The sequence below is a fragment of the Xiphophorus hellerii genome, chromosome 13 (assembly GCF_003331165.1).
Source record: "Xiphophorus hellerii strain 12219 chromosome 13, Xiphophorus_hellerii-4.1, whole genome shotgun sequence".
NCBI lineage: Eukaryota > Metazoa > Chordata > Actinopteri > Cyprinodontiformes > Poeciliidae > Xiphophorus > Xiphophorus hellerii.
In genome coordinates, this window is record NC_045684.1 from 27401514 (window position 1) to 27510644 (window position 109131).

Below are 109131 nucleotides of genomic sequence, written 5' to 3' on the forward strand. Positions count from 1 at the left end.
AATTTTTGCACACAAGTTATAGTTATACATGTAAAATGATAATTTGTGGTCATTATCCAGTGTAAGAACTACCTACCTGCAGTTGCACCCCATAAAAACTTTATAGTCTTGGCATATTTTAGGATGCCACAAAAGTTACAAATAATGTTTTATTAGATTAAAATTAGTTCCATTCATTTTACTAATAATGCCCGCTTAGACCTCAGCTGTTTTTACAAATTATCTTTTTGTTTTATTCCATCCTGTTATTCCTCCCACCCACCGACCAGGCTGAATGTTTCAGAGTTAAGAAGTCAAAGACGACAGTAGTGACCATAGTGACCATAAAAAGGACAGTTTTTATTCGGGTTAATGTACAGACGTGTGTGACATGGCCTAGCGGTAGCGGTGCAGCTGCAGGGTGTTGCGCCTCTTCCAGGCGGCGCGGCGGGAGCCTCCGATGGTCAGATGGAACTTGTGGCCCTTGCCCAGGCCGCGGCTCTTCTTTCCTGCAGAGGTCAGGCCGCGCATCTCCCTGTGCTTGTGCACGGCCTTTGTGATCCACTGGGTGTCCGGGTTGCGTCTGACGGCCTTGTGGAAGGGGTCGATCAGAATCACCTCGAAGAACTTGTAGGTGGAGTCCTCGCCCACCCAGTAGGAGTTGAGAACTCGCAGCGCTCCACAGTGACGACCAGCGCGCTCCTGAGGGGACAACCACACACCCGTCCAGGAACCAGTTATCAACACAGGAAACTCAGATGCAGAAAGAGCATAGATAAAGCCCAGACCCTGACATGTTCCTGCTTTGCGGCTGATAAATGACACTAACCTGCTGCAGATTAACTTTATATTAAAAGGATGAAATGATGCTTTAGAGATTCCAGAGAACATCCTACCGAGGGCAGTTCTGAGCTGGACGGACTCAAGTCAGTAACGGTTAACCTGACAATCATTTAATACTGTCAACACAAACTGAGAAGCTTAGAAAACCCAAAGCGTTTTGGTTCCAACATGTCACAGAATCAAACTCTGTTTCTTCCAGAAGGGAGGAAATATTTACACCAGAGTGAAATTCTACAAGGATCATGACGGTTGTGCTGCTTTTTGTGTCACTGTATCAGGAATAAGTGTTTAGAGGTCATTACATGTCAACCTGCATCAGATTAAAAAAAAACAACAAAAAAACACAACCCCGCAAAAGCTGATATTTTGCTCAGTTTTAGAGATGCTGCTCATCTTAACCTAAAATGTTTCCTTCAGAGTAGAGGTTGATAAGTCACATCGTTTATCTTTTATTGTGATTAATTTATTATAAGAACTCTGATTTAATTCTGTCACGATAAATTCTAATTTAACAAGAACAAAAATGTCAGTCTTACCGTTTTCTCCAATTGTTCAGTAAAGTATCAATAAATCAAAATATTTTGAAAATGTAAATAAATACAGTTACTGTACAGTTTTAGTGACACAAATCAGACTTCTTCATGTGACTGGTGTCCTAACGAAGCACATTACAGAAGGGAATGTTTTCCAGCAGCAGTGTGTGTGTGTGTGGTTGTTGAATCTGAAGACACTGTGCCAAAGTACTATCAAGTAGTTCTTATTGTCACTTATCACAACAGTACCACAAAATACTGTGATGAAACTTGTAGTCCATATCACCCAGCCTAACCAGTTATGAAACAGACATGTGAAATCATTCAGGAAGATCTTGTATGAACAATCTGTGGGTCAATGGTTTGATTCCCAGCCTGCCAGGGCAGCTGTAGCTACTATACAGTAGCTAACAATCATTGGCATGTGAATGTGACTTTTGAGATCTCAGTTTGACATCAAGGAGCATTATAAATAAGATTATTACTGTTGCCTACCTGTGACCACACACACACACACACAAAAAATCATTCTACTAAAACTGGTTTCCATTTCAGCAACAAGGTTTTATGGTAGAATTAGAAAGTGGCCTGTATCTGGTTTTACAGTTTAAGTAATTCTATTAGTCTAAAGTCATTTAAATGTGACTTAATGTTTATCTTATTGGTTCATTGAGTTTTAACAGTCTAATGCCCTTACCACATCTTTACCTTCTAAAATGTTGTTACATTAAACAAGCTTCAAATAGATGTGAATACATGTACGATGTAGAGCAACAGAGGCAGTGCCACATGCATGGTGCATGGAATGAAACTGCGACAACGGTAAATATGCAAAGAGACACTGCCGCTCTATTCTTGGAATTTGTATATCAATAACTAACCTGTGGATTTAGATCGAATGGTTATGGTGAATCTTTTGTTGCCGTTGCAAATTTCAGCTACACAAACCAACTGGAGATCTTCCAGGCTGAAGTGAGCAGGACGTCCAGTCAGGTTTTAAAGCTAGACATCTACTTCAGTCATCTTTTATAACCTTCATTGTTATGTACTGAACTGTTTAAAAAACAGCAGATTTAATTTCTCCAGGACAGTTTAAATGATCAGTCATGTCTCTACTTCCCATCTGTTGTTCTCGTTGGATAAATTGAACAAATTCCAGTTTGTTTCAATGGTTAGGTCATGTGGTGTACATGGCCCACCATAAATACTTACTTTGAACAATAGACTGCTTTGTAATAAACCAACAGATGAGGTCTAACCCTGTAAGAACCACTGCTGCAATATTACAATATTTCCAATTCAAACTAAAGATGATTTATTTACAAAAGTTGACTTTTCTTGTTTTGTTTTTTTTTTTTATTTAGAGAACTGGACCCCCTACTGTTCAGTCTTCAATTATGTGGATGGGGAATCTGCAGATAAGTCCCACCGCCAGGTCACAGTATACCACACCCTGAAACACATGGACTGAGCAGGATGTTCACTGAACCACAAGGGAGCTAAATGTATTTCCAGTTTATCTTTGGATGATCATTACAATGTTTTTCAACATATGCACCGATTGGAGTTTTCTGGTCGATAACAAATTATTAGAAAGCCTGACCTGCCGATTCAATTTTTTTTCCAAGTCTCAAAAGTTATTAAATATATTGACAAAGTAGCTAAGTTGGACCAGTGGGATAACTAATATTAACCGTTTATGTGCAAACATGTCCCAGTGAGTCCTTAAGATATGTAGATAAGATCCATTTCACATGCAAGAATTGTCCAAAGTTAAGGAAATCAGGGCAAATTTATGTGTGTAGTTATTATTTCTGAGCAATATTTGTACAAAATACCCAAATAATTTTGTACTATATTCAATATTACCTTTACATAAAACTTTACAAAAGCAAAGTAAAAAAATATCTGAACACATTTTCACCTCTACTGTTCAACAAAACCACCTAGCTTGCTGAAATATATTTTTTGTGTGGGTCTTTCAGGGTTAAAGGTCAAATAGCTATAAAGTGTTGAGCCTGGAGTAGTTGTGATGAATAAGAGCTGCTTTTCTCTCGGGCCTCCTCTGGTTAACCCTGAGCTCTAAAACTTGTTTTATCAAATGGAAATTACAGAACTAGACATCTATTTCATGTCGATGTGTCGTTGTAACACGACGCTGAACTGATAGTTGGGACCAGGTTGGTGAAATGCAGCTTGTTCTCATACCTCAGCAGTGGACTGCAAACTGCGGGCGAATTTGAGCTGGTTCACACCATGATGCACCGGCTTGCCGTAGGTCGCTCCCTTAGGGACGGGGCGTTTGCGGCCACCACGGCGCACTCTGACGCGGTAAATGACGTAGCCTGAATGAAAACAGAGAATAGTTAAAGCTAACACCGATGATGAGCGGTCAACATTAAGTCCATGGGGAAGTACCCACCCTGCTTGGCTTTATAGCCCAGCCTGCGAGCCTTGTCAGGCCTGGTGGGTCTGGGGGCCCGATGGAGGTTGGACAGCTGACGGTACTGCCAGCAGCGAACGCGGAGCAGGAAGCGCATCACATCGGACTGCTTCTTGCGCCACAGCTCCTGCATATACCTGTAGGCTCCCATGTTGACTTACCTAAAGGAGAGAAATATTTCAGACAATGTCAACTCAGGACTTTACCGTTAGACATGGCAGCTTAAAGAGTTCCAAACGAATCAGACTGGCTGTAATCTGAAGCCTGGGACTACACATGGCTTCATACAGTCTGATGTCAGATTCCTCACAACATGGTTCATTCTTTTTACACACACCTTAACGCACAAAGTCATACAGACATGGCTTTGTGCTTGTTAGGTACTTCAAATATGATGAAGTATCTAACAAACATCAATAATCGGAATCAATGGATAACTGATCCACGTTCAACTACATGCTACAAATAAAACCGCAGTGTTAGCCGCTTAGCTTAGCGCCACCACCTTTCTCGAGGTTAACATTTAGGACACTGCGCCACAAACTATAACCCATAAAAAGACAACGAAATCAGGGTACAATTAAAATGTTCTGTATTTAAATAAATCTTGCACCTAGCGCTTCAGCAACAAGAATGCTAATGGCTACCAGTATGCACGTCCAACTAAAGACTTTAATCACAGAATTCACAATATTTATCACAAAATAGCCGAGATGTAAAGACAATAACGAACATCCGAATCTATCCCCTAAGTTGGACCAGTAGATGAATCTATATAAACAATGATTTTTGTGGATTGTGTTTGCTTCAGAAGTATAGGATTTCTAGCTTACTTGATGGCGTACCAGCCGGAAAGAGAGAGAGATTTTACCCAGCATGCTTTATGGCAGTACGTTTCCTTTCCGGTGTTCATGGGAAATGTGGTTTTTCAATTATTCACTTTATGTATATATATTTTTTTTATTATTCTTTTTATGCTTTTCTATTTATGAACTACTTTTACTGTTTCGTTTGATTAAATCAAATTACGTCTTCATGATGTACGGGCTAAAATATCTACTTCACAGTACGCGCATGCGCTGTGAGCAAACAGCCAATGTAGCTACAGAATGGATACACCGGATTTTTATTGTGCTTTTACAGACAGTTTCCGGGTTCGTTCACCTTGACAAATTTATTTTATGTGTAGATATCGTGAACAAAAAGTTTATTCGTAGCTCGACTTTTATTGGTGTGTTTATATCACGCAGCAGGAGACGCTAATGCTAAGTTGCTAGCTGGAAACAGAGTACTTGCTAGATGGGAGCTTTTCTGCTTCTTTAAAAGGAAGTTTTTCTCGTGTGAATACAAGTGGAACATGCCAACCAGCCGTGACTGTCAGTAAGGACCCGCTTTATCTTCTCTCAACCCAGGCTCGAAATGGGAAAAGGTTGTAAAGTGGTGGTGTGTGGCCAGGCAGCGGTTGGGAAAACAGCCATTCTGGAGCAGCTGCTGTATGGAAACCACTCTGTGGGTAAGCAGGGTTCTGACTCCCAGGCAACAAGCACTAATTACAGCGACTTTTCCTTTATTTACATGAAATATTGCGTTAAACTTCACTGACCTACTTGAGAATACAGTAACTGACATTTTAACTGAGCACAGCCTGTGTTTGTACAGATTAAAAATCTCATACTGAATAAAATAGACATATCCTTTACTATCCCTCAACGGGGAAATTCAGGTGCGACGCAGCTGGTAGGCAACTATGACGGCGTATTAGGACCTTTGTAGATTTTTTTTAAATAAGGGTACATTTCCGCCAAAAACACGGAAATTTAGAGAATAATCTTAGAAATTTTCTATAAAACATGAAAATTTCTATTTTGAAAAATTGAACATTTAGACTTTTCTTTAAGTCCGATGTTTTCATGTATTTTTTTGTAGAAAATTTCTGAGATTAACCTCACATTTCTGAGTTTTTGTTGGCGTAAATTTACGGGGGTATTTTTCCAATAAAATTTCAGCGATTTTATATGTATATATATATATATATATATATGTTTTTTTTAATTTACTTTTTTATCTGCAGTGGCCCTAATATGCCATAATGTGACAGCATTGCTGTGTTGTTATTGCTGCTGAAAGACTGGCTGTGTCTTCCTGTTGGTGTCCAGGCTCTGAGTCCAGTGAGACGCAGGAGGACGTGTACGTGGCCTCGGTGGAGACCGATCGAGGTGTGAAGGAGCAGCTAAGGCTTTACGACACCAAAGGACTTCAAGACACTCAAGACCTCCCGAAGCACTACTACTCTGTGGCCGACGGCTTTGTGCTGGTTTACAGTGTCGACAGCCTGGAGTCCTTCAAGAAAATTGACTTCCTGAAGAAGGAAATTGACAAGTCCAGAGACAAGAAGGAGGTGATGCTTGTTGGCTGCACTTACACCTCACCTCAAAAATACTTCTGATACGGGGTCAAACCACAGCCAACAGGTCAGAGAGAAAAGTGTGTAGGAGTTTAAAGCAGGGTTAGGTACTACAACAACATCCCAAGCTTTGAACATTTCCTAGAGTTTTGATCAATCCATCATCTGACCAGAGAGAGGATGACCTGCAGAGATAACTCTGGAGGAGCTGCAGAAAGCGATTGCTCTTTAGTTGTGTACGCCAGCAAGAGGAAAGCCATAACCCTGCACATTACCCCGAATACACCATCTGAATGGTAGTGACAGCATCATGCCTTAGGGATTCTTTTCTTCTGCAGGGAGAGGGAAGCTGCTTAGAATTAACAGAAAGATGGATGGAGCTAAAAACAGGTACAATGGAATCATTTAGATTAAAGCGTATTTATTTGTTAGAATGGCCTACTTAAAGTTCAGACTTAAACCAGGGAATCTGTGGCAAGACTGTATCTGTTGTTGCTAACAGATACTCTTCATCCAGTGGAGTGGTGAAGAGAGCTGCTTTGTGAGGCAGAAATTTGAAAACTGCCGTTCTGAGGAGGAGCTGCGCCTCAAAGGCGGGGCTAGGTCCACCCAGGCGTTTTTCACAGGGAACATATGAAAGAATCAAGGCAACACACCAGATGTGTTTTTGATGAGGGAATAAAATTCTAACATGATGTAAAGGTTAAAAAAGTTGATTTTACATAATAGTACGTCTTTAATCAAATTATATTTTGACCAGATAAAATGCATATTTGCGTTATCTCTGGTTTCACTCTGACTAAATGGTAAAATGGCCTGCCATAGAACCACAGAGGTTACTACCCTGCGCTCTTGAAGCCGTAGGAACATCACGCATGTGCTAAGACCTGATCTGAGAGTTACATGTGCTGCTTGCTAGGTTGCTGAGCTTTCTGTGAGCAGTGCTCCACGTAGGCTTACTAAACATGTGTTGTGTTGCCAGGTGACCATCATCGTCCTGGGGAACAAAAGCGACCTGACCGAGCTCCGTCAGGTGGAGCAGGAGGCGGCGCAGCAGTGGGCGCGGGGGGAGAAGGTGAAGCTGTGGGAGGTGAGCGTGACGGAGCGCGGCTCGCTCATTGAGCCCTTCATCCAGCTGACCAGCCGGCTGACGCAGCCTCAGAGCAAGTCGGCCTTCCCTCTGCCTGGACGCAAAAGCAAAGGCACAGCCTCTAATGACATCTGAGAGGCCCCGCCCACCCGGACCCCCAACTCAACCAGTTTACACTCCTCTGCAGTGTTAACCATCTTGCATACAGGCTTGATTCTTTGATTCTTAAACATGGCAGCATGTGGTTGGTCAGGTGGAGCAGCTTCCTGTCCCACTAAGGTTGCTGTAATAGAAATCATAGTGCAATATGTGAACTGATATTAGTGAGTAGATTTCTGATTAATATTCATGTCTGCAGCTAATTAATTTCCTCCTGCTGTTGATGGCGTGAGGCTGAGGTTGAGACTGATCCAGTTTGAGCTTTGAGCATCCAAATCCCTAAAAGGGACTCTGCTGCCCCCTGCTGGATGATCCAGAGTTGCTGCTATCAGTAGAGCTGGTAACTGTAGAGATGGCTGGACTGAGAGGCCTGACCCTGGTTTAGACGTGTGAGCGGTTGCTTGCAAGGCGGCGTGTTTTAAAGGTTGTGATCAGAATATTGCTGAACCAGGCGACACACAACTGGAGGCCAATCCCAGTTCAGCCTGGGCTGGTGTGATGACACTTAAATGACTTAAAAGCAAAATGTAGCTGTTTTTAAACCTGGACTGCACTGATAGTGATGTTAACTCGAGTTTCATTATTTTGATTGTAAGATAAATTAAAAGCAGCTGGTAATTGTCAGTGTTCATTCAGCAGGTTAGTATTGTTTCTATAGGCTAACATGCTGTTAGTCAGGCTGTCTGACCAGTTGTAGGTCTCAGTGTTGCCTCCACAAGAGGGACGGGTACAACAGAGTATTAGTACCAGACTAAAAAAATTGGTTATTTTTTTCAATTACAAGAGTAAAGTCATTTTGTGATGGAATATTGCCAGAAGAAAGTGGTAAAATAACTAGAAAATGTTGTTTAAATAAGAGAAAGCTATGATAAAATGATCAAGACCTCATGCGAGCGACTCGTCTAGTCTGTGAGGATTTTCTTCAAAATAGTCAGTTTGTACAAGTCCTGCTACTGATGATATTTGGATGCTGATGTGTTTAAAAGATGAAGGATGTCCCATTTGGAGAATGGAGACCAAAGTATAACTTCACAAGATGCTCAGCATTCTTGAATTCATTTTTTGTGTTTGTGTTCTCATAAAATTACAACAGTCTCCGAATATCACAACTTTATTCTCGTATTAGATTTTTTTCATATCTTTGACTTTATTCTCATGACTTTTTTGTCGTACTTTATTCTTGCATTACTTAGACTTCACTGATGTACGACTTTTTTCTTGCAATATTACAATTTTATTCTTGTAAACGTATTTATTTTTTCTTAGCCTGGCTCTAATCCTCTGTCTATGACAGGTACTGCTATTTGCAAACAAACATGTGTTTCTTTTTAGTTAGCTGCTGTTAGCTAACTAGTCAGCAACCTGCAGGCACATGTGGGCTGAGGCGGTCCTGCTCTGCCCTATTTTTCTCTTAAATAAAGGAAATAATAAAGAAGAAATGGTTCTGGGACTTCAAGGACAGTTTGAGGGCAGATTGTAGAGGTTTTATAACTTTTGATACGGGGAACCAGTCCCTTCAAGAGCCCTGTTATTCAGAGACATGTTTCATGGGAAGGCTAGGAGTTTAATAGACTCATCAGTGGAAGAAAGAATGATTTAGATTGAGTAGATGAGCTGCAGAAAGTTCATCATTGATAACAAAAGTGATATTCCTCTGGTAGGACTCAGCTCTCAGTCCGGTTCATGTCCACCAATCACAGCCTGGCAGCAATAACCTTCCTGCTACTCCCTTTACTCTATGAATGGTTGCTCTGTGTGTGTGTGTGTGTGTGTGTGTGTGTGTATGTGTTTTGACCAGGCTGCTTACTTCTGTTAGACTTCAATGTAGAAATAATCAGTGTTTAGATGAAATATTTATTTTTTAACTAATTTATATTTGTCACTTTAATGAGCCACATTCCCTGATGTGAGGATGGCGTCGGGGTGAATGAGCCGTGTTAGCGTGTTAGCATTGAACGTGCTGCTAGAGCACAGAGTGGGCTAATGATGCTCTCTGTACCGGATCACAATAAAGAGACGATCGCACCCGACTTCTTGGTTTTGTTTAATTCTTTCACAGGGAGAAACAGAACAGTCCGAACACAAATCACAACCAACATCCATCCACACCTAAACATGTCTACATGAGTGAATCAACTTCATGTTCTGGAGGAGAAGCAAACACCAAACATCTGACTGGTAGTCATGGCGACTCCAGGAAGCAGCCATCCTGGAGCTCAGGCTACAACATGGGGTTACAGTTGGGCTGCAGACAATTTAAAATACAATAAACAAGTTAAGACTTTAGCTGCAAGGTAAAAATCCCCCCACCCCAAATATACACACACACACCTTTGCTACAAATCAACCCCCCCCCGCCCGCCCAACCCCCCAGTTGTCCCAGCAGCGGCCGCTCTGCTGATCATGTGGCGTAGCGTTTGGTCCACTGTTTGGCTATCCTGTCGTGTTCTGGTCTGTTTGTGGTGTACTGTGTGGCGATGCTTCCCACCAGGGGGTCCGCTGTCAAAACACAAGCACAACATCAGTGTGGACCAGTGATGGGGGGAACCACTGAATGTCATCAGAGAAAGTGTTGAGTGCTATAGATCTCTCACCAGGGTTGCAGTCGGTGAGCAGGGAGCAGATGGACAGCAGGACCTTGGAGATGGTGAGGGCAGGACTCCAGTTGTCCTTCAGGATGTCCAGGCAGATCACACCCTGGCTGTTGATGTTGCAGTGGTAGATCCTGGTGCGGAACGTCACCTGATGACACACACAACGCCCCCGTGAGAAACCGTGAAACTCCACAGAAACAAACCACCTGTTTGGTTCTGTTCCACCTCAGAACCGGATCAGAGTCCGAACCAGTCTGATCCGACAGACTGGACTGTCATGACCAAGTCCTACAAGGTAATTGCCACAATTTCACATTTTGAAAGTTTTTTTCTAAGGATGAAGTGTGCCCTCTGGTGGAAAACCCGAACATTACACATCTAAAATAAATGCAGCTTATGGGCTCTATGAAATTCTTCTACCCACTATGGCATATTAGGGGCAATGTAAATAGAAAAATACATTTAATTCAGCCAAAAAAATTAAAAAGTTAAACATTTTCAAGAATTTTTTTTTTTGAGAATGTATCGTCCAGCAAAATATGCCAACATGACATGCCTCCATCCATGTTTCCAGTTTTAATAGTTTTCAAAATTGGTCTGATGTAATCTAATTTTAAATTTTATCTTTTCACCAGCTACGAGGGCTAATCTTCATAACTAATAGAAATCAATTTGTAATCTTTATAATGGTTCTGGTGAATTTTGTGAACTAAACAGACCTTTCAGTAATATTCTGATCTAGTGAATGTGTGTGTGTAGAATCCTTACCTTGGGGGGCTTGAAGGGGTAGTCTGGTGTGAAGGCGATGTCCAGGAAGAACACTCCTCCCTCATACACGGAGCCCGGGGGGCCCAGGATGGTGGACCGCCACTCATAGATGTTGTCTCCTTTAGGGCCGGCACTGTCGAGACACACACACACACACACGCACACACACACACACACACACACACACAACCGGTCCTGATTGGCTTCAGTTCACACAAGGTCAGAGGGCAAACCTTCCATCAGAGTCCAACAACCTGGAAATGTAACTGAAGCTATGTTTCTGTACTTTAACTGGGTTTATTAGAAGTTTCTAGAACGGATGCTGCAGCATTGATCAATATCTGAACTGATTGCCATTCCTGCTTCTATGCAGGAACCTGATATAATCTGTTGGCATTAGAATTTATTAAAGCTTCCCTAAAGGCTAAATCAAATGCTTCTAGAGCCACAAACCTTTGAAAAAAAAGAAACATCCTCTAATTTTTGACATATGTTTACTACAGTAAAGGAAATCTGTTGGAATTTTTAAACTGCATCTTCAATATTCCCATTTTAATATTTTAAGATAAAGAAAAACTAAACTCTTTTAAAAAGATGACGATTACATTTTCTGATATTTGCACAGTTTCAAAAATTAACAAATTAAACCAGCCAAATCAAGTTGACCAATATTGAGAATCTTTGACCCAATCAGAGTTTAGTATTATCATTTCCATCCGTCTGATCTGAGCTGCTCCGTTCAGCAGCACATCGCTGTGAGGAAACACTGTCACTATCGCTGCCATCAGAGGGACCGCCTCTTAGTGCACAGACTGCTGCAGGAGCAGTCACAAAAAACTGAATGCTTAAAGGAGAAGCAACTCTACCCAGGGTTTAACCTTTGAACCTGAATGAACACACAGGAGCTCATTGTTTACAGCTTAGAGCAGGTTTTGCATAACTTCATTCACTCATGTGTTCCCACACACACACGCTGACATTTGGTTCTGAAGTGCCTCACACTGAGCAGACACATCTGAACACACTGCAGCAATTAACTTCTTCATCTCTTCAGCACCAGATCAGATAGAGTCATCAGCGCCCCCTGGCTACAGGTCAGAAACAGCCTGGGGCTCTGGGTGGGCCCCTACCTGCAGCTTGTTAGGAGGAAGATGGCATGATGGAAGGATATTTGTCTCCTGAAGGAAAGGCTGACTGCAGTAGAAGGTCAGCAGAGTAACATTAGGAGCATGAAGTCTGTAATAGTTTTGGTCAGATTTGCAGCCACGTCAGCATAAACCAGGTTAATGTTGCGTTCTATTTCTGCCCGCATGTGCTCCAGCTCCTCTTCACACCTCCAACCTGCTTTTGTTACTGGGCCTGCAGGCAGGAACTGCTTGGATGTCTGCAGCGTTCACGTCTCAAAACATTGATCAGGAAAGTTTCCATCCAAATGTCTGAGAGCTGCTGGAGGGAAGAAAGGTTTCAAATCAGACTGAACACATTCCCATCCAGCCCCATTTACCCTGACACCAACAAAGAAAATCCAGTGTATGTCATCTACTTTCAGTATGACTGATTCTGTGGATGCACAACAAGGAGAGTCCGTCTGACATACAAATATTTTAAAATATCTTTTTTGAGCTTCACGTCATCTTATATGTTACTCCCTCATCAAAAACATACCTGGAGTGTTGCCTTGATTCTTTCATGCATATTTGAGGAATCTTTAAGTCTCCATGGCAACCATTCAGCTGTACAAAACGCCTGGGAGGACCTAGCCTCGCCTTCATGACACAGCTCTTCCTCTGAGCTGCAGCTTCTAAACTTCTGAGCTTCTGCCTCACAGAGCAGTGAATCCACATCCTGAACCTTAATCAGGTTAAAGGTCAGGATGGGCTAAAGTTTAGGATTGGAGGAAACCCTGTCAGAGGCAGCAGGAGTCCTAGGACTGAGGTCAAAGTTCACCTTCCAGGTGGGCAGATTTGAGACTGAACCGGTCTGCAGATTCACATTTCTCCACATCAGTTCTACACAAGCTGAAAGCGCTGAGCTCTTCCCATCTTGATGTTAGGAGATTTTAGCTGTAGATGTGTTCTTCATTACCAATGGTCAATCATTCACTAAAGAAATGCTGTTATTACATTTTAGGAAATACGTCCTTATTTGAAAAGGAATTGAATTATTTTTTATTTGCATTATCTTATGCATTTCTAATATTGTATAAGATTAGGCGGTTCAATGAAATATCTTAAGAATGCAGCAATTTATTTTATACAAATATTTGATTGTCAGAATAATCAATAGATTGATTACTAAAATAATCATTATCTGTAGCCCTAACCTAATGCTTTTTATTTGACTAACTACACATTCAACTGAAATCAGTTTGTCAGCCATGTTGGATGGGTGGAGTTTCCCATCATGCTGGCAGATTCTGGTTATATTATTATTCCAGTTGGTAATTGAACATTCTGATCTATGATCTGCTTCCATGTGTTTTTGTTGGAGAATCACCTGGAAACCTGTTTGGGGTTCTCAACATGTGGTTCAGGGGGTTTTCTGCTGCTGTAGAGCATAGAAATAAAAACACAGATAAAAAGTCAAACAGATGAACTTTGAACTGGAAGTGGGCGATATGGACTTAAAGTTTTATTATGATATTGTGTGGAACTAGTCTGTAACACTTGGAATTGTAATTTATTGTGACAAGGTTGAATCAAAATCAACTTATTGCGAAATTTATGGCAATAAGTGATACATGGTACGATAAATGCCCAGTCCTGCTGTGAACCCAACCAGCTGTACCGAACAGAACCTGGTCCTGCAGACTGGTTCTGTGCTCACAATCTGTTAGCCACACTGAAGTCACTTTTGCAGTTTTAAAAAAAAAAAGAAGTTTCCACTATTCTTTTCCTCCAAACTCCAAATAAAAAAAATACATAAGCTGTGAAAAATGTTCAGGTCTATGATTACATTTGTAAGGAAGTGTAACAACTATAAATATACTCACACATTCATGTTTTCAACAGCCACCAGTTCAACACACCTGTAACATGTTCCCTTCATGTCTGACCCAGCTGCAGCTGCTGCTTCACTGACTCAGTCTTTCCACAAGCAGCTGCCAACGTGCTGAGCCAGCCGGGCCGAGTGGCGCAGGTTCTGCTGCAGCGGGTGTCCCCAGAACCGCATTACCCCACCATGACACAGACACACAGCAGACACTAGCAGCGCTGCTGCAGCACTAGATACACCTCAACCTAGTGACAGGAACTTTCACCTTTTAAATGGTGTGGAGGCGTGCGTGTGTGTGTGTGTGTGCAGCTCAAAGCTCAGCTGCTTGTTGAGGTAACAGGGCCAGCCACTTCCTCTACAGAGAAGAAACTTTTCGGAAACCTCAGGGCTCCGACAACACAGCCTGTAGCACACCGCCCTGCTCATCAGCTACTGGCCTGCTGCACTTTGCAATGACGATGTCAAACTGTTATATATGCCAGTTCTGGCTTTATTGATTTAGGGGTTATCTCATGCTTTCCACAGTTTAAGACTGAACAGATCCCAGGATGTTTGGGGGACAGTTAGGAGAATGGTAAAAGAAAGGGAGACTGCACTGGAACAACAGGGGAAAACTAGTAGGATCAGGGCCGTGCGTTCACACCAGCCCTGTTCAGTCCACTGTAATCCAGTTAGTTTGCCTAGAAAGTCCAGTTGGTTTGGGGAGCTGTGAATGTGTAATTGAACTCTGACACGGACTAAAAAAAGTGAGTCCATCTACAAACCTCGGTCTGGGTTTGGTCGAAGTGAACTCTGGTACGGTTTGAATGCAAAGGTGAACACCAAGTGGACAGGAGACCGCTCCAAAAGCGGGAAGCGGACTGCAGCGCAGGGTATTCTGGGTAAATACAGCCAAAACAAACGTGAGTCTAGCGTTAGCGGCAGAAATGACCCTTATGTTTTTATCAAAAACAAAAGAGAAATCCTAAAATCTGACTCTATATTCGTTTACACTGCATGAAGGAAGTCAGAGTCTTCTTCAGAGGTTTTCGTGTCGTTTCCGTCAATGCTTCTTGGTGCAGGAGGTTTATAGTTGTTAAGTGTACATTCAGCCGTCTGTACGTCAGAATATGAGTCAGAGTTGTTACAGTGATACCTAAATCCACTAAGTGTCTTCTAAAAGCTCCTGAAGGCTCTCAGAGATCTAACTGCTGGTCTTTAAGCCGTTAGCTCACCTTCCAGGTCTAGACAGGACAACCTCAAGTTCACACACCGGTTATTTAGAGCCGACATTCACCGACAGACCTGTCATTACATCCGACCGGGAAATAAAAGGCATGACCAGAACATGACCCATCCCTGTGCCCTAGACCTGGAGATGCACAGATCGTAGAGAGGAGCGGATCCCTGAGTAGAACAGACTGATTACTGCTTTTATTTTCAGGTGTAAAAAGCTGTTTGGGAGGAACTGGTCTTTGCAGAATGAGACACTGCCCTCACCACCTGACATCTACTCTCCCTCTGCTGGTTGTGTGTGTTAAAGCCATGGGTCAGCCTCAAAGAGAACACACACTGAAGCATGCAGAACCTATCTAGATCCACGCTGTTCCTCTGAAGGCGGTTAGTGATCGAATGCTGGTTCTTTAATGATTCATGGTCTTCAGACCTTTGCGGAGGTAGAGAACATCAGTTTCACATGCTAGCATCGGCCCATTGCTAATCACCCAAAAATCAGGAAATCGGGATTCGTTTATCAGTGCACCCCTAATTCAGATTATTCATACAGCACCATGTCACAACACACAGATCCAGTTCTGATCCAGTCATATACTGTAGATTTGGTCAATTCAACTCACAATCTGCAAAAGTAACAAAATCAGTTGATGGTATAAAGCTAATAGGAAGGAAGAGCTTCCTGTCTCACACCCTTAATATTTAACACCTTCTTATTACACATGTAGAGGTGATTCCTGTTAATGTTTACCAACTCCAAACAGATGAGACTGAAATACTATCTCTCACCTGCAGTTCGGAGGAGGATCCAGTGTAATGTCAGCCAGTTCCTTTTGAATTCTGCAAAGGACAATGAAAAAAAAGCAAACAATAAAATATTAAATTTCACATCTTTTAATCAAACAGTCACTCTGAATTAAGACTAATGGAGCCAGAGTACAAAGTCCAATCATCTAAAGCTGGAGGAAAACCACTACCTTGTTTTGTGATGAGACAAGGCAGGACTAAAGGAGAGGGTTCACCTTTTAGCACTGGTAGACAGAAGCTTGGAGGTCTTGCTCATGCTGACTTTGCTCTCTCGCTTCTTTGAGGGGTTTACTTCCTGCTGCTGCTGCTGATGATGAATGGAAGATGAAGAGGAGGAAGAGCTTGTGCTGGCACGGGAATCTTCATCCGACATACCGAGCCTTGGGGGCCAGCAGGAACACAGAGTAAAGCTTTCATGTTTCCATGTAAAACCATCTGTCGACAAGTCAAAGGAATAAACGGACTGGAGCCTCGTTTATACACTTAGAGCTCCCTTCTGTAATAGTTCACACAACAAATATACCTCGATATGTATTAATACAGACTGTGGTAATTGTATTAGCACTACTGAAGAGGCCACGAGCCACATTCCGAAGAGTATTGGCCAATCATAGCCAAGAAAAATAAACGCTACCAGACTGGCTGCTAGCGTGTCCAATAGAATTACACAGAGGTAGCTTAGCTTCCCAAGCTTTTTTTTTCTTTAAATATTTCAGATTGCTTTATGAAAAATTAACAGATAGGCAGGTTTTCCATGAATAATTTATAGTTGCATTCCAAAAATCTGAGAACTGGAAAAACGCAGGGAGTTGGGTTCCAAATTTCACACCCACAAATTTCACAGGTTGCTTGGTTGGAGGAGGGCAGATGATTGTCGCCGCACTGCACAAGTTCTACAGGAAAGGAATGCAGGGGGAGCGGCATCGCCTCTGTGTGTTGGGCCCTTAGAACTGCAGTTTGTAACTATGATATGATATGATTTTTGCGTGTTTTTTAAAACTGTCACAAAGTTGTGACAGTTTAATATAAGACAGAAAAACTGAAAAGATTGAGCTCCTCTGCCTTCTCTTTGTGCCGACAACTGCAGAAATACAAAATCAACCAATCAGAGCCAGGAGGAGGGTCTTGGCAATGTCAATCACCCTTGTGTACATGTTGCTCACACCATCCTCCTTGCTCTCTGCTACACTACAGCTAGTTCCCCACAGCATGGTCACCAATGATGGCAGATGAACAGTTTACCTGGAACGGTAAGCTGTTTCTCCGCCATTAGCACATTTTTCCATTTAGCAGTGTGACAGGAGCTTGATTGACAGAACTCCTAGCTCTGATTGGCTGTTCTGACTGAATACTGTATTTCTGCAGATGGCAGTAGGACCACAGGGAGGAACTCAATCTTTTCTCAGATTATCTCTCATATTATATTGTCACAACATAGTGATAGTTTTAACAAATATGCAAACTCATGTTTCTTCTAAAAGTTACATACTGCAGCTTTTAAATGGTAAACACTGGTATTCCCACATTTAAATCCTTATTTTCACTCAGACTTAGAGAGCCACCGAGAAGTGATGTACACAATTCATGCAAAGCATTATGGGTTATCGGAATAAGGTGGATAGCAACAGGTTGTACAATACGGAGTGTGTGACAGTAAGTAAGTTGAAGTTAAGACTCATCATCACTGTGGCCATCAGTAGATTTAGAAGCTCGGCAGCCATATTGGACTTCAAGGTCTGGGTTGGTGAGAAACCTCACACTTCAAGTCGCGCTTCAGTTGGGTTTTGGTCATTGAATGCACCATCAGGTCTGTGGGGGCTTTAAGTTCCCAGTCAGTTCTGGTTCCGCTGCGCAGACCAGCTGCTCTGGTTTGAGTGTAGCCAGTCCTGCCTGGTTCTCCTGCACACGCGGTTTACATTATCTTTGCGGGAGGTCAGCTGGGAACCTGACTGGGCCGCTTCCACAGCCAGGAATGGACCGAACGGGAACAGCCAACTGGACCCACCGGTTCCCACGTCCTGAACGCCTTCTCGCACGTTCTCCTTCCACATGAACCCCAGCTAACGCTCGCAGCCCAGCGCTGGTATTTTCAGCCTTGACGGTTTGCGACAAAGGGGACCTTTCGGTGGAGCTGTTCGGTGTTTGGGCCTGGTGGTTCTGGTCGACACCACGGAGGGATACACGGCCGCACATCAGCCCTCCGCTGCCTGCTGAGAGGAGCAGGTCGAGGCGGAGGAAAGGAGAGCTCGATAGGGCGACGTCGCCTTTAAACTCTCACTTGTGGTGGTTCGGGAAGTCGTTCCGGTCCAATTAGACAGCCTTTAACATCTCCGACCCTCACTACGACACACAAACCAAACAAACCGTGCGGAAATAAATACGTTTGAACGGCAACAGCCGTCGACTTGCAGCTGATCTGAGTGCAGGCAGCCAGCCACAGGATGGACCGGTTCCGAACCGTCCGCCGCCGCGAACACGGACATGTTTACAGCCAGAATATGGTCAAAAGGTCCAGCATCTCACAACACCAGCAATATTAATATATGGCTTTAGATACCTTTCTTTGTGTGTGCCTCCGCCGCCTGGACGCACCACTGTCAGAATACTTTAATGAGAAGACGGGAAACTTCCGGTCAACTTCTGACAAATAAAAGCATGACGCCATGATCCAATCATCTGTGGATCTGATTCAGAATCACAATGAGGGTCCAGAACCGAATATCTGCGGCACTTCGCAGAGAACAGCAACAGAAAGGTAGAGTTTTCTAAAAAAATAAAAGATTGAAAGTTCTGCCTACTTTCCTACAGTAACAGAAGCATGGTGTGCTACAGTGTTTTCTGTACGGAAGGCCAAAAGGGCCACAATTCAAGAAATAAGTCAGAATTAAACACTTAACTCTGCTGATAATTTACATAAAACTGGAAATAAATACATCAAGTGCATTTTATCTTTACATGTTTTAAATGCTTCTACTCTATTACAGCTATTATGAAAATAATCTTCAGGATTTATTTATGTATTATTGTACACTGAATAGATCCTCAAAACTGATTTGCTCAGTTGTAGCCTTAGATAAATAGAAGATTTTTGCTGTGAAAAAGCTCTGTGTTGTGTGAAGTCTGGCTGCCCAGAGCTCCATGGGTTGCTGCCCTTGTCAAGGTCAAAGTTCAACCAAAATGCTGAGCATTGGAGCTGTGACAGATTCAGTCAAAGAGACAGGATATGTATCAAATCACTCCAGGCTGAGCAGAAACACCACACAGCTCTCTGAATCACTGGATCTTCATCATTTTCTGCTCCGTTCTTTTTCTCAGCACACAATTTATTTAAAAATTATTTATTTGGTAGTGTTTGCAGTTTAGCTCCACAGCAAACGGTGTGGAAACCCCACTAGCCCAGAGGAGGGATGCTGAGGCTCACTGCGCACACTGATCTGCACATACATTAGCTACAGTCCTCCAAACTTCATGAGACTTCAAGTAAGGCTGTCTTGTCCAACACCACTATCTGACCTCACTGTTACATTTTTGAATGGGTTGTTAGTTTTTTTAAAAAAATAAAGAACTTCCTAAACCTTGTGGAGAAACCTCTCAGAGGAGTTGAAGCTGTTAGAACTGCTAGGGGGTTGACAGGCATCAATTTAATGCCTATAGATGAAGATTAGGATGAAACTTGACATATATGTGAAGATTAATAAGCAAAAATATTTGGCATTAGTGAAGCTTTCAAACAATAAATTAGATTGATTAGAACGTGCAGAAGAGGTGAATTTGTCAGCCTATCCATTTGGCCCATAGTTGTGGTAAGACCCAGGTCAGCAGGTTCTGCAACTTTGGTCATCGCCATAGTTTACTTATGCCTCTGTCCGGCTCTGGACTGAAAGACGTAAGGTAATAAAGATACGAAATCTGAAAACGTACATATTTAGTTTCTCTACTATAGAAATATTTTTTCTCTAACAGAAAACACTTCACTTATCTGCAGAATTCACACATAATCGAATAAAAAATATTGTGACTTTGGAGGTATTGAAAATGCCTGCAAATGTTTTTTTGTTTTTTTTATCTAAAACGATTAAAATCGTTTATTTCCTGTTTGTGGTTATTAACAGAACCGAGTGCTAGTTGTCTGCTTTTATTTTGTTGAGTGGGGTACGTACTCTTTCCGGTGTTTTGGTTAACAACCCTGGAGAGAGAACTTAACGCCACCGCTGGATGGCAGCCTGCCCGCTCTCACCGGAAGTGCCGGTCCAGCAGCACTGAGTCCTAATCACAGGATGTCATTAGGACTCGGTGATGAGATTCTGTGATGAGAACGAGATCTGAGCAGAGACTCAGCCTGCAGGCGGGAGCTGCTTTCACCTTTAACCCCACACCTTCTACTGCAACGTCATCTCACTGTGAGATTCTAAATAACAGAAGAATCCAATATCAGCAAAAAATATTCTTATGTTAGGATGGCCCAGTAAAAGTTCAGACCTAATTTTAACTGAGAATGTGTGGCTAGACCTGAAAACGGATGTCGACTGATGTTCTCCATCCAATCAGATTGATTGGCTGTAGATTGATAGACTCTACAGCCATTCCTCTGCAGTGTAGAGGAATGGAGGGAAAATGTTCATCTGTAGTCAGAGCAGATCATGGACTCAGAGGAGCTGAGTGTAAGTACCAGAGGTGTGACCAAGTCACTGTGTTGCAAGTCTCAAGTAAGTCTCAAGTCTTTGTCCTCAAGTCCGAGTCAAGTCTCAAGTAAAGACAGGCAAAAGTCGAGTCAAGTCTCAAGTCAGGAACCTTTAATTTCAAGTCATTTCGAGTCGTTTTTATTTTACTTATTTTTTATAATTTGCAATTATACAAAAAATTCAAATAATAGACCATTTGTTCGTTTTAAAATATGTATTTATCTCAAATGATAGAACATGTGTAGCTGAACACAAAGTATAAAAAACATTTTTAAATTGGACCACTTTATTGCCCAGTTCTGTTAAACTTGATATTCAATAAAAAAAGACGAAAATGCTGACATTTCCACAGCACAATACAAAGAACCATAACAGCAGTTTTTTCCTCTTTTCTCTGACCTGTCAAAACAATATATTGTCAATATAATTTCCCGACGTAGATGTCTTCAAATACACCAACCATCCTTAGATGATACTAGACCCGGCTCATCATCATGATGGGACAGAGAGACTCTGTTCCCTGTGTTCAGGTCCAGAATCTGCTTTCTGTTCCGGAGCCCCGCTCACTATCCACCGGCTTCCTGAGCTAACACGGTGCACATTATTTGTGGAGGCATTTGAAGGACCGGATTTATGGTAAATCATCACCAATTTAACCCGGAGTACACATGCTAACACGAAGTTAGCTAAAGTCAACTATCTTACAGCAAAAGAAAAGTGCCACCTACCGATCTTTGTGAAGCTTCAAATGCCGGACAAAGTTGGACGTCGTGGCATCTCCATCCGATATTCTCTTCTTGCATGTTTTACAAGTTGCAGTTCGTTTTTTAGTCGAAAGTTCATAACCTACGTAGCCAAAAGAAATTACTCGCGGAAGCATATTCGAGCGGTTATTTCGTATTTCGTTCCCTGAGCTCTGTAGCTTTGCCGCGTTTTTTTAAACGTCCAAATCCTGTTAATTTGATTGGTTGTGCTGCAGCTACGTACACACACATACATAAGGAGAGAGGAAAAACATAGTGACGGTCTGCGCATATTGATACGGAATGAGTGAAATTAATTAATGACGCCACTTTATAAATAATGTGTTTTAAATTTTAAGACTTTGAGTGAAAAATATCAAGTCTTTTCAAGTAAACAGCTTCAAGTCGAGTCAAGTCCCAAGTCAATGGCATGAAAGTCAAAGTCAAGTCCGAGTCTTTGAGCATTTTTTCAAGTCAAGTCTCAAGTCGTGATTTTAACGACTCGAGTCTGACTCGAGTCCAAGTCATGTGACTCGAGTCCCCACCTCTGGTAAGTACAGCTTCATACTAACAACTCTTTAAGGGTTATCACATCAAATCTCAATAAAATAACTAAAAGACCATCAAAGCCTGACAAATGCCTTCATTAACAAGAGCAATATAAATAATAACCCAAAGTGGTGAAGAGATGAATTGCATTTTGATCAAAACTCATGACCTGTAGTTCTGACAGCAGCTTGTTAGCAGCAGGGCTGTCTAATAAAAGAATAGAAGAGCAGAAGGTCTAGTCATGGTCTGGACGTAAACAACCTGAGATGCCTGAATTGAAACAATTCTATAAAGCATATGTTACCCCGCAACCTTGGAGGGCTGAGGGTAATGCATGTGATGGTCTTCCCTCAACGTGTGGTGCTGTGGTATAGAAAAGATGAGGCACACACGTTAAGCTTTTGCCAGCATAACAGGAAGATTTTTTCTTCTTGTGTGCTCAGTGCTTTCTATACCACCAACGCGACAGCGTCCCTAGCGGCCGCGCGCGGAATTGCACGGACGAAATTAAACAAAACTATCTAACTTATTACAAAACTTAAAAATACAAAATGAAAAATAATGTTGGGGTGCCTATTTTTCTACTTCTTGGTTTTTATTCACTAATAACTTGGTTTTCCACCCCTCTACACTCTCCCTCACTTAAAAAAAATGTCTCCTGACATTAACAATTTCTTGTGTGATGTCTCACTGTATGGGAGTGTACTGCTGATACACATGTGGATGTGAATATGGAATATAGGGGAATGGCAGTAGACCAGGAGTCATTGGGAAGGGTTGGTTGAACAGCAATGGACTAACACCTGCACTCCAACAGCTATATGATGGCTGGCCAAGTGTCTCATATGTTAGTCTTTCTGTTGGTCTCCCTCTTCTCTCTGATCTCCGTATATCATTTTCCACTCTGGTCTCATCCATCTCCATCTGATCCAGGTCTCTTTCACACATTTCAGATCTTTCTCCAGTTTCAGCAGCATTTCTTTTACTGACAGTTGTTTCTCTTTCAGAGGGACAGAACTCTTCAGCCGTTGCACGCAGATTATTTTGATTTTCTGGGTTCTGTCTTGTCACATGTCCTTGTTCAAGATTTTGAGTTTGGTTTGACTGTAGTTGTTGTGGGTTTACAAATCCATAACACGGGATTCTGTTCCGGAGGTTATAATGGTAAGTAAACTCTTCTTCTTCTTCAGAGTCATGCATTTCAGGTTCATTCTCACATCTTTCAGTTTGTTGCTTACTTTTCCATTTTGTCCGTTCTCTCACAGGAAGTTCATCCTCCAGAGGTAGGTCGTTGACAGGCAGCAGCAGGTTTCTGTGAAGCACACGCATGGTTTTGTTACCTCTCTCTGGCTGCACTTTATAGACCGGTCCATCCCCCACTCTTTCAATCACGCGGTACACCGCCTGCTCCCAGTATGAGCGGAGTTTACCTGGACCTCCCCGTTCCGAGAGATTTTTAACCAGGACTCTATCACCTGTCTGGAGAGCGACACCTCTGGCACGTCTGTCATATTGCTTTTTGCCTTTAGCTGAAGACTTTTGACTGTTGTTGGCAGCTATTTGGTATGCCACACGCATCCTTTCAGCCCACTTTTTAACAAAGGTTTGATGGTTGCAGTTTTCAGTCTCTCTCCTGGTGCCAAAGAGCAAATCGACTGGTAGACGTGGTGCCCTGCCATACAATAGGAAGAAAGGCGAGTATCCTGTCGCTTCGTGCCTCGTGCAATTATATGCATGCACGATTTGTGGCAGATGATCTTTCCATTCACTCTTTTTCTCCTCTTGTAAGGTGCGCAACATCTGGAGAAGCGTGCGGTTCAGTCGTTCCACCGGATTGCACTGAGGATGATAGGGAGTGGTGCGTGAGTGAGAACTTCCTGAGAGTTGTTGTAATCTTTGGAATAAACTATTCTCAAACTCACGTCCCTGATCATGGTGTATTTTTTCTGGGTACCCAAAACGAGGAATAAAATCTTGAAATATCTTTTCAGCTGCTGTCTTTCCGGATTTGTTTCTCGTTGGGTAAGCTTGTGCAAATCGAGTGAAATGGTCAGCGACAACCAGGATATACTCGTATCCTCCTTTGCTTGGCTCCAAATGCAAATAATCAATGGAGACCAACTCAAATGGCGCACTAGTTGTGATGGATCCCATTGGAGCTCTCTGTGGGACATTGGGATGTTTTTGTTTAATACATTGACATTTCTTGGTCACATAGTCCTCAATGTCATGTTGCATGTTCGGCCAGTAAAAGCGTTCTCGGGCAAGATGAATCACCTTGTCAGGACCGACATGGCCCATATCGTCATGTAAGCTCTTTAACACTAGTGGTTTGAGTCTTTCAGGGAGAACTAGCTGTCTGTTTAGTTCTGTTTTCCGGAAAAGTAGTCCATTTTCCACGACTAACTTGTTCCACTCGTACAACAGTCTCCTTGTTTCTTTGCACATGGTTCTTTTATCCTTTTCATTTGGACTCCAATTTCTTTGTTTCAATGATACAATCTCTTTAATAGCTGTATCTTCTTGTTGTGATGCTCTGATGTCTTCAGGAACAATGGTCATGACACTGTCTGGTAGGTTAGCCTCATCATTTTCAACAGCAAGTTGTAATGCAGCAATCCAGGGAACATCACCGCTTTGTGTTGCTTTGTTGCCTTGCCACACTGCAGACACAACTTCAGGAGACACTGTCTCAGTATGATCTTTCATGTACTGTTCAATGCCTACTGGGTATCTGGACAACATATCTGCATCAGCATTCCTCTTCCCCGGTCTATACTTGATATCAAAGTGGAAGTCGGCTAATTCCCCAACCCACCTATGACCTACAGCATTTAACCTGGCAGAACTCAAAACATAGGTCAGGGGATTGTTGTCTGTATAGACCGTGAACGTTGGTGCGTAATACAGATAGTCTCGAAACTTATCACAAATGGCCCACTTGAGTGCTAGGAACTCAAGTTTACCAGAATGGAGGTGATAGTTTCGTTCAGCAGGTGTTAAGGTCCTAGATCCATAGCCAATAACGCGCAGCTTGTTGTTTTGGGACTGATACAAGACTGCTCCGAGTCCTTCATTTGACGCATCTGTATGCAAAACAAATGGACAATCAAAGTCAGGATAGGCTAAGATGGGAGGATTAATCAGCATCTCCACAAGCTTGGACAGCACAGTTTGATGTTCAGTCGTCCATGTCACAGGTGTGCGAGAGGGAAGCTGACCTGTGTTTTCTTTAATTTTACAACCTCGACCCTTAGAAGTCTGGAGCTTGTTGGTCTTACTTGTGTCGGCTGAACTTTGAAGGAGTTCAAACAGAGGTCTCGCCAGTCGTGAGAAATCTTGGATGAAAGATCGATAATAACTAAGGAAGCCTAGCAATGTCCGAACTTCTCCAACTGTGTGAGGCTTCTTCTCCTTCAGAGCTATTACAGCTTCCAAATCTTTTGGGTCAATCTGGACGCCTTCTCCTGAAACCATCCGTCCAAGATAACGAATTTGTCTCTTGAAAAGCTCGCATTTGGCTGGTCGAAGTTTGATGCCATGTTGTCGCATTCTGTAAAAAACTTGTCTCAGATGGTCCACGTGTTCCTCAAATGTTTTTGAGTAACAGAGGACATCATCTAAATAAGGTACGCAGCACTCATCCCTGATGCCTTCTAATACACCTTCCATACATCTCTGGAATGCAGCTGGAGCATTGGTCAGTCCGAATGGAATCCTTATCCATTCGTAGAGACCCCAAGGTGTGCTAAATGCTGTCAGATGTCTTGACTCCTCACTCACAAACCCTTGGTGATATGCACTTCCTTGGTCCAAAATGGAGAACCAGGAATTTCCTCCAAGACTGTCCAATAGATCTTGAATGCGTGGTAGTGGATGGCGATCAGGAATGGTTTTACGGTTGAGCTCACGAAAGTCAACACAGAGACGCAGACTGTGGTCTTTCTTTCGCACGCAGACAACAGGTGAGGAGTAGGCTGAAACTGACTTTCTGACCCACCCTCTATTCAAAAGGTTGGAAATATAATCTTTGACCTCTTTATACAATGGTCGAGGAATGGAGTTATAATTTTTTTGGACAGGGGTGTTATCTGTCGTTGTAATCTGGAGTTGTAAACCAGGAATGCATCCAATGTCGCCTTCTTCAGATGCAAACACATCTGATTCTTCAAACAACATTTGGCGTACTATCTCCTGTTCATGCTCAGAGAGATGGTTCAGGTTGACATTTGGATGCCATTTCTCTTGTGAATGAACAGGTGTATGGTTTCTCTTTTGAGTAGAGTCCCCATCATTTAATGAGTTCACATGGGTGGTGCACAAGAGTGGATCATCTTGTCCAATGATTCGTTTATGAGACGATGGGGAGATGTTTACAGGTTTGGTTCCATCAATTTCCTCAATGACTCCTAAAGCTACCCTTGGAGGTAAGAAAATGTCATGGTTGGTTGAATTCTGAACTGGAATTCTCACCATTTTTGAAGCGCCAACAGGTACATCAACCAGAGCAGGGAATAATTCCAACCCGTCCGGCACGACGCTCTGTATGTCTGGTTCAAACAACATTACTCCTCCTCCTGGAAAAGTTCTGATACGACATTTCACTTCACAGATTTGGCCACTTTGAACATTAAGACCCTTCTTTCCAACTCTCACTGTTGAACTCTTTGATTCTTTCTGAGATGGCATAGTGCAAACCACAGAGACTAGAGTTTCAACACTATTTTTATGGATTCTCAAAGCCTCTGACAGTAAGTCCACCAAGTTGATGTTGTTTGTCTGGTCAGTGTTTCCCATTATGATTTCTTGTATCACATTAAAGCCTAGCAAAGGGCTGCTTACACTCTCTTGACTTACAAGCAATGGAACATAGAGAGCAACTGAACCATATTTGAGGCTTTTGATCTCAAGCAGGACTTCTATCCACCCATCAAATGGCACCTCTGTTCCATTAGCTGCTGTGACTTTGAGAGGGTGTTCTGGTAGTAGACTCTCAAGTGGTTGGATCGTTACATTTGGTAGAGCTTTCTGCACCCATGACTTCTCCACTATGCTCACTTGTGCCCCACTGTCCAATAGCATCTGCAACTGGACCCCATTTAGTTGGCATGTCACAGTGCATCTACCACCAATCAGCTGTGCAACATGTTTCTTCTTAGTAAAGTTGTTTTGTTTGATGGGCCTGGTGAAAGATGGTGTGTCCTCTTGAAGATGCAGCTTTGGAGTGGGATGGGACTCTGCATTCTCTCTGATCACTGGTGGTCCCGCCCCAGCGACCTCGCCCAGTTTCCCGACGGATTGTTCTTCATCAGACAGCCAACCGCTCTGTGTCCCTCTTTCCCACACTTGAAACAGTGGCTACAGCTATCCTTTTCTTGGGAGACACATTGCTGACATCTTCGTTTAGCTTCTGACTTTGCTGGATGTTTTTGGTGGGGAAAAGGTGTGTGAATGTTTTCAGTCCCTGAACTAACCATAGGTGTTAAAGCTTTCTCTAAACTTTTGGTCAGTGATGAAACCTGTGCTGCTAGCTCTTGTATGGCAGTACGATTAGCTTGGACTTCTGCCTGCATCTGAACTGCATTCTGATTTCTCTTATCCATCTGCACTGTACTGACGCTGACTGCTTTTGGTTTGAGAGCCTGACCTAGTCTATTCTGTCTCTCTGTGTCTTCACCTACTGACTTTGTTATCACTTCTAGGATAAAGTCATCTGTGACTTTCTCGTCTGAAAGGTGGGGTTTAAGATCTCGTCGGACATATGAATATTTTTCATGTATGCCCTGGTAAAGTGAATGTAGGAACACTCCCTGAACTAATTTCTTGTCATACTGGAAACCTGTGCTTACTTTAGAAGCAAAAAGCACGCGCTGTTTTAACCCCATCAGTCTATACATAAACTGTTGTGGACCTTCTTTATCGTGTTGTCTTGCGTTGCTCAGTTCCTGAAATAATTCAGTACTGCTCTTATCTTTAAGATGTGCTCTGAGAAAACGCTTCAGCTCAGTTACAGTCAGACTATCTTTTGTAATCAGCATGTCTTTAAATGTACCCGGTTTAATTATTCTGAGAACTGTTCTAATGACCTCAGTCTCAGTGAAACCTTCACTCAATCCTTCATCAATTTGCTTACTCAAACAGTTAAAGCTCACATCAGAGTCAGAATCTGAGATCTGACCAGCATGAATCCGAAATTCTTTTCGTGGGAGTAATGCAGCAACATCTGTCAGCTTTACTAACCCGGTTACCTGCTCAGCAACAACTGGTGATGACACTGTCTTACTCGACACTGATGCTGCTACAATCTGCTCAGTCTCGTACACCGATGCCGCTTCCTCTTCATCCACTGAATGATGCAGGTTCTTTGCTTCTTGGGCTGACTGCAGTTCATCAATGAGGTCACGAAACACCAGCAGGCGTGACATCCCTTGGTCCTCCAGACTCCTCAATTGTTTACTTCTTAAAAAGTCAACAATGAAGTCAAAGAGTTCCACCTCGGACGACTCCTCCCCTGGCGCGTCTTCTCCCACCTCATCTTGGCATGATACTGCTAGCTGCTGAAGCAGATCTCTCCTGGCGTCATCAATCAGTTGGTGAAGCAGCTGCTGGATCTCCCACTGAAGCTCATGTAGCGTCGTCATCTCTGGATACCTGAAGTCTTGCCCTTAGGTCATCAGCTCATGGAACATGAAGTCAGGATCCCACGGTTCTTTGTTGGATAGCACCAAGCCAGCAGGAGGCGCTATCCCGGACGAGCCCCCAAATTTGTTACCCCGCAACCTTGGAGGGCTGAGGGTAATGCATGTGATGGTCTTCCCTCAACGTGTGGTGCTGTGGTATAGAAAAGATGAGGCACACACGTTAAGCTTTTGCCAGCATAACAGGAAGATTTTTTCTTCTTGTGTGCTCAGTGCTTTCTATACCACCAACGCGACAGCGTCCCTAGCGGCCGCGCGCGGAATTGCACGGACGAAATTAAACAAAACTATCTAACTTATTACAAAACTTAAAAATACAAAATGAAAAATAATGTTGGGGTGCCTATTTTTCTACTTCTTGGTTTTTATTCACTAATAACTTGGTTTTCCACCCCTCTACACATAGCTAGTATTCATTCAGGTTTTGTTTGATGACCTAAAACATTCTGTTTGATGAGCAAAACCCGAACAAATCTGGAAAAGGCGGGGGAGGGGATACATTTTTACAGCACCACCAAAAAACTTCCTTTGTGGAAATTTGAGTGAGTGAGTCGTTCATGTGGAACAGATCATGTCTCCTCATGCAGACGTGTCTCCGGTTCATTCTCAGACCAACCCTGACCTTTCCACAAGCGTCTGTCTGTGACCTCTCTGCAAATGTTACGCTATCATCCAAGCATGACTGGCTTCTCCTTTTCTGCTCCAGTCTTCCTGCTGCAGCACGGGGAGGATGAGGAGGGGGGAGGGAGGTTCACTCTGCCCCCCTCCCCCTCCTCCTCCTGATGTGTCAACCATAATTAACTCTGCCACTGTTGCTCCACTCTGCTGATTCTGCAAGGCGGTTAGAGAGTGAAACCACAGCAAAGCGGCGCCTCCTGCTCACAACAAGGTGAGTGTGGCTGCTGTGAAGAGGGTCATCAGCAAGTGTGTTTGTTTAGTGCAAAAAACACACACACAGACACACACACACACAGTCCACATTAAACCCCAGTGTGTGTCTCCTCGCTCAACAGTTGCTTTATTCAATTCAATTCTTCTCAACACATTCCTTCTTGCTGCCTTAGGGGGAAAATTTGAAATTTTGAATAAAGAAGCAGCAGATAAAATCTTCTAGATGACTTTTTTTGTTTATTATAGACAACAAATGAAAGAGTCTATAGCAGCTCTCTCTTAACTAGAGATGAGTAAATACTCGTCTACATGTCCACTTTCTCAATCTTCACTGGCGCTGTCAATCATGCTTATCTGTGCTGCTCAGCGTGCTAATGGCAGAGGAACTACATTTTTTCACAGGTTATCTGTCTCGCTCATTCTGTACAGTCAGGATATAAACAGTTTTCATAATTGTAAAAAAACCCCAACAATTTTCTTTTAGTAACAGTCACATACTGCAGCTTTAAAAGGGTTTGTTTCAATTCTGGCAATCATCTCACTGTTGCAATTGCTGTTACTTGTGCAAGTTTCTCTGCTAGACTTTTTTCTTAAACTCAACTTTCCATAGAAATGTTTAGCTAAAGAACTCTGAACAGCCAGATTCTAACCCATAATGCCATCTGTCAGGTCTCTGCTCTACCCCATGGTGCTTTAGGTGACAGCAATGTATTTCTAGATTAAGTTAGTATAAAATTGGCCATATGTAATTCTCACAGTAACTGAATTTCAGAGATTTCATCAGCTGTAAGTCATAATCCACAGCAGAAGAGAATTAAACAAAGTCACAGTGTACTAAACCTCTACATGGGTTTGATGTTTTGAATGGAATGAGAAGAATCGGTTTTTCCTGAGGCGCACCAGACGGAGCGGACAGGACGTGGGAAAACCCGTTACGTAACCGTGGGACTGAAGTCCAGGACACTTCATCTGCTGCGAGACTCGGCAGCACCAAGTCAATTCAGCAGAACATAAATATGAAGCAGTGGCAAATAATCCAAGTAAAGTGAAAGGTTTTACCACTAAATCAGTCTCTCCTCTGAGATGAGCCGGCAACAGCTCATCTCAGACAGGAAGTGGGCTCGGAGACGAGCCAATCGGAAGAAAAACAGCAGACAGAGACAGACTGTCACATTACAGCCAGTGTTTAATTCACTATGTATTCCCACAAGGCAATAAATGTACAGCAAACTAACACCAAATGTCATACATGATGATGAGCTCAGTCCATGCCACAAGTCTGCAGGAACACAACGGATACCATGACGACACTGCATGAACACACATCCAGACGCCATGCACTATTACTGACCGGAAACAGAAAACCACACTCACACACTCACTCTCACTCACTCAGTATGAACATTTTTACATTACATGACCCATGGATAGTACACACACACACACACACACACACACGTTTCAATAAAGGACATGACCAGAGTGGCAACCATGGTATAAACAATGCATTAAGAACAGCAACATCAACAAGAACAATAACAGTATTAAAGCTTTTCATGACCATATCAACATTCAGTGTATTGGAAAATACAATCCCAATAGACTCTTTGTATAAAAAGAAGCTTTTCAAGTCAGCATGGAACAAAGAACAGTTCATATGTCAGCGGGGTGAGGGTGTAGGTGGGGGTTAGGGGTGGATGATTCCGCAGAGCCGGAGGACAGGAAGTGTTGGACATGACGTTGGGGTGAGCGCGGCTCTATGTGGCGTAGCGTTTGGTCCACTGTTTGGCTATCCTGTCGTGCTCGGCTCTGTTGGTCAGGTACTGTGTGGCGATGCTTCCCACCAGGGGGTCCGCTGCAAAACAAACACCAGGGTCACCATGGGAACAGCTGCTTTCACAGTTCATCACCTGAATCTGCTTTAATCCAAACCACATGTCAAACTCGAGGCTCGGGGGTCAAGTCAGGCCCGCTGTAGCTTTCTATGTGGCCCACTAGACTCTGGAACAGCAGTGTACTTAAATATAATTTTATCAGTCACATTAAAGCAGATTATATCTATATACTGCCAACTACATCAATCAGTCCCTCCACTTTTTTGTGCTAATGCATAATTGTGACTTTATTCCAAATTTTCTGCAAAAATGGTCAAAAACATTGGGTTTAAGTGATGCTAACTCCAACCTGCAGGTGGCAGTAGCTCTCACTGCTTCCTCAACCTTACCTGATAGTTATAATCTGTGATCGAGTAACAAAAGTCACATTGATTGTCAAACATAAGCGCAACTATCTGAAAATACAGAATATTTTGTTAGAAATATGGCACCTTTTCACACTGATCGTGTTTAATATTTCATCTTAATTAGTATTAAAATGAAAGTATTAGCGGGTCATAATGTATTAGTATTGCAATTCATTACAATATTTAATGTTTAAATTATTCCTCAGCAGGTAAACAGAAAATAATTTACTAAATTGTTTTATGCTTTTAGTTTAAAAAAATCATTCAAGTTTAAAAACAGCACAGTTCTTGTTGTTTTCACAGGTTAGAGACCTTCAGTTTATTGACACTTAGGGAATGACCCAAGTGGATCTGAACTCATTAAGGAGGAGAGAAAACCCAGTTCTCATTTAGATGCCTAGTTTATCACAGAGAGGACAAAAAGAACTCAGAGTTCTTGTTCCAATCAGCCATCACTTCAGATCGCCCCCCTGCCTCAGCTCTTACCTCCCCTGCCACTCAGTGCATGACTTTAGAGCAGCAGACAGAAGGTGGATGGGCAGCTCAGGACCAGGCTAGCGGTGATGCTACCTGCTCCATAATAACGGCCAACTCTTCCAGAAGCGGGCCATAATGACACTCGTTAACTTTCTAAATGTTAGTGTGTGCCCAGTGATTGCTGCTAGCCACTTACTGGAGTGTGTTTATCCAGTAGGTCCCAGTTAAATATTGATTCAGCTGCAGGGACGGAAGGAAGACGGCTCAGACACAAAGTTAACGCTTTATAGAACGTTACTGGACCGTCGGCTTCTTCTTAGAGGAAAATAAGTACAGATGCAAAGAGAAGTTGTGCATCTGGACTTATCTGTACACAACTGAACTCATCATCTTCATTGGTTCTGACCAGTCCTGCTGAGTCGGGCTGGTAGCAGTCCTCTGGGTGGTGTTCAGGAAGCCCTGCTAGCTCTGGGTGGATCAAACTTAGTTAAGCTCAATATCAGGAGCTGTTTAAACTGAGGAAACACAGGGAAGAAAACTGTTCCCCATGACAACAAGGCTGAACAGAGCACAGACATTACAGCTGATAAGGAAGGTAAGAACCTACATTCTGCAGCGAAACACATGCTAACCCTGATATGATAAACTAATTAATTAATCACATCATAAATTAAATGAGCTTGATCATTTTCATTTGGACAATTCATTAAAGAGATGCTCCCATTTAACATAACTTGATATTTAAAATGTTTTGCAGTTCCAGTGTTAAATGTTCTTTAGAAATTAAAGTTTTTTTAACGTTGACAGGGTGTACTTGTTTTATTATTATTATATTTTTACTACTACTACTACTATATGAAAATTATCTCAAAATTACAATAATATTGTTTCTGGGACATTTTATCATCCAGCAGAATTGGCCTACTGACAGGCCTACCAGTCATGTTTGTTTGCTAATAAGTCAGTTTGAAACATGGGAAGGGAGAGTAAAATAAAGAAAGAACCCAAGAAATTAAGGAAAGACACAAGGAAGAAAAGACAGAAGGGTGGATGGACATTAGGAAATCAAGAAAAGCCACAAGGAAGGAAAGAACATAAGAACAAACTAGAAGTAAACGTAGGGAGAAAGGAATACACAAAGGAAGCACATTAGATAGAAGAGAAGAATGAAAAAATGTTCAGATACTAGGCAGGGCACTGTGGAAGTTTGTTGTCCAGATTTTTAAACTTTATTTTTGTTTAGTCCTGGAAAATCTAGAAATCAAACCCAAAGTGTTTCCAGACTGAGAACCCCTGAGCAGTTCTGGGTGATTTTGAATCAAGTCCTCTCCTCACTGCAGGCTCCTGCTGCTGCTGATGTGGACCTGAGGCCTTCATGGCTCTGTTCAGGATCTCAGGCCTGTTGGTGTCTCTTTTCACTGCCTCTCATGCAGGCTCACTAAACAACACCAGCAGTGTTGTTTCAGACAGACGCTCGTTTCCAGTTCAGCTGCTTAGAGCTCACTGGGAGGGGTCAGAGGTCACATTATCAGAGGATCAATGTGTAAATGGAGGTAAGGGAGTCAAAGAGGCCAAAAGGAGGTTTACGGTCTCCTCTGGAGTAAATATCCACTGATGCCAGGTTGCAGTTACAGTTGCAGTGCAGTGGAGCTCCGTCTGGACAGAGCCAGACTGAGGAGAAAATATCAGTCACTACAGGAAGTTGTGATCACAACTATTAATGCAAACACACCCAACATTCACAAATTTTCCACAGACTGGCTATTTTCATCAGTCTTTACAACTTTTCCACAAATCTGACCTTCATGTTTTCAGTTTCCTCCCTGTCTGACCAATCACTGCTACTCTGCTAAACTTTGACCAATCCTCTCAGCCCTCTTCTAATTTAACTTCCTGTTTCACAACGTGTTCACAACTGAACCTGCAAGATGGACTCATGTGCGACACTAAACACTAACCTTTGCCTTTTCTTTTTTTCAAAAATGTTTAGTAGGATTTGCTTCTACTGTGTTAACAGTTCATGTTAACTTGAATGACCAATAAAGAATTCTTCTTTTGCACTTTGACCTCTCAGGACATAATCTGATTTGTCTTAAGGTGATAAAGCAACTTATGAAAAATGTTATTTGCACTTTAAATATTAGCTATGTTAAAATCCTGTATGTTTTGGGAAGACTGTGTGCAGAAATTTCAATTTCTTTTGTGCAAAGAATACAGCTTTAAAAAATTTGCAACTTTGACCACAGCTTTTTGAAAAAAAGGTGCTGAAAAATCAGTACTTTTAGGCCGCAGTATCAGTAAAAACAAAATAAACACAGAAAAGAACATGCGAGTCAGGCTGGTCGGAGGGAGCTGAGGCTCTCACCAGGGTTGCAGTCGGTGAGCAGGGAGCAGATGGACAGCAGGACCTTGGAGATGGTGAGGGCAGGACTCCAGTTGTCCTTCAGGATGTCCAGGCAGATCACACCCTGGCTGTTGATGTTGCAGTGGTAGATCCTGGTGCGGAACGTCACCTGATGACACACAGAGGCCGTGATTAGAGGAAAGAGTCTTTTTAGTGCTAACCTGCAGCACTTTACTTCAGATGCAAACAGGAAGAAGACACTTGGTCACAAAAGGTCCAATCTGTCCAAATAACTCAAGACTACATGTTTCCAAGAAAAACCTGCACAGCTAAAGCCAGATGAAGTAAAGGCCCCTTATAGACAGGAAAGGCTGCTGCCTGTGAGTCAATGACACACACCTCGTACTCCGCAGTGTGAAGGTGAAGCTAATGGTCCCTTGGCATCTGTTGTAATCAGCGCTGAAGTAAACAGAGCACAGCAGATCCTGACATCAGCATGCAGAGAACCACATTGTTAAAGAGTTACCTTTGACCTCTCCACTTCCCTATGGCTGCTAATTTGGACCGGCTAGCTCCTCCTTCATTCCTTCCTTCACATCTCCTCCTCAGGAGAAACAAATCAACCTGCTGTTCAAAACACAGCCCTGTCATCAGTTTTCCTGGTAGGAAACTGATGACAGGCAGCCGGGACAGGGAACGGGACAGAGTACGGGACAGAGTACAGGACAGAGTGCAGGACAGAGTGCAGGACAGAGTGCAGGACAGAGTACAGGACAGAGTACAGGACAGAGTGCAGGACAGAGTGCAGGACAGAGTACAGGACAGAGTGCAGGACAGAGTACAGGACAGAGTACAGGACAGAGTACAGGACAGCGTGCAGGACAGAGTACAGGACAGAGTGCAGGACAGAGTACAGGACAGAGTACAGGACAGAGTACAGGACAGAGTGCAGGACAGGGTACAGGACAGTGAGAGGCAGGCAGGGTGCCTGATGAGAGCAGACTGCAGCTGGACTTTACGTCTCGTGTGTGAACAGTTTCTCTTGTGCCAACGCTGGCAGCCATGAAAGCCATCCCTGGCTCGCTGTGCGGTCTCATTAACAGCCTGTAATCCCATCATGTCTGATGCTAATAGATTATGATGCTGCCTCGGCGTAACAACAGCTTTAAATCTGATGCAGCATTCCTTCAGTATTATGGAGGAACCTAAGCCTCTGCCCTCAGCTGCTGCATGCTTTCACTCCCAACAATCCTCACTGTGGAGAGAACCAGGACCATGCTAACAGAAAACATCTGTACATGCAGTTTCCAGAAAAAACTTTTACCCTTTTATTACAAATGAATCATTACCAAAAACACCCTAATTTTTTCTTCCTGTTCACTTCAAAATAAGTGTCAAATGTAAAGAATGCAGCCTATAACAGCTTCCACTTATTACACCTGACAACGTCACATGCTCACAGCAACTGGATGCTCAGAAATTGATTCAAACATGAAGGAATTCTAATATTGAAAAAAGATCTGGTAACAGTTTTCTGTACATTTCACACAGATGCATTTCCTAATGCTATAGTAGTTTAGGATCTGTTGTCTCTGGACAGTTTGCTTCCTATGTGACATTTTTACTCCATATAAAATGTTTGATTGTCATATTATAGACAGTAATCATATCAGCTGGGAATAGTTTAAATTGAAAAAAAAACCCAATATTCATATTTGTTTAATTCTCTAAATACATAGAGAATTATGTATTTATTCTCTATGTTTTTAGAGAATAAATACATAGATTTATGTATACAACAGCAGTGAAGCAGTGCCTAATGGAATGACCAGACGTTTGATTTAAACATGAGTTTGTTCGTGTTAAACATGGCTGTGCTGTGCCATCCTGGAATCTACGACATGTTCCTGGAGGAACCACGCTCTACACTCCACATAGTAAAAGAAAGAGATCATCACAGTGAAGTCATCAATACATTTCATTTAAAGGACTTGGAACTACTGGAGCTACACCAGGAAAATACCTTAGTCACTTTAAAACTGTATACCACTGCACAGACAGTGGTATACATTTCATAATAGTGACTGGTCTATGCTCAGGGTGTTTTCACACTTCACAGTCTGCTAGACTCAGTTGCAACATTGTTTTCCATTTCCAGCCGCAGCAGTTCGCTTTTACTGCTCTGTGTCAAACAAACCAAACCAACCATACTTTCCACCAAACCAACTGGAGTTTGATTAAAGCAGACTAAACAGGGCTGCTGCAAATGAACCCTTAATTTCAACCAGTGCTTGTTTAAGTAAAGAGTGATGCTGCAATAAAGATTGCAAATCTATACACTGTGCAGCTCTAAGGAAATAAAATCACAGTAAAATGTATTAAAACTAGCTTTTTATTCCAACTATCATTTACAAATTTTTCTATCACATGTTCATCAAACAAATAAAATGAACAGCTGTGTAAAATGTGAGTTTAGATTAAGATAATTAGGTCAAAAATATATTTAGTAATCTTTTCCCGTGTCTGGTTTTAGCTCATGGATCAACCACAAATCTACGTTAGGCGCTCTCTCAGTCCTCTTCCTACCCGATACACACACTCTGCAGTCATCTGGACAAATGGAATAAAAATAAACCAAACAGAATCACAGCTGATAACTGTAACAATAAGACAGATGAAAACAGTTTAGTTTAAACGGAGGTAACAGATTGAGTCACGCTTGCTTCACTGCGCTCCATGGAGTGTTAAACAACCTCGTTTGAAAACAATATGCATGTCTCACAGTGGCAAAAGATGTGAAAACTGTGCTTTAGGTCAAAGGCATGACAAAATAAATCAATGGAGGGATGTAATGTTAGAGGAGAATAATCCCTCAGCCACTGAGGATCTGAAGGAAACCTGTGTAGGTAATGTCCTTTTTGTCCTCAGCCTGCACCTAACTGTATTGGTGTCAATCTTAACCGTTTCCTTCATCCTAATATCAGTGAGTGAGCCAGTGAAGGGAGCAGCTGCTGCTGTCTGATTGGCCCCCCGAGTAGCTGGACGGCACATCTCACAGCCTCACTGGAAAAACAAGACAGCAGGAAGCCAAAAGCTTCGATGAGCTCAGCTTCCCCTCTGCACAGACAGCCAGGAAAGTAGCTTCTGGAGCAGGAGACAGGCTCCTCTGGAACAGCTTCTGAGTGGGCTTACGACTGCAGGTCAAATCCACTGGGCTACAGACAGGAATGTAATACACATCAAATACACCTCTTAATACACCTGTGTAAGGATGCATTCACAGCAACACTGTTTAGTCTACTTTAAACCAACTCCACTTCGTTTGCCTAGATAGTCCAGTTGGTTTGGGGAGGTATGAATTAGTCGAACACTGGTGCGGCCCAAAGAAGCTAACTCAGTCTGAGTTTGGTTTAAGTGAACTCTGGTGTGGTTTGAAAGCATATATGAATGCCAAGTGTACTGGAGGATGCTCCAAAAACAGGAAGTGGACTACATTCTGGGTAAATAAAACCAAAACAAACTCATGAGTCTAGAGAAATGACTTGTGTTTTTTTTATATACCAAAAACAAGAGAAATCCTCCCACCACTAAAAGTCTGATGCCACTCCATTTTTGTTTCCATTTCATGGAGAAGGAAGTTTTGTTCAGTGTCTTCTTCAGAAGGTTTTATATCGTTTCCTTCAGTGGCTCTTGGTGCAGTGCCACCACCGGCAAGGAGAGGAACAGGCTTTTCGAAATGGACAATACGCATACTGCCAAATTAGTTACAAAGTGGCTTAAGGACAACAAAGTCAACATTTTGGAGTGACTATCACAAAGCCCTGACCTTAACCCTTTAGAGTAGGGGCCTTCAACTTCTGGCCTGGAGGGCCGGTGTCCTGCAACTTTTTAGGTGTGACCTCATTATTTTGACACCTGAGTCAAATAATGAGGTCATTAGCAGGACTCTGGAGAACTTGACTGCACTTAGAGGAGGTGATTCAGCTATTTGTTTGATGTGTGTTGGACCAGGGACACATCTAAGACTTTGAGATTTCTTTGAAATGTAAGGTGCGTTACAAATAAAATGTATTATTACACTGCCTGGCCAAAAAAAAAGTCGCCACCAAAAAATGGTCACACTCTCTAATATTTTGTTGGACCGCCTTTAGCTTTGATTACAGCCCGCATTCGCTGTGGCATTGTTTCAATAAGCTTCTGCAGTGTCACAAGATTTATTTCCATCCAGTGTTGCATTAATCTTTCACCAAGATCTTGTATTGATGATGGGAGAGTCTGACCACTGCGCAAAGCCTTCTCCAGGACATCCCAAAGATTCTCAATGGGGTTAAGGTCTGGACTCTGTGGTGGCCAATCCATGTGTGAAAAAGATGTCTCATGCTCCCTGAACCACTCTTTCACAATGTGAGCCCGATGAATCCTGGCATTGTCATCTTGGAATATGCCCGTTCCATTTGGGAAGACAAAATCCATTGATGGAATAACCTGGTCATTCAGTATATTCAGGTAGTCAGCTGACCTCATTCTTTGGGCACACAATGTTGCTGAACCTAGACCTGACCAACTGCAGCAACCCCAGATCATAGCACTGCCCCCACAGGCTTGTACAGTAGGCACTAGGCATGATGGGTGCATCACTTCACCTGCCTCTCTTCTTACCCTGATGCGCCCATCACTCTGGAACAGGGTAAATCTGGACTCATCAGACCACATGACCCTCTTCCATTCCTCCAGAGTCCAATCTTTATGCTCCCTAGCAAACTGAAGCCTTTTTTTCTGGTTAGCCTTACTGATTAGAGGTTTTCTTATGGATACACAGCTGTTCAATCCCAACCCCTTGAGTTTCCTTTGCATTGTGCGTGTGGAAATGCTTTTGCGTTCACAATTAAACATACTCCTGAGCTCTGCTGTTGTTTTTCTTCGATTTGATTTGACCAAACGTTTAAGTAATCACCGATCACGATCATTCAGGATTTTTTTCCGACCACATTTCTTCCTGGAAGACGATGGTTCCCCACCATCCTTCCAGTTTTTAATGATGCGTTGGACAGTTCTTAACCCAATTCTAGTAGTTTCTGCAATCTCCTTAGATGTTTTCTCTGCTTGATGCATGACAATGATTTGACCCTTCTTAAACAGACTAACGTCTTTTCCACGACCACAGGATGTGTCTTTTGCCATGGTTGTTTAAGAAATGAGGAGTTACTCATTGCATCAGCTGGGGTTAAATAACTTGTTGCCAGCTGAAAGATAATTGCCTATGCAGTACTTATCCAACAGGAGGCTTGTACCTATTTGCTTAGTTAAATCCAGGTGGCGACTTTTTTTTGGCCAGGCAGTGTATTATTATTATCTAAGAGCAGCAGGACACTGGCCTTAGACTGGGATTGCCCACCCCTGCTTTAGAGAATACTTGAGCCAAGATGAAAAGGTGTGTATGAGGAAGATGGCAACAAACTGCCATTCTCATACACACTGTGAGGAAGAATCTGCCAAAACTCCAGCAACTATTGTAGCTCAACTTATGAATTTGAAGAAATTAGAAAAAAAACCTCTCCCATTATTCTGACTTTAAAAAAGAGAAATAATTTTGGCAAGCCGACCTGACAAACGGATCTGATTTAACATCACAGAGTGAGAAAAATGTTATTTTAATAGAGGGATGGTGTCAACTTTACTACAGCTTTGGTTTAGTTTTACTTGGCTTGTCAACACTGATCCTAGTTTACATTGTCCAGCTGTGCTGCTGAGACACAGCAAGGCAAGGCAGTAATACATGACGGCATACATAAGGGCTCAAAAGAAAGTGAATGAGTCATCTTACTGATTGGTCAGAAAGCAACATTAACCACAAATGTGCAATTAAGGTATAGTGATTTCAAAAAGCAGACCATGATGACTGATTTGTGCTAACCACCTACATGTGGGTTTACACCATCAGCAACAGGAGGTCCGGTGTGACAGAGAGTTTACCACAGCCTCCATGCTCTGCATCAAGAAGTTAAAGCTGTCAGAAGTCCCCTCATTGCACAATATGGTACAATTAGCTCCTGGTGAATCATCAGGTTGCGCTCTCACAAGAAATAATACTTTCCCTCAAATCTGTCCCATTGTTCATCTCTTCTTAATTTCCCAGGTCCAAGGTCACTGTAAACTAGTAGTTCTCAATTATTTTTTGCTATTCTTCACCGAAGAAGCTCCTCTTACCCCCACAACGAGGGGACTCCAATGAGACCCAGATTGCACATTTGTCCAGAATCTATTCTTTTTTAAGTAAGATGGATCTCTGATCAAAAGCTTGAATGTATCTGTGATACTAATTAAAGTTAAATATGACAACGATGCAAGGATCCGTTTTAGGGGAACCAATAAATCTGTTTTCTCCATAATAGTATGTTTATAAAGTAAAATTAATTTCTTAATTTTGTTCATGTTAAACACAGGCAAGGTTGGTTTATAAAGCTGCTTTTAACTGACTTCAGGAGAAATGAAACATTTCAAAAGGATGTAAGACAAATGCACATTTGTCTGCATCTTCACATGCTGATTTATAAAAGAAAAAAAAATTAAGCATTACATGTTTCTGTCAGTTCACATGGGGTCAATATGAGAAGACCCTTATCTGAAAAGATCTACAGGAACAACATTCCTTCTTCTCAGTTTGCTCAGCATTTCAAGCATAAAAACAGAAATGAACGGCAGTTTGAAAAAGCTAAATACCGTAAACCCCCACGGACACCGCCCTGGTCTGCTGCATGGCTAGATGTCCTTTGTCCTTTATTTTAAAATGTCTCAGTTTAACCAACAGATGTAATTAAGAATGTCTGATAGCATAAAACCAAAACTTTGAACAACAAAAGAAGCAGAACTTGAAAAAAGGGGATGTGGCAACCGCTGTCAGCCAACCCAGCGTGTAAATACGAACACACAATTGCATCAGCAGAAGACAGACATGAAATCCACAGGCTGACTGGAAGGAAATCAAAGGCTGCTGAATGCTGGCAGCCAGTGGAACAGGGGGAGGCAACCCAACAAGAAATGTCTCAGTAATGTCTCTGACTGGCCCAAAAACTCCAGGTCATGTGAGGAATTGGTTTGCCAAGAAGAAAACTGTCCAGAGTCCACTCAGTGCTGTCTGTTTAGGCAACATGCAGTACTTCTGAAAATTATTCACCACCATGAATGTTTTCCCTTTTAATTGATTTTACAAATCAATTTTGATCAGCAACAATTGGTTTTATTTGACAAGTAAATTTATAACAACAAAAAAAATCTTTTCATGTCAAAGTGAAAACTGATTTCTATAAAATTATGACACTTAAATAAAAATATTTACCTGCATAGTATTCACCCCCTCTAAAATGACTGACCTAGTTCACCAGTGGTCCAGCCAACTGGTTCTGGTCGAATCACAATAGCTGCGTTTCCATTGCAAATGTGCAAAAATATTTGTCTATATTCTGCAATTGTCAAAAATAAGAAAATAAGAAATGAAATTAAAATACAAAGTCATAATCCTGCCATGACACTAGTGCTCATCTATCAGCCTATCAGAGGAGACGATGGCAGGGCGTTGCAGCAACAAGCCCGGCCTACTTGGAAGCATCTATGGGTGTGGCCTTTTGGACAGATTGTAATTAGTAATTTTTCAGGAGAGTTATGGATTCAACACGTTGGACTGACACAAAACTTTTTAGACTGTGATTCTGTGAGTTCTCTGGTGGATCCAGCTGCACATTTTCTGAACAAAGAAAAAAACTTCCTCCTTCTACTACTTCCTGTTGTCATTTCCACCAGTATTAGAATCCGGCTGCTGATCACGTGACTCATGTGATGCAAAAGAAAGTGTGTCCATTTCAGTGTTGAAATACATCTATTTCGATACGACTGAAAAACCATCTCATCCTGGTGCAAAAACGTTTTATCAAAAAAACCTGAGTTTGTTTCCATTAATCAAATTGATTTTCGCAGTTTCAGTTTGCACAATTACAGCTAATGAGGGCAATAGAGATCATCTGAGAGCAGTGAGTCTCCAGTGATTGTAGTGTAAACACAGCTGGTTCTGGTTCTGGTTCTGGAAGGTCCATTCACTGGTTCATTAGTATTCCTGGCTAAATCCTAAAACCAGCCTGTCAGGCACCAACAACTATGCTGTGTTCAAAGTCCCTTACATCCTCTTCGATTTCTATCCTGATGCTCAGTAGAAAGTTGTTTCCACCATGTCTAGATTCCTAAAAATAAAGAGCTACCATGTAATTGGCCAGTGTGTTTCTTGTGTTTACAAACAAGTGAAAGAGTGTACCTAATAAAGAGGTCGGCGGGTGTATTTTGTAGATACTTTAATCCTGAACGAAGCTAGCAGGAACTTTACTGTTACTATTTCATACTTGCTGTACAAGAATGTGAAATCACTTCCTTTCCTTCCAGGAAGTGAAGCGTAAACATTGCAGAAATGCTCTGTGGTGTTCTGGAATGGTTCGCCTGTAAAAGCCACTGCTGCCAATTCAGCAGCATTAATGCTAAATTAATCATTTTTTAGATCCCCACATAAGGCTCCCAGAAAAATGTCTTCAAATTTTTATGAAACCAGTTGCCAGCTTTCCCCCGCATGAGCAGAAGGAAAATTCTTTCCGGATGTCACTTCTCCTTGGCAGTGCCAGTGGGAACTGGCAGCAAAAGCTCCGAAAATCTGAACGAGAGCAGAAAGTGTTGTGGTACATCATGAAGCTGTGCAGTTTTAGAGGTCCAGAGAGACTGGAGGTGTAATGATGTGCTTAGGTCAAGAGACAAGACAATATATTTGATCAGAATAATCATTCCCTCCCCCCATAAGGGTTTTATAAAACAAGGCTGAGTTTTGAAGAAACAGTAATCAGTGCAGAATTATTTAGTTACATTATGGTTTCCCAAATACTCATTCAAGCAGGACAATATTTGAGCTGGTCCTGATGCCTGATACTGAAAAAGATGGCCTTTTTGTGTTTTCTGAAATAGAAGTAAATATTTCACAAATCACAGGGTGTTTTAAAGTACTTCTGTTTAGTTTGGATATGCTCAGTTCAGGTTTTATCAATCCGAATATGGAAAAGTACAGAAATAGAGGTGATCACATATCGTCTTTGATAAATGGTGAAAGAGCCCTTAAATGAGGCCAACTTTCTCAAGGTCAGTAACACATTCAAACTGACCTGGTTTGTATGTTCTACAAAATATAATAGAGACTCTGCAATTAGTTGGCAATAACTTAGTTCTTATTTGGCCAATAATTTCAATGATTTGAACAGCAAACAGGAATCTGTAAATTATATACCAACTTCATGATCATTAGTCAGCCGAGGTGTGTGCTATATTTTCCTACAGTACTTAAAAACTGCATTATTAAAATAGCAAAAAACAATCACTTCAAATATTTTACTTCATGTTTAATAAATCTCTGCAAATTGATTGTTTCACTTACTAAATTGATGGGCAAGAAATATTGCACTTTAATGCAAAATTCTAACTTTTGGAAATATACTAGTGTATATATATGTAAGCCTGTTGCATTAATCAATGAATTGCAAGTGAAAATGTTAATTTCCATTGTGATGATTAATATTTTTTGAAGGCCAATTTTGTTTACCTGGACATCATAATCCATTTTATTCATGTTTTGGCTGTAAATGGTTTCTGAGGTTGTCATGTTTAATTTTAGATATTTAACATATCTTCCAGTTCCAGTGTTAAGTGTTCTTCTCAAAATTAAACTTTATTGCTCTTTCAGAGTGCAAACAAACATTGTTTTGAAATGATCAACATATTACTTAAAACAGTCTCAAGAAAACAATATTATTATTTATTGCAATAATTTCTATGACAGTTTATAGTCCAGTAAAGTTTGACCCAGGTATGTGGCAAACAAAGGTGTCTTCGTTCAAAGCAGCAGCTTAAACACAGGGGGGGCTATGCTGAGCAGCAGGGAACCACTTACCTTGGGGGGCTTGAAGGGGTAGTCTGGTGTGAAGGCGATGTCCAGGAAGAACACTCCTCCCTCGTACACAGAGCCCGGGGGGCCCAGGATGGTGGACCTCCACTCATAGATGTTGTCTCCTTTGGGGCCGGCACTGTGGGCCCAAACAGAAAACAATGTGTTGTTAAAGACAGAGAAAGAGCATCAAGAGGAGAACGACAACTGTCTCTGAAGGTGAGACACACACACACATACACCCGCACACACACACACACCAGTACAGATGAACAGACAGGTGTTGAGCAGCAGCTGCTCTGTGTCCTCACTATTGATCAGCATTTAACTGCCGGGCAGCTAGCGGTTACCAAGTTTCACTGTTGGTCCTTCTTCCCCTCTACACACACACACACACCCCCACGCCAATGTGCCTACGCATGCACACACACTGAGATGCAGACACACATACACATGAACGAACACACAGCTGGAAGAAGAGAGGAACTTATCAAATCCCATTCTGTACTGGAATTAGGCCAGATGCCCCCGTTGGTTCCATGTATTACTTTAACTTTCATCATTTACACAATCTGAGAGAACCAGAGAGGAAGAAGAGCTTGTGGTGGTGTTGGGGGGGCGGGGGGGTGTTAGGGTGTGTGTGTGTGTTGGAGTGTCCTTGTATTTGATAAAGGAACCATTTTCCTAACACATATTACGTTGAAGGGACCAACTGTTCTTTGTGGAGACCAACGCCAAGAGCCATTGCTGTTTTTGGGTTATGGGTTAGGTTTAGGACTAAGATGTGACTTGAGTTTAGGTTAGGCTTGGGTTAGGTATGTCCTGGTAATGGTAAAGGTAAGGCTGTAGAAATGAATGGAAATCAATGAAAGTCCCTGTAAAGATACAGAAACAAGAAACATAATGTGTGTATGTGTGAGTGTGTGTGCATGAGACATATTACAGTGAGATAAGAGCCTGACAGTGGTTGCTCATGTTGAACATCAGCGGTAGTAAAGCATGGGGCCGCTGCAGAGCTGGCCCCTCTCAGTGTGTGTTTGGCCCTAGAGGAATTACTGTAGAAACAATAGCTATGTTCCTCTGACAGCCTACAAGGGTCGGGTGCTGGGGCCGGGGCCGGTGTCGGGGGTGGGGGGCTTGGTCAATGACTCACTGGTGTGATTTCAAAGTGTACCAACTACACAGAGAGCATAAATCATTGGATGAAATACATAATCTGAAAATACCAACTTCCTCTGTTATTTTTCTGCAAAACCTTCATAAAACCCGACACTAAAGAACCACTGTTTGCAGGCTCAGCTCAGAAATTACAATTATTGCCCTAAAAGCATTCATTATTCAAGCGGTATAGCAAGGTAGACTTTAAAAATAGTCTTTTAGGGGTCCCATGGCTAGCCCGACGCTCATTTTTCTCTCAACTATGTTCCCACAGTTTGCCTTGTAGCATCTGGAAATATTTAGAGCTCTGACAGACTGCCTCATTTCCTCCAGTGCAGCTTGTTCCTCCTACCTCTGACAGGAAGATCTGGGATCAAGTGCTGGCAGAGAGACATTTTTATCAGCCACCAGGTCTGTCAGGCTGATGGACGAACCAGATCTTACAACTCACCCAGGGGTGTCTGCCATTATTCCTCCAAGGAAACCTGTCTGCTACGTTCAAATGTGGGCAAATGGTCTTTAGAATTTCACTTCTGCTCCACAGCAAACCAAAACAACCACTTCAAATGGTGTCAGATTCCTCAATGAGAGATGTTGATCTCTCAGGAAAAGGTGAGAAAAATGGAGTGTTAAGTGTGCACATGCTTAGGCCAAAACTTCTTTTACCGTTTTGTTGAACTTACAGGAAGATTTCAGATATTTAGTCTTAGGTAAAAGGCTTTCAGCTAACTCCTATCTACCTGGGAAGAAAAAAAACACCTGCAGAAAAGTAACCATGCACTGGGGCCAGTGGAGCAATTGGGGACACTACCAGAAGGCGAAGCAGGGGAAGAATCCTGCCCAGGGACACGATGACAGACGAAATGAGGGTTTCGAACCGGCAACTCACCGGTTACAGGACAAACTGCTCCTCAATTGCAAAGGAAGGCCAACATTAATTAATTCTTGCCCAGCACCTTGCAAAAGTTTTTCTACTTTTTAAAGGTGTTGAACTCTTTCCCTATTAGTCACATTCTAACCACTGTTGGTGTACATTACTGGGATTTAAAGTGATGAAGCAGGGTATATGTTCAAAAGGGAGATAAATAAAAAGGGGAAATCATACAAGGTTTTCAAAGTCTTTCTTCAAATAAAAATTTGAAAAGTATTCTGATGTGAACCTCAAAACGTTTGAATCAGCTTTGCACATCTACTGACTGAAATGATGTTTATATGTAATTGACTCAGATTCTCTCTGCTTGATTGGACTGAATTGACTTCCTTAAGTTCCTTTAGACATGTGTTGCAAATTGGTGTTATATAAATAAACTTAATTGAATGGAAAACTGAATTTCATTAGAATTTAGATTTTGGCTCTCCTGGCCACATCTGAGCCTTTTACTGAGGGAAATATAAACAGACGTTAACCAAGCATGCAGACACAGTCTATGGTGGAAGGAGACTTCTTATGTTTACCAGATGTCTCTTCATTTGCTTCAGTTTTGTGCAGACAACCAGAGGGCGGGTAGGAGGAAGATCAGACATGGTGCTGGTCCAACACCCTTCAAACTTCCATCCAGCACTAAACCAGATCTTAACTGCACTTCTCTCCTTGTCTTGAGCATGTTGCCTAGCGACATTGCATCCCTCTGCAAATCTATCTACAATATTTCCCTGGAGATTACAGCGCAACAAGTCAACATCAGCAACACTCAGATATGAATCTTTATGGTTCATAATGTCTGTACTGCTCCTTTAGGAACTGATCAATAAACATAAAACAATGAACTTAGTCAACAAGATCCTGCAAAAGGACTCATGGCACACGTAACTTATAAACTGTTAATGACAATTCATAGGCAGGCATCAAGTCTAACAAGCTTCCTGGATGCTTGTTGTCATGGTGCCTACAGGTCCATAGATATCTATTAACATGGAGCCCGTGAAATGAAATGGACTGTTCAGATTTTGTGGTTGAACTCCTCTGATGGTTACAGTAAAGTCAGCAGTCAGCAGCGCTGGCTCCATATCATCACGATGTATAACACGATGGTCCGCTGACGTCTCTATCACACAGGGTTTGGCTGATACTGTGTAAAGCTTTTTTGTGTTATTTTCTGGGTGTCGTGGCCTTTATTTGACAGTGGTCAGACAGTAAAGAGAGCTCTGAGAGAGGGAGAAGACATGTGGCAAAGGTCAGTGGACCGATGACGGCTGTATCGAGGTCTGAAGCTTCCGTATATGGGTTTGCACGCTCTCCTGGACTAACTGCCGCGTCCAGGACCTGATCTGTTTAAGGAAGCTAAGTAATAATTAGCTGATTCTGCAGTAAATACTCAAGCAGGAAGATCCTTGATGTTGGACTGCTTAAAGCCAGAAGCAAACCTACCTTTTTTTTGGGTTTACAATCATGGAATCAGGTTTAGAGGAGCTGACAAAGATCGTGGTCACTTCACACTCAGCTGTAAAATGTTCTAGTATATGATAAAAAGTAACAGCTTGAAGACACCAAAAGAACCACATCATCTGCAAAGATGAGACCCTGAGGTACCAAACCCAGATCGCGTGCATGTATACCACAAACAGAGAGACAAGGGACAGCCCTGGTAAAACCCAGCCTTTTACAGGGAACATGCTTGACTTGAAAAAATAGACATCACTCTGGCTTTGGTTGGACAAAGACCAATATTCCTTAAAATCATCCCCATTGGGCTCTGCACAAAATGCCTTACAAAGTCATAAGTCTTCTCCAGATCCATAAAACACATGTAGAGCCAAGAGATCCAAGTCAGCATGATCTTGTGAATGTGACAAAGATTTGTTTAGGTATAATGTATTCTGTGTATTGCAACTTGGCTTTTCACAACATACTGAAGCTAATGTATGTAACTTTCAATGTTTTTTACATATTTGTTAAAATTATCATTATGTTGTGACAGTATGATATAAGACAATTAATCTGTGAAAAAATTTAACTCCATTGCCTTCTCCCAGTGCAAACTACAGAAATACACCATTTGGTCAGAAACAACCAATCAGAGCCAGGAGGAGGATCCCAGTGCTGTCAATCATTCTTATCCTAAAGCCCTCTCTTCTCCGCTGCAATACAACTGGTTCACCACAACATAGCTCTAAACATATACTAAGACTAGTTAGCATAGGCACCAATGTGGGTGGGTAAATGGTTTTCTTGGACCGGTAAGTTGTTTTTCCACCATTAGCACTTTTAATAGTATACACAAGGTTGACTGACAGTGCTCCTGGCTCTGATTGGCTGTTGATCGGGAGCGGTGCATTTTTGCAGATCGCAATAGTAACACTGGGAGGAAGTGGGTGAGATCAATTTTTTCACGGATTATCTGTCTCATAGCATACTGTCCTGACATGGTTACAGTTTTAATATGGAAAATACATTTTTGTAAAAGTTATATATTGCCGCTTCCACAGTTAAATTACAGGAGAAAACACAAGCATTGTGCCAGTCCAATCCAGTGTTGACAGAACTAGAAAATAGAATTCAATGTCTCTCTTCTAAGCAATGAGAGAGCCAACAACATCCTTCATATCTGAATGTTTGGATTTTGTCTCCTGGTTGTGTCAAAATTAGATGGGGCAACTGTGGCTCTCTGGGTAAAGTGGTCATCTTGAGATCGGAAGGTTGTAGGTTCTATTCCAGGTTCCTGTCATGTTGATGTGCCTCTGGCACTTTAACCCCAAGTTGCCTACCGATTGGTGTATAAATGTGTGAGCGTTTGTGAGTGTGAATGGGTGAATGTGTCTATAGTGTAAAGCGCTTTCTGTGCTCAAAAATTATTGAAAAAGCGCTATACAAGTTCAGTCTTTAAAGTCTTTTAAAGCTTCACATCGTTTTCAATGTGTAGTAGTTTTGCTTTGCAAGGCGAGACCTCCTGACTGAGATCAGACACAGATACTTTGTCCCAACTGAACAGCGCTACATGACCGTGCTATGGGACTCAGCCTCCTCATGTTACAGCTAAACAGAAATGACTGATCACATTCACTGCTAATCCAACATTATTTATTTCACATTGGCTGTTATCTTCCTAATTGAACTGAATGAACAAATCAAAGATCTGTTGTTTTTACATGTTTGACCAGGCTTGTGAAGCTATTGGTGGATTTAAGGGTACATTCACACCGGATAGTCCGGTAGACTTGGTTCGACTGGGGACTAAAATTGCAACATTCATTACATTTTAAGAACTCTAGTTCGCATTCACACTGCACTGTCAAACGACTAAAACTAACTGAAAAACCTGTTCCCTCTGTCGCCTGTGGGGGCGCTGCACCAAGAACTACTGAAAGAATCGACACAAAACCTCTGAAGAAGGCCAGCGCAACTTTCTTCTTCACAAAAAGTAAAAAAACGGAGCAATGTCAGATTTTAGCAGTTGTAGGATTTCTTCATTCATTTACATTACTGGTATGGACATCGCCTGTTAGCCGCTAACGCTAGCGACGCTCCTGCAGGTGCTGTTACTACGTGGCGAGTCTGTCCACTAAACTAGGCTGTTCCAATGCGGGATGAGCAGGAATCACAAAAATGATTGCAGAGCCTTTTTTTCTTACCCGATTTCTATAAATATGGCTTAAATTAAAGCTGAGAAAATTGCTGATGTTTGTAAGTATTCTCCCTTGATATAAATCTATAAACAGTTTGGTTTCTATCAAGATGCAAGAGAGGACTAAGCAAATTCCTCCATCCTATTTGATGATTAAATGTTCAAATAAACGAGGTAATTAGTTCAGTTTTTGTTATTTATTAAAGGTTTAAAAATTACAGCAGCTACTAAGACCAGATTCCACAAAAATCCTTAAGTTGCTCTAAAGGAAATACAGTTTTAGCAACAAAACCTGGTGATCGGAGCACACAACACATATGTGGATTAGATAGAACTAAAATAATCCTTAGATTTTTCTTTAATAACATTTATCTATTATTACATATCTCAACAACTGCATCACAAACAGGATATCATCTCTGCAGCCCAAAGCACTTCATTCACCTCCTGAGATAAATCCTGCAGATAATAGTCAGAGGTGACTCGCTGCCCTTTGCTTCTGAAGAAAGAACATTTCCAACAGTGCTGCTGCTATCAAACAGAAAGGTCTTCCTGAACTGTCAACTACTTGATAGCAAGAGGTCCAAGCAGTAAAGCCTTAGAGCAGAAAGCACAAAGGAATGAAAGAAATATGAATCAGAAGCAGAAACAATCTGATGTTTCAGTGACAGAAGACAGAGCTATGAAGTGACATTAGCTCAAACATAGACACCATAATTTTTTAAAACCAATAAAAACAGACCAAATCTCATCAGCTATTAACTACCCAATCTGTAGATATGAATGGTAAAATTTAACTGGAGTCGTAACATCCATGTTGAATACTAACTCTGCATGAAGGTGTTTAAATGAGCATGTTCAGGATTTTACATTACATTTAGGAACTAATGAGAATCAAGAACAAACCTTTGATTCTTAAACCAGAAAAAGAGTCAAGACTATTTTCCTAGAGTTAAGGTGTTGGTGTCGGGTGTTTATGCAGGATGCTACGTCGCCACAGTGCAGGTGTGGATTAAAGGCCTGCCTTTTCCACTCAATTTTAAAGGGGCAGTATTATGTATGCACCTTACTGTTTACTGGTGGTAATAAAATAACACCATCAAAAGTAATCGCTTAAAATATTTCCACATTACATTACAGAAGGCCCGGGGGTGAACAAGCAGTGAATAAGCAGTGCTGAGTAGACAGCTTAGCCGTTTATGTGACATTTAGCAGAGCTGCAGGGTAGTGAAACCTGGATGGTGCAAAGGCTGTCGTTTGGAGTGCTGGGGCCAAAAAAATACTATCAAATCAGCAGGGTCGATTCAGAGCTGTCACAACATCCTGGTGGCCAGTACCAAGAAACAAAAAAAGCTTTTTCTTTACCAAGCAATTTACAAAGGCTGGATGTAGAAATGACCCCACAGAAGATTCATCTTAAACCTTCTCACATTTCTTATAAAGACAAACCTACAGTCAGAAATATTTTTTGATCTTAAATGCAAAATGCTGATTTTTTTGTACAGTTTTGGCTTCATTACTGTTCTTGGTGTGTTGCTTTTTCAGCTAAAGGCTTACTGTAGAATCTGCATCCCATTACTAATTTAGTTGACGATTACGTCAATAATCAATTCATCATGATTAATAAAAATAGTCATTTGCCAGGATTAGCTCTTTGCATTAGGAGTGCATTTTATATCGGTACTAATATCGGTATTGGACAATATTAGTCATTTTTTAACAAATCTGTCCAATAAATCAAACTGGGGCAATATTAGTAACAATATTTATTTCCATTTTGTTGCCATTTGTTTCTAGAGTGGGAGCGGAGGAAGTTGGTCATGTGGTAGTGATAGTAACTAAAGCAGAGAAGCAATGGTAAAGTTAGCAGTGTGGTAGATTTTATCAAGCTGTCGAAAGGGTTGAGAAATATGTATAACATGTACAATTAGGCCTGTCGCGATAAACAATAACCTCATTTTAATTATCGGCTTTATCGTTTCTTCAGGCCTTTTTCCTCTTTCTGTTGATGACACTGAATAAAAAAAAGCTTAACTCCGGTGCTCTCCACTGACCCTCCCTTCCTCATTTCCTTAGTGTAAAGCCCAGCGCAGACGACACGATCTTAGAGCTGTCGGCCCATTGTGGGCCCATTTTCAAAACCTGAGAGACCACACGTTAGCCGGCAGAAATCCTAGGTGTAACGGTTCGATCATGACATGTGGTGTCCAACAATGGGCACTAAATAATGACTACAAGTCCAGTTAACAAATATTAAAACCAGGCATTAATCAATGCTTTACTACAATCTACCTGCAATGCATGTGGCTAGTGTCTTCAAACGCCCAACGTTCTAAGATTGTTGTAAGGGGAAAATCGGGCAAAAAATCGTGTAGTGTGAACTATTGCATCAGGTAGTCGATGTGCCCATCGTCTCTATTTAAATCTAATGATTACTGAAGGGTAACATAGTGTACAGACTTCATAATCTGCACTCTTAGTTGAATGCAGTATTTATTTCCACTTTGGCTTTATGTTGTTTAGTTTTTATTCAAGTACATTTTTTGTTAATGGAGACTGAGAATCCATTTTATTTTTGTTTTTGGTTATTTTGTGTATTTTGTTTATCTGTTCCAGTGTTAAGTGTTAGACTTTGAAAATAAAGTGTATCTACCTTTGGCAGGAAATCACATGCATTATTACGTCATTTCCATTAAATCCGTGTAAAAAGGTCTTCAAACAATATTATAATTTATCACAATAATTTTTGAGACAACTAATCGCTCAGCAAAATTTGTTATTGTGACAGGCCTATGTACAATACCGGTAAATATTGTTTATCAGCCATAACAGCAATATTAATATTGGATATCAATATCGGTACAAATTTTGAGATTAGTACATCCCTACTTTATACATTTCTGATATAACCTAAAGTGAACTGAAATCTTCAAAGGTTGATAGGAAATCTGTTTTATTTCCATTTGAATAACATTAGATGTGTTGTTCTAAAGAGGAATTTAGAAAGAATAAAATCCTATGCCAGCATGGTGTCTCTTCCCCAGAGAAATGCTCTCAGCTACAGCTTGTCTTTCATCTTTTGCATCACAAAAACGCAGTATCTTCAGCAAGATCTGATTTACTGTTTGATGTGCATTTAGAAGACTCGCCTACCAGAGCATGTTCTCCATGCCCAGTCAAGGAGAAAGTTGGCTTTTCTTAAACAAAAATAAGCATGTCCAATCTCAGCAACAACAAACCTCCAAATACAGCTATACGTACAGCATCATTATGAAAATGTATTTTAATGACAACCACAGTAAATATAAAGAGTTGAGCTCATTTCATTAGTCCTAACTGTTAATTCACCCTAAGAAATGTTTTATACATGCTTTCACAAATTATGATTTAAAGTTGATTCTAATTGATTGTATTTTATAATTGGCCCTGTAAAATATCTAGGATCTGAACCACAGCCAAAGAAAATATAGTAATATTATTAAATATTGCTAATATAAATATGATCACTTATCTCCATAATTCATTAAAACACACTAAAAATACACTAATAACAATTGCTAATTACATGTGTATGTCTTTCTGATACTGCAGAGTCCTAAAACAGACTCAGTGATTCCATAAAGCTTTACCAATAATCATACTGCTGGTGATTTTATGAAAAGCAGCTTCAAAACAACAGATGATTAATGAAGTCTGATTATATGATGGTTTATCATGTTTACTGACTGGTGTCTGCAAAAAGGGCTTCAGCCTTGACATTACATGGTGATCAGGATGTCCACAGAAAACAAATGCAGATCCATGCATTCCTGAAGGTCACAGAAACACGCTCATTCAGTTGGCTGGCATCCTTCAGACACACAGGCATGATGGCATAGCGCTTTCACGACCTCAGCTGTTTACAGCTCAATGATTGGAGGAAAAGCGTGAAGAGAAACATTTGGTCAGAGGCAGAGCACTAAGACCTCAGCGTTCCACTGGGTCATGCTGTATGGAGAGAAAGGGTGTTGGCAAATCAAAGGAAACACGGTATGACCTTCCAGGCGATCACATAATGATCTATTGCGGCTGTCCCCACAGTCATCACGGCACCATTGATTAGGTTGAGCATTGATTTAATGTCACTTTTCTATCCAGATGGGCTCCAATAAACCACAATCAGTCAGAGCCAGAAACATTCTGTGTGTGTGTAATTTACTCTACCTTCATGTTTGTGACCAGACTCCAAGTTGCACAGACCATTCTTCGATTTTTATTTGACTTTTATTTAACCAGGTCAAGCTTAATTTAGAGTGTCCAGGCCAAGACTACAGCATGATACTTAAATATTACTAACACAACACAAACATTCCAACTAAAATATATAAAAATCAGGTAAAACAAGGAGTGCACCGATTGCAAATTTCTGGCTGCTCACTGATTTTATAAACCCTGACCTGCTGATTCCGATTTACCATTTTTTTGTCTGAAAAGTTTCTAAATATAGCAACAAAGTCACTGAGTTGGCAACTTGGTGGGGGTCTGTCGGTCGGTCAGCCCTCTCTCCTGGCAGACGAAAAGGGGACAGTGGATGACTTTCAGACCTGTATGGAGGTAGATAAGGTCTGTTTCAATCATCTATGAATGAATGGGTCCCAGTATTGACCCCTAACTCTCCTTTATTGGCTGAGGTATTTAGAGGTATTACCTTACAATAATAATTTTCTGCCATTCATTTTTGAAGCAGCGGATAGTTTTATGGGACAGATCTGCTCTGGATAAACAATGCAAATGAAATGAAACAAACTTATTTTAGGATTAGGGTCAACACAATTCATAAAAATGTTAATGACTTTAAATACTGCGGTTAAATTCTTGTGTAATGTTTATTTCTAAAACCAGATTGTAAATCTGACATAAACTTGGTAATAATTAAAAACTCCTTTAATTGACACAGTCGGCCAGGACACACATTTGACAACAGGCGACTACTTAGAGTAGAGGAGTCGCCTCCTTTCAAGAGGTGAAACACACAGGCAGACCTCCATAGGGCTGACATCTGTTTCCAGATAAAGATAAAACATGTTTGTGGTTGGCTAATTAAGGCTCTGCAAGTTTTAAAAACAATGGCTATTTTTTTAGACAGATGAGTTATGGAGTGAACTAAGCATTCTTTCAACCTGTCACTATAAACATCCGAAAAGGTCCTAATCATATGTTTACTATTCTTTGTGAACAATTATGGATGATTAATGGATGAATGCATTCATTTTAGGTTAAATTAATGCTACTCTAATTCTTACCCTTCAGCTAACATAACATCATTTAAGACCTGAACCTTGTCAGGAATAGTTTCTGAATATGGTAGAAGAGAACTCCAAATGAGCAGTGTCTAATAAGATGACAATGTTTAGCTTGCTTTGCAAGATGGTAAATTTTCATCCTTCCATTTCTTTGAATAAAAGCACCAATCTCTGTAGGAGTTACATTCAGGTCAAAGGGTCTCTTCTGATACTTTTCCTACATTTTGAAACATTATCTGACTGAGACGCATCTCTTTATAAAACTCAAACAAACCTTTTTATAAGCTGTCCATAAAATATTTGTAAGTAGGACTGGTTCTAACTCAATAGAAATCAAATTGGCCAAGACAGCTTCTCGATCTGGACAAGTCATTATTACTGAATTACAGGCCAGTTCCAACCTTCCATTCGTCAGCCAAGTTATTGAAAAAGTTGTTTCCAACCGCTGTGATGTAGAATCAACATTCTGAATCGGCCTGGGCTTCACAGACACCTCCTGCAAGGATGGCTCTTGTAAATGTGCGGGCCTTATGAAACAAAAGGTTCATTCCACATAATTTCTTATGTTCCATGCGATTGGAGTTCTTCTAAGTAGCCGGGACATGGATGAGAGATGGCAAGTCTATGGTTTTTCCTTAACTCTTTCTCTCTGACTCATCATTTCAAGGTGTAGAGGAGGATTAACTGTTTATGAGAACCACTTTATTACAAACATCTCCAAGTTTGTAATAACTTGGAGATGTTTTGAACTGAGGTATACCCTACTAGTACTGTCAGAGGAAATTTGCTGACCAACAATGTTTAAGATTTTCCTAAAGACCTTTCAGAGTTTTTAGGTGCCTAAATATAATCATATTTTAGTAAATGCTGACTTTGACATTTATGTGTGTTGAGCTGATGAACCATTAAAATCTTATTCAGTCTTTAATGGGTTGGAAATTAAACACCTCAGCTTTTATTAATAATCCTGTCAGAGATTCTGGGAGAGCTTTTTGTCTCACCACAAATAAATTGCTTTTGCAGTTTCAGGAAACCTGTGTTGAGAAAAAGACCATAGACACTGTGGTCTGGTTGAAAACCAGCCACCCTGAGCAATCTATTCTTAGAAACCATTGCATCTCCTTCCACTGTGATTAATCTGTGTTTGACACCTAATAGGCCACCCAATAATTACATTGTCTTCATGGCCTCGAGGCTTCATGGCTCTGAGTTTCAGACAAAGGAAAACTCAGTACAGTATCTGATAACCTGGTTAATGCTGGTTGCCTGGAGCCATGCATCAAACCGCATATTTGAAATAGGAAGGGGCTATCCCCAACCTGTTCCCACAAAGACAGCAGAATAAACTTGTCCAAAATGTCTTAGAATGCTGCAGCCTGAGGAGTTCCTTTAACTGGAACTAAAGGGCTGAGCCAAACACCTGAGAAACTGCTCCACACCATAATCCTTTATGGGCATTAATATAATCCTGTAATTTCAAAGTACAAATAAAATTAAGACCACAGTGGAAACACGTCATGAAGATGTACAGTACAGACCAAAAGTTTGGACACAACTGTGTGTCCAAACTTTTGGTCTGTACTGTACATGTGTTCAACTTCAAATAAGTGAGAAAAAGAGAAGCAGATACTTGTAGAGAAAGCAATGAAGAACACTAGTACCAACAGTGAGCCATGCAAAGACAAAGACACAACAAAGACGGTAGCAGAGTCCTAGAGAGAGCAAATGGATGAGCTAAAAACACGTGGCAGAAAACACAACACTTTCAGAAGTCCAACAGTCAATGCCTCAGTAGACATGGGCCAAAACAACAAGCAGGACACCTCATTTGGTATTTCATTACTTCACTTCTTTCTCCAAGCTAAACCCTGCCTACCTTCTGTTTCAGCTGCTGCTGGGCATTCATCACCTGAGTGAAATCAAAGCCTTGCCATGAGGGTGTAATCCTCTCTGTGTGAGGCTGCTGCTGAGGGAGGAGAGGAGCAGAGGGGTGGAGGGGGCTGTGAAAATCTTCCTGCCAAAACTGAAATGGAAACTTCAAGAAACCCAACCCAAGCTTTGGACCCATTAGACCTGGTGCCAACATTTTCACTGTACGTGTGTGTTTGGGCAGTTCCTTAATCCCGTCTTCCCTCCTTCCAACTCTGCAGACACTCTATCAAAGCATCCATCTAGGGATGATTTCCGGGGATCCATTAGTTCTTTCAACAGCCTCCGTCCCTGCAGAACTTCCACGACACCACCCCCAACAGGGACCCAAGCTTGAAGGTGATGGCTGCTGAAAGCAGACCACAAAAGGAAACATTAAGAATTTAACAACCGTGGCAGCTACATCAGATGGAAAATCTACTGACGCATGCAGACAATTAAGCAGAGCTGCACAGCGGTCCAGACAATCCTGAGGGAATCTGTCACTTTCCCTTATTGGGTCTTATGAGGCACCCCGTTTAATAAATAGGAGCTCAGGGTCCTACCAGCAGACAAACCAATGTCAGGGTAGGAGCGCCAGGCGAGTGAATGGCTCCCACAAGCTCCATATGGGGAACAGGTGACCTACAACTGGCTGACCACAAAGCAGCTACTTTTAAACTGTCACTGCACCAAGCAGGTAATTCATCTGATCAAGATGAGAAAAACCGAGAAGACTAAATGGACAAAGTTACTCTGGTTGATCAGCCTTCAGACTGCTTCAAAACAAGCAGCAGTAAAACATCAGAGTCCAAGATGTAAATAGGAGGAGTGAGTGGGAACACAATCCTTGAGTGGATAAAAACAAGGCATGAGCTGCAAAGCCTGCTGGATCAAAAGTATCCTGCTCTGATTTTATGATGGGCTGCTCAGTTCCGGCATCTCACTGCACTATCGATTCGGTAGCACTGTAGTTTGGAGAGACACTGGCCGGATGAGACGTATGGAGAGATAAACAGAGGGGGCATAGTGGGGAAACACTCTGAATCAGCCCCAGAATACAGACTCTGGGGCTTATTCAGAGTGAAGCAGGTTTAGTCTGCTTCATGAACAGGAGATCCACTGAACAGTTTGCACAGTCTGATACTTTATAACTGGAGGTTCTCGATCAAACGACATCTATCCACCAGATCTGACCTACAGAATCAAGTCTCTACAGTTTCTGTATTCACATTAATTTACTCCCTGCTACCAGAGAGAAGAACTTTGACCTCTGTACCTTAAGTGTGTGTTTGATCAATTCTTAGAAAATCATCTGAATGACATCATTTAACTCATTTCTCTTTATTTGAGAAAAAGCGATTGGGCCAACTTGCGTATGTGTGAAATACTATTTACCCCATAAAATCAATGACTGGTTGTTTCACCCTTTGCAGGAACATCTGCCATCAAGTGTCTGATAACTAGTCAGTGGGATGTTAAATTGTAAAATTGAGATCTTTTGAAACATTGAAGTGACAAGAAACAAAATTCTAATTTAACTGGACAAATACCTTTTCACAGCACTGTAAGAACATCATTCCCTAATGGATAAGATTCCTTCCACACTTAAGTTCCACATGTCTGGTTTTCTGGTTCCATTTATAAAATCTAACTGATACTGGAAATAAATGAGGTCCCCTTCTCTTAGTAACAGCACCTACCCTGAAGGCTGTAGGTATTGTGTTTCGGAAAGCTTTAATTTATCCGCCGTTATCAGTTAACTAGGCTAACTAGGCCTGAGCATAGTTAGTTCCCTGGTCAGTTAGTTCCCGGAACTAACTACTACTATAGTGTAGTAGAGTTCATAAAAGTTCCCTAATGCAGCTTTAAAGCCAAATTCTAACCATAAAAAGAAACTTGGAAGAGAACAGGTCACAAAGCCACTGAAAAACAATTTGATAGAAGCAAGTCTACAAATACTGTCATGCAAAAATGATGAGGGTAGACATTTTAGAAAAAAAGAATCATATTTTAGAAAGTAGGCTGAGAACACCTTATGACTGATGGGCCGCATTCCTGACAGATGTAAGCAGAATAAACCTAAGGGTTTCTCCACATAAAAATCTGGGATGAGGAAAAGAATGAAATAAATAAATGACAGTATCTTGTTTTCCACAACCTAGAAACAAAAGAACAGCAGTGTCTTGTTGGAAGGAGCCAGTACAGCTACAGAAGGTCACTAACCACTACAAATGACCACCAGGGTTCACCCACACTAAATCATGACAAAACAAAACGTTGCCCGTTTTAAACACAGTTGCGCAGCCCAGGGTGGGACTGGGATCGATGTATCTAATAATCTAGCTGATCTTCAACATTATGGGTGAAAAGCAGCTTAATGGTAATGGCCTGGTCCACAATAAATGGCTCATATTTGGTCATTACCAACATAATGACAGCGGTTGCATGATGTTTGAAATCCGCCCCAGAGAGCTTAACGTTGCAGTTTTAAAATATTGAGGCACTATTTCAATTATATCCTCTTAACTCTGCTTCCTAGACTTAAACCTGTCGTTTGGTATGGGAAATCCAAACAATGAATAAAATCAAATAACAGCCTTAAAAACCACAGGTCAATGCAGTAGAAATGTTTCCTAATCAATTCTTGAACCTTGACCTAAAAAAAAAGAAAAGATAATCTCTATAGCTTCCTAGATGACATATCTGTGTCAGTGATTTAGCTGTACATGCCTGCTGCTGTAGCTTTTCAGCTTTATCTAAGACTCCTCTTTTCCAACCCATAATCTGAGGTACACTTGATCTACACAATCTCTGTAGATCAAGTGTTACATTTGTCTCTGCAATGTAAACCAACAACGTTATTCAGCCTCTGCTTCAGACGAGTGGACAGACCGAATCCGGATTTGGTTCTGGTTAGCCACACAGAGATATGCTTCACTTCTTTATCAATGAAAGGATTAACACTGCAGATATTCATTTGACATTTTCTTCTCAGTATCATTTTTCTATTCTGATTGAAATATTACACAGTCTAATGCCAAAGATGACGAGTTTGTCATGGTGTGTGAGGCTGAGGCTGCTGGCCCAGTGGAACTAAGGCAGCGTACATCTGACTTTCATCATGCTGGAGGACAGAAATCTTTCCTCCCGGATGCCGTGCAGGAGAAAAAGCAGCTGTTAACGGGCGTGTACAGCTGTGTACGGCTCTCCCTGCCTCAGCAGCAGACAGGCTTACCAGTCCAGATGATATTTCTCTGAGGATGTCTCTAGCCGTTTAGCAGGAGGTTGCAGGGTCACATCTTTTACACTTTTACTGTCTGTACTGCAGATGGTAACAGCACTTTATTTACTCAATATTTTTAAAAAAAAGATAAAACAAGCTTTATTGTCATGTTTCTTCGTATTTTCAAAATGGCTGTCATATTGTTTTGTGACAAAGACTATTTATACTGCACTTTATCTTTTTATGGAATTTTTTTGCATTGTGTTTAATTATTTGCTGATACTGTCAGTTGCATTTGCTCCCCACAGCTCCTGTTAATGGTAGTTTCCATCTTATATTGTATAGCTTCTGTTTTCCCATCTGTACATCCAATGTAACCTTTCAGAATATACTCAGATCATCTTGAATTGGTTCGTCACAATTTCATAGTTCAAGATAACTCCTAAAGCACAGTGTTCACCTTTCTACTACACCAAGGGCTGGTCCTAAATATTGTAGGTGTAATTGCATCTTTTAACACCTCAAAAACGGTATTTGTTTGCAAGTAATGTAATGGTAGCTGCAGTAGCTCTGTTTCCTCAAGGATATGGTGCTGTTTACATGGTAACGTTTCCAACAATGTTTCCCATTGTGTATCCAGAAAAAGCTTACACAACAGTGGAATGAAAGTGGAAATAGCAGTAGAAACTATGTAGTGTAAATGCCAGAAGGTGGAGAAACTTGGTGAACTTTCTAAATCGGTGTATTTTATAGCCCGTTGCTTGTAGATGTGCACCTACACAAACACATCATCTGATGCCTCTGATTCCTGTGCCATCCCTAATGGCATAAATGTTCCACAGTGAGCAGATTTTGCTTTAACACCCCAAATAACCAGAAGAGGTGCAGCAGCACAGACAGGACACGGAAGTCCTCCATTGTTGTGCTGTGCGCAGGTGAAAACCGGGTCTGAGAGCACTAGAGCAAAATGGCATGACTGACAATTTCTAAATCTTTTTGGTTTGCATTTACATGGATCACATTACATTTCTAAAAAGTTTCACTCTGGAGCCTGTCGTCAAAGCTTTGCTGTTTTTGTCCAACCACAACAATGTTACTGTGTAAGCAAAAAGCCAAGACTTTGTAAACAGGTAGAACAGGTCATTTTAGTGGCATTAAAAATACCAAAAACTAAACTTGGAGGTTTATAAATCTATAAACCCTGGCTCATTTTTTTGGTTTGGTTTACCACAACAGTCCCAGGGTTAAAACACCAAGAAAAGAAATTACTGTCCTGTTGGGTTTCACTAACATCATTAGGTAATATGTGTCATTGAAACGCTTCAGCATGAATAACTATCAAGTTTGGAAGTTAGACATGTGCCTTCCAGTGTGTGTTCAACCTGAATGAATCTCTGCGTATAAGTGCAGGAGGAAGTGATACTCACACTGGAAGGAAGTGAGAGTGGTTGTGTTTAAACAACATCCCTGCATGACCTCCGGCAGCTAAACCTGTTTCTACAGTCGGTGTTAACATGTCATGACCTTACCTTACCCCAATGAGTTTAACTTTAAGATAAAGTTATTTGACTCAAATGAAACTCTTTAGTTTATGGACAGAAGATATGACTGGCTGGGAGTTCTGAGCAGCAGCCTCTCTGCAGGGGAAAAGTGTGTTAAGAGTCTAATCATTCATCCTACAGAGACAGTGTGCAGAGACAATTAATGCACACTAATGACTTTATTCACACATCCAGGCTCCATGGCAGAAACACCCCAGTAAGCTGCGGCTAACTGCAGATGAGAGAGGATGGAGGAGTAAAACGTGCAGAAACTGGAATCATATGATTCTTATAATAATGCATCAGACATCTTTGCTTTGATTCTTTAAAACTAGTCTGAAGCTGAGCTTAGGGAACACAACTGCTACAGGTCACACTGAATCTTTATCTACCTGAATGTTACACATCAGCAGGGTCCATTTGGGGAAAAAAATACATACTGAACCAGCATTGCTCTGCTCTGTAACATCACTGAACCCACTCTCAGAGGGATTCTCCATTAAATGAATCAACTTTCACTGTCAGAGGGAAACAAGCTGCTCCTTACAGCGTGACAATGATCTTCCCAGATCCACAGCAGTGTGTGCTTATCTGAGCTAAGACCTGAAGGATCTCAGGAGAGATTAGCAACACCCATTGACCAGTACAACAGTTAGCTACCACAGCAACTGATCATAGCTGTTAGACAGACATAGTTGATAAAGGAGTTATGCTTTCTTTTTAAAGTCTTTCTGCCATTTAGCTATCAAACAGTGTGACAGGTGTTCTCCAGATAAGAGAAAACAATTTCACTTCATGATAGAACAAAATGACAAATAAAGACTCTACTTGTTTCTAACCTAGAAAGGAGATGTTTAATGTGTCAGGTCGGTGAGAATTTGGGCTCGTTTTTCGGCCAGGTCCCTTACATCTGTTAGTTGATATATTAAACAGAAAACCACCAAACAACTGAATGGTGTTTTAACAGCATATGAACATTCACAATTTTAAATAAGTAATGTTCCAGCGTCACCCTTCTACACTTCCGATACTGTGATATCCAGCTAAACTAAGTTGCTATAGATTGTTGGACATGCTAAAACATTGTTAGGCATAAGCTTTGTATATATCACACATGCTCCAAGCCCCATTAAAATGGAATTTACAGAAATGGAGTAATGTTGCTGCAAGGAAAACCATTATAATCTCACATGTTCTCATTGTATGTCATGCAGGATGAACGGATGAAAGCTCACTCACCTCAGCATGCCAAATGCTCAAACTGCCAGGAGCATATTTCTGAATAATTCAACTAATTTTATTTTTATTTTAGGAAACTCGCAGACTAAAAAAGACTCTAAAAGAGACTGAATATATAAATCTTATTAACCACTCAAATCACTTGTCAAAAGTAGGTGAGACCAGTCCTCATTTCCATCCATAACATGATTTAAAAAATAAGGTAAAAGCTCATTGAATAGAGTGTGAGGTCCATAGAAAAAAAGACATGTATTAACATTGTCTGCTTTTTTTCGCAGAAGTGAGCAACTATGATTTTAATTACAATCAATTAAAAATAAAACATGATTCCTGTTTTCTTTTTCAGAATTATACTTGTATTAAATTCAATTGTGATTATGATTAATAAAGAAAAAACAGTAAAAGTCAGATTGACTGTAGTGCCTTGCCTGTTCTCTCCTAGTCTAAATTGTTGCCCTCATTTTTTTCTCTATCCTCTGTCACTTTGGCAAGAAAAACTTGCAAGAAAGGTTTTAGAAAAAAAAACAACTTGCCAAAATTAAACCCCTTCAAACTGAGAAAGGTGCTGCTGGGGATGAGCTCAGACTAAATGGGTGAGGTTGTATGTGCAGACATAAAATAATGTGTTGGGAAGATTACTCGGTTTAAGAAGATAGCAGCTTAGGTTGTTTTAAAACTGAGATGATTTAATTGATAAACTTGAATCTTCTTTGACAACTAAATTGATAGGGTTAAAATATTTCTTTTTTAAAATGTCAATCTAAATGTTTCTGGTAATGTGTTGTGTTGGTCCTAAATTTTATTTACAACAGTCATACAAGATCTTAAATTTAACTTTCTGAAACCTGCAAGAACCCTTTTTAAAGAGAGAAGAGTAGAGCACTAGATGTGCTGTGTTTTAGCTCATGGTTCTGATACAAAGAAATTCCACGGTAAAAAAATCACTATAATTGTATGTGGAAACTTCCCATAATATGGCAAACCGAGAATCAGTTTTTTAATGTGCAGTACCTGCAATGAATTTCAGATAAATATTTAAAATTAAACATAAAAGTCCTAAAGTCCCATTTGTTCTGACAGATTTGCAAATGAGTGGAAGCTGATTTCAACATGTAGAAGAAGCAGAAACCGCAACACACTTCCCAGCAGCATGCCTGTATAAAGGCATGGTGAATAATTAGCTGCTCCACAGCGTTTTCTCCCTGCAGGGGGGCTGCAGAAATCTTTAACTCCCTCCACTCAGATCCCTTATGCAGCAGATGGGCACGCCTGTTTCTGCCACTCTCAGCTTAATTTCTCACTCCATTTCTGTTCTCTTCTCCCCTCAAGTACCAGGCTTCCCAGGCCAGACCCATCAAAAACAGGCTTTATGGATCACATTTACTGAAAATATGGCCGAAGGAAATGTGTGGAAAACTTTGAGAAAAAAAATACATGGATAGAAAGATAACTCAGAAAAGTTAGATGTAAAAATAAGGATTTTGTGTAAATGTTTGAACTAACTCCCTGCAATTCCAAGGGCCATGAGAGATGGAAGGCATTAGACGTAACCCAAGTGAGACATGTCTGTAAAGTGTCATCAGTCTATCCTGCTACAGTAGTCCATGATCCCCCTGCGGCTCCACCTGACTCACAGGGAACTGTTGAGATGAACGCCCTCAGCAGCTGACCCCTAACACTGATCCAGACTCAATCCACCACTTCGCTTTCTTTGACTATCCCTTATAGAGCAGAAACTGTTTCAAGAGAAAATGCATTTCTAACATGGAATGGGATATTGTGGCTGAACAGCTGGTGCACCCACTTGCCAGCTGTTTCACTGCAGAATGTTTGCAGATAAAAAATTGGCCATCCTCCCATTTATCTGACAAAAGCATGAATGTAGATACAACATGTTCAGGGAGGCCGAGAAGAAACGGTACCAAAACATCAGAGCAGAACACACCTCTTCACAACCTCAATGTGCTGATGGCAGAGAACGTACCATTAAAGAAAAATTATTTACCCGCCGTCATCTGCAGCCATGCTAACTAGCTTTAGCATTCACGACAGGCTCTGCTATCAAAAGGAAGATGAAGTGTAGAAAAGGGGCAAAACAGTGGAAGGGAACGGAGTATGAGCAGCACCAAGACCCTCCTCCTGGTTTCTAGTTGGCACTGGGAGAAGGCAAATGAGGTAAATTTTTTATAGGTCATCTGTCTAATTATCCTACTGTCAAAACATGGTGACAGTTTCAACAAATATATAAAAAATATTATTTATAAAAGTTATATACTGCAGCTTTAATGCTACCAAAATACAAAAACATAACTACTATAAACAGAGGTTTTTGACCCATATCTTTCTTCATTATAACAGACTGGAGCAACTCCTGCATTCTGTCCATAGTTCCATTCTTTCTACACCATAGCATTAATAGCTTCCGCTAATTTGCCATGTCTGGCCCTATTCCACAACTGGAATACTGCTGCAATGTAAACTGCCGTTTACTTTTATAATGATTGGAACTAAAAAATGTTTTTAGGAACCAATGAGCCGGCAAAGCCATTGCTGTCCATTTAAACTAAATCCCAATAGCTAACGAATTGCAGCGTGCTAGACTGTTTAAATCTAAACGTTCTCACTTTAGAAGCCCCTCATGTTGCCTTAAGGATTTACCAGCTCTCTATATTAGTTTACAGTAGCAGACAGCATTGTAAATCCATAAAATAAAGTTAATAAATTCCTACACTAACTTCTACTTCACCCATCTCTGAGAAACCACTGCAGATTAAGTGCTACCACATTTTACCACTGTCCTTAAATCTTGTTTGGTGGAAACATTCAAACACTGAGCAGAACTGTATGCTTTGATGATGCTGATAAAGGGCTATTCTTTGAAGTGAGGGATCTACTAAGAGCCTTGTAACTCTCACAAAGCACAGACTTATGGGAGATATATCCTGAGGGGAGCCACTGGAATACAAACACAGCCTGGTAGGCTCCATTCTGAACAGAAAGAAATGAAGCAGCAGAGCAGATACAAGGATCAAACTGTGTTATTATCTACTCATGTTTTTTTTGTTTTGTTTTGTTGCATCAAAGTAAAAAAAAAAAAAGCCAATTCTAAACCTCCATCTCCTCAGGTCCTGTATATGGAACCTTAAGTGGATTTAGTAGAAATGTACCAATAAGCTTTATACTTATTCTGAGGCCTGATCTGCTGGTTCTAATTTATTTTCTAAGGACTACAGCAAATAAAAGAAGAAAGATGTGCTGCTTTGAATCCAACAAAAAGGAAGGAATTATAAAAATGATTCCTATTTGTGTATTAAAGCAGAACAGCTGTAGATGTAAAGTAAATTTAAGTACATGGCTGCTTAAATACAGAACGTAGGGATAGAAATGGCTTATGACAGGGTCTCGCGGTACTTGGATAGGCTAGTAAAATTAACAATATTCACTGTGAACACTATTAACTACATGCCACAATCTTTCTTGGGGAGGTGAGGCATTCCCTTGGATAAAGGGAAAAAACTGAAAAAGAAAAATATAAAAATGAACTAAGTTCGCACTGCCGCGGCAGAGCAATTCCGTTAACTAAATGAAACATGGAGATGTTTTAGTGCAATGTGCCAAAGCAAGAGGAAAAATAGCGCAGAAAAACCGTTAAAGAATAACTCAAAACCCACTTTTTTCTCGCTCTCTGTGTCAGCTACACTACATGCAGACTCGTTGCCATAACAACTGACACCACCACAATGTGCATCAGGATTCAACACCAAAAAAAGCAATCAAACATTTCCCACACAAAGAACAGAACGTTTTTATACTTGATGTTTATTTTGCCATTATTAATAAGTGATCAGTGTGGTAGATTAGCAAACACTGAGATGTTTGATTAGGTCATTTAAACACTGCTCTACTGATGATCTGTCAGAGTTGGTGTGAGGGTCGCCTTTTTTGAACTGAACCGAAACACCAAATTTCAATGTTAAGGTTGTCAAAGCCAAGCTAGAATGACTACTTCCCTCTCCTTCAACGTTTTTTTTTTATTAAAACGTTTTCCTGACCTTGTCATCTAGTTGTCATAGTGTTGACATTTAGTAGCAAAGCACTGCGTTCCTTTTTCTTTTACATATCAGGCGTACATTTAAGATTTAGTGCATTATGTTGACAGCTTAACAGCTAAAACCAATGATAGTCATCAAGCAGCTTTTTGCATGACGTCACTCTACAATTGGTCCGTATAAACAAACCAATTTCCTTCTCTTCCAATAACACCCTGTCTTTCCTGCAGAGACTCACCTGAGACTTCATGGCTGAGAAGAAAACGGTGAGCTGCTGTTTGAAGTTTAAAACTCTGCTAACATTTAAACTACAGCCACTGAAGTCTCTTCAGCTGATGAGCCAAACAGCAGCATTTATTAGGAGGTTTGACCCATGAGAAAAAAACCCTGATGTATAAAAGTAGACTAGATGCTACTAGTGTTACTGCTAATGACTTAAACTCTGATGTTTGAGAACTACTAAAAAAAAAAAAGTCAGTAAAGCTCCTGACCTTCATGTTGTGAGTCGCTCACTTTTATAGTTTATTACAGCCCTGCTCCCTTCCTGTGTTTTTATTCAGATGTGACACCACAAGATCAACATAGATCAACATAATTGATATTGGTTAGAGTAGACACCCTATTATTTTTATTTTAAAACTTCAGTTAGCTGCCAAAAGTCAAAGTAATTCTTTTAGAGCTTCTAAAGTTAGAAAAAATGTCTGGCAACAATTGTTGCCAGTGGGATTAAACGGGTTAAATGTTCATTTTCCCTGCAGTGCGTCCTGGAAGGAATGACGCATCACGTGACTACTCCGTTGTACGATGGTGCTTTCAGTTTATCTCCCGTTACAATGTGAATGTATTATGTTTCGTTGCATTGATCAAATTAAATAAATGCAATAAAGAAATCAGATTTTCGATGTCTTTTTTTTTTTTTTTAACCCCTCCAGGGGGTCCTTTTGTGGGCTCTAGTGTCCCTTATATGACAGTAGGCTGACAGGAAATGGGGGAGGAGAAGGGGGAAGACATGCGGGAAATATCGTCGGGTCCGGGAGTCGAACCCGCGACGGCCGCGTCGAGGACTGAAGGCCTCCAAATATGGGTTGCGCTAACCCCTACGCCACCACGGCACGCCCTCGATGTCATTTTTATTATGAAGATTCGACAGGGGAAGATATTTTTCCTTTTGGAACCCGAAAAATCTGCTCCCAAATGCAGCTTGCATAACAACGATCGCTCTTTGTAAATAATCCCGTTAAGTGTGTGATTGAAAAAAACAACAAAACGGAACGTGCATAACGTGCCCTTATCTGGGCAACAAACGGAGTGCACTAAAACACAACCTGCAGTTTTAAAATAAAACAGCAGCCTATTGAAAAAGTAAAGTATATCAAATTTAATTATATATACTTAATAAGTTTGATTTCTGTGCAAATACACAGAAAGTTTGATTTCTGCGCAAATGCCAAGCAACGGTAAAACATAGCAGCATCCTCTACTCTTTTAACCAATGCAGCCATCCTCGGACCTGAGGATGTTAAATACAATAATATCGCCACGTGTCATATATACTGACAAAAATCACTAATCAATTTATAAAAACAACCACTTTGTTACTAAATATACAGTATATGCCTAATACAGGATTGTGTTCTTACGTGTTTAATGTGACTTCTGTTCACGGACATCACTGGACAGCTTCTCAACATCCAGCATGTAAGGTGCAACTTTAATCTTGACGTGACCGCTAATGTAGTGCCTTCCCTGGAAATGTCTTTCCACATTACCGTATTTTTCGGACTGTATGACGCTACTTTTTCCCCACGCTTTGAACCATGCAGCTTATATATGTGCGTCTCCAGTTTTTTAAATTTATTTTTACATTTGTAGGTGCGGCTTATAGTAAGGTGCGCTCTATAGTCCGGAAAGTACGGATTTTTGTTATTTGACAACTTGCTACAGAGCAAACATTCAGGTAATCTTTCCGCATTGGCAATGAATGCAAATGATTCGGTCCAAGAACTGTAGAATCTCTCCTCGGCTATTTTCCTCTTTTCCCCTTTGCTCTCCACGGCCCACCACACACCCGTCTGTTTGTTTACAGCAGCCACCAGCCTGGCACCCTGCCCAGCTGAAAGAAACGTGTCACACACAAATCTTTGTTGTCGGAAATGTTGAAATTTTATATTTATTCTACACATTTTTATAGCATTGGAAAACATTAAGAACGTTTGTGTCATGTTTGTCCTCCTACAGAAACCATATTAAAACAGAAATATATTTCCCACCCCCATCTTTTTCCATTTTCAAACATTTTTGAAAAAGCTCCAGGGAGCCACTAGGGCAGCGCTAAAGAGAGCTGCGGGCTGCCGACCCCCGAGTTAGGTAAATAGACTAAGTGATGTGGTGATAATTCCAGACTGCTCTCTCTCCTGTAGCTCTGAACTATTTTGTGTTTTATACGCCAAAGACTGCTAGCTTTCATTACAGAGCTTTGCATCAGTTGATCTGGCTCTTCTTTCAGGAATCCTACTGGCAAAACGTTAACGTTTCATGGAGGTGACCTTCTAAATAAAAAAAATTTAAATAAAAACCCCCCTGATAATTCCTTTACATATATCAATATATGAGTGTAAAAACAATCTCCAATGTTTATGTACATTGGGTTATCTCGGGTTATCTTTTGTGATATTAGCATTTATTTGATTATCAAAAGCATTTAATTTTGACACAAAGCAAAAACAACAGATCTGTGAGGGGGTATATATCTCTCTCATATCTTTCTTCCTCCTATTGCTTTCATTTCTAAAGATCTTGGCTCACATTCAAAAGATTTTCAGTTAAAAAGCGTATCGTCTTGTTGGAGTCAAAAAAGAGACGGATAGAGAAGCGTCTTCCCGCTTCCCCCGCTGGAATTCACACATTGTTTCCCCTTCACTGATGGGGGTTAGATTTTTATTTTTATTTTACACAGAATATCATGAAAGAATATGATAATTACCCTGAAAAAACACCACACACCCAAACAGAACAAGGAAGGCCAACCAAGCAGTACGCTAATACAGAGTGCCGGGTGTGGGGCTATTTACATACCCTTCCAGAGCGCCTGTCACATTCAATTAATTACTCTGTGGAGGGGTGACAAAAATGATTAAAAATATTTCCACACACTTTCTGAGGAGGCAGCAGATGATCCATGAAACAGGCGTGCTACCTCGGTGGAAGTTAAATATGGGATTTTTCTCTTGCTCCCAAAGGGGATCGGCTCCCTTCTCAGCCAGCCAAGAGATGCAATGAAGACACTAGTGGTGTTTCTATTGACAGCACTAGTGTCAATGCTGTGAGAGCTCTGGACAGTGTCCTCCAGAGCTCTGGACAGTGTCCTCCAGAGCTCTGGACAGTGTCCTCCAGAGCTCTCACAGCGTCACAGTCCATAAAAAGTTGTTGTTGAATCCATAGTTCTTCTGTAAAATCACCAACTACAATTTACCCAAGTAGATGGATCTTGTTGCTCCCACGCCTGAATACAATGCCGAAGCCTCCTCTGATTGGCTAATAGATGATGAGCGCTAGCACCATGGTTGAATTATGAATATATCTCATATAACTGTTTACATCTGTTGCTGCCATGGTTTTTAATGACTAATTGCATGAACAAGCTTATTCACGTGTGATTTTAATTTCATTTCTTATTTAAGGGAAACACAGCAATTGCGAAATTGTGTTTTTTCCAACATTAGCAGAATATAGACAAAGATTTGCACACATTTGTAATGGAAACTCAGCTCTTAAGGCGGACAGGACGTCTGTGACAAAGCTTTGTTCTACTAGAGGAAGAAGAAGTAGAAGTAATGAAACCTGCAGGGTAATGGCCTGCGCCCCATCATCTGTCCACAGCACTTTTACATGGCGTCTTTTATATGGAGAGAAGCTGATTTAACAGCGTCAGATTGATTAGTGCGTGAAGGAGGACACAATGTGGGAGGATGAACAGAAATTCATCTCAGTGGAATGGGTTAAACGTTCACATTGTGAGACTGTCCTTCTCTTGTAGCACAACGGGACGAGATAAACTGATCTGTTGGGGTGGAACCAGCCACAGAAATCAAACAATTGGGGATTCTGTGACCTTGTATGGAACTGGGAGCTGGTAAAAGCGAGTCAGACACCCCGGGGGCCTGATGAATGCTGAAATCTACGTTTAAAGAAGTGCCCCGCCTCAGCCAGATTACATCCGACTGCCACTGACATGCCCAGCTCAATCCATTCGTCACAAGTGCTGCTCTCAGCATTGACGTTCTTCAAATGGTTCCCACCTCTCCTCTCCTCTCAAAGGCTTGTCAGGTTTTGATACCAATGTTTGTCTGTGAAATTTCGTTTTCCTGCTCTGCTGATTGCTCATCTGACAGGAGACAGAATAGGAGACTTCAGTCAATATAACCTGTGAGTCAACACACACACTGTGGCAGTGACTGACAGGACAGCCAAGGTGTGTTCACTGGAAAGCATGATAACAAATAAAAACAACAAAGAAGTGGAACTGATATATGGCCAGCCAGCCAAACATTTTGAGAACCACAATAAGTTTCAAACATTTTGGCAGATTTGATTTGGTTCCAAAAACTACAAATCAGGTTCAAATTGTGTATCAAACAAAAAAATGTACTGCTTCGGAAACATAACATATTAAATGAGTGTTTTTTAAATTATTTTTACAAATTCCTTTTTTTTTTACAAAGCAAAACTATACATACTGTGAACCCCCAGTATCTGCAGGATCTAGAGACCACAGCTGTCCACTACAAGAGCCCACCACCCCCAACGCCTCTAAAAAAGTTTAAACACCAAATACCTTAACTATCATTACTATCCACAGTGAACACATCTTGCCACTACTTCAGAAACTAACATCAGCAGGCATCCATCCTCAGCCCAGGGTATACTAAATAGTAAAAGAGCTTCATGGCCTGCTCCTGACCTGCAGCAGAGATCAGTCACCACCAGTTCAAAGGTTTTCACCTGGCTTGGCTGTTGGAGGGGAAATATTCCCCCTGGTTCTGAGCTTGACCAATATTGAAAGGTGCAGAGAGACAGAAACACTTAGAAAATTAGATAGAGAGAGAAAAAAATAGAGACTGATAAACAGATTGGCAAAGAAATAAAGGGAGAGGTAGAAATACAGTGCATAGGAGATGAATAAAGAACATTTTCAAGTTTTTTTCTTGAGTTGCTCAGTGTGGAGGAGTGTAATTATGAGCTTAGGCTTGAGCAGAACCAGGAACACAAGAATCAACTGTTGAAGCGGAATGGCTGGGATTTCAACCAAACCCAAACCCAGACCTGGGTTTTTAGGCAGACCACGGTTCGCTCTTTTGGTCCACATCAGAGTTCTATTAGCATTCACACCTCCACAAACAACCAGACTCTCTAGGCAAACTGACTGGAGTTGGATTAAAGCTGACTAAGCTGGATTGGTGTGAATGCAGCCTTTAAATGATAAATAACCAAATCAAGCATGTCCACCTTTCCCCTCGCCCCAGCCCCCCAACTTCACCAGCAACATGAAGGCTGGTGTTCAGGTCTTCAGAGTGACTCAGTATGCAGATCCATCAAGCTGCAGCGGGGTTGCACTGCTGTCACTACAGCAGGGACAGACAGACAACGAGGTAAACCTCCTTATTTCTCCCATTTTTACCTCATGTCAGGTTAAACCTTCAGATCCACTCAGCTTCATCCAGAACAAACAGAAGCAAACTCCGCTCTGGATTAACCATCTCAGTCATTCAAACAACACACACACACGCGTACACCGAAACACATCTCCCAGCAAGACGAGGCTCGTCACAATAAGCAATAACTCCATTAATTTCATGATAAATTAAGACGAACTCAATAATTTCCACTGAGGTCTATGATTTATCGTTTTCCTCTCCTCTTTTTCTACCAAAAACTGGATGCTAAAAGTCTTCAGTCTGCTGCTTTGGCCTCTGCGAGCCCTCTTCTTGAAGCACAATTTTGTTTACAGAGACTTCATAATTAATTTTATTTGTTCATTTATTTATTTTGGATATTTAAAATGTCTTCTGGTTTTAGTGTTAAATGTTTATTAGAATTTAAGGTTTATTGATCTTTGAGAATATGTTCTTGCATTATTATGCCATTGCCATTCGATTATTTGAAAATGGTCTCAAAACAAAAATATTATCTTTTATTGTAATAACTTCAAGGACAATGTATCACCCAGAAAAATGAGTTACTGTGACAGGCGCAGATGAGCCTTGACAAAAAAAACTAAACAACCATCAACAGCCTCCTACCTGCAGTTTGGTGGTGGGTCCAGAGTAATCTCTGCCAACTCCTTCTGGATCCTGAAACGAGACGAGGATCTGGGTTATGATCACACTCCTACAAACAAACACACACACACACACATCCATGCCCACAGACAAAGGCTGTCTGTGAAATCAAGCTGGAAGTGAGCACAATAAACACTTCATCGATTTTCCAATGAGCTCCTGAGCACAGGAATAAGTCATGTTATGCAAGAGCAACACAGGCGTGCACAGCTGCGCGTTAGTCACCTTATAAAGCATGTGAGCGGTAACTGATCCTGGTGTCATAACTCTGAACAACGCTGATGATCACAGTCATGTCTGTACTGCATGAGCACATGAAGAAAGTTTAACGGATGCACATTTCTCCCTGATTAGGTTTTCATTACATGCCAGTGATTTGTCTGCATGCATGGAGAAGAAAGGAGCTGTTCTACAATCACTCCATCAGCTAGAACAGCTACTCCTCTCTCTTGTAAAAACAGTCAATTCCAAAAATACTAATTCAAAAGCACTACATTCATTTTATCCAAGTTCTTCTAAGAATTTTTAAGACGACAGAAATAATTTTCTGTACCCGTCTGTCTTACAGCGAAGGTTAAGAAGCTTCTGACTCAGTAGCATTCAGATTCTGTGCACCAAACTACCAGAAAACTGCAAAACTGTTGAAATGTTGAGTTCTTTTAAATCAAGGCTAACAAACCACCTATTGAGCAGCCTTTGACTTGTAATAAATGGAACACTAACACTTTGAAGTGGCTTGCTGCTGAAATGTGCTGTACAAATGAACTTGAATAGAATTACATGCTCATTTGCATTTTTTAAGAGGTTAAATATAAAAAATTTTGAATATACTTTTTAAAATCCGTTTGCCGAATTAATCATCATAATAATTACCATAATAATCATTAGCTGCAGAGCTACAAGAGATAAAATTTCACATACATCTTTTCCCTAAACTCCACCATCTGATATTTGATCTGCAGCTGATGAGGCCAACGTCTCCACATCTTGAATCAGAGTGAGGAGGAGAAACACATCATCGCACGTCAAGCACAATAAAAAAGCTGTGTACTTCATATGTATCAGTTTTCTTCTTTGTTGAAAACGGCTGCACATTATAAACAACATAGAAGCAGGTCAACATTCTCAGAAACAAGAAGAATTTGAGACCAACCAAACTAACAAAGCAGTTAATCAGAGAGAAGGGAAGAGCAGACTTTCACCTTGACCATGAGGCAGTTTGATGTTCTTTTCTTCATACTGTGAAAACTCAACAGCTACACACACACACACATTCAAAGTTCTTCACTAAAGCACTTTTAGACTGTTTGGCTTTCTTTTTTACACATTAAACCAAGGAACAACCAAAATCAGGAGAAATCTATTGATCCTCAAGGGAAATATAATTGTTGCTATGTAAATAAAACGAACACAAGAAATGTGCCATTCACATGGCAGCAACTTGAAATGTGTTGTGTTAGCCTGTATGAAGTTTTAACTGAGCATCAGAATAGGAATAAAATGACAATTTGAACACAGCATCGTTGTTGGTGCCAGACAGGACGATCTGAGCATTTCAGCACCAACTGATCTTCTGGGATTTTAACCCACAACCATCTCTCAAGTTTACAAAGAGTGGTCTGAAAAAGAGAGGACACCCTGTGAGCACTAGCTCTGTGGATAAAAATGGGATGCAAATGTCAGGAGAATGGGTTGTCCAATATCCACTGGTTCCAACCAACGGCTGCAGAACAGCGTCTGTGAACACGCAACATGATGAACCTTGAAGCAGCAGCAGAACACTTCACCAGGTACCAGTCCTGTCAGCTCAGAACCTTTCCCCTCGACCCAGCCCCCAACTTTACCAGCAACATGAAGGCTTGTAGTCTCAGGAAGCTGAGACTAGAATTAACAAAAAACTAAATAAATAAATAAAAAAGAGAAGTAATGGGAACAAAGAGGTCAGCTACAGTCTCATAAACATGTAACATAGACCAGAGAAGTCACAGCACATAGAGATGAAAACTAGACATATGTGAAAGCGGTGTGTAACACTATCTCCACAGCTGGTGTGAATACCAACGCATTTCAGCTCTATTTCCTGATCATTTGCACAACGGAAACAAAGGGATCATTAGGGAAACAGTGAGCCAAAAAGGTGAAAGCGAGATCCTCCAGCTTTAACACAGCCTCCTTTAACAAACACCATATTTTTCTGATGTTCTACATGATAATCTCGGCAAACAGCACACACGCTACAGCACTGCAACCTGCAGGTCTCTGCATGCAGACGCTTTATAAGGTGAAACACAAGCTGCTGCGAGTGGATGCTGCAGCTGATGATTTATTACTGCAAGTGGCTCCAAAATGCAACTAAATATCACTGAGCTGGTTAACCTTCCAATAAAGCAGGAACCTTCCAGGTTCTCTTTTTATTATGCAGCCATTACTGGTGATAAGGAGGATTTACTGCCTGCTGCTGGTGACGCTATGACAGCATCTGGGCTTTTACGCCAGAGGTTTTTTGTCAATGGAAACAGTTTGGCAAAGAACAGATCAGAGAAAAATGCTTTGTGTAAAGCAATCCACCAGAATATTCTGTGCATTGCTAAAGTATCCACACACCTTGAAGCACAACTTTGAGGGCTTGTATTAGGATGAGCGACAAACCAAAGCAGTTCAGAATTAGTCACTGGAATTAAAATGGTTCATTGTCTTTAATATTTTGAACAAAAGTATCTGTATTAAGTATCTGGGCTGGATTTAACACATTGAGTCACAGTTTTTAAATTTCAGTTTAAATGTGTACCTTATCAAAGAAAGAACTGGTTGGATGCAAAATGTCATATGCCAGGCCTTGAAACTCTGGTTGTTAATAATATAGGAGTCTAATAATAATAAAAATAATCAGTCTAACTGGATGGACTTTTATTGTCCTTAAGGCTGAAACAGAGCTTAATAACCACAATGCTAAAGCTCAGGGTGAATGATGGGATAACCGTGACAATGTCAACGAGTAAGAAGAGAAAGAAAGGTTAGGTTTAATCACAGTTGATGTCATTATTAGAATATTCAGCTTTAACACGACCCATCTTCCAAGCATGATACTGCCACCGCCATTCTTCAGTTCAACTTTGGTTTCGTCACATCCCTCCATGTTTGCTGTGGCTTGTGGCAAACTGCAAATGAACTTTCCACACTCCAAGGAAGGCCAGATTTGTGGTATGATCAGTTGTTGTACTACCCCCCTCTCCTCCCCGGGTGAGTTACTGTTCCTGTTGATAACAGTTGGTTCCTCACACCGTTTCTGTTGGCCTTCGCCTCTCTGAACACAAAGACAATCATTTCCATGAACATGTAATGAGACTAATGGCCCCTCTGAGACTTGCATTTCCAGCAGCACGCTCTTCTTTATCCTGACGCAGCTCCTGTGTGTTAAACAAAGCACACTGGATGGTTGCAGCTGGGTCACCTACGCAGGACATCTGACTGCCCGGCTCACCACAAGATGGAAGTGCTACTTCCAAATCTGAGAACTACGCTGTCACAAAGTGCAGCCAATCTGCGTGTTTCTAAAAAGGCTGGCAAATGGCACCAAGCTGGAAGTGCAGATATGAATTCCTTCTGAGTTAGGAATCCCAGAGGATCCTTGAAGTCAGTTGTGCTGCTCAAAGTGGCAGCATGTTGTCTGTTACATTAATTCTGAGTTGTTCTTTGTAAATATATGTATATATAATTCCTGCATTTATGACTTAAACATAGTTTTACGTGTTACAATGAGACGTTTTTTTCCCCTTTTTTACAACCCACTTCACTCTCTACTACAGTTCCAAAGTATCAATAGTTTCTCAGTTGCTCTACTAGAGAAAACAAAATGTTGAATTTCTTTTACCAAAATGTCAAGGACTCATACGTCACCAAGGCAAGTCCTGCTCTTGGCCAATCAGATCGCAATCTGTTGTTCAGAGGCACTTTGTGACAAAAAGAACTGAACAGATAGTAACGGGAAGCTGAAGAAGTCCTTCAGGGTTCTTTTGGGTGTACAGACTGGGATGCTCTGTTCCAGCCACATGGAGAGGATATCAATGCCCAGACTGAGTGAGAAACTGACTGTACAGCTTCTGTATGGAAAATACCAGCCCCTCTAAAACACTGTGAAGCTTCCTCAACAACAAAGCCTGATGTACCAGTGACCTGGAGGACCTGCTGAACAAGAAAAAGAGCCTAAAGGAATGGAGACAGAGAATTCTTGAGGAGTGTATGGAAGCCACTTCAAGGAATAACTGAAGAGCAAGTAATAGCAGAACAACATCAAAAATGTGTGATCAGGGTGAAGAAGATTATATGCTTAAAGCAGCAGAAGGATCAGATTCAAGGTCAGAACAGAGTCAGTTCAGGAACAAGCTAATCGTCCTCCTTTCAAGGCAAAGGTCTGCCTTGTTCTTGTACCAAAGGAAAACCTGCCCATCAGTGCTCAGTAAACACACTCCGATGAGTAAGTGCTTACAGCTGTGGATCTGGAGACATCAACTGTAACAAACCCTCAAACTCCACAAGAGAAAGGTGGAGGCCTCAACAATCACCTGGATCAATGATTACCCAGGTGATCAGAAGCTCAGGAGCACCACAGGGCACTGTACTCACTATTCATTTTCACTCTGTACACCACAGACAAGCACAAGTCGGATTGGCCGGCCCGACTGGAACCACAGCTCTCAGGTTTCCAGGGAGCAGGGTGGGACCGGGCTGGAGGTGCTGATGCAAAAACGCCAGAGCCGGGTCTGAAGCCACGCAGGCCGGTTCAGCCCGAGTCGGGCCGTCCAGTGCTTAAGAGGCTGATGATTCGCTCTTTATTTTGATGATGGCGTTTTTACAGCCAACACTAAAAGGCACAGCTGCTGTCTGCGAATGGAGCGCAGTGTGGAAAATGATAACACATCTTTGAGCAGCTCCCAATCAACACACAGGTACATGGGCTCTGCCTTGTGGCCTGCTTATTGCCTGGTCACATAACAGCAGCTGCCGCTCTGTGTCATCACAGAGAAATGCTTCCAATCTCCCATGAAGTCATCTAAAGAGGCAGTTCTTTGTTACATAAGGAAAACAGGGCACTTGGGCTGAGCTAACAGGGTCAACTCTTTTTTTTCCCTCTCTGGATTGTGTGGTGAAGATTTTACAGCAATCTTTCAGATCTAACTAGTTGTGTGGAATACAGAGGGGTAAGAAAAGCATTGAAGGCTTAAGGCAATGTGCAGGGATCATTTTTCTATCCATCTCACAGCGTGTTTTGGGCTGGGACTGCTCCCAAATCCAAACTGCAGCAGAACAAGCCTCCAGATAGAGGCTGAAATAGGTCAGACAAGTCTGAGGTCGGAGAAAAGTTTATGTAGCCACATTTCACGCAATAAATGTGCAGCCCACTTTCAGATTCCTATTTGTCATTAAAGTTTGTGGCTGCAAAAGCAGAAAATATGGAAAACCTTAAGGGGTGTGATTACTTTTGCAGTAAACCGTATGTCAAAATATGAGATTTCCACTCCCAGGCTGTATCTGAAATGTTCTCTGAATTGCTCTGTGAAGATTTGACAGATGACTCGGCTGATGTTTCACAATCTTTTCTTTTCAATCAGTCTCTTATCGACTCTCTCCCCGTTGGAACGGCAGCAGCTTGGAAAGCACTTCCCTTCTGTTCTGTCAGGCAGCATCCTTAAAAGGCTTCAAGCCCCAGCGGCTCTTTCAGCCGAAGTCTTCAGGCGTTTTTCAGCAGTGGCTTAGAGAAAACTGCACAACAAGTGGGTGACAGCTGACCGGCGCAGAGGCTGAACGCAACCGCCGGGGCAGAGCCGGCCCGCAGCCAGCAGAGGACACAAAGCACAGCGGAGAGCAGCGGATCTACCTCTTGGCGCTGGTGGAGAGCTTGGCAGCGGTCTTGCTGGAGATTTTGGCCTCCTTCTTCTTGGGCTGAGACTGGTCCCGCTGCTCGGGGCCGGGCTGCTCCGGAGGGGCCGCCTCCCTCTGCTCGGCGTCGGAGCTCCCCCCGCTGGTGTTGGGGCTGTCGTCCGGCCTCGGCTGCACCTCGCTGGACATGCTGACTCTGCGGAGCACAGAGACCGAATTTAACACACAGTGAGGAGGAAACAAAACAGATATGTGAACACTGAAAGACTGACGCTGAAAACAAAACACAAACAACTTTCTAGGTCCTAAAATATAGCCTACAATAATTGGGGGGGGGGGTGAGTGCACCGCTGTCAGTGCCTTGCTTTGACTCCCACTGAGGACCATTTTGTCTCTCTCTCTCCTGCCTCATTTCCTGTTATTTGTTCAGAGTCAACTATCAGGAAAAGCACCACGATGCAGCGCTCAGATTGTTCTCCAGCACCGCTCACTGATCCGTCGTCCCTCAGCGATCAGAACCGTCCTGCAGGATCCACAATGGACGGAGCGGTTTGGAATCTAGCAGAAAGTATTAGGATTCTAGGATTATTCCGATCACGGCACGTCAAGGGAAAGCTGGATGATTCCAGAATGACTGACTGATCTATAATTAGATCACAAGGACAGCACCACTATTGATTTTGCAGATATTTAATCAAACCGGTTTAAGATTTTATTGTAGCTATAGAATCCAATCAACTCATTCAATAATACTTAACATTAATTTCAGATCTCACATTGTGTTTTCTCTAAGCAGCCTTTTATTGCAATTAGGGCTGCAAAGAACATTGTTTATTATTATTATTATGACGACTAATCGTTTAAAAACAATTGGCTCATTCTGCAGATTTTTCATTTATTCATTTAAGCTTATTTTAAGCAAAATTACAAATGCATAAGAAAATCCAAATAGTAAACTTGATTCATTTTTCCCCCAATAAGAAGACAATAACAATAACAGCATTCCTTTAGAGAACACTTGATCATTTGTAGCAAAGGTTAAAACAATCCTAACATCAACATGTGAAAAACTCGGGCCTTTCTGCTGGACTGATCTGGTGATTCATGTTTTGATTCACTTATTAATAGTTGGACAGCAAAAGGTGCTAAACAGAAGATTTCCCTGAAAGAATTTGAAAGAGGTGAAGCTGAAACTGTGACTAGAGGAGTTCTGGTAGAGCAGAGTTACAGGTTGTTTCTCTCCATCTTAAAAGCAAATTGTAGATATATTTAACACAGTTTTGGCTTTATTATTGCTCTGACTGTGTTGTTCCTTCAGCAAATAGCCTTTATATGAGTGTATGCTCCAGTTAACAACAAATCGATAACAAAATTAGTTGCCGATTATTTTAGTAATTGATTTATCGTTTCAGCCCTAATTGCAATTATCCAACATAGTAGAGATAGACCCTGTAACTACTCATTCTGTCTCTCTGCTCTTATTTAAACGTTATTCCAGCTGATTCTCAACAGAACTCCAGCTGTTAATTACGCCTCCAATACAGTCATATGACAACTGAGTTTATTACTGTGTTGTTTTACTAGCTAAAGCCTTTCTGGTCCTGCTAGAGATTCTCAGCTGAATTTCAATCTGAACCCTAACAAAAGTGAAATGAGATTTAGAGAGATTTGCCTTTCCTAGTTGAAAGGAAAGACTTTCCTTTCCAGATTTTTTTTTCTTTTCAGCCTAATTCTCTACTAGCTGATGGCAGCATTTAGCCAGAAGTTGGCTTTAAAGGGACTTTTTTTCCCAAGGCTATAGGAGAGAGCAGGACTGTTTTCAGTGTGGCTTCGACCTCACCTGGCATCTTTTTAATAATCACTGACGTGCTAACCTCTGCCACTTCTTCGTTCAACAGTGCATGTTTTAAAACTCAATCGAAAGAAGTTGAGTTGGAGCCAAAACTATGAATATTTCCATTCAGGTGCGCAGAGCTAGTCAAGCTGAAACTCTAGTATGTAAAACACGTACAAGGTGACATTCACTAAATTCAATGAGCTCATATAATAGTAAGTCAAGGTGAATGCCTCTATTTACATTCCCAGATCCTGTGTGATAAATGTAGGAGGCGGTCAGGTGGAGGAGAGGAGAGGTTCTGCCAACTCTGCTGCTGCCTGAAATAATTGACCCGCATGGACAGAGCCTCCAACCTGACCTCTGCCAAGCAGCCACACCAACCTTAGCTGCAGTAGGCTGTGGGGGATTATCAGGGTTAAAATGAAAATGAATTTCTTCATCTGAAACTTTTTCTTCTTTGACACCACCTTCTCGAGGAAGGATGTTCAAGGTGTGGACGTGTCTCCAGCTGCCAGCTGAGGTTCAAGCCACACTGAAAACAGTCCTGCTCTCTCCTAACGTCTCGGGAAAAAGTCCCTTTAAAGCCAACTTCTAGCTAAATGCTGCCACCAGCTAGCAGTTGTTTAATGTAGCTCCGTGTCAGAACCAGTGAAGCTTGAACACTGCTCGGTGCGGTAAGTTCAATTGTGATTGAAATTGTTGACTCTGAAAAGAAGCTAGCCGCGTATCAACAGCGCAGTTTAAGTGCAGGATGTTTAAAATGCATCACATTGTTCTGTTGAATGGTCTGGTGTAGTTACAGCAAACAGGTCGCGTGGTGGTGGGGTATGAGCCCCACGAGCTCCTGCCGCTCCGAGTCCTCAGCTCTGCTTTTGTTAGCCGCAGATCAAGAGTTGGCCGCGAGGCAGCCGCGCAATTAAATTTCAAAGGATTAAGTTCCAGAATGCACGCGCACAATAAGCGAGCACCTCCAGAAGCGGGGCTCGCGCTGACCTCTGCCAGATAGATGCCCCAACACAAAAGACCCCCCTCCCGGCTCCCTTCCCACTACCTCATCCCACCCCACCCTCCGTGTTCTCCACAACGACAACCGCCAACACCGCCGCCGCCGCCCCCTTCCACAATAATACACCCCCAATATTCTGGAGAGAGGGCTCATGTCAGAGAGGAAACGAACTCCTCACCTTTTCAAGCAGGCTGGAAGCACAGCGGCCGTGAAAACGGTTCCCAGTGCCCACTTTATCTTCCGTAAATCCAAAACACTCGCCGTCCGCTGCTCCGCGTCACTTTGCTTTGACTGACTGCTGCTGGAGAATGTGCCAAAATGCGTCTGTCATGGCGGAGAGCCTTAGAGAGAAGGGTTCCTCTTTGACCCACTAAAATAAAAGCCCGGGTTTCCTTCCGCTTTGTTGTTTTTTCCTCTCTATTATTAGGTTCAACATCTGAAAGGAATGCGACAGACTGGCGACCTGTCCTGGGTGTACCTCGCCTCTCGCCCGGAAGATTAGCTGGAAATAGGCACCAGCACCCCTCCTGACGCCTCTAAGGGACAAGGGTGTACAAAAAATGGATGGATGGATGGATGGATGGATGGATGGATGGATGGATGGATGGATGGATGGATGGATGGATGGATGGATGGATGGATGGATGGATCTGAAAGGAATAGGTACAAGCAATAATTATGGAGCTCAATCAATCAGCTTAAGTATTAAATATAGTTTTCCTAATGTACCTGTTTGGAGCAGTTTTCATTTTTTCCAGGGACAGTCCAAGATTGCATTAAGATTAGGCCCTTGGCTGAATTTCATTTGCATGTTTGGTCATTGAAAATGGACTTTGGCTCGTTTCCATGTACCTAGAGAAGCTCCTCATCCTGCAGCCATTGTTTGTTGTGACTGAAAGAGGTGTGTTTTTCTGTTTAATAGCATTAGTGTTTGCTGGCTGAAGTGGACCTTTGTTTCTTGCAGATGCTGTGATTCTGTTGGCTTCATTAGATGGAGGGATTCACAGTTGACCGCTAGTGGACATAATGAAAATCAGTGCCTCCAAATCCAAGACCGGGGTCTTGAGCTGGAAAAGGATAGAACACCTTCTCTGGTTTGGGTAAGAGGTCCTGCCCCAAGTGAAAGAGCTTAAATATCTTAGGGCCTTGTTTACAAATTAGGGAAAATGGAGCAAGAGGGTATCAATCAATCAATCAATCAATCAATCAAATTTTATTTGTATAGCACATTTCAGCAGCAAGGCATTTCAAAGTGCTTTACATCATTACAAACACAGAAACACAATGCAATATAGAATCAATCATTAAGTCAAGTAGTAATCAGTAGTAGTAGTCAAGTAATAGACAGATTGGTGCTGCGTCTGCAGTGCTGCAGGTGTTGTACTAGTTTACTGTGGTGAAGAGAGAGCTGAGCCAAAAGGCAAAGCCCGCAATTTAAAAGTCTATCTATATTCCTACCCTCAACTATGGTCACCAGCTCTGGATAGTGACTTTAGGAACAAGATCGCAGATACAAGCGTCTATTTTGGCTGCAGGGTATCTGGGTTCTCTGATGGAGATGGGGTGAGAAGCTCAGTTATCGGGGAGGGATCTGAGTTTAGCTGGCTCTTCGCACTTCAGCTTGTACCAACTATTCCGGCATTGTTGTGTTTGTCCTATTTTTCTTATTATCAATAAAATACTAAATAAAACTTACTTATTGTATTTTAAGAGATATGTCTCATAAACAAATTTCTTGGTAGGATTAAAATAGTTTGTGTATAATATGTGTACAAATAAATTTTGGACTTAACTGTTAATGTGTTTCATTGTCTTTTAGTTTTTTTTTATTTTCAGCGGAAAACAATCAACACTTCCGGTCTATTTCTTGACAGAAAAACTTGACAAACAGAGCGATTCCCCACGAGCACGCGCGCGTTCACACCTGTGATGTAGCAGGCTGTAATGTTTTTGCAGACTACAAAGAAAGAGGAGAACCCACTGGGTTCTAAGCCCATCTTGCCTGATTAAATATTCTTGCAGTATACTGCATGTACCGGCTGTTGTTTATTAAAGTCTTCTAATTCTAGATTCACTGAAACACAGCAGCAGAACAGAACAATAACTCTTAAATGTTCAGAAAAAAAAACTGACAGAAAATTAAAAATAGAAAAATATTTCGTGTTTTGACTAATATAGCGTAATGGTGACGTTATCTTTGTTGTTGTTTTTTTTTATTATTTACGTTGACTACGTCATTACAGCGGAACTCTCCGTCGGTCGGTGTTTCTCACCCAACGATAAAAGCGACGGACGGCAGGTCCGCGACATGCGCCATTGAAAACAAACGCAGCGGCTACGGTGGCTCGCGCTTTCTGCTAATTCGGAGCTCCCTAACCCAGCCTTTAATAGACACACTGTGTGTTTGCGAACCATGGAGACGATTTTAGAACAGCAGCGTCGCTACCACGAAGAGGAAGAGCGACTGATGGACGCCAAAACTAAAGAAATGTTGCACAAAAAGTCCACGGTAAGCTCTGGCGCTACAAGCTAACGTTAGCATGGGGCTAATCCTTACTTGATAGAAACCAGAACAACACTCAGAGTAAGTCATTGTTTTCCTTCTTGTTTCAGCTTCGAGAACAAATTAACTCCGATCATCGCATAAGAGCTATGCTGGATGTAAGTATAAACTTGGTTTTGGCTGGATGGATGACCCATATGAGTGTTTCTTGATTGTCTAGTGGAACGGAAAAGTTCCGATTTTAATTTAGTGTATTCTCAGAGAAACGGAGTGCGACCTTTTAATGGGTAAATAGACTGAATCTGTGTAAGGAGTCTATATGGACAATGTTGATCTTTCATAATGTCTTGACTTCGCTCTGACATGTTGTACAACAGCTTCTGTCTCACATCTTTACTGATGGTTCAGTTCAAATTCAGAAATACTTAACTTATTGCAAAACAAAATGAAACATTGTAACTGTGATATAACGCCGGTCCTCTAGGCTTGGTTTTGAGGACTTCTGTTCTACTGTGACATGTCCTGGATGACACCACCCGTTGTTGGCAGCTCTGCTAATCCACCCCATTTGCTTTTGCTGCTCTAATCAGAAAGCCGGGCAGAGAGGCAATGGAGTACTTAATTGATGTTGGGTCTTGAAATTGTGACGCTTATCACTTTTGCCTAATGACATCCACTGTGAGGAAAAATACACAAAAATCCTCATCAAGTTGTCTCTAGGTTGTTCGCTGTAGCTGCTCTTCACTGATGGCAGTGATCATGGAGAGAGCTCTGAGTAAACCCAGTTATGATGGCGATCTAGCCGATATCCATCCATCTGATTCTGGTTGCGTTTTGAGCCAGTGGTTCTCCACTGGGAACAGATGCTGCTGGGGTGAATGACGCCCAGGGTATTCCTCCTGGATCTGTTGCAGCTCAGATAAGTGGAAGATTGATGGATCAGGAGGATTTACTCTGAGGGTTCATTCCCACCAGCTCCGTTTAATCAGCTTTAACTGAACTCCAGTTCGCCTGCCTAGAACGCCGGGTTGGTTTGGGGAGGTGTGAATGCGTAATGGGACTCTTATGTGAAACCTGACTGCTGCGTGTCTCCTGACAGAGGTACATGGACGTGAGCGCAAACCTGAGAGACTCCTACGAGGACAAAGACGGGTACGTTTACTTTAAATCTTTTTAGCAATATGTTTACAGCTGAGGTTTTTTTCTTTTGATGACATAAAAAAACCTGAAATGAATGAAAATTTATTTGAGGGATTTGTGTCACATTTAGCATTTTTATCTTGTTAAATTTACAGTAATTTGCATATTTTTACTACTTTAATTGTTTGTTTAAAGTACTGTGGCTTAGTTTATTGCTGAGAATGAAAATAAACACATTTTTGGCTCGAGTTTTGACTACATGACTTTGGAATATGCAACCAAATGTTTGGACTCCCCTGACCTGGATGATGTTCTAGAGGAGGAAAAGCAGGCCTGATTCCAGACAGCTGGTTCTGCTGGCGGACGTTTAACACTTTGAAACCGTTCTGTTTGGCAGGATGAGGAGAGACGAACTCGCTGCCATCTCTGGACCAAATGAGTTTGCTGAGTTCTACAACAGACTGAAACACATAAAGGAGTTCCACCGAAAGCATCCCAACGAGGTAGGAGAGCTGCCGCCACGCCATCGGATCACTTTGTGTCAACAGCAGCAGTAACACAGAGTCTCTGGGCTGCTTTGTGTCTTCCTTCCTCTGTAGATTTCCATTCCCATGTCGGCAGAGTTTGAAGAGCTGATGAAGGCCAGAGACAACCCCAGTGAAGAGGCTCAGAGTAAGACTCATTATTTAGGTTTTCTGAACTGAACAATCAGGGAACTCTACAAGGCTGGATGTGACGGTGTTTACTGATGATGAATTAAATAGTTAATCTAGTGATTTGAGCCTTAAAGGTCCACTATTATGCTTCCTTGAACAAGCTGTGGCCTATACAAAACACCTCCATTACATTTAATTAGCTGCTCTCTGCTCAGGGAGATGCATGAGCCGCTGGATTCCTGAGCTGTGCCTCTGCTGATTCTACTTGTTTAAATGAGCTGTCTTAAGTCATAGTGGTTGTTCAGCTCAGCAGCATTAGCTGGCAAACACTCAGCCTAACAGCTGCGCTCCTTCCAGACATGGTGGACTTCACTGATGAGGAGGGATACGGCCGCTATCTGGATCTCCACGACTGCTACCTGAAGTACATCAACTTGAAAGGAGCAGAGGTAACAGCGCTCCGTTTCTGCCGTAACCATCAGCTTCCAGACAAAAGGAGCCATGTTCTCAAACTGCTTCCTGCATCCCTACAGAAACTGGACTACATCACCTACCTGTCCTCATTCGACCAACTTTTCGACATCCCCAAAGACAGGAAGAACGCCGAATACAAAAAGTAGGTCCACGATCCTGTTTGTGTTGCATCTGACCCGGTGGGCCTGAACTGCATGATCTGGGGAAACCATGTGGCTTGTGCAGGTACCTGGAGATGCTGCTGGAGTACCTGCAGGACTACACGGACCGGGTCAAGCCTCTGCTGGACCAGAACGAGCTCTACGGGAAAGTCCTGACCGACTTTGAGAAAAAGTGGGAGAACGGGACGTTTCCGGGCTGGCCTGTGAGTGCTGCCTTTGGCCCACGGAAAACACGGTGATTCACTGAGGCGTCGTAGCTCACGTTTGTCCTCCATGTTTCTGATCTGACTGCAGAAAGAGACGAGTAGTGCTCTGACACACGCCGGAGCTCATCTGGACCTCTCTGCGTTTTCCTCCTGGGAGGTAAAATCAAACTTTAACCAGAAGGGCTGCTGTTGGCTAACTGAACTCACTGGTCTGCTTCATCCTGCAGGAACTGGCCTCTCTGGGTCTGGACAGGCTGAAGTCTGCTCTCATGGCTTTGGGGCTGAAGTGTGGAGGGTAAGAAGGAGAGGAAGCTCAGATTCATTTCACTTTTCTGTACTTTGTCCCATTACAACTTCAATATTTTTTTCCTTGTCTGATTAATCAGTTTACACGTACACCATGGTGTCTGTGCACCCTGAAATGTAAAATTAAGGCCTTAAAATGTTACATTCATATTTTACTGTAAGGTGGCTTTAATTACAGTAATCACAAATCTTACATTTTGTTGTGGCAGCACTATTTGATCTTGTACCTGTAGGTTTTTTATGATGGGAAAGTTAAGAGTCATACCTGACATCTTTCAGTTTTGACTAGAGCCGTTTAGGGCTAACAGTAACCAGCTGCTAATATACTCTTGCTAGCTATCTAGTTAGATTTTTGTGTATAACTTGGGAAAGTTCAAATTTAAGAGAAGAACCTGGCTGCAGAAAATGAGTGGCATTGGGTCAGGCATCAGACCCATACCATGTTGCACCCTGGAACTGAAGGGGGCGCCATTTTCTGTCTCTGCTCCACCGCTTTCTATTTTCTGCAGTCAGAAATAAGAAATGCAGTCACAATAAATTCAGGAGCAGCTTCTTCTGATAATGTGAAATTATCTCAGTGGTATGAAATGAAAAAAAAAAGTTTCATTTAAAAAAAAGAAACAGATTTTTATCTCCCTACAGCAAAAAAGTTTGTTGTTTTTTTAAACGTATTTTCTATCTTGTTACAACTGAAAGGTTTCTCAAGATAATTCTCCCAAATTTATTTCCTTAAAGGTTTTAAACTCGTCTGGCAGAACCTTTAGATACGCTGCACATAAATAGGTTCACTGGATTTTATTCTGAAGCACCAGAGTACAGATGCACAGCATACTTGTCAGATTTAAATCAGTACAGAATCTTGAAGGTGATCCCTCCTTTTCCTCTTACTATGACACCGTGTGTGTGTGTGTGTGTGTGTGATCAGGACTCTGGAGGAGAGAGCTCAGAGGCTGTTCAGCACCAAAGGCAAATCCCTGGAATCCCTGGACCCGTCTCTGTTCGCCAAGAACCCCAAAGCCAAAGGGCCTAAGAAGTACGTGAGCATATTAAAATGACTGTTGATCCTGTTGTGTGACGGGGCAGAATGTAACCATCTCCATGCGTCACCCCCTCAGAGACACGGAACGGAACAGGGAAACGGCCTTCCTGGAGGCTCAGGTCTACGAGTACGTGGAGATCCTGGGGGTGAGTCTTCCTCATCAGCTTCAGGGCTCGGCTTCGGACTCACCCCGGCTGTGACGGGCTGACCCGCTGGGCTCTGTGGGTTCTGTGCAGGAGCAGAGGCAGCTCACCCATGAGAATGTGCAGCGGAAGCAGGCGAGGACAGGAGAGGAGCGCGAAGAGGAAGAGGAAGAGCAGCTGAGTGAGAGCGAGAGCGAAGATGAAGACAACGAGATCATCTACAACCCCAAAAACCTGCCGCTGGGCTGGGATGGCAAGGTGAGGCCCAAACACTCTGAGTCAGACCGCTTCAGCACCCTGGAATGGTTCAGCATGGCCCGCATTTCACAAGGATAAGCTCATATATACATGGAGTGAGATACGGCGAGCTCTTATGCTTTGAAATGTTGATATTTGTGGCTTACAGATGATGAAAACCCCAACGCTCAGCATCTCTGAAAATTACAATATGACATGAGATAAAGTTTGAAAAAAAAAAACCTTTTTGATATTTAAAAGTTACATTATGGCCTACACAGTCATGGGGAAGACTGCTGACTGGACAGATGTCCAGAAGAGGTAAGGACTGTGTCCAAGTTTGTTCATGGAAAGTTGAGTGGAAGGAAAAGAACCATTCAAGAATAGATGGAGCTTCAGAAGGAGTGGAGTCAGCGAATCAGGAGCCGCTGTGTTTAGATGGAGCCCCCACATGGAGCACCAGTGTCTGGACTGGTCCCAGTTCTCCTGAGTCCTGGTTTCTGATCAAAGTAAACTCTGCATTTCAGGGTGGAATCGACCAGAATCCATGTAGCTTAGTGTTTAGTGTGAAGTCTGTACAGTCAGTGATGGTTTGGTCTCCATGTCATCTGCTGGTTCTGGTCCACTGGGTTTTCTCAGGTTCACAGTCACTGCAGCGTCTAGCAGGAAGTGGTGGAGCGCTTCCTGCTGAATGAACGTCCAGGTCTAGGTAGATCCTACTGCAGCTCTTCTGTTCGCTCCAGCTCAGTCAGGTTGGACTGAGACTATCTGTGATCAATTCTCAGTTGGATTTACATCTGAACTTTGACTAGGCCATTCTAACACATGAATATGCTTGAATATAAACCATTCCAGCTCTGGCTGGAGGTTCAGGGTGAAGGAGAACCTCCACTCTGCTTTCAGGTCCAACTGGTTTTCTTCCAGGATTGTCCTTCATCTCCACAGCATGATGCTGCCACCACTATGTTCAACAGCAGTCTTGCCTACCACACTCAAGTTTACTAGAATAACACATTTCAGCTTTAATGAAGTTCAAAGTTCTTTACATGATAAAAATCTAAACATGCATTACATTTTGTAATGAACAAAAAACATTTCTTCACAGGAGCAAAATAAAGAAGTAACAGACTATAAAGAATCAGACTAGATTTAATTAATGTTGCTATGTCTCTCTGATTTAAAGGAACTCAGTGTTTCAGCTGTTTTGCAGTTATCTATATGTGTAGTTATTGTACATCTATTTATTAATTGTTTAGGATAATTTTAGTTAGACTGTGTCTTATTGTTACTCAATGTTAGTAACGCCCTGTCTTGTAACACCGTGGGATAGTGAGAAACGTCATTTCGATTCCCTTGTATGTCTGGACATGTAAGAGGAATTGACAATAAAAGCTGATTGATTGATTGATCTGGAATTTTGTTCCAAATTTACAGTACATAGAAGCTGAATGCTGCTTCTTTATGTCTGTTGTTGGGATGGGAAGACACTTTATTTGCCACTGTCAGAATACAAACGGCATTTTCAGATTTCTAGTTGTAGAAATATTAGAAAGCCGTGTATGGTTTTCCTTCCACATCAGTTATTTGCTGCTTTTTTTCTCATGTAGCGAGTCTACATGTAAATTGGTTTAAGGGTTGTGTTTTGTTGTGTGTTTTGTGGCCCAGACTGAAGTCGGTGTGTTTTGTTTTTTTTTACTTTCCATGCAGCCGATCCCTTACTGGCTCTACAAACTGCACGGCCTGAACATCAACTACAACTGTGAGATCTGTGGAAACTACACCTACAGAGGACCCAAGGCCTTCCAGAGGCACTTTGCAGTACGCGCTTCCTTCTGTGAAAAGAACTCTTTATAAATGATCACAATAAGATCAAGGTTTTATTTTTTCAGTAATATTTTTTTGCCTGTGTAGGAGTGGCGGCATGCACATGGAATGCGCTGTCTAGGAATCCCCAACACAGCTCATTTCGCCAACGTCACACAGATAGAGGACGCCGTCTCCTGTAAGTCCGTTCCTTCAGTCAGTGTCGTGTCCGTCTGTCTGAGGTCGGCGTTAACTGGTGATGCGTTTGTGTTCAGTGTGGGCAAAGCTAAAGTCCCAGAAGGCGTCAGAGCGGTGGCAGCCGGACACAGAGGTAAGCACAAAGCCTCCTGGACAGAATGTGATGGAGTCTGACTCCTTCACTCGTCTCCTCTGTTGTGTCCCCCTCAGGAGGAGTACGAGGACTCCATTGGAAATGTGGTCAACAAGAAGACGTACGAGGATCTGAAGAGACAGGGTCTGCTGTAGACGGACAGCGTGACTCTGAGCTGCTTCCTTTTTCTTTTTTTTAAAATCTCATATTTACTCTTATTGTTTTATGTCTTAAGTAGTGCTGTTATTTCCCAGATAACTTTTCTCCAGTTTGTAACATGTCAACCTCTGATGATTTCAATAAACCGAGGACTTTGAGTCCCTGTCATTCCTAAACGTTGTTCTGTCCTGGGAGCCTGATCAACCCCAGGATTCTGATTATGTGTCTCAAAACAGGCAAAATTTGAGTGAACTGTTTTTCACTTATGTCTTTCTTACACAACCAAATATGAGCTAAGATTAGAAACATTAAAACAGCTTTTAATGTTTCATTGCCTCTAAATGAACAATGTCTCTGAAGACATTAACGCAACCAAAGGAGCAAAACGTTACTCTGCATGTGGCCTCCACAAGGTGGGGCTCTTGCATTACTGTTACTGCAGACAACAAGAGAAGATATTATGTGATGCTGTTCTACAGTTTAAGGCAGGAGTTTACATACACGGCCTGGAAAGAGGCATCTTGTGTTTCACTGTCTGAAGTCAAATCAAATCATTTATTTTAGTTTGGTTAGACTGACCAGAATTATTTCTATTTGCAAAAATCAGAGAGAAAGAAGTCAGATTTATTTATAAATGTCTTCAAGATCAGAGGTTTACATACAGAATGATTACTGTCTTTTTAAGTGACGAGGGAAAGCCCAGATGATGATGTCATGGTTTTGGAAACCTCAGATACGTTGAAGGACACATTAGAATTAATAGGAGGCACACCTGTGGAAGTATTTTGAAGGTCTCACCTGGAGCTCATTTCCTTCTGGTTTGATATGATGGGGAAGTCAGCAGATACCAGGAAGAGAAACAGGAGCTGATCCAGTCTGGTTCTTCCTTTGGAGTAACCTCCAGATACTTGACGGCATCATTGTTCATCTGTTCAATTGACATGATGGGAATGTCTAACCATCATGGCGCTCAGGAAGGAGACGGGTTCTGTTCCGAAATGGCCAAGTCAACCCCAGAACAAAAGCCGTAGACCTCATGAAGATGCTGGTGAAACTAGTTAGACAGATTCACTATCCACAGTGAACCGTGAGTGAGGAGGAAACCACTAGTTCCTCCTGTTAGCAGTGTCTATACCAGACTCTAAATGTGTCGTTCTACAATAGTGGAATGATCTAACGAGCGTTACCAGAACAGAGACTTCCCTGTTTATTTTCAAGAGCAGAGAACATCTGCTCTACCATTGGTGTTAGGTATAGTAGTAGCTTAGAATTTGGCTTGTGAGTTATTCTTCCTCCAACCTACTCTACCTCTTTGCTTGTCCTCTATTGTGTCCTCTGACAGAAACAGTAGCAGTCTTCCTCCTAAGTAGTTTATTGTTAGGATGGATAATAACGGCATGAACTGAAGTTCAATATTTTTGACAGACACTTCACTCACTTTGCATCCAAAGAAGTGGGACGGCAGATTCAGATACTTGGAGAACCATTAGCGAAACAGCTGGTGCTCACATAGAAGACTGATTGGGGAGATGTGTGCATTGCCATGATGCATAGCCTTTGAGGTGCAGCCAGAAATGCAAGGAAAGTTAAGATGAGCTTTGACTGTGTGATGGTAGCCATCCTCATCTGTGTACTAAAGGAGACAGAGCTGAGGTGTGTGTGTGTGTGTGTGTGTGTGAGTGATCTCTGACAGAGTAACACTGGTTCTGTCTGGAAGAGTGGCTCAAAACTAAAACATTCATATACTTTAAGATACGTTACAGTTCTACTGAACCTGGAGGAAATGGATCGAAACTTCTGGCTTTGAAGAAACTTTATTCTGATATTTAGCAAACAGGAAAAATGTTGATAATCCTAACTGAGGTAAAACAGAAAAGTTTGATTTGATTTAATGCCAGAGAATGACAAGTGAAAGTTAAGTCATTTTATACAGTGTATGCAAGTATCTGTTTTCAATCAGCTGTGTTGTGTGGTAGTGAGTGATGAGTAAACTAAGCAAAGTTATGTGGTTCTTTAAATGCGTCGCCGTGTTCAGAGTTGATCTCTATCAGTTGGAAGAAGGAAGGAACTGACCGGGGAAGCAGACTTTAACCTGCATACCTCTCACTCTCTCAAACTGTGGCTTCCTATTCTCCAACATTTGACTCTTTCAGGTGACAATAAATACAAGTCCTCCAACAGTAAACAGACATTTTAATTGGTCATAAAGAAAGTACAAGAAATAACAGTCTTTATTTTGGTAAAATAGGAAAGGGAAAAACAGCTTCTCTTTGTAACTGTACTTTTTTAAGTTTACGAAGAAATACTGAGCAGAAAATGTTGGCGAGATAAATCACCAGTCAACAGTCAGAAGGAGCTCATGTACTGAGACTCACAGTGATCCTCAAAGCCTCCACCAGGCAGCTGAAGCCTTGTTCACATCAGCCACTTGTCTTTCTCCTTGCTGAAGGTCTCGGCCCACTGACGAGTAAGCTGTAAATAATGGTCTGCTTGGTTTGGTAAGTAGTCCAAATATAAACGCGCCATTGTCTTCTTGGGGACAGCCCTTTCTATCTGAGTACCTTCATGCCATTGGTTGAAGGAGGTGATGGTGACGATTTCTGGTCTGACAGACAGAGCCGCCTGCAGGGACGTCTCATAGTAACGCCCGTTGACCCGGTTTCTGGTGTTGTGGTTGTTCCACGGTCGCACGGCGGTATCCACGTAGCCTGGACCGACGCTGGGGATAAACAGCAGGTTGTTTGCATCACAGAACTCCTTGATGGCTTTCCAGTTCTGGTGGGAGGAGCCGAAGGAGAAACCGTTGGAGGCAAAGTAAGTGTACATGCCGTCAAAGCCGCTGGCTAGGATGTCATGTTTGTGGCGCTCCTCCACAACCAGGGCAACGAAAACGCCATCGTAAGGCGTCCCTCTGATACTCTGTGAGCCTTTGGCTGTCAGGAGCTCCGTCCAGGATTCGGGTGGGGTAAGGTAGGAGTCATAGACATAGAACAGTGGTAGGACTTGCCCTGTGCTAGTCCTAAATCTGTAGAAGGCGCCATGGTTTCCATATCTGAGAAAAACAGAGCGAGACAAATGGATAATCCTAAGAATTTCATATCAAGGTAGCTTGAAGTTAAATGGAAAATTTTCCAGTCATTTTGACCATTCAAAGCGGATTACATTACCATTCACACTCACATTTATATACCTATACACAAGCAAGTTGGGGTTAAGTACCTTGCAGTGCCCAGGGGAACATCAGCATGAGGCAGGACGAAGCAGGAATTGAACCTACAACCTTTTGATCACAAGACAACTACTCTGGTAGTACTACCTCTCCTACTACACAGATAATGATAATGATGTTAGTACTAATAATAATGATGTAACTTTTCACCAACTCTTCTATTGTGGCATGCTCTAACACCTTCAGCAATGCCATGGTGATATCTGTTATGTGTTTTTGTACATCTAATGGATGAAAACCTGTCGGCTCTTCTTTCCGCGGTACAAATGTACTTCCCTCTTGAACCTGCGCTGACTCCTCGGTAGTTCTTAGTCGTGGTGAGAACACAAAACATCTACCATAGTCATGGCGTCCTACCAGAGCCGCACTCCCCAAAACCTCAATTATTACTCTGTCAACTCACTGATAGGAAATGAGGAACCATCTATATTCAACCAGCTGCTCCTCATCATCACCCCTCTGGCCTTCATCTTCAGTCCTTTAATGCAGAGCTGCACCTGTTGGAGGCAAACCCCACCCAGCACATACACATAGACTGGAAAGGAGCTTACTTGTCAATAATATATTTGATGTTGTCATGCATGCTCTGGTCCGTCCGTCCCTTGTACGGGTGAATGTGAAAGGCCACCTGTGCACAGAGACAGGAGGATGGATTTTCAGTAAAAACACCAAGACAAAACAAAAGAACCTGGAGAAGATGGAATGTTTCAAATTTGGAAAATGATTATCTTCTTGAAATCTTTTTTTAATTAGCAAAAAACTAGTTAAAATCTGCTATACACTATTTTCTGTACTGATATACTGTATTGTAAATAGTATTTCTAGCTCCAACATAAATGAACATTATGTACATTTTTGAAAAAGTAATCCATCTAAGTTGCACATTCCTGATCATGAGTCAAAAAATTCCTCTAATAGCTGCACAGTATTTTTATGCGATAGTCTTGCACAATATAGCATGATCATTATTCTGGCTGTTATTGTTAATCTTCTTTTGTACATATAGTTTTAAAAATTTAAGGACCTTTTGTCTGAACTAGTATATCTGATGCTGCTGTTACACCTGAATTTCTCTTTGTGGGACAAGAAAAACTATTTCTATTCTACTGCGATATGAAAAACAGTAAAAAAAAATATGCTGCCTTGATTGTTTGATTGTTTTTTAGGATCTCTGCAGAGGAAAAAATACACACCAGTGTGTAAGCAAAACTCAGAATTCCTTATTTTTTTCCAAGGAATAACAGAACATATGTACCAACTGACCCCCATCCTGGGATCAGTTTACTGTAGTCATAACATACTGTAGCAAACTGTTCTCTAATCTAAGATAATGTGGTTCTGTGTGGTAAAGGCCAACACAGGGTGCATATCATCACATCACCCCAAACATCTGTTCAGACATTATGATACACAGAGAACATCTGGAGTCTTCTCTGTGGACATCAGTTCATTCTTCTTTTGTTCAGCACGTCTCACAACAAGAGATAAAAAGGCAACAAGAATGAAACAAAACCTTTTCTAAAATTCCACCTCCTTGTTATTTTTGATTCTAAATCGATGTCGATTTAAGTGTAACTAAAGCTGGAGGCCAGATGTTCTGAACCACTGGTTGAAAGTCCGAGGCTCTCGCTCTGAACAACTGGACCTGCTGCTTTCACAGCCTACAGGACCAGCTGAAGCCAACCGAACCATCCAACTCCCACAAGATCAATAGTGAAAGAACAAACACACCAGCAGGTGGCAGCAATAGAAGATATACAGTAAAAATGAAAGGGATGCACATTAAAAATTGTATGTTTTAAGGCACAAGTGAGTGTGACTAGGATGGACGGAGACATTAAGCAGCCAACCTGCAGCTAAAAATGGTTCTACAAAGTGGAGTTGTACATTTCTTTCTTTGCACTTCACAGCTCTGGTCTACTTTGTGTTGGTTTATCACATAAAACCCTAATAAAATACAAGGAGGTTGGAAGTGTTAATAAGACCAGGTGTTAGAAAAGTGCAAGGGGTGCGAATACTTTTACAAGACTCCATATTAGATTCAGCATCAGCCACAAGCTGAACAGAACCAGAGTTTAGCTCAGGATGAACATTTCTGAGGAACAGAACAGAGAGCCTGCATCCCACAGACGTCCCATCATTCAGGTGGTACAGGGTCAGCCACACATGTGTACCAGGTTTTTATATCCTTATGGGAACCAATTTCTGTCTACAATGTGGGGTTATGGATACCATTGCTCTTTGTGGGGACATTTTCTTGGTCCCCATGAGGGAAATATGGTTAGGTTTAGGGTAAATGTTAAGATAAGGGTTAGATATGTGATGGTTAGGGTTAGGATTATGGTAGGGGTTAGGCTGTAGAAATAAATGGAAGTCAATGTGAAGTCCCCACAAGTGATAAAAACACGACGGTATATGTGTGTGTTTGTGTGCGCACACATACACACACACACACGTTTGTCTCGCTGTCTTTGCGTAGAATTTCCATTGACTTCCTTTCATTTCTACTGTCGAATCCCAACCAAAACTCAATTCACACCTTGGTCCTAAATCTTACTACTAACCCTAAAACAGCATTTTTTTCCTTTGAGAGCAGTGAGTCCCCACAATGTAATATGTGGCAGGAAAGTGGTCCCATGCTATATGACATCACTGATGACTGTGATCCATCTCCCTTTAATCCAAACATCCACAGAGCAACTCATTTGTTCTGAATGTCAGACTGCGTTGAGACACAAGAACAAAACTGCATTTCATATCCCAACACTCTTGGACTGTCCAGCAACACAAGTACGGATAAGTACAATTAATTTTATTCAGGCACTTCAAAGGTACTGTTAATTGAATTTAAAACATGGCTGAAGACAGCAGTGAACACCATGTGCCTGATGAGCTTGCCAGCATTGTGGAATGATGACAGGATACGCGACAGACTGGAGAAAGAAAATCTAGAGCTCTGCCAGATTATTGAAAGTCTCCATAGAAAGCTTGAGCGCTCCAAGTCTTGCGGAAGTGCTTGCAGGCGACCAGACTTCTAAGCACAATGTGATATGCTGGCAAGTGAGAACAATGCACAGAAGGCACAGCTCGATTCTCTTCGTGCAGCGTAGGAGGAGACAGAGCTGAGTCTCTGAGAAGAAGAAGACTCCGGGAGCTTCTCATGGACTTGAAAAAGGCACAGCTGACAATGGATGAGCAATCTGGAGAGCTGGACAGTCTTTGCGATGAACTGGACAATCTGCATAGCAAGTATGAGGCAGATTGTCTAGAGATCCAGGACATAAGCAGGAAGAACTTGGTTTTGAGGACTGAAAATTATCTGCTTAGGCAAAGGCTGGGGGAACCAGAAGAGGAGGACCAGGGATAAAGATCAGTGCTGAGAAGATTCAGCAAGAGGGTAGGTACAGTTTTCAACACAATGTGCCACAAGGGAACACACAGATACTAAGAGCCACCATGGATTTTTTAAAATTCCTCTGGTTGGTCTGGTAAAACTTGATCTAACTGGTTCTTCTGGTATTACTGGTTGTACTGGAATTACTGGTTGTTCTTGAATTACTGGTTGTGTATACACACACAGGCACACACACACACACAGTGTATACACACAGTTGCAACAAGGCACTTTGTATTGCCTTGTTGCTGAAAATGTGCTATATAAATATAATGACCTTTACCTTTTACCTTTACATATATAAAATATGAGTAATAATAATGATTGTGTTACCTCAGCCTGTTGGCTTCAGGTGCCAGGAGCCACTAAGTTCTGCTGCAGCTGCAAACAGAGAGCATTCAACGCCCACCACTTCCTCCAACGGAGGTTGCAAGGTCCTCATAAACAGTTTCCATGGTAACGCAGCAGTGTTTAGAACTGGTGCCCAATCCTGGCAGCTGCTTTACCTGGTCTGAGATCATGAGATCATGATCCTGCTCCTGTTTGGTTGGACGAACAGGTCCAGCTCTCAGGGACATCCATCTGGATCCTGTAGCCGTCCAGTCACTTTATACATCACTGGTCAATGTTAGAGCCCTAGAAACACTGCAGTTTGGCCTGGTTGAGCTCTACTCTGTGCCTTCAGAGGTTTTCATGCACTATTTTACACACTCTTAGGTGTGGAAGTTGTTACTGGAGGAAAAATCTTTTTGTCTTTATATTAAATGAGTTAAACACTGGATCGCAGTGACAGCTGTTTCACACACATACACACCCACACCAACGCACGCACACCCCCCCCCACACACACACACACATTATGAGCAGGAGGGGAATTCCAACAGTTGTGTTGCTATGCAGTCCCACACAGAACTCACTGTGATACACTTTGTGTTCTGACATGTTTCTTCCTAACTGAATTGCATTCAGCAATGCATGATATTATTGAACATATCATACTGCTACAAGTACACCAGAGCTAGCAAAATGCTAATTTCCATCCCTAGGCCCATAAAACATACAGCACACTAAAACAAAATTAATGCATTATCATAAGAAAACCAATTTTAGATGCCTATGTCAAATTGCTGCTGTGTTTTAAATGACAAAAACTGTTTGTCATAAAAATAGTAACTGTAACAGGAAGTTTTTAAAAGGGTAGCTAAGGTTCAATGATCAATTAATTTCAATTCAGTTTATTTATATAGCGCCAATTCAAAAACAAATGTTGTCTCTAGGCCTGTCACGATAACAAATTTTGCTGGGTGATAAATTGTTCCAGAAGTTATTGCGATAAGTGATAATATTGTTGTTTTGAGACCATTCTTAAGCAATATAATGATAATGGCAAAATAATAATGCAAGAGCACATTCTAAAAGATCAGTAAACTTTAAATTCTAATGAACATTTAACACTGGACGACATTTTAAATATCCAAAATAAATAAACAAAACAACAAATAAAATTAATTTAGAAGTCTTTGTAAACAAAATTTTCCTTCAAATAAGGTCTAGTTGAGACCAAAGCACCAAATTGAAGACTTTTATCATCCAGTTTTTGGTAGAAAGAGAGAAAAAAGAGATAAACGATAAATCATGCCAATGGAAATTATTGAGTTTGTTTTAATTTATTATGCAATTAATTTGATTTATTGATTATTGTTATAGGCCTAGTTGTCTCAAGGTACTTTACAAAAAATAAATTTCACAGTGCTGATTATTGACCTACCATGCTTTAAGCTGCCCCTTAAAAGGGCGATAGGTGGCGCTCTCTCTACTGGTAACAATCAACATATTTCATCTCCTATGACCAATAAAAGGTTTTCTCCAAAAAGGAAGATTTTCTAAATTGAACATCACGGTTCCAAATCTGGTGCATCAAAACTACTGACATTTGGATGAACAAATGATGGGTCTCATTTATTTGAGTGAAATTGAGGCCAAATGATTACAGGGAAGAAAACCATGGTGTGATCACAGAGCTTCATTCATTCAGTAAGTAGTCATAAGGTAAAAAAAAAACATACCAGTTGTCTCACCAGTTACCTTGATGCTGTGTCTTTGGGCAGCATCCATGACAGCAGGAACCAGATCCTCAGTGGGCTCCCCATGGTCATCTGCCACCCCAGGTGGGTACCATGACAACACCAGCACTCCTACAAACCCAGGGCGTGGAGACAAGAGGAGGACAGTCAGAACCGCATCAGAGTGGAATAAGTATGAGAAACATCAGCACAAACCTCAGTAATGTGCAATAAAATCAGCTGGAAAGTTTTCTCTCCCTTGTGATGTCATATGAGCATCACAAGGCCTTCGTCCTCACCGGCCACCCAGTTTATATAGCACGCCTTATTCCTCCTGGGGGCGCTGTAACGCACTACACTCACTTGCTTCCTGCTGTTGGTCGGCGCGGTCTCCGGTCCGCTTGGCGTTCACATATGTATTTGAATCGCATCAGAGTTCACTGCAACCGAACCCAGACAGACGTTTGTAGACGGACCAGAGTTGACTTTCTTCACTTGCATCAGAGTTTATTATGCATTTGCACCTCCCCAAACAAACCAGAGTTGGCTTAAAGCCAACTAAACCAGGCTGGTAGAATGATGTCTACTCTACTAGGCCACTTTCAGCAAAAGTTGATGACTGATTTTGTAGTCCTGCCATCAGCAGCATCCATATTGAAAACTCAGGTGACAAGAAGGGGCTTAGCTGTCAGCTAATCACCCCTGCGCCACTTGTGGACGTGAAAGTTATGAGAGTCCATTGCTGCTGCAGCAAGAGGACCCACCGGTGGACACCAGAGTAGACTGAACCCCTCAGGGTTTGCTTGGCTCTGGAGACTCCTGAAGCAGCTGAGGGGCTCTGGGGCCCCGAAGGCCTGCAGGTTCCCTGGCTGTAGACGTAAAAACTCAAGAGTGGGAGAAACTTGCTGAGGCAGTGGAGGAGGACTCTGGTTGGGATCAAGGAAGTTCTAGAAGTCCAATCAATGAGTAAGAAAGGGTGGAGTGGTGGTCCAAATCATTAGGAAAGTGAACCAAAAAGTATTAGAAATATCAAAAGCCTCTCTGGGAAAATCTCTTCCAGGATTCTGGAATGATGGAGCAGAAGGAGCTGCTCAAAGGATCATGGGAGTTTGGATGTGGAGAGGAATTATGACCAGGTGTCAAAGGTATTTTGTCGTGCGTTACTAGGGAGTACCTTGGTAGCTTTTAAGCTGATCCTTTATGATTAAAGCATGAGCTGTTCCCAGTGCAGTGGGAACTGGAACTCACTGGAGGGAAGTTTAAATCCCCCCAGTCCTGGGAATGCCCTGACATCCCCCAGAAATAGCTGGAGAGTGTTCCTATGGAGGGGAACGTTATGGTTTCCATAGTGACCCGACCTCAAAAAAAAAAGGTGAATATAAGTAAGATATAATTTATATCTGACATCTGGCTACCTTAGCTATCTGGAAAATGTTGCTATTTAAAGCCAGTAATTGAATAATGGTCTCGGGTTTCCAGACTGCAGGATTCTGGTCCTGGACCAGCTCAGTCTGGACAAATGGGACATTTAGTTGAAATGTTTTCCAGATCTGAGTAGATATGAAATACATTTTATCTTAAAACTTTATTTTTAAGATAAAATTGCTGGAAAAAAAATCCAACCTCAATCCATCCATAGAAATATTTGCTATAAATCCAAAGGGAATTTTAATATTTGTATTGGTAAAATATATAACAACCCATGGAACAAATGAATTGTCCCTGTTAGCTTCTTCAGTGGGTGGTAGAACCTGGATCAGATTAGATCCACTTGTCTCTACTGGATCCTGTTTCTCTGAAGACAAAAACCCATCAGACATAACATTCTAAAAATCCATGGAGATGATGCATATATTTTTTTGCTTACATATTCAACTGCTGATGATTTTAGCAGAACTGTGGGTTCAGCCAGAAACCGAACCGAACCTCTCAAGAACCCATGCAGTGTTTTACCTGATGCAGCCGCTTCGATCTGCGCCATGTGGGACTCCAGCACCTTTGGGTCCCTGGAGCTGTAGGGCCCCAGCTCAGGGTAGAAACTGGAAGCGATGTCCTCCGGGGGTGTGTGTCTGCCCTGAGCGTGGCTGGCGGCGATCTTCGGGTCCCAGTGGGGCACCAGCGGGTGATCCCAGTGGATGTACTGGTTGTCCATGCTGGGGGAGCCGTACCACAGGTAGTAGAAGATGTGGACGTCGTAGAAGATGCTGGAGTCTCGGTCGGATTTGGTGAACACCACCTTGGTGTCGCTGCCGCCGGAGCGGAACTGGCCCGGCGACGCCAGCGCGCCTCTCCCGTCCGGCCGCTTCCTGTCGGACCTCTCCTCGGCGAAGTCCATCCCGGGCGCCAGGTCCGAGAAGCCGTCGCTGGGCTTCAGCGTCCTGAGCCCCATCATGGTCCCGAAGATGAAGAGTGTGAAGAGGAAGAGGGCGACGATGGCCTTCCTGCGCATCCGAGTCATGGCCGCTGTCCGTGGTGCTGCCGCAGGAGAACACAGCGCAGTCCGCCGCCTCGCCGCGCGCGCGCCGCCCTCACCGTTCCCCCCGCATCAGCGGCGCGAGCCTCAGCAGATCGCCTCCCGCGTCCGTCCCGGAAACAGGCAGCAGCCGGACCCCCGCTGGCCTGTCCCCCATCGAGCTGCTGCGGTCCGTCTTTCTGTCAGAGAGGCCGCATTTGTTTGTGTGACGGAAGCGGCAGGGCGGATTAAGGCCGACCGGAAACAGTCAGCCTGTGAGGGTCGGTTAATGGAGGAAGAGGAGGAGCTTCATGGCGTCTATCTCTGAGACAGTGTGTTAGGGGGGGACGGGGCTGGTGGTCCCACTTTATACGGTCATCTATATTCCAAAGAAACCCGCTGTCCCATTTCAATGTGTAATGGAACCACAAAGTGTTTTGACGAAATAGAGTCAGAGATTTTTTTTTTTAAAGATTCGCACCACCACACTAAGACATGGCAGCCAGCTCCACTGTGGGGTCGGTTGTCACAGTTACATTTTAAAGAGAACTAATTTAGAACGGAGGCCTTTAAAAAAGAAAAACAACAGAACGTTCAGTCCAACCTTTCGATTCAAAACGGATAATTTAATAAGGTGACAGAACATATAGGCTATCCAGCTTGTAAAAAACCCTCCTAAATCAACAGAACAAAATCCCTGTTATTTTATTTTCTCTTCGACAGACATACTGAGGTTGTTCTGGTGTCCAGTTCTGCCATGTCTGGTTCGGACGGCTGTTTGAAAAAGCTCCACACCCACCAAGTGGAGACATTATGTTCATGGAAGGATGACTCCATTGCCTCCCACTTTCTTCTCATGATTCTGTTGTTTTTCTTTTCAACTGCAATAAATTTATTCTTTTTCATTATCATCTGAGTAGCTGCCTTTTGTTTTCCATTGTCAGATGTAACAATCATCCACATCCTGTCCTGTATTTCTGCTTGCAGTTGTGCTAGCATGCACGTGCTATAATCTAGGAAGAATTATTCCAAATTCACTGCAAAAAAAATTAAAAAATCTTCCCAAGTATTTTTGGTCTAGTTTCTTGTAATTCCTTAATATTGATGATAACTATTTGTTCCATTGGCAGATAAATTCACTTATAACAAGAAATTGTTCCCATAACTGAAATGATCTACCAATGGAACTACTTTTCATCAACATTAAGGAATTACTGACTTAAAACAAGTTCCTATACCTTGCTGAAAGTTTTTCTATAAGTCAGTTTTGTCTTATATCTAAGATATTTGCACTAAAAACTAGACCAAAAATACTTGGGAAGAGTTAGTGTTTTTGCAATCTATATTTCTACCTTTGTTCTTTTAAAGTGTTATTTTCTAAATCCAGCATTAAAAGCAACTGAAAAGGAAGAGAGCATCCAAAGGTACTTTACAACGTAAAAAATCACATTAAGCCTCTCTCACCTCGATGTCAGAATGTCAAACTCCTAAAATAACAAAGTTTCTGGTAAGTATTTTGGAAATTCACACACAAGCATTTTGTAACAGCCCCCTACCAAAGGGTGAGATTTAACCTACCCTGGTCTCCCCTACCAACACAACAGCTGTTAAACAGAGAATGTGGACTAGAAATCATTTTCTGCCATTGCTTTGTTGCCCCTGTTTAGCGTCCACTAAAGTGCCCTTTAATTAAAAGCTCCAAGTCTGGAGATGCTTGGATGACATCTTTGCCATCACCCTAATCTTGAGTTACTTTAGAAACTTAAAACCTTCTTTTTCTCTATCATGGGCTCTAACTCATCCATTTTAATGAGAAACTCAGATGTTAAACACTCATTTTAAAGAAACAAGTCATGTAAAAAAAATCAACGACAAAATCAAACCTGAATCCGGAGATTTCTTGTGTTTTAAAACTGAGCACAGAACGGGATTTGATTTCACTGAATGAACAAACTGACAACATTTCTCCTTCAAGTAACTGACGAACTGCGAGAACGTGTGACTTTCTCTCACCAGTATGAGGGACTGAAGAGAAACGTTCACCATTTTGTAAATGATGTCATTAAAAAAAAATAAATGGAGTTTTCACACTAATAAAAATATTCCTGCAAGAGTGGCACTAATCACCTCTCATACAACCTGTTTACATCTAAATGTGTTTGAGGGATCCGTTTTCTTCATTTGAGGAAAAAAGAAGCAGCTCTTTACTTTCAAATCTCTTGGTAATCTTTTCTGAATTACAACAACACACATGTTGAATTGATTTATACCCTGATATGACTGTGACTCAATACAGTCGAATATCAGCTTCTAGAGTTTAGGGTTATCAGCGCTGAAGTTGATAGAACTCTTACTAAGTCGACCAAACACAGAGCTGAGTTTTGATGATATTTTAATGGGAAGTTTCCTTAAATAGCTGTGTTTTTTGCTCTCGTGTAATTTAAAGATGTTCCTAATGTTTTTGGAAGCTGCCAACCTAAATTTCCCCCCTCGGCCTTGGAGAAGTGACTTTTAGAAATCCAACCACTGTCAGCATCCAGGCTGGCTGAGTTGTAGAAAACAAAAACGGAACTTTTTCTCCTCCTGGTGGTAGGACGCAGCAACTTCACCTTAAGGTCTGATTAGAATAACCAAAGCGCATCAAATTTAATGGGCTTTCAATATAACTATTGTGATAACTGGTGACTGGCTTTATCAATTGGAGGAGGACATAATAATGATTTCTTAGACTATCGGTAGAGAAATGCCTGGCAGCAAACACACCAGGACAAACAAATTATCAAAGAAATTAATTGAACCTCGCAGTAAAAGACATTCAGTTGGATGAAACATTTTAGGCATTCCTCAGTGGTTTGCTGGGATTCTGGCTCATTCCCCAAAACAGAGCTGGAGTAGGAGGAATGATGCTTTTAGGAGCATTTGGAAAAATTACACACAAACATTTTTTAACAGCAGATTTCTTTGTCATTTCCAGACCTGGCTGTTTCAGTGTTAAGCTTCTGGTTTTTAACATTGTTCCTTGCTGGGTTCGCTACAAACCCCGACAATGACTAAAACGGCGAGTCGCTGCTTGAAAGTTTAAAACTGCCAACATGGGAATACTTCAAGAGAAAAGTCTCTAGTCGACGACTAGAAGGGAAAAGTGTCGTTGAGGTATTTTGGACCCGTGAGGCAGAGAACCAGAACATTCTGGAATGCCCTGGGATGCTAGCAGTGCTAATGCTAACAACCCAAACTGCCGTTTGGGAGCAACTTAAAAAGATCAGTAAAAATGAAGTGATGCCAGTATAAAAAACGCTCTTTAATAGAATAATCCATTATTTATCCATCTTGTGAAAATGTATTAGCAGCTTGGTAGGCTACCAAGCTAACAGAAGTACACACTATACATAAAACTAAATACAAAACTAGAAAATTTCGGAAGAAATTTAGCCGGGGCCTGCCAAGGCGCGCCCGTCGGGCTCGGGCCCGGCGTCGTCACGCCACAAATCGGCGTCGACGCTAAAGAACGCCGCGACGTAATCAGTGGCACGCGGAGAACCGCAAGAACGTTAAGCGAGGCGGACGTGCACCATTCAGTATGATTTAAAATGTTGTCAAGGCTTTTATTTTGGAAGTTTTGTTAAACTTCATTTCAAAGGGCCAAACTAATCCCATGCGTAACAGTCATTGGGTTAAAATAGTTATATAATGCTCAAAACACAAGTAGCTGATGTAAAAATATTCAAGGCTTTTATTTTGAAATGTTTGTTAAGCTTCATTTCAAAGCGCCAAACTAATCCTATGTTTATCAGTGCTTTGGATGAAAACGTCAAATAAAGCCAAAAAGAGCAGTTACGTCATGTAAAAATATTCAAGGCTTTTATTTTGAAATTTTCAGTATGCTTCATTTCAAAGGGCCAAACTAATACCATGTGTAACAGTGCTTTGGATGAAAAAGTCAAATAAAGCCAAAAAGAGCAATTACGTCATGTAAAAATATTCAAGGCTTTTATTTTGAAATTTTCAGTATGCTTCATTTCAAAGGGCCAAACTAATACCATGTGTAACAGTGCTTTGGATGAAAAAGTCAAATAAAGCCAAAAAGAGCAATGACCTGATGTAAAAATATTCAAGGCTTTTATTTTGAAATTTTCAGTATGCTTCATTTCAAAGGGCCAAACTAATACCATGTGTAACAGTGCTTTGGATGAAAAAGTCAAATAAAGCCAAAAAGAGCAATTACGTCATGTAAAAATATTCAAGGCTTTTATTTTGAAATTTTCAGTATGCTTCATTTCAAAGGGCCAAACTAATACCATGTGTAACAGTGCTTTGGATGAAAAAGTCAAATAAAGCCAAAAAGAGCAATTACGTCATGTAAAAATATTCAAGGCTTTTATTTTGAAATTTTCAGTATGCTTCATTTCAAAGGGCCAAACTAATACCATGTGTAACAGTGCTTTGGATGAAAAAGTCAAATAAAGCCAAAAAGAGCAATGACCTGATGTAAAAATATTCAAGGCTTTTATTTTGAAATTTTCATCAAGCTTAATTTTAAATTGCCACACTAATCCCATGTGTAACAATTGCTGGGTTAAATCAGTTATATACAGCTCAAAAGAGCAATTTTCTGATGTAAAAATATTCAAGGCTTTTATTTTGAAATTTTTGTTAAGCTTCATTTCAAAGGGCCAAACTAATCCCATGTGTAACAGTTACTGAGTTAAATCAGTTATATAATGCTGAAAAAGCAAGTAGTTGATGTAAAAATATTCAAGGCTTTTATTTTGAAATGTTCAGTATGCTTCATTTCAGAGGGCCAAACTAATACCACGTGTAACAGTGCTTTGGATGAAAAAGTCACATAAAGCCAAAAAAGAGCAATTACGTCATGTAAAAATATTCAGGGCTTTTATTGTGAAATTTTCAAAATGCTTAATTTTAAAGTTCAAAACTAATCCCATGTGTAACAGTTACTGAGTTAAATCAGTTATATACAGCCCATAGCAGCAATTAGTTGTAAAGGCCAGTTCAGTCAACCTCTGTTTCAACTGAGCGGTCCACTATAGATAGAACTACAGCGATGCGTATTCGTAGTCCAAACCAGCAGCCAATAGCCTCTTGAGATCCGTTGCTATGGCAAATAATGGTCTCAGCAGGGTGTGAGCTCTGAGCTCTGAGCTCTCAAACACACAATTGTGTGTTTGAGCAAACACGTTTTACTGACAAAAAGCATTGGAAACAAATCCTTCTTGTTCGGGAACCGTAATACATATTCGAAAAGCGTTTTAAGCGTATGACAGTTCAATATGTCTTCTGCGATAGTCCCGAGATTCATATCTGTACCTCACTCAGAACATTTACAGCGATGAGAGAAAGAAATGTTGTGCCCAGATCTGAACCGAGATCGGCTGTCACTGTAATTTGAGCAAAAATGAGAAAGTTTGGGTCGCTTAGAGGCAAATTGTGGACAAACCGTAACTGGTATCGACGAGCCGTCTTCACTTTCGAAGAGATCACAGACGTATCTACAAAATGAAATTTGAATGGCATTTCTAGGTGAATTTGTGACGACACAGCAAATCCTCAAAAATAGGGTATTTCTAGGATTTTTCCCATTGAGTTATAATGGGGTTTTTTTCGTAGTTTTTTGCGAATTATGTCGCCACGTTAAGCCCAAATCCCACCACAAGTAATAGCTCCAATGGCGTGAATTTTCTGCACGTTTTGATACCTCATTTGTAGGTGTGCACCCAGCGGTACGAGCCGCATTAACGGTTACGGAAGAAAAATAAAGATTAAAGAGACGCTTCTCTCCGACAATAGTAATAGGTTCCTGCCATTGCTTTGCATGGCAGGCCCCAATAATTACACGACCGAATTGTTGAAACCATAAACCTGTTTTTAATGAGATAATAAATAAATTGTTGAACTCATTTTTTAAAATTGTCGTGGCATTTAGAAGTAATTTAGATAAATCTGACTAAAAACAAGAAAAAGTTTACTTAACTTCAAACAGTGAGAAAAAAAGTTCAATGTCTTTTTATTTAATGTGTATGTACACAGTAAAAAAAAAATCCGTAAAAAAACAGGAAAATGTCCTGGTAATTTTCTGCCAGCACATTTTCTGTTTTTTTACGGAAATTCTGGTCATAAGTTTTCCGTAATTTAACAGCATTTTTTTATGTTAAATTTACCAGCACTTCTGTTAATCCATAATTGAAATTTTCCGTATTTTTACAGTACATGTCCTGTATATTCACAAACACTTCTGTAAATAATGAATTGAAATTTTCCGTTTTTTTACAATATGTATTAAAACATTCCGTAAAAAAACAGGAAAACATCCTGGTAATTTTCAGCCAGTACATTTTCTGTTTTCTTACGGTATTTTCACAGTTTTTCAATGTTAAT

The 109131-nt window shown here is 41.6% G+C and overlaps 6 protein-coding genes and 1 long non-coding RNA gene across 10 annotated transcripts; 3 read left to right on the top strand and 4 right to left on the bottom strand.

Moving 5' to 3' along the window:
• Positions 1–315: 315 nt before the first annotated feature.
• Positions 316–4725, bottom strand: rpl15 (ribosomal protein L15). Its single transcript, XM_032580644.1, has 4 exons — positions 4632–4725; positions 3778–3959; positions 3564–3700; positions 316–681 (listed from the first exon to the last, which is right to left on the bottom strand). Exons 2-4 carry the CDS (start codon positions 3947–3949, stop codon positions 376–378), a joined length of 615 nt encoding a protein of 204 aa, XP_032436535.1. The 5' UTR covers positions 3950–3959; positions 4632–4725; the 3' UTR covers positions 316–375.
• A 133-nt stretch (positions 4726–4858) lies between these two features.
• Positions 4859–9478, top strand: nkiras1 (NFKB inhibitor interacting Ras-like 1). Its single transcript, XM_032580649.1, has 3 exons — positions 4859–5311; positions 5955–6196; positions 7185–9478. The coding sequence occupies exons 1-3, from the start codon at positions 5218–5220 to the stop codon at positions 7425–7427; spliced, it is 579 nt and encodes a 192-aa protein (XP_032436540.1). The 5' UTR covers positions 4859–5217; the 3' UTR covers positions 7428–9478.
• A 4-nt stretch (positions 9479–9482) lies between these two features.
• On the bottom strand, positions 9483–18507 carry ube2e1 (ubiquitin-conjugating enzyme E2E 1). Of its 4 annotated transcripts, XM_032580648.1 has the most exons (8): positions 18384–18430; positions 18105–18166; positions 16042–16206; positions 15809–15859; positions 10814–10946; positions 10046–10193; positions 9783–9950; positions 9483–9696 (listed from the first exon to the last, which is right to left on the bottom strand). In XM_032580648.1, exons 3-7 carry the CDS (start codon positions 16197–16199, stop codon positions 9853–9855), a joined length of 588 nt encoding a protein of 195 aa, XP_032436539.1. In that variant the 5' UTR covers positions 16200–16206; positions 18105–18166; positions 18384–18430; the 3' UTR covers positions 9483–9696; positions 9783–9852. The 4 variants fall into 4 exon arrangements, with proteins under 4 accessions (XP_032436539.1, XP_032436537.1, XP_032436536.1 ...); XM_032580646.1 differs by lacking the exon at positions 18105–18166 and having other exon boundaries at positions 18384–18507; XM_032580645.1 differs by lacking the exon at positions 18105–18166 and having other exon boundaries at positions 16042–16215; positions 18384–18487.
• Positions 18508–28931: 10424 nt separating this feature from the next.
• On the top strand, positions 28932–30925 carry LOC116731300 (uncharacterized). The gene is made up of 2 exons (XR_004341564.1): positions 28932–29471; positions 30821–30925. It is a non-coding gene; the product is annotated as an uncharacterized LOC116731300 (long non-coding RNA).
• LOC116731299 (ubiquitin-conjugating enzyme E2 E2-like) lies at positions 30556–82779 on the bottom strand. The gene is made up of 6 exons (XM_032581008.1): positions 82618–82779; positions 79595–79792; positions 73681–73731; positions 44423–44555; positions 34474–34621; positions 30556–31244 (listed from the first exon to the last, which is right to left on the bottom strand). The coding sequence occupies exons 2-6, from the start codon at positions 79783–79785 to the stop codon at positions 31147–31149; spliced, it is 621 nt and encodes a 206-aa protein (XP_032436899.1). The 5' UTR covers positions 79786–79792; positions 82618–82779; the 3' UTR covers positions 30556–31146.
• Positions 82780–84723: 1944 nt separating this feature from the next.
• Positions 84724–91773, top strand: sf3a3 (splicing factor 3a, subunit 3). The gene is made up of 17 exons (XM_032581007.1): positions 84724–84948; positions 85053–85100; positions 86042–86094; positions 86480–86585; positions 86682–86754; positions 87096–87187; positions 87272–87354; positions 87438–87576; positions 87668–87736; positions 87807–87874; positions 88811–88918; positions 89001–89070; positions 89161–89325; positions 91012–91122; positions 91216–91306; positions 91383–91438; positions 91516–91773. Exons 1-17 carry the CDS (start codon positions 84853–84855, stop codon positions 91591–91593), a joined length of 1506 nt encoding a protein of 501 aa, XP_032436898.1. The 5' UTR covers positions 84724–84852; the 3' UTR covers positions 91594–91773.
• A 1999-nt stretch (positions 91774–93772) lies between these two features.
• Positions 93773–103054, bottom strand: maneal (mannosidase endo-alpha like). The gene is made up of 4 exons (XM_032580249.1): positions 102237–103054; positions 100306–100415; positions 95378–95454; positions 93773–94649 (listed from the first exon to the last, which is right to left on the bottom strand). The coding sequence occupies exons 1-4, from the start codon at positions 102739–102741 to the stop codon at positions 94013–94015; spliced, it is 1329 nt and encodes a 442-aa protein (XP_032436140.1). The 5' UTR covers positions 102742–103054; the 3' UTR covers positions 93773–94012.
• Positions 103055–109131: the final 6077 nt, after the last annotated feature.

What these genes read in the sequence shown, in the direction of transcription:
- rpl15 (XM_032580644.1), bottom strand. Translation starts at nt 3,949, where the DNA reads ATGGGAGCCTACAGGTATATGCAGGAGCTGTGGCGCAAGAAGCAGTCC. An exon ending in GGGCTATAAAGCCAAGCAGG is followed by an intron (nt 3,701 to 3,777) that starts GTGGGTACTTCC and finishes GTTTTCATTCAG; the next exon opens with GCTACGTCATTTACCGCGTC. An exon ending in GTTTGCAGTCCACTGCTGAG is followed by an intron (nt 682 to 3,563) that starts GTATGAGAACAA and finishes TTGTCCCCTCAG; the next exon opens with GAGCGCGCTGGTCGTCACTG.
- nkiras1 (XM_032580649.1), top strand. Translation starts at nt 5,218, where the DNA reads ATGGGAAAAGGTTGTAAAGTGGTGGTGTGTGGCCAGGCAGCGGTTGGG. An exon ending in GTATGGAAACCACTCTGTGG is followed by an intron (nt 5,312 to 5,954) that starts GTAAGCAGGGTT and finishes GTTGGTGTCCAG; the next exon opens with GCTCTGAGTCCAGTGAGACG. An exon ending in AGTCCAGAGACAAGAAGGAG is followed by an intron (nt 6,197 to 7,184) that starts GTGATGCTTGTT and finishes TTGTGTTGCCAG; the next exon opens with GTGACCATCATCGTCCTGGG.
- ube2e1 (XM_032580646.1), bottom strand. Translation starts at nt 16,199, where the DNA reads ATGTCGGATGAAGATTCCCGTGCCAGCACAAGCTCTTCCTCCTCTTCA. An exon ending in CTGTCTACCAGTGCTAAAAG is followed by an intron (nt 15,860 to 16,041) that starts GTGAACCCTCTC and finishes TGTCCTTTGCAG; the next exon opens with AATTCAAAAGGAACTGGCTG. An exon ending in GCTCACCGACTGCAACCCTG is followed by an intron (nt 9,951 to 10,045) that starts GTGAGAGATCTA and finishes GTGTTTTGACAG; the next exon opens with CGGACCCCCTGGTGGGAAGC.
- LOC116731299 (XM_032581008.1), bottom strand. Translation starts at nt 79,785, where the DNA reads ATGTCCAGCGAGGTGCAGCCGAGGCCGGACGACAGCCCCAACACCAGC. An exon ending in CTCTCCACCAGCGCCAAGAG is followed by an intron (nt 73,732 to 79,594) that starts GTAGATCCGCTG and finishes GTCTCGTTTCAG; the next exon opens with GATCCAGAAGGAGTTGGCAG. An exon ending in ACCCCTTCAAGCCCCCCAAG is followed by an intron (nt 34,622 to 44,422) that starts GTAAGTGGTTCC and finishes GTGTGTCATCAG; the next exon opens with GTGACGTTCCGCACCAGGAT.
- sf3a3 (XM_032581007.1), top strand. Translation starts at nt 84,853, where the DNA reads ATGGAGACGATTTTAGAACAGCAGCGTCGCTACCACGAAGAGGAAGAG. An exon ending in AAGAACGCCGAATACAAAAA is followed by an intron (nt 87,355 to 87,437) that starts GTAGGTCCACGA and finishes TGGCTTGTGCAG; the next exon opens with GTACCTGGAGATGCTGCTGG. An exon ending in CCTTCCAGAGGCACTTTGCA is followed by an intron (nt 91,123 to 91,215) that starts GTACGCGCTTCC and finishes TTGCCTGTGTAG; the next exon opens with GAGTGGCGGCATGCACATGG.
- maneal (XM_032580249.1), bottom strand. Translation starts at nt 102,741, where the DNA reads ATGACTCGGATGCGCAGGAAGGCCATCGTCGCCCTCTTCCTCTTCACA. An exon ending in GATCGAAGCGGCTGCATCAG is followed by an intron (nt 100,416 to 102,236) that starts GTAAAACACTGC and finishes CTGGGTTTGTAG; the next exon opens with GAGTGCTGGTGTTGTCATGG. An exon ending in CCCAAAGACACAGCATCAAG is followed by an intron (nt 95,455 to 100,305) that starts GTAACTGGTGAG and finishes CTCTGTGCACAG; the next exon opens with GTGGCCTTTCACATTCACCC.